This window comes from Gadus chalcogrammus, chromosome 1 (genome assembly GCF_026213295.1).
Source record: "Gadus chalcogrammus isolate NIFS_2021 chromosome 1, NIFS_Gcha_1.0, whole genome shotgun sequence".
Taxonomy (NCBI): Eukaryota; Metazoa; Chordata; class Actinopteri; order Gadiformes; family Gadidae; genus Gadus; species Gadus chalcogrammus.
Genome location: NC_079412.1, coordinates 15,518,090 through 15,655,513, shown reverse-complemented (window position 1 = coordinate 15,655,513; position 137,424 = coordinate 15,518,090). Strand labels below are relative to the sequence as shown.

Genomic DNA, 137,424 nt, shown 5'->3' with positions numbered 1-137,424 from the left:
GTTTGTATGTATATATATATAATATATGTATATATATATATGTAAAATATATACATACATTATATATATGAATCTTTCCAAAAAACTAAATGCAAAAGGGATGAGCTAATATAAACAACCTTTTTTTATAGATCACATCAGTATATGTAAGCAAAGAACACAATACAATTGGATTTATAGAATGTATGGATAAAGGATTATTGTAAGAATTAGTATGTTGACAAAATATGGAATGAATTAATAGGATGTAATGTGGCTGGAAAATAAAATAAAATGATGCATACAATTTGTATATATTTATGATATGACATAGTGCAGTAACTCCTGTTTGGGTGTACATTACACTACTTAAATTTGCAACAGATATTTTATTGTGAAGCTCATGGAGCCGCTGGGTCTGCCCCTTCATGTCCATGTTAAAGATATAGATTCAGAACGAAACACTCAAGTGTTTAATTAGAGGTAAGGGGAAATGGCATTCTGGTCTTAGAGGTTCTGTTAAAAATGTGTTCCTTTCGACGGGCCGTGGGTTGAATGAGCTGCACCCCCCCCCCCCCTCTGCCCCCCACCCCCTCCCCCTCCCCCAGCCAGCCCTCCCTGTCGGATTCCTGCTGAAAGGTAATTGGATGGGGAGGAGAGGTCTGAGGAAGGCTGCGCGAGACCCATTAGTGATTCCCCTGTCGAATGCAGAGGCATGAGGATCACAGACTCACAAATAGACGGATTAAAATAATCAATAGACATGACTTCCACCATCGCAAACACACAAACGCACGCACACGCATACACACGAGCGCACACGCACACGGAGTAATTAGCAGGCAACCTATTCATGGCTGGACTATGATCACCCTCCTGAAGCTCGCCTCACATACATACAGGATTCACACTCCACCAGCGCCACTGCCTAATGAGGGGAAATAGTTGTGTCTGCTTGAGGAGAATGAAGAAAAGGTCAGGGAGCCACCAAATAGCATTCTGCTGCCCACATCCCCGGCTCTCTCCCACCAACTCACCTCAACCCAAAATGGACCAGTCAGCTGGAAATAATTATGACCGACAATGTCCATTCTTGCAAGGTTATCTTCACCTGGATTTGTGTAAATTTGAATTTTGAATTTATTATTCTATTAAAACAGAGATTGTTTAAATAGAAAACTAAACAAAGAGTTGCACTGCTTATTGTTTACTATTGCCAAACAGGCATTGATTTGACTACTTCTGACTTATAACTTAATTTACTACAACTAACTATGGAACCACCACAGACATTGATATAAGTATATGCATACTTTTTGTAGTGAAAGAAGCTCCGTTTAAAAAAACGGTCAATTAAAATTAATCATATTTTGGCATAAAGTCTCAGATGAAGCACCATGGAAACTAGCATCAGGCAAGCCTTGACCAGTCAACTTTATAAGCAAGGGAGCCCTCTACTGTCATTGTTAAGGTACTAAATCGATTCAACAAACGCATTGTCCCCAGGCTGATTCTAGGCCCTTCTAGCACTTTAAAAATAAAGTTATTGATTGACAATTTATATTTAAAACAAGAAAAAAAAGATTCCTGGATAAATCAATGTGCGATAGAATAAGTATATTTGGTTAGCTGCATGCAGCATGCATTTCTACTAGGTTTTGTTTGTGTAGAAGTCATACTATTAGGTCTAATTAACGATCAAAAGCTCTAAAGTCAATTCCTTTTACCTCATGTGATATAAAAGATGAGAAAAAAAGAAGAAAATAAGCAAATGTTTGAGATTTGTTTTTTTTAATTCAATGCAGCAATGGAATAAAGGGAACTAGGACATGTACAACTGTGGAGTTGTCATATTTCCCCAAGTGATTGTATGGCTTTTCAACTTTAAACTACTGCATAGCTCTGACATGAAAATGGATGAAATACCTTTCACCACAGTAAGTCTAGTCCGATAATAGGAGTAATTGCTAACAAGCGTTATCCTTATGTAAAATCTGAACCAACACAGACACGCCATCGATAATCAAATTCAAATGTTTGTCCAAAGACAGGTAGTCTGCGCGCTGCCTTTAGGAATGTCAATATATATATATTATCTTCCAATACATGCATGTTGGTCACATATAGGAATGGGCGAGGCAGCAATAGATAAAAGGGTAATCTGGGGTCTTAACAAGGGGAATGTAAGGCACTTCTTAAAAAAGAATAGTGAGCATTAAATGGAAGGCAACTGCAACAAAATATATATATGATGGTAGAAAACGTGAGGGTGACAAACAGGAATTCTCTTCAGCCGTTCATGACCGTGTTGACCAGTTCACCCGTTCATCACCATCCTGACCAGTTCTGCAGAGGGAGAGGGAGAGAGAAGTTAAAATCACATCTCCTCACACACAGGTGAGGTCAAATACAGCATCTGGAGGGAGCTCGGTCCAACCCCCCCCCCCACACACACTTCTGGTTATCAGGGAGGAGGTGCTGCATATAGGAAGCGAGAGATGCATAGGAGAGAGACAGAAACAGAAGGCGTGTTTCCATTCACATTTTCAAATTGAACTTTAAAAAAACATTCACAGTGACTAAAGAAGCAGGAAAGCCTGGAGGGTGCTCTGAGTGAAAACAGACGCAGTAGCGTGCCTCAGGTGAGGCCCCTCTGTAGGAAAAACTATTACACAGTATGGTCAGCGTCACTTGTATACGAACATTAAGGTCAGCCACTCATTGATGAGGAGGGATTACATTAGCTATATTTGCTGCAAACAGTGATTGTAAGGAAAGCCGAATTGGGGGCGGTGGGGGGTAATGACTTTCAAGAGGATGTATTTAAATATATAAATGGACACCAACTAGTATCCATACACGTTTATGGACTGCACAAAGGAGTGGCAGGACGGAGCACCTCTTAATGTGGTCGGACAAAGAGCCGAGGCTTCCCGGTGTAGAATGACAGCCGTCTGTCAGCGTAATGGCATCATCATGTCAGGTTGTTTTGCTCCTCACCTTCATAATTGATGCAGCCGTTTGCGTCCTCATGGCCGGCCAGCAGTGTCTCCACCTCGTCCTCCGTCATCTTCTCTCCTGAAGGGAGGAGACCGGTTCATGTCAGAGCGAGTGGACACGATCTCTGCCTTGATCCCCCTCAACGGGACCACGTGGAAACCTGATCTGTATTCTGTTCCCCCGCAGTCAGGGCCTCAATGAACTGTCTTTTAACCATGCCCGGAGTGGAATAGTCTAGCGGCCAAGCTAATGTTTTGATACGTCACCCTGGTAACTGTGGACCCTACCACCCGACTACATCAATACACCAGGAGCACAACACAATGCTGAGGGAATACAGATGGTCGGTACGTGTTTTGGAGGTTAAATATAATAAGAATTATGAAATGCAATTGGGAGTCAATATTCGATAAATAAATAAATAAAAATGGCTGAACATAAAGTGGGACAAGCAACATGATCAACATACATCATGAGCCGATATTATTATGCCCCTAATCCTTTTTAGAGGTACTCGGGTTGACTATGTGCTCTTCAAGATATTGACATGGATGAAGAGGTCCTTGTGTGGAAGAGGACCTAGAAGTTAACGTCACTTCAGGCACATACCTTTAGTCGATCAACCCGAGAAATCGCAACTGCTTTGGTCCGGAAATGTGTCATTGTTAAATAAATTAGCAATATGAAATAAATGTAGCATAATATCAACAAAAACGTTGCAGAATGAAAGGGGAGAGGGCTCTAAAGGTCTCTAGAGGTAAAACAAAAGGTGAACAGCAGTGGCCTCTGCTGGTCTGCCGTGTCCTAGTAGGTTGCCAGGTTTGGAAGCATTGCACTACAAATTGAGCCTGGGAACCTGACAACCTGACAGCTTGAAAGCTCACGTTTAATTTCCGCACACAGAACCTGTCTGAACGTAGCTCACCGCCTCCAGCCTATAATTTCAGCGTTCACTGAACAATGACAATGAGAAGACACGTCTACAAAGTTCCCCATTCACCGATTTAACTGGGTTTGTTGCTTCCCGAGGAGTGCAAAGTTAAACCGATTTTTGCGAAGATATTCAATATTACAATTCAGATGAAAAAATAAAATAAAATAAAAGTATAGATATAATATATATACATACATATATATAAATTCTCTTTGCTTTTGGTGTAATCACAGATTCAGGGGTTAGTTGAAAGGAATAGACGCAATCTTATCAAGAGTTTGAGTTAATTGAAAGTGCTGGACAGCTCTCTTAACAATAGTTTGATGAATGAAACGTAGAGCGTACCTAGCGTTGTGAGGACGTGACGGAGCTCAGCTCCCATTACGGTGCCGTTGCCCTCCTTATCGAACACACGCAGGCCCTCCACAAAGTCCTCGAAGGAGCCCTGGTCCTTATTCTTAGCTATGGCCTGGAGCATGGGGAGGAACTGCTCAAAGTCCAGCATCTTGAGGCTCATCTCTGTAGGGCCAAAATGGGAGTCAGCCAGGAATTCCTTAATCATACATCATTACTTGAATAACCCAACAAGAGGGTAGTAAAATGACTTGAATACTGTCCAGAATAAAAATGAATACGACTTGAAAGTAATTGCAGTAATTCCATATATATATATATATATATATAATAAAAACTAGCTAATAACTTGTAAGCTTTTAACACAGAAACCATTGAAGGTCCCAAAAGAGATTTAATCCAAGACAAGATGGTAGTCTATTAATGTGGGTCCAACTCACCGTCTGACTTGGGGTTCCCCAGGACTTTGAGGACCTCTGCGTTGACGGGGTTCTGCCCCAGCGCCCGCATGACATCCCCACACTGGCAGTAGCTGATCTTCCCATCGCCCGTCCGGTCAAACAGCAGGAAGGCCTCCTTGAACTCTGCACATGGATCATACACAGACGACGCAAAAGTAGAGCATAGACACTTCTCAATAGGAAATGAGAGACATCTGTGCATAGGGTTTATAGGAGTTAAAAGGCTAAGACACAGGATGGGTTAAAAAGCACAACAAACAATTATCCACAAAAAGGTTGTTAATCAATTGACTAATTTGGACGGGCTTAATATTAAGGATGACTCCAGAGTTGCAGATATCAGTTGACTCCAATTATGGTAGCCTGCATTGTAGCCTGCACCACAGCACCCATAGGTCAGGCCAGCAGGACCGACCGTTGTAGCCTGCACTAGAGCTCCAATAGGTAAGCTAACATGACCTCTCGTTGTAGCCTGCACTGGAGCTCCAATAGGAAAGTTAACTTGATCTCTTATTGCATCCTAGGCTAATGCTCCCATAGGTCAGGCAAACATGATCTCCCAGGTTCCATGGTCTATTATATTCTAGGTTAAACGACCTGTCAAGGAGAAAGAACACCCAGACAGAATACATTGTACACCTGATCCCCTCTGTGTACAAGAGGCATTCATGACCATAGATGGCCTTTTAGTTATTCAGATTAAAACACTTTCTAACTAACTATGATGGCAGTTTAAATACAACTTAAATTACAGCCATCCTTGCCTTGGTGCTTGCTTACAAACAAATAATAGTGTTACTCTTTATTTTGGGCTAAAAAGGGTATCTCAAACTAATTATTCAATCGATTATCCATTTAGGTGTGTAGGTCAACAGACGGCATTAAAATAGAAACTCAACATAAGTCAGTAGGATATATCAGCTGCAGAAACATATTTTAAATAATAAAAAATGAACGAAAACAAAATGTGCAAATTATAGTATATAACTAAAGCATAACTTTTTTAAATAACTTGCTGGGCAAGAATTTAAGGATTTCCCATTTAAGTTAAAGCCCTAAGTTGAAGAGTCGAAGGCTATTCCTAACCCTGTTTGTGGAATTGTTCCGATTCTCAGGAATGTCCCTCTTCCCCTCTAGCCAGCTACTACCTTATTTGGTATTGTAGGAGTGGAGGAAAGTAGGAGGAGAGTGGCTGGATGCAGCCTAGTATGTCAATAGTGATTAAACAAACCAGAGAAGCAATATCATTCCACTACTGTACTCAACACCAAAAAAGGAAAAGCCCAGGGATGATCATCTAGGCAGATAACAAGCAAACTTTATGTTAAACTTCAGTACACATAATTAAGAATGCATGCATTATAATACTAGAAAAGGTTAGGTTTACACTAGAGCTGGTTATATCTAAGCTTTTGTACTCTGCTCTTTTTTTCTCACGAAGGCTTGTACATATAAGTGAACACAATTTAATGCAATTCATATTACAACATGATCTACACACACACACACACGCACAATGCCAACTAGACGGACAAAATGCCTAGAGTCGTGTTTATACAGATGCAAACATGCAGACACACCCCTGATAAGGAAAACCATTATGCCCGTACCACGAACTTACCGTGGATCTGATCCAGGTTAAACTCAATCTGAAAAGAAGAAGTAATGTGAAGTGGAAAGGGTTGAGCAGCAGGAAAAGAAAAGAACAGAACCTCAGCTGTTCCTACAGGAGCGAAGAGCAGACCAGGACCAGTGTACGGAGATGAAGGATGGGACATGCAAGGAAAGCTTAGAGACAGGGTTAGGGTTACAGAGCCACAACTTAAGACTCACCAATGATTTGATCTTCCGAGAAGTCCGACTGTTCAAAAAGAAATGAAGCTCAGTGAAAATGAGCCTTTTGCCACACAACTCAAAAGTAATCCCAGTGATGGAAACAATCATTACTTACTACATTACTTGTTTGGTTTAGGCTATGTGTATTTGGCCTGATCACTACTTTAGCCACGTTGACGAAAGTAAACACAACTTGATAGTTTTCTTTAAAGAAGTACTCGCTAACACAGCTAACCAGGCTAACTTCATTATACTTCCGCTAGCAGTCAGCCTGCAACGCCAACAAACCACATCTTAACATTCATCATCTCAGATGTTGCAAAGATTATTAGTTGCTTTGAGGTCTGATCTTCAGTAGCATTATCAGGTGACGCATCTGCAAACAGTAGAGCACAAGAGAAACCCACCATGGCTGAGTCTGAGCTGTGTCCGGGATGTCGGCAAAGCGAAGAATGTGTGACAGCAGGAAAACATGCAGTGTAGTTCAGCCTGGTGACGCGTCATACTCTCGTCACTACGCAGCACGCAGCACGCAGCGCGCACCCCCCGCACACCTGAACACGCCTAGCTCGTCTCAGAGTAGTCCAGCCCCAGCAGCAGCATAGCTGGCACGCTATATGTGTGAACTGTATGGTAGACTAGTTGTTCTCAACTACTCTAGCCTCAGCACCCACATGTGCCATAAGTCTTTAAGTCACGACCCAAAAATAAAAACAATATTCATTTACCAATATTGAGGATTTTAGAATAAGGTTTGGCAAATGCTCTGCGACCCACTTAAAATGACCTCGCAATCCACTTATGGGTGAGTCGCGATGAACCAGTTGGGAATCACTGTTATAGACCGGTCTTGCTATAGGCTACATTCTTTAGGGAGAGTTTTAGTTCAATCATTGCCAACCTTGTTGTAATTGGCGGTACTTCACCAATACTTTCAACATGTAGCCTACTTATTTGATCATTAGACCAAACAATTAGTATTTATGTATTTAATTTTAGTCTCAGAAGTGGTCAATTGTGGCATATAGCTCAACACAATTCTAAATTATTTAGGTAAGCAATTTTACCAGACCCATTTGCCGGAAAAACCTGCACAGGGTCAGACCATGCACCTTCATTGTGTTTGCAGCAGCATCGGCCTACATGAAAAAAAGGTAATGATTACAGAAAAGCTAAAGCAAGTGTGCCGAGCCTAATGTGGGTCAAGAATACAGGCAGTTATGCTGCAATTTAAAACACATTGATGATAAGACAGAGAACCGAAGAAGAGAAGCATCTCCCTAAGGAGGCCACCTAATAACGAAGACACTTTTTATCATTGCTGCCCCACATTGGGATCTCTAGCTTTAGGGGCTAAACAATAATAGCTTATTTGAGTTCACCAGCAGAAATAAATGAACGGTCAAACTGCATGAGCTTGCTCCCACATAAAGTTCAATCAAAACCCTTCTCTCTCGATGTGGTCGGAACCAATCTCTATTTTTGTTGATACAAATGTATTCTTAGCAGCAGCATAACTGAGGTACAGACTACCGATTGCAGTGAGCATTTACAGTGGGGAAACATAGCGTCACAAATAGTATCCCGTAGGCCTGATTAAAGAGAATCGACCCACACCCAAGTTGGTCCCAGACACCCACCTCCAAGGTGCTGGGGTCGAACGGGGAGTCGGACGGGCGCAGCATCCTAGGCCTCTGCTCCGGAGCGGCTCTGGGATGCTCGGGACTCACGGGGAGGCAGGGGAACGGGGGGCCGAGCCGCGGCGGGGTCCCAGGGGAAGGGCTCTTCTTTAGGGAGGGTTCTCTCTTCGGGGCCATGCTCTCTTCTGTCCCGGAACCCGTCTGCTGTGGTGGGTGTCCCTGCTTGGACCAGATGCTGACTGGCTGGCTGCCTGGTGGTCGGGCTGGACGGCTGGCGGTGGTGGTGGTGGTGGGCTGGATGGCTGGTGGTATAGGAGTGTGCTGGCTGGCTGGTGGCGGTAGTTTGCTGGTTGAGGAGGGAGAGCAGCAGATCTGCCGAGGTTATGAGAAAAGTGTGTCAGATGTTCATATCATGTGGTGGGGAGGGAGGGGTGGGCCCAGAGAGAGTGTGAGAAGGGTGGGAGGTAGGAGAGAGAGAGAGAGAGAGAGAGAGAAAGAGAGAGGGAGAAAGAGAGAGAGAGAGAGAGAGAGAGAGAGAGAGAGAGAGAGAGAGAGAGAGAGAGAGAGAGAGAGAGAGAGAGAGAGAGAGAGAGAGAGAGAAAGAGAGAAAGAGAGAGAGAGAGAGAGAGAGAGAGAGAGAGAGAGAGAGAGCAAAAAAGCGAGGTGTGCATGGATTTGTGTCTTTTGATTGTGTGTGTGTGTGTGTGTGTGTGTGTGTGTGTGTATTTTTGCGTGTGATGCCCTAGGGTGGTCGAAAATGCTTGGAGGCCAAATGCATAGATAGAAAATACAGAAGAGCATCGACTTGAAATAAGGAGTGGGCAGAGAGTGCATGTAAGCAGCGTTATATATAGGCTCCAGTGAGAATCATGAATTATTTTATTTTAGGTCATGGAGGCGTATGTGGGCGAGAAAGAGAAGTGTGTGAATGTGTATGTGCTACTCAGCTCCTTGAATCAGCCCCAGCTGACATGTCATGTTACCCTCTTGGCCATTACACTACCAACACATACAGCCTGTCTCATCCCCTGCTGGCCATTGATCTAATAATGGACGGTTCTGTTTTGGTGAGTCTCTGTGTTTTCCTGCCCTGTGGGCTTATTTATACTCTCCACGTAGAGCCAGTAGAAAGACAATGGTTAATTTGGGTTACAGCTTGTTGTTTTCCTTTTGAATTATTCCTGAAAAAATAAGGTGGGGGTGCATAATTGTCTAGCAGGGGAGGAGACAAGCTGTATGTGTTGGTAGTATAACTTTTGAGACAGTATTGTCAGCTGGGGCTGGTACACGGATAGACAAGCCAAAGCTTAAATGATCTGCATATCGATTCTGTAATAAGAGGAAGTGTGCATTCAGATTTCACTTTAAATCAAAGAATCCACAAGCAATAATAAACTGAGATAAATGTAGTTTCAATTCAAATTGACCAGACATAGGCCTACATTATGAGTAACAAAGTAAAACCTTTAATTTATTTTTTTACAAATTAATAAATAAATAAGTAATTAAAAAATAATGAATTGATAATTAAATAAATTAAGAATATAAGAGTTTTAAAGCCCCTGAATTATTTACATTTAATAATGTATGATGTTTAATAGTGTTGGGACATTCTAGGTGGGGAGAATAATTCTAACAATCACCACAAGGGGGCAATGTTATACAATCTGAAAAAACACAATTTATGGGCAGCGACCACGTATAGACTATTGGCCAACTTGTGGTTGATTGTTTCTATTTGAGTGTTTTTTTTCTTCGTCTGATGATCTATTTAAATAGCCGTTAACCGTTCAAACAATGTGTAGGCCTAACCCGGTAAATCCTAAAAATATATGAATACACCATATAATATGTTTAGCTGTTACAAATTATTCAGCTAAACTGCAGCTACAGGTAAAGCTATTCGGAAATGGATACGTATATGCATATTAATTATAACGTATTCCAACTTTTACATTTTAAGTTTCAGGAGCTTTGACAAAGTCCTACACGTGACTTGGTATTCAATCGTTTGACATCATTAAAAAACTTAAAATAGGCCTAATTCATTTGGAAAGATCAAAATGCCCATATTTGGTTCACGTTAGGAGGATTTATCCTATCTAAACTATTAAGCTCAGTTTAATCACGATTTTTTTAGGCTATAGATTTACTGGTTACTTTGACTACTAATCGATGCTCTATCTTCCCCTCAATGGATTTCAGGCACAATCCATCGCGCGCTCAATGGGCCTTGAAATCACCGTTTATGTGTCGCGAGCGTAAGAACAATAGCAACACGAGACCCTCGCTGCGAGACCAACGGCACTTCTGGCGCTTTGACAGCAGATCGGAGATATCGAACAGAAGACAGAGATTTCTGTCTCTAAAGATGTGTTAGGAGATTTATCAATCGTTTTTTTGGAATGTCTTCATGGTTCATATTCTGATTAATTGTTCCCCCCTCCTCCCCCACCTCCAGCGAGGTCAGCTGATCAGCCTGCCGCCCTGACGGCATAACTTAATCAATAACTTAAGAACTGAATAGGCCTACCTTATAGGGTTCCAGACAAGTTTAGATGATTCGGATGCGTTTCCTGCGCTTCTCCAATGAACATCATCGGCTTATGTTTTGCAAAAAAAATTTTTTTTGAGAATATATATTTTTTTTTATCTGTATTATTTCCATTGGCCGCTGTTGATTCTTGATCTTTCTAAAATCAAATTAAAAAAAATGTGGTGTCTTAATTTGACAATTTATTATCATAATTTCTTACATTTTAGATTTAGCAGGGACTGTTGTGAGAACAAATTCAATTACTACACGTTAAAGGAAACGTTTCAACAGATCCTGTACGGGGCCCCAACTCACTAATGAAATTATGGCACTTCTCCAAACTAATACCATTGAAAACCCCCCGCCACGGCAAATCTCCAAACCACCTGATTTATTTTTAATGATATTACACCCCTCGGTTGGCTGTGTCATGGTAATAATCGAGACCGCTCCAGCTGCCTCCAGATCACATTAGCTGGGCTTAATACTGACAGTGCTGGGCTCACCAAACAATAAGACAGGGATAGAGAGCTTAGGGGGCTGCCTGGCCAATAGGCATTCTGCAGGGGGCAGAGCACGCAGGCCAGGATGCTCCAGTTCTCTCTGGCACCATCACCTGGTGACTACTTCTTCTTCTTCTTCTTCTTCTTCTTCTTCTTCTTCTTCTTCTTCTTCTTCTTCTTCTTCTTCTTCTTTTTCTTTTTCTTCTTCTTCTTCTTCTTCTTCTTCTTCTTCTGTCCTGCGGTGACCTGGTTCATTCTCTATCAGTACCAGAACTATTTCAGCGTGGGATAAGAAATAAATAACAATCAGACCTCGGATCACATCCATAAAGCCTTTCATCTCTCTTAAAGAATACATTTTGTCAAAAATACTCATAATTGGTATAACATTGTTTCAAATCACATAGGCCTACAAATTTAAACAGTTAAATAAATAAAATGTACAGCAGTTGAATTCGATATATTAAAAAAAAAGTGTTTTTGTCGGTTGGAGTAATTTGGGCTGTGGGCTTGTTTAGTTGCTGTATTTGCATAATGGTCACAGTGGGAATCAGACAAGGCCACTTGTGGGACACTGCACCTGATCACATAGGCACCATGGCTCTCTGCCAGTCACACCTACTGCCTTTATTCCCCCAATTAAAACGCAGAAACATAACACCTGGATTGATCCTTGTGTTTGTCAGGTTTCAAGGCAACAAAAACAGCTTTTGATATCTGCTGCATACTGAACATTTAAGCATATATACACAAATGTAGAAAGAAAATGGGAGCTGAGAGAGGGATTTTGTACAGGGGGGCCCTTACAGATTACCGCTAGTGATTAGTGCTTGGGTGTAATCCCTTCAGCCTGTCTGTCTCTCCCGCTCTCTCCAGAACACCCCTGGGATACGCCCGTCTCCCAGAGGACCGCCAGCGTGGCAGATGGATCCACCTCCCCCCTCTACTCCCCCTTCTAACTGCAGCCCCCCCCACACCCATCTACCCCAAAATATAGAACATTGTAGATGCCCTGGGATGGAGCTCGTAAAGTATCCTGAATACGAAACCGCAGGCCCCATTGTTGGATGGCTCAAACCCCACTTAGAGAGTAACACCCCGAGGCACGAGACAGTATGAGCCCCGGAGAAAGGGTTAGGGTTAGGGTTAGGGTTAGGGTGAGGGTAAGGGTAAGGATTTACACTGTATATGGGTGGGTGTTGATTAGACATAATGGGAAGCCAAGCTGCAAGATGTGATCAAAACTTTGTTTGTGGAAAAGTTGTAAACAGGATTCATTGTAAACTCCTGATAGATTAGGATATTGGGCAACCAAGCATTTGCCAGACCCGTTATTCAAGTGATGTACACTAAGCTTAACCCTTAACCTTTATGTTAAAATGCTCTGCATTAGTGATACCCACAAATCAGTATTTAGTAAAGCTGTTATGTTTATAGGGAACATTGCATTTAAAACATGCACGTATCTTTGAATGTACAGCCGTCTTGTCATGCTTGTTAGGGTAATTGTTGAGTATGTGCTGCAGGCGGCCGGGTGTTGAATCCTTATAATTATGCACTTGGCTCCATGTATAATATGGCTTTGATTTACACATCTAGACAGACTCTCAATTTCTAAATCCTCAGCTTTAAACTCTGAACTCTTAAATGTATCTAATATTATCAGTAGTCCATTATTATTACACAATACACAATTACAATTACAAGTGATTTATCCTAAATTGATTGATTTAAGATTTAAGTTGAGGTAAAGGTGTGCCTTGTTTATTTGTGAGTGTTTGTTTTGGTTTATGGTATATCTCTGAGTACATCTGGCTGTGGCAGTTGTGTGTGTGTGTGTGTGTGTGTGTGTGTGTGTGTGTGTGTGTGTGTGTGTGTGTGTGTGTGTGTGTGTGTGTGTGTGTGTGTGTGTGTGTGTGTGTGTGTGTGTGTGTGTTTGTGCGTGCATGCGTGAGAGAGACAGCATGTGTGCTTGTGTAGCTTTGTATATGTGCTAATCTATGTGTTTGGCTGTGAATATGTATGTGTGTGTGTGTGTGTGTGTGTGTGTGTGTGTGTGTGTGTGTGTGTGTGTGTGTGTGTGTGTGTGTGTGTGTGTGTGTGTGTGTGTGTGTGTGGTTGTGTATGTGTGAGTGTGTGAGTGAGGGAAAGTCAGACCACTAATGTTCCCACGTGATCTGCCGAATCAGAGGGGCCATTGGTCCCTCAGGAAGGACTGTTAAGTTACCATATTCAGCCTCATAGTCAGCCTCATAGTCAGCCTCATATTCAGCCTCATATTTAGCCTCATATTCAGCCTCATATTCAGCCTCATATTCAGCCTCATATTCAGCCTCATAGTCAGCCTCATATTCAGCCTCATAGTCAGCCTCATAGTCAGCCTCATAGTCAGCCTCATAGACACGTCACATACACACGTCACATACACATACATACACACACACACACACACACACACACACACACACACACACACACACACACACACACACACACACACACACACACACACACACACACACACACACACACACACACACACACACACACAAGTTCCCAAAGTGTATGAATACAGAAGGCCACAGATCTTCTGTCACACACAGCTCCATCTTTGCTGCGATCCGCTCAGCTTTCAGAAGCGGTCCAGGGGAGCATGTGTGTGGAGCTTTAATGCCCATTGTGTTTGTGAGTCTCGGTGCGCGAGTGTGTCTGCTGCGTCTGTGTTTTAGCGGGCGAGGGAAAATCTGCAGAAAGAGACAGAAACAAGGACCCATCTGTCAGCACTGCTCACCATCTCCCCCAAGTCTTTTCTCCCTCCCGTCCCCAGGGACCTGCAACCAAAGACAACTCACTTGTGGCAGTGTGATTCCTTTTTTTTGGGGGGTAAAAAAGACATTTGGAGGGACGGGGGCTGTGGGGGGGAGGGAAGAGTTTAAGGGAGAGGCAGGGGCTAGTGGGGGAAAGGGGAGAGTTTGGGGGAGAGGGAGGAGGTTGGGGGGGGGGGGGGATTTGGGTGGCGATAACAACAGCTCTTAAAAAGATAACAAGAGAGATACGACTGATTCTCATTGTACTGGTACTCGTTGTACTGGTACTTATTGTACTGGTAGACATTGCACTGGTATTGCACTGGTACTAATTGTACTGGGAGTCATTGAACTGGTTCTCGAGGTAGAGTTCTTGTTGTAGCAGAACTCAATGTATTGTTTCTCATTGTACTGGGAGTCATTGAACTGGTTCTCGAGGTAGAGTTCTTGTTGTAGCAGAACTCAATGTATTGTTTCTCATTGTACTGGTAGTGATTGAACTGGTTCTCGTTGTACTGTTACTAATTTTGGAGAACATTTTGTGTCATGCATTTACCATGACAATGTTGTACAGAACTGGCGTATAGTTTAAAATATCATACAAAAAATCCTTTCTAACTATAAGAAATATACATAAAACCCATTGATTCTAACGCTCATCTCATCGTCATCCGCTTATCCGGGGTCGGGTCGCGGGGGGAGCAGCTCAAGCAGGGGGCCCCAGGTTTCTAACACTATGAAATGGAATCAAATGTATTGAGTGTTTGTAAAGACAGATAAAACGTGTAACGGTACACAATCTAGAGCAAACCACGCACACGTCTTCACTCGGACCGCAGGTGGAGCTTCATGTTATTGTTGACAACATTAATTCTCGGTTACTGGAGTATTGGGTTACTGGGTTACTGGGTTACTGGTGTACTGGGTGACTGGGATACTGAGTTACTGAGTTCATAGTAACATACAGGGTTACTGAGATACTGAGTTCATGGTAACATACAGGGTTACTGAGATACTGAGTTCATAACATACAGGGTGACTGAGATACTGAGTTCATGGTAACATACAGGGTTACTGAGATACTGAGTTCATAACATACAGGGTGACTGAGTTACTGAGTTGCATAGTAACATACAGGGTTACTCCGTTACATAGTAACATACAGGTTTACTGAGATACTGAGTTCATAACATACAGGATGACTGAGTTACTGAGTTGCATAGTAACATACAGGGTTACTCCGTTACATAGTAACATACAGGGTTACTGAGTTACTGAGTTGTATAGTAACATACAGGGTTACTCCGTTACATAGTAACATACAGGGTTACTGAGGTACTGAGTTGCATAGTAACATAAAGGGTTACTTAGTTACTGAGTTACTGAGTTACATAGTAACATACAGGGTTACTGAGTTACTGAGTTACATAGTAACATACAGGGTTACTGAGTTACTGAGTTCATGATAACATACAGGGTTACTGAGTTACATAGTAATATACAGGGTTACTTAGTTACAGAGTTACAGAGTTTATGGGTTACATACTAGGTTACTTAGTTACTGAGTCACAGAGTTAATAAGTTCCAGGGTTACTGAGTTGGGGCAGTACGGAATTAATGGGTTATTGAGTTACAGAGTTATTGAATTATTGAGTTCCTCTTTTGGTGTGTGTGTATGGAGCTTTAGGGACACAGACACATTATGGTTGTTGCACTCAGACACACATAAACGCGCACAAACACGTGCGCACACACACACACACACACACACACACACACACACACACACACACACACACACACACACACACACACACACACACACACACACACACACACACACACACACACACACACACACACTTATAGACACGAGACTCCAGTGTGTTGATGGTAAGCAGCGATAGTAGCAAACGGGCCGTTAGTAATCCGGATAATGCGCTGTTTCAGCACGAGACATGATCTTGTTCAGGCTATTGACGCGCGTGAGCATCGAAGCAACAGATGCCCCCCCCCCCCCCCCCCCCCCCCCACCCCCACCCCCACCCACACACACACACACACACACACACACACACACACTGCCACCCCCAGTTTTTTCTGCTTCCTATACGAAGCCATCTGTTTAGGATCGTTAAATAATTCGTTGACGCATTGGCGCTGATTGGAGATGTGAGCATTTCCTAAATCCAAGACATGGTAATTCAGAGAGAGAGAGAGAGAGAGAGAGAGAGAGAGAGAGAGAGAGAGAGAGAGAGAGCGAAGAGGAGCGTTGCGCGTACAATGGGATCATTGCAAGGACACGCGCGACTCGCAAGACCCGCCTTACGATGAGGAATCATTACAATAGACCCCCACTGTGAGGCGGCTCGCCTCGCATGAGGGTCTTGTGCGGGGACCGTGGAATTTGTAGTTTTTCTTTGTTTTCACTTGGCTCAGACAGAGAACAGAGATGGTTAATGGCCCCGACAGATAAACCAACACTCGTGTTTATATTTGTTATTTCATCCGTTCATTCATCCATCTGTCCGTCTTCATGTCTGTATGTCTATCTATTTATTAAGTTAGAAACGCTATGGTTTCGCGTTTTGGGCCCTTCTCCATGAGTAAAGCGGTTACGAATATGATGCATAGACCGAGGATACCCTAAATGGCCAGTAGAACAATGCACCCAGCAAGCTGTCACCATCACTTACAGATAGGCCTACACGACGCGTCCCTTCACCAGGCAAGGCTCTACTGCCTAATTAAGCAGAATTCATCGATTCCAACTGACTGAACATATTGGGGACAATCAATTGCCACAATAACAACGCGCAATAAAGTGCATTCCGGGATATATTTCTTGTTGCATAATTTTTTTGTCATAGTGATTATACTTGGAAAACCAAAGTTTGTGGCAAATCCGCTGATGAGCGCATCAGGTCAGGTCTCTGTCGGTCACATTAGCGCACAGTCGTAAGAACACGCGCGCAATCACACTTGGAAGGTCGCTTGGAAGGTGTGTGTATGGGGGGGGGGGGTGCGTGCGTGCGTGCGCGCGCGCGCGCGCGTGTGTGTGTGTGTGTGTGTGTGTGTGTGTGTGTGTGTGTGTGTGTGTGTGTGTGTGTGTGTGTGTGTGTGTGTGTGCCCGAGCGCGCAAACAGAGTTGCGAATCAGAACATGTTTTGTTTGGTCCAACTTTTAGCCACGAGCCGTCCACGCGTTCTGGGCCTATGGGCGGGGCGCCAGCAGGAGGAGCCTGTCCACGCGCCCTAAAGCCAACAAACATACGCAGTCCTGTCAGTGTGACATGACAAGCCCACGCGATCTGATTAAAGAGCGCAGGACAGACAGGTGTTGTGAGGATTGACTCAAACTGCGTACAACGTTCTGAGCAGAGTGACGACGAGCAAGCAGAGGAAAATAACAGACCTGTGAGTTTTCACTACATTGCCTACATTGCTTTAGCCACAGATAACATAATGGTTATGAGACATATAGGCCTATGTGTGCAAATGTGTACGTACCCTCTGATCCGTTGTCAGCGAGTGAGAGCAAACTGCACTCCAGGGTTGATGCATGTTTTGATACTTCTGATATTTTGATATTTGCAGAAAACTATGATATAACAATGGTAAATATATATTACCTATTTATTCGAATTGTAAGGTAATCATTTGATATAGCATTATTTGAATGTTTCTCATTCTGGACGTTTACTAAATGCGATAAGATGTATCGTGAAATTAATTATGGCTAGAATAAACTGTGCCACCTTAAAGAAAGTCAGTTAAAAACATTTCAATCAGATTGAGGCAATCATGCCTATAAACATTGTTGAGTTTTAGTTATCAATCAAGTAAGGATATTTTAAACTTAATTTCATTTCCAACGAAAACGAGAATGCCAAACAAATTTAATCAAATGGGAGATGGACAATTTAAATCTTTGAATGTTATTTGGAGACTTGTTCCCACGATTTGCCCAAATTTAATCTTCTGGTTTTTTGTGCGGGTAAATCCCATCATGTCCCAGATTGACCGCGTCTCTTTACAATAGGCATATGATATAACAGCAGGGAACAAACGAAAAGCTTATTTCTTTCCATTGATGAATAAAATAGGCTACATTATTAATAGTCATATCGCTTCTCCAGTCTGCCTCTTCGTTCATGGTCGTCGAAAAATAACTGTCCACAGACAAATAAAAAAAAGTCGTCCTTTTTGTTTTACGAGACGCAGAATTTAAAATAAAACAACAGACAGTGACACCCTTTTCCTTTTATTAAATTTCCTTTTAATAACTTATGAACGAATGTCCATGAAAGCACTTTAATTAACAAGGGAATCTTCTCCGGCCCTCCAGATCACAATGATGACCAAACCTTTCGGGAAGGCTGGCGACGTGTCTGAGCTGGTGAGCTCCCTTGGCTGGCTGGACGACGACGTTAGCTCCGTGGACGGAGAGGACAGCTCGGACATGAGGGGGCGCTGTGGGCTGACGACAGACGGCCTGGAGGGCTCCACGGAGCTCTGCAGCGACGACATGGAGGAAGACGAAGAAGACGACCAGGAGATAATCGGGCCCAACGGGGAGGAGCTTCCCAAACGACGCGGCCCCAAGAGGAAGAAGGTGCCCAAAGTGAGGCAGGAGCGGGTTCGCGTCCGGCGGGTCAAGGCCAACGCTCGCGAGCGCTCTCGCATGCACGGACTCAACGACGCCCTCGACAACCTGCGGCGCGTCATGCCCTGCTACTCCAAGACCCAGAAGCTGTCCAAGATCGAGACCCTGCGGCTGGCTCGCAACTACATCTGGGCCCTGTCGGAGGTGCTGGACAGCGGGCGCTCCCCGGAGAGCCTGGGCTTCATGGAGATGCTGTGCAAGGGCCTGTCTCAGCCCACCAGCAACCTGGTGGCCGGCTGCCTGCAGCTGGGGGCCACTCCCATGATGCTCAACCAGATGGAGGACAAGTGTGGGGGCGTCCCGGGGGCCGGCGTCGGAGGGCCCCAGGCCGGGCATCACCTCAGCTTCCCCTCCCCGGGTCTCCCCAGCCCTCCCTACGGCTCCCTGGAGGCCTCCCATCTCCTCCACGTCAAGGGCTTCAAGGGCCCATCCTACGACCACCCCTCCTCGGGCGAGTGCAGCGGTGGCAGCCCCCCGTACGACGGGCCCCTCACCCCCCCGCTCAGCATCAGCGGCCAGTTCTCCCTGAAGCAAGAGCCCTCTCCCATCGAGGGGGAGAGGACCTACACCGCCCCCCACGCCGGCCACTACCTCTCGTCCCACCACTACCCCTCCTCGGCCATGGGGGGGCTGCCGGGGGGCCAAGCGGGCCACGTGCTCTTCCGGCCGTCCCGCTACGAGCTCCCACTGGAAATGGCCTTTGACTCCTTCGCTCCGTCACATATGGTCCCCTCGCAGATGGGAGCCATTTACAGTGAATGAGCTCCTGGATGAACTGCTACAGTCCGGTCCCGGGGGCCGCGAACACACCATGAAAAGACAGAGTCCACAAGGAGACACAGAGAGAGAGACCTCATCCCAGTCTACCTGAAGTAGAAATGCGTCCATCTTTATTTTGGAATGATTATATAAGTTATTTTGATATGATGTTTTGTTTTGTAAACTTTTTGTGGTTGTTATTTTGGATAATCTGGCCCAAATCAGCTGTAATACCCCAGCTGCACAGATGTGGGTGTTGTACAAGACAACAGAAAGGCCTGAGATCTGCATACCTTCAGATTGTGAAAGCTGATCAAAAAAAGTAATTTGAAGCAAAGATTAATTGTGCACTAATTGTGTACCAAGACCTAAAGCCAATGTCTTCCTGCCATATGAAGAATACACATCTATTTATATCTGTATTTAATATTTATTTTGATAACTATTTTCCTCTCTTTATTTTCTTCTCTTCACCATTTGTTTAGCTGTCCTTTTGATACCAGTCTTTAGCCTCTGGTATCAATATGGATGATGATGTATTTAACTTATTTATTTGGGTGATTCAGGTATATTTCTTTTGTTTTGGTATTTGTTTTTTTATAACAATATTTGTCATGATTGTACTGTTGTAAATATGTTGCTGTTTCGCACTTAATTGAATAGATATTCTTATATTAAATACTATTTCTTTGTAAAGAAGCTCACCCTTCATTGTTCCATTAATTATCGGTACGATGTTCTTAACATCAACTCAACATGCTCAACTGCTATGCTTTTCACAAAATATGAATCAGTTAAAAGTGGATCTAATAGTTGCATCAGTTTATGTAACAGTTTGTCATAACAACGATCCATAAATAATTTACATCAAACTAACAAAATACATTTAGTGTATGGTGATTTGTCATTTCCATTGGGAAAGCTTTACCATCTTATCAATGATATGAGATACAAATCCAGCAATAATTGCAGCACCAAGCAGTTGATAATGGTTTACTCCTAGGGTTTACTTTTTTTTACTGGATCTGTCTCTGAAAATCTGCTTTAATAATAATAATAGTAGGAATACTAATAAAAAGAATAATAGTAGTAATAATAATAACATTTATAATAATAATGCTAATAATAATAATGTAATAATAATAACACTAATGGTATAAGTTATAAGAATAATTGTGATTATAGTTATATTAATAATAATATTAGTAATAAGAGAAATAACCGTAATCTAAATTCTGAACAATCAGTTGAAAAATGTAATACAAAACAGTTTGAGAGAGAGGAGAGCAAAAGTGTATGTGTGTGTGTGTGTGTGTGTGTGTGTGTGTGTGTGTGTGTGTGTGTGTGTGTGTGTGTGTGTGTGTGTGTGTGTGTGTGTGCGTGTTTGTAAGAGCGGTAGAGAAAGAGAGAAATGCAATTGAGTGTTTGTGTGTTTGAGAGAGAGAAAGAGAGAGAGAGAGAGAGAGAGAGAGAGAGAGAGAGAGAGAGAGAGAGAGAGAGAGTGCGTGTGTGTGTGTCTGCGTGAGGGAGCGAATGAGCTAAAGAGAAATGTGTGTGTGTGAGCGAGAGAGAGAGAGAGAGAGAGAGAGAGAGAGAGAGAGAGAGAGAGAGAGAGAGAGAGAGAGAGAGAGAGAGAGAGAGAGAGAGAAAGGGAGTGTGTGTGTGTGTGTGTGTGTGTGCTGTTATTTGGAGGCATGCTGCAGGGTCTCTCACTACCAGGTCAGGCGGTAGGCTGCTGTGGGCATGGGAACACTGCTCAGAGAAACAGGTGTAATCCTCACCCTGGCTCTCCGCTCCACACATGCTCTGTTTTCCCATGCGACACATGCCAAAACACTCTAGGGCAAGAACTGATTTAAATGCAATCCATCACAATACAATGGGGTACCATCTAGTCTTTATCCAAATCTTCCCATGGATATTTCTTTATAAAGCAATGTGTATGTGGTACACAAACCTCATACAATAAACATCACAGGCTGCTTCAATTATATTTAACATCTGCTCATATCAAATATAATATCTGCTTATGTTAAATCTCATATCTGCTCATATTAAATATCATATCTGCTCATATTGAATATAATATCTGCTTTTGTTAAATATCATATCTGCTCATATTGGCTGGAAGGGAATGTAGGTTTTGTATCTGTATTGGTCTGCTACCAAGCGCAAAAGTCTCAATTATGACTTAATTGACTGTAGGAGAACATGATGGCTCTTGAGGATGACAATGGCCTGGGTGGCAGGGTGCAGCGATGGAGTGGCGGGTGCCAGTGAGGACGCGCGCTACTGGGTTTACTGCAGTGGCCCCCCACTGCCCCCCTCCCCCCCCCCCCCCCACACACACACACACACACACTTGACGCCACCTGAGAGGAGAGGAAGGCGCCTGGGAGCCGCAACCTAACGCTGACCTCCTTCAGCCATCTCTTTGTAAGGACAGTCTTTTCCAGCTCCAGGAGAGTGCAGACCTCGCCCTCTGCAGCCACCTCTCTTAAGGCCTGTCTTTATGTGCCAGGGAGGAAAAGGGGAGCAGTGTTTTAGCGTGCGCCACTGGTTCATTGTGAACGCAGCCTGTTCCTTCTCTTGACCTTTGGCCTCTATTGTTGCACAGCTTCTCGTTCCAGGGAGTGTGGGAGGGAGGGGGGGAGGCAGACAGCTGGGGGAACTACGGGGGGCTGACAGACAACTGGGCCATATTTGGGAGCAAGGGAGGGATGGAGAGAGAGAGAGAGAGAGAGAGAGAGAGAGAGAGAGAGAGAGAGAGAGAGAGAGAGAGAGAGAGACATTGAGGTAAAGCCAGTGAGAGTAAATGGAGAGATGGAGAGAAAAAATGGGATAGGAAAGAGAAGGGCAAGAGAGGTGAACAGGGGTCCTGGCTTCTTATTCATATCCTCTCCTCCTTTCCTCATCCTCTCCTCCACTGGCCATAGGAATGACACATATTTCTACTCACTGCCACACCATTGCCTCAGTGTGAGGTAGCTGCAGCCTGAGCGGGCGTACCAACTTCTCTGTGCCACGTGTTTATATTATTTGGTTTGTGTGAACAGAGGGCTGGCGGTCGGTTGTAGTTGGATTATCATTTGGGACACAGAACGTTAACATGTACAAATAACCCTTTAACATTACTGTGGTTGTAATCTGGGATCAAGCAGTCCTAGTATGTTGCAGCAGAACCTCTTGGGGAAGACAGCCCTGAGCCTGGGTCGGAAATCATGGCCCTCTTTTCCAGTTTACTCCTGCTGGCAGAGCTTTGGTATGCCAATCAAGCGCTCAGAGTTACCCTCCTCCAGCAACATGATTGGTTTAAATAAATATGAAGGGAAAGAAAGTCAAACACCCCTTTCACCCATCGTCTGCCATCAGACTTAAGATATTGATTTAAAATTGATTTGTGAGATGTGATACTATGGGAAAAAGAGGGTAAGGGGGTAAGGGGTAAAAGGGATTCGGTGACAGTCTTGTTAGAGAACCTGGCAGGCGCAGTAAGTTAAGAACCTGAGCTGCCGAGAGTAAACGACTGGTGGTGCCGTTGCACAAATTGACATCCGATGCCAACAGAATGTGACTCAATCTGCTGAAACAGATGCAGGATGGGCACTTTTTGTTAGATACTGTCGCCGGCGCGATAGAACTGTGTGTGTGTGAGCCTGAAGGCTTTAGGCTTCACATGGATAGAGGCGTGTTGGATACCTTCTTAAGGATACCGGAGATAAACTGTAAAAGACTACCCAGAGCTGGCCGAGAGGGCCACTGACCAGTGGTTTTGCTGACTCGTTTCGGCCGACAAGGAATAGTGAAAGTGATATCATATTGGTTACCAAGAGTATCGTAACTCTGACATAAGGAGTTGTCTTCAAAGATAAGTTGCAATTACAAGGACCACTTTGTTTTGTCTTTACAATTGCTGCTAATGTTACATTATATGATCAGTAAGCTTAAACTCTTAGACCTTGGGACTCTGACTCCCCTTCCCCGTCGGGAAAAAAGAAAACTACCAGCTTAGCGTACTCTTTAGTCCTCTTACCTAGAAAACGGTAAAGTTAACAAAATGTCCTCCTCACTAGCAGCCATCGTGAAGTCAACAAAGTCACGCCCATAAGCTTATGTCCAGTTATTCGATACGTGTCCCTCACATTGGGCGGAACTTGTCATGAAGTTAGTGCTAACAAGGGAAGATATGCTTGGTCAGTTTTACTGTCATTTTGAAATGAGTCTCATTGAATTACTATTACTTCATTCACAGAGCTCGGCCCACCAATCACAGACCTGCATAGCATTTTCCTTGAGCATCATTCTGATTTGGCTGACAAAGGAGCTTCTTTCATATAAGCCTTCATGTTGCAAGAAAAATTGGATAGGCTGTTTATAAGGGTTTATTTCCCCAGAAACATTTTGTTTAGACGTTTATGGATAATAATGAATTAATAAAATAAAATTTGAATATCCAGAATACCCTAGGCCCTCAGGGTCTTGGGGCCCTGGGGGTTCCCCTCTGCTTGCTCGCAGTGCATCCTGGTAGGTACATGTAGTAGCAGGGCCGGCACTGCTTCTCTAGCAAATCGTTTTATCTGGCAATTTACCATGCCTTGAGGAATTTATTGCTTCAATTGACTATATTTACCATCATTGATTGGAAATCCACAAGAAATGTGGGAAAATTGTGAGTAATAATAATAATTTCATATAATTCCTTAAGGAAGGAGGTATTAGAAAATTGTCTTGGGCTGTAAAGTGCATTCGCTGAGAACATCAATCACATACAAGTAGGACAACAATCACACATAAATACAGGACAACAAACAAATAGGCCTACATGTAGGACGTGGTATGATGTCAACAGGTATGATGATAACAGCTTGGTCATTAATGTAAAAAGAAAAGAAAAGGGGGAGTGAAGCTGCGAGGGCCAGTCAGCTCTCAATGCATATTGGAGTGGGTTGGTGCTAGGGTTGCAGGGACATCAGCACACTCGATACCCTGGGACCGAGCTAGGGTTATAGGGCTTATCAGCACATTTAATACCTATGGGAGTGGGTTAGGGTTATAGGGCTTATCAGCACATTTAATACCTATGGGAGTGGGTTTGGGCTAGAGGGCAAAACAGCACCCTCAATACCTAGGGGAGTGGGTTAGGGCTAGAGGGCAAAACAGCACCCTCAATACCTAGGGGAGTGGGTTAGGGCTAGAGGGCAAAACAGCACCCTCAATACCTAGTGGGTTAGGGCTAGAGGGCAAAACAGCACCCTCAATACCTAGGGGAGTGGGTTAGGGTTAGAGGGCTGATCAGCACATTTAATAGCGATGGGAGTGGGTTAGGGCTAGAGGGTCAAACAGCACACTCAATACCTAGGGGAGTGCGTGTGAAAGATGACATTGTGTGCAGGGGGTAGAGGGCTGGGCCTTCTCCACCCATAGCTCTGAAAGTACTCGGGAGTTGGGCATTAAAGAGCTTCTAATGGGATCGGGATGCTGCCGTGTTTACCCGGGCCCCCCCTCTGCACGCCCACTGCATTGTGGAAGTTGCCCAGGCTTTGAGACACTACAATGGGCCGCGCGAGGGAACAGATGGAGGTCCCTTTGGAAGAGGGCACACATAAAGAAACCAGACAAGGTGGGAGGGCCAGAGGGACACCGCCAGCACCACTGCTCTCAGAGACACATATATATAAAAGAGAGAGAGAGAGAGAGAGAGAGAGAGAGAGAGAGAGAGAGAGAGAGAGAGAGAGAGAGAGAGAGAGAGAGAGAGAGACAGAGAGAGAGAGAGAGACAGACAGACAGACAGACAGACAGACAGACAGACAGACAGACAGACAGACAGACAGACAGACAGACAGACAGACAGAGTGAGAGTGTGGGAGAGAGAGAGAAAAGATGGAGGAATTATACAGGGAAAACAGAAGGGTACTCTTTTTTGGGGGGGGGTATTATTACGGGTTTTAGGTTAGATTTAGTCGCATCACTGTGGTGAAGACATTGTTAAGATAGCATTACTGAGGTAAAGACATTCTTAACAAATTGAACATTAACAACGGGTGAAGACTGTGTTTATATAGCAGCCGCAATGTGGTGCAGACCGTATTAATCTAGCAACACTTTGGTGAAGACAGTGTGCTCCTTAAGTTATTAACATGTCACTACAGCTCAACATCATCCTATGCTGTTGAATAAAAACATTAATAACAAATAATTAGTTATTTAAAGGGTTGCATTTTTCAATGCCTTTTAAAGAAATGAAACAAGAGTTGATAAGAGGAATGGTTCAAACGGGTCAGGCTAGATGCAACATGCTGCTTCAGAAAGATAGATGCTGATGAGAGGATGAAGGCCAGCCATTGGAGGATGGATAGGGGGGCGGGACAAACACAAGGAGCAACAGATGGGTCTAATGATAGTTTCAGGTTGTAAACTTTCTGTTGGTAACATCTGTCCATTTGTCCATCTGCTCTGTCGCTATTTACATACCGAATATAGAGGAAACATTATCAATTAGGAGATCGAAGGAGAAGGCCACTAGGTTGACTTATAGGGTAGCCTATAGCTGGGAATAAAGGGTAAACACAACAGATTTCAATTGGTTAATATCATAAAAGGGATCTAATTTGAGGAATTAGGCTAAATCTATTAAATAGGATTGTGGAATCTGGTCGACCCCCACTACCTTCCAATCAAATCAAAGCTTTGATACAATTCCCACACTGTGTCCATCTGGAAAACAATAATTTCAAGGCAACCTCTGCTTATTTTTCAAATGAAAGGGGACTTCACACGGTATACAATCAAATTGAGGCTGCATTAGCAATTTCGGTAATTACGTGTCTTAATACAGTTTATGGGTTAAACAGATTAAATAATTCACAGCGGCCTCATTTTGAGGCTTAATGTGAAACTAATCACACATGTTGTGGGTCCTATTCACAATGGTTGCTAATTATTTTGCAAACCAAGAACAGGTTACCTTTATTTTTGCCAACAGTCTCCCTCCAATTAGCTGTGGCGATGACATTACAAGCAGAGGCTATAAATCAGCCATTAATCCACTAGTTTCTAAACCAATCCATCCTCAACAATTGGGAGTTTAAGGTGTACGTTACATATTTAGCTAGAGGCAATAAATGAAACCAGAACCTGCTGGAATCAGAAAATGTGCAGTATCGTTTTCTATAAAGATTTATGAATGTTTTGAATGCTCAAATAAAATATATAAATAAGCCAACTATTCCCTCATTACAACTCCGGTCATCTTTCTAATTGCATCATTGGCTTTGGTTCCTGAAGGTCGGTGGTCCAGGACTGCTATTTCTACTGCAGTCGTGAGTGGTCGTAGTGAGGGAACCGTTCCACTATGTAACAGATGTGATGGGGCAACAGTTGGTGTGGAGGGGGAGGGGCTTCAGGCCATCTGTCTAGGGTCAAGGTTTGAAAGGAGGTGGTCGAGATGGTGGCATGTTGAGAAAAAGTGTTTTATTGAGGAAAAGGCAAAAAAGGCAGTAACATTACCCAGATTGAAATTCTGCTCAGTATACAATTTCATTCATGAGTGCTTATGGTTTGAATCTTAAAAGGACAACTTCAGTTCACTTTGCTCCTGCGACTAGGCAAGAAAGACAGGTCATGGAGAAAGCGCCATCTTGTGGTCAAGTGAATTAAAAGCGCCAGAGAGTTTATTTTGGACGGTGGTAATTCATAGATTTGAGGTTGTCAAGCGTCTTGTCAATTTCCTCACGCAAATAGGCCAGCTTCATATGGCAAACCTTTTTCTAAAAGAAAATAATTGAATGACAAAAATGTAAAAAGCATTAATGGTTAAAGAAAAACTTCCGAAAAAAGAATTACGATAGTCTAGTTTTAAACATAAAAAAAACATTTTTTTCCTTTTAAATAAGTCCAGTATTTAGGGAGAATGCTGCAGCAGTTATCCGCAAAAGAGGGCTGCAACATATTTCTTTGGGTTTATTACACCAGTTAATGTACGCCCTTTAAAAGTGCTTGTTTTTGCCACAGACATGCCGAGATTATTTTTGGAAGGATCGAGAAACCGAGAAATAAAACTTGATCCTTTACATTTGTTTGATCTGGTCTGTTTTTTTTAAAGTGGCCAACCCAGTCCCGCTCAAGGAGAAGCTTTGTTCTGAAAACGTGTAGCAGGATATTTCCATATTGTCCTTACAATCCCAGCTTTCCTTTAATCTTTTACATAGCATTAACATATGCTTTTTGTGGTCCAACACAAGAAACTCTCCTCTCTCACTGATGTTTCCAACAGTCTCTTCCTGCAACCACTCAACTCTTGCTGAACAATCTTAATTTCTCCATAGGGATCCTTACATAATGCAAGAATATAATTGGAGCCAGTCAGTGGTAAAAAAAAAGCAATTTTAGAGGACCTACATTGCCGGGGGAGTAATTGCCCAGAAGGATTACATTGCAGCGAGTTTTCACGGATTACGGCTGCAGTGTTCTCTCTTAGTACTGGACCAATCAGCCGTTATTGGCATTACACCTTTAGACCCAAAATTATCCGAAAGTAGGGTCCAGTTGAGACATCCCTAAGGCTTCCTTTAACTGGTCAAATATTACCACCACTGATCATAATTTACATACACCTAAAAAGGAGAGCAGACATACAAGGTAGATCTTCAGCCTGTCCTGCTCCATATGATGGAACTCAGCCACGGTTAACTCAGAGAAGTCCTTCCCTGTGGTGAGGAATCTACAGTTGGGAGACCGGTTGATGTGCTCTATGCTGGAGTAGAGACAGGAGAGGGAACATCATGAAATTCTTCATGCACAGGAATTTGAATTAAATATATATTAAATATATTAAAGATTCAATATATTTGATTCTTGTCACCGGGGGTTGTCATCTGGTTCCCAGCCTTCCAATTCTAGGAGACAGTAGAAGCAACAGGCAATATCTGGCTCATTGTCACTGGGACAGTGCACCAACCCCGCCATGGCCATCTGCATGGGGAACGTGTAAACATGAGCGACGATTATACAAACATTGCCTTTCCTGCATAGTGCTGAACTATGAAAGAAAGACTTCTTGGCAAATGTTTTGGCTCATTTGCCAAGCAGCGTCTTAGCCTTAATTCACATTTTGTCTTTTTTTTTTACGAACAAGAAAAGGTCAGAGCGGCCTGAAGCGTAGATTCAAGAAGATTTGACCCTTAACCCTCATAGCTAACTAGCTGTATACTAAAGCTCACAATAGCCTAACGAAAAATAATTGCCCAGTCTTCAAGTGCCATTAAGTCAAACTATACAGGCCTATTACTTCTTATGGACAACACAGTTAAGACGCATTTTTAAAGCATTTCGTAGACTCACTATAACAACTTGTATCCTACCTTCTCCGGCGTGCACATGCATTCCTCTCGAAAAGGCCAATCCACAAAGCTTTGAATTCGTGATTCGTGGCTGTACATTTGATGAAATGAGTCAAATCTTTCCTTGAGTACTTCTATGTTCGCCATTAGACTATGTTTTATAAATTTCCCTCCAACAGGTTGCTAAACTCTGGACACATTTGCGTTTAATATCCTCTGCAGTGCAGCGTTTTTGACGTGATCTTTTCCGCAGGTGCCGTTTATTAAATCGTGTGACGTCACGCGAAGTACATCCCTACGATGTGACACTTTTAGGTATAGGAGCAGTGGCGGCGCCAGAGATTTTTTTCTGGTGGTGCTATGGGGGTGCTCGGCGTTTTACTGAGGGTGCTATGAAATTAGGGTGATAGCATATGAGTCGCATTTTTCTCTACTACAACACCTCCCCACCATATCGTCACATATGTTTACACGTTTGCTCTCTAACGGGTCTTTGGGGTAGCCTTCATAAAAAGCGCCATTCAAATCGGTCGTATTATTATTGTCATTAGGCTACTTCTGACGGACGCGCACAAAGCCGCGTTCATCTCCGACGGTCAAAATGGATGCAGCATGTTATAGATAACGTAATCCCAAATACTTCACTTACTTCAGTGTGTGGATTAAAGTTTGCGCCAGATGACTACCAGGTCACCACTACCATGAGCGACAAATTAAACTAAACATACCAAGTTCAATACACTTCTAACTAAAGACGGCAGATTAGAATGTCAGATAGAATTAACTTAAACAGGCAAAGAGTCAGAAATGCTTTCAAAAAGAGCCGATCCATTTTCGTGATTTTGTGAACGCTTGACTTAAAATAGACCGATCGCCAGGATTACTGTTACTAGCCTACTAGCCTACTCATTGAACAATCATGTTCACGCACGCAACGTGTCTGTGTCGTGCTACGTGAACAATCTGTTTATTTCAATCTGTTATTTTCTTTTGTGATTAAAATATTATTATCACACAATACATTTTATTAAGAACTCAGAATGATTTTTTTTTTTTTTTCTTATTTTACCGTTATTTTCTTGGGGGTGCTATGGGGGTGCTATGGCCAATCTAGGGGGTGCTCTAGCACCCCCTAGCCCCCCCCTGGCGCCGCCACTGTATAGGAGGCCCGTACTCAGTGGAGACTGTCTTCGTATCCTTTCTAGTACACGCAAGGCGTGGAAATTGCATTTGGGCACACTGATTAAAGAGCCTGCTATGTATCGTAAAATCAAACACAAACAGCCCATACCTTTTCATAAGGAGAGTAATGTCTCCCTGCTGGTGAGCTAGACTACTGCTATAATAGACTGGAGGACGCTGGTCGTCTTCCCATTTCACAGCTTCTCGGTTCTTCACCAACAGCCAAAGTAGACAAAATACCTAACTGCAACATTGATAATTTGATTTAGTTAATAATAGTAGGGGTTTGGGTATCGTATCCCAATAATATACAACAGTAATAGGCTACAAACTTTATTTGGCTGCAAAAAATCAATTAATTCAGACACAGTCAACATAGATTTGTTTTCTTAACAATAAATACAATTGAAAAAAAATAATATATTGTGCAGATGTCATGTGGGGGAGGGATCATGTGGGGGAGTTGTGTTACATTTACAGCACACTTTACTGACCCTTTATTACTGACAGACGCAGACAGACATGAAATAATTTCGGCAGAAGTTGCTGAAATGTGCTAACCTGTTGTGAACCCTCTCAGAAGACAGGCAGACAGACAGACAGACAGACAGACAGACAGACAGACAGACAGACAGACAGACAGACAGACAGACAGACATGTAATGCGTATCATGCTGGGTTGACTGTCCATCGGATGGTTTCATGTAGTCCCAGGTCTACACTGGGACGCTCTACTGTGTGTAGACTAACATCTGTGTGTGTGTGTGTGTGTGTGTGTGTGTGTGTGTGTGTGTGTGTGTGTGTGTGTGTGTGTGTGTGTGTGTGTGTGTGTGTGTGTGTGTGTGTGTGTGTGTGTGTGTTTAGTGTACGGGAATTGGGAACACACGTTCAGTGAGCAGCTGTCCAACACATCGTATGATAACTGATTCCCTTTTTCAAATATAGCTAGTTTTGATTAGTTAATCGAATGTGCAGGAGCCACGGCAGCAAACGGATAATATATCATTCATCGACAGGGCCTCAATAATTAACGAGGTGCAGCTAATCTCTGCCCCAACCAAAATGACTGGCATGGTATTCACGCCAGGCGCCCTACCATGGGCGGGCGCCCCCTTGTGGTAAGATGTGTCAACAACATGACGATGCTCAGTGTTGTGCAATAGTAGCGTGTATCGACTATCGGTAGGATAACAGTAGTAAAGTATAGTTTGGATCATGTCGTGTTCATTTTCTCTATCGGATTGTTCAGACTGACATGAACAGCGAGATTTAGGCAGACAGACACTACCTCCCCTTCCTGCTCACCGTGTTCTTTTCCTTGGCAACGGTCAGCTGACCTAAATAGAGTTTAGGGAAGCCCATTCAGCAACACCAGCCAGCGATGCGCACAGGCAGTACACAGACCGGGTGTCGGTCTCATTCACACTCGCTCTGATGCACACATGGAGCCCGCCGGCGGCTCCGACCACGGCCTCATGACTCTCGACATTAACTCTTCCCCACAGCAGAAAGAACTCACACAGACGCCGCTTCTAAAGATCTGGGTACCGTGGATGGGCAGCAACTTGAATCGAAGGAGAGGATGTGAGTGAAACGGCACGAGCAAACTTCTTACCAAAAAGTTTGTCCGAGTAGCAATATTCTCTTATCGGTTTTAGCTTCGTGCTTCTGTTTCTAGTCCAACATCTGTATCGATCAGCAGAATTGTTGAGAACGCTATCGTATTCCCTCAATGTGATGTAAAGGATAGGCCGAATTGCCTGTATTCAGGCCATAAACACTAATTGGTTGTTAAGCAGAGGGATTGACGCAGGTAGGGCAGGGGATTAGGGTTCTGATTTGTGACAAATAGAAAAAGAGTCAAGGGTCCCAAGCCCTTGGAAGGTGAGAAGGTCGTTGTATTCACCATCGAGAATACTGAGCAATTAGCCTGAACAGTATCTGCTAAAAAGATAAAATATGCTTGTCTCTATCTTTCTATGTTTATGTACTTTATTTACAGATACATGAGATAGACCACCAACCACAGACACAGACAAAGTCATCACATGATGCATTGTACCCTAATTTAGAGACACTGGAACCGGCTCTTATCTTAATGAAGATTACACACACACACACACACACACACACACACACACACACACACACACACACACACACACACACACACACACACACACACACACACACACACACCTGCCTTCCAAACCTCACCATTTGGTTGATTCCAAGATATCAAGTTCCTTTATTTATTTACTTCTTTATTTAGCAAGAGTGCAAGAAAAAAACGTTGGATTTTCTCTGTATCCAATGTCGTTAGTATGGTGACCTGAGCTAACCCAAACCCTGTGTGGTTTTATAAAATAAAATCAATATTGTGATTGCAGCGTCCGTGCCGCAGTTCACCAACGCTCCCACCATGATAGTGATGGTGGGCTTACCAGCCAGGGGAAAGACCTACATCTCAAAGAAGCTTGCGAGATACCTCAACTGGATCGGAGTTCCCACCAAGGGTCGGTTTTCTAAACCAATCCCTGCCATCTATACGCACGTAGAGAAACCCAAAACTTTGGGTTTTAACATAAGCATAACATAAGCACTCATCGTCTAACACAGTATTGTAGCAGTGTGTCTCTCTTGTTCCCACTCTCCACTGTTAAACTGGATCGTATGTTTTTTTTTTTTGTGTATTATTCCACAGTGTTTAACGTGGGCCAGTACCGCAGAGAGGCTGTTCAGACCTACAAGAACTTTGAATTCTTCAGAGTGGACAACGAGGAAGGAATGGCAATCCGCAAGTAAGACCAACACACATAATAGCTTTTTGAAACATCATAAAACAAACATTGAGTTAATGTTATCGTGGGTATACTGGCCATCATCGGGCATATCGGGACAAACCCTGGTGGGCCAACGCATTATAGGGCTTGTGGACAATCAATAAATCCATAACGTTTTTACCGGCCCTGTCTATCTCTTTACCGGCTTTGTCTATCTCTTTACCGGCTTTGTCTATCTCTTAACCGGCTCTGTCTATCTCTTAACCGGCTCTGTCTATCTCTTAACCGGCTCTGTCTATCTCTTAACCGGCCCTGTCTATCTCTTAACCGGCTCTGTCTATCTCTTAACCGGCTCTGTCTATCTCTTTACCGGCTCTGTCTCTCTCTTTACCGGCTCTGTCTATCTCTTTACCGGCTCTGTCCATCTCATTACCGGCTCTGTCTATCTCATTACCGGCTCTGTCTATCTCTTAACTGGCTCTGTCTATCTCTTAACCGGCTCTGTCTCTCTCTTTACCGGCTCTGTCTATCTCTTTACCGGCTCTGTCTATCTCATTACCGGCTCTGTCTATCTCATTACCGGCCCTGTCTGTGCTTTTTTTTGGGCTTGGTCATTCGGAGAGCGACAGAGCGTGCTGCGTGCGTTTTCCGGGACTGGGCTCATTGGCCAATCACTACGTTAACATTATAGACCAGTGCAATAAGCAGCATGCAGTCATGAGAGGCCAAACAAATGACATGGACAGCAAAATGTCAAAAGTAAAGGAGTGCTTTAAAGATTTGACAAGAAAATAAGTTGGCGTTCGAGGGCATAGGCTCCCAACCGTAACCGCAACCGTAATATAAATGAGAAAGTAATTTATATTTCAATCCTGAAAAACATTTACAAATCCTTCGGTGTGCGTCTATTGGTATTGAGACTGACCTTGACTCCATTTTTGTCTGTCTATCTGTCTGTCAGGGCATGTGCGGCAGCTGCCCTGAAGGACCTGGCTGCGTACTTCACTCAGGAACAGGGACAAGTGGCCGTGAGTAGGAGGACAAACAGGGCTGTCCAGCTGATGCAGATCAAATGATTAGCTACCAAAGACCAGCATCAGCCCTCTGACTTGTCCGTACTTGTCTTGATGTGTTCAATCAAGAGGAAAACTACGCTCATACTGATCCCCACGATGGTGTATGAAGATGTCATGCTAACGTGAGTGTGTTTCTAGGTGTTTGATGCCACTAATACGACCGAAGAGAGGAGAGCGCTTATATTGTGCTTTGCAAAGGAGAGGGGCTACAAGGCAAGCAAATTAAACAGATTGTTAGCTTTTAGATGGCTATAAAACAGGTGGCGTCAATTATGTAACGCCGACAAAGTATGCCAGTGTGCTGTTCAAACCAATGTAACTGTCACGTCTCCTTCCCCAAAAGGTATTCTTTGTGGAATCGATGTGCAATGACCCTGACATCATTGCAGAGAATATACAGGTGATGATGATAAATGATAAAGGGGCATGATGTTTTATACCTTGTATGACACAAATTAACACGCAATATTGCGATTGCATGCACAATTATTTGATAATTGATCTCCTGCCCTCTTGTTGTCGTCAATCCCATGGGTGTGCGGTTGACTTCTGTTCACAGCAAGTGAAGTTGGGAAGTCCGGATTACGCCGATCGAGACACAGAGGAGGCGATGCAAGACTTCATTCAGCGTATTGGATGTTATGAAGCAACCTATGTCCCCATAGATGATAAGACAGACAGGTACTGCCATGTAACAATTAGGACAAAATGAAGCATTTGATAGGAAAAGGGGAAGTTTGGCAGTTTTACTAAAATGATGCCATGTTCTAATGTTTACCATGCAATATACCGTTACACCATTGTATTCCTTGGATAGTTGCAATAATGTAGCTGTACACTTGTGTTAATCAAGTAATGTAGGGTGTATGATCTATATCTATCTCTTTTTATCTTTTGTTTATGATGTTTTATAATATTTTTTTATTTTAGTTTGCATTGCTTCTAGTTATTTTCGGTATACATTATTGTAGATTTTCTCATTTTACATTTCTTCTGAAGAACTAAGTTCTTCAGTTTCCTGTCCGGGATTAATACATTATCTTATCATGTATTATTTGGTTGCACTATTGATTTAAATGATGAGAATAACACTGAGGTTGGTACTCATTTGTAATGTGCGCTAGGAGGCTGTCCTACATCAAGATCTTCAACGTGGGCAGCAGGTACCTGGTGAACCGGGTCCAGGGTCACATCCAGAGCCGGATCGTCTACTACCTCATGAACATCCACGTCACGCCGCGCTCCATCTACCTGACCCGCCACGGGGAGAGTGAACTCAACCTGCTGGGACGTATCGGGGGGGACTCAGGGCTGTCACCGCGGGGCCAGAGGGTCAGTAACACGGTTAGCATCAGGCCAGTCCTAACCCAAAGTGGAACCATCAAAGCTAATGTTACCTAACTTAAGAGAGTTAATTAACATTAGCTTAGGTTAGCTAACTTTAGGTTTGGTTACTTTAGGTTAGGTTACTCTAAGTGAGTTAACTTTAGGTGGGTTCATTTTAAGTAAGGGAAATTAAGGTTAGTAAAAGGTAGGTTAGGTAACTTTAAGTTAGTTTAGGGTAGTTCACTTTAGGTGTATAAACTTTAGGTTAGGTAACTCTTTGTTAGTTAACATTTGGTATTTAAGCGGAGGGAGATTAAGCAGGGTGTTGATTCAGTCCCTTTTATGACTAATGAATAAATAATGATCTATTTAATTATTATTCATATTTTATCATTATATTTCTCAACCAATCATTGTGTTGAACAACCTTCAGTATGCACAGGCTTTGGCCGGCTTCATCGAGGGCCAGAACATCAGTGACCTGAAGGTGTGGACCAGTCACATGAAGCGGACCATTCAGACGGCAGAGGCTCTGGGCGCCCAGTATGAACAGTGGAAGGCCCTCAATGAAATTGATGCTGTGAGTCTGAACGTATATCACCATTTAACATCCTTTACGATGTTAGGATACATATTTTCTATTGCGTATAAAGTTCATTCAATATTAGTAAAGCAGTTACAGTTCATTAAAAAATCCATCTTGTGTAATAAATCTGATAGTCGTTTGGTCGTTACAAGTATACGATTCTCCTCTCCACCTGCAAGGCTCTTGCATGGCTCTGCTCCACCATCTCACTGAGCTCCTCCATCCCTACACCACGGTCATGCATGGGGTACAGATCCTTCTGTACTGGGCCGTTGCCCCTGGGCTCCGGAGCTATCTTCTCAGACATATGAGGGAGGCCGACTGCATTTAAATCAGCTCTTCAAACCCACTTCTTCACCACAGCCTCTAAATAACCCTCTCCTCTTTATCACTAACCCCTCCACCACCCAATCCACTCTGTTTTATGTTTTACTCACCTTGTTTCACCTGTTCTGACCTGTTCAGGTCTGCACTTCTTTTCTTTTTCTTTATTTTCTCTTGCTTGTTACTTTACCCTGAGACGCAGGTTCACTTGTTCTTTCACTTTATGTTACTGGTTTAACTACAGGGGGAGTTTGCAAAACTCTGCTAATACTACTTTAATTACAACAAAAGTAAAAAGACACCAACCATCATATCTCCAGAATCATTCTGTGTGAGGTGAAATAAAATACGTCCCTCTGTCTCTCCCAGGGCGTGTGTGAGGAGCTGACCTATGAGGAGATACAGGAGAAATTCCCAGAAGAGTTTGCGCTGAGGGACCAGGACAAGTTTCGCTATCGTTACCCCAAGGGGGAAGTAGGTGCTACTCCTCCTTACGTCGTATAGAAGTACCATCTTTCCCCCTTGGGAAGTATGTCCTACTCCTACTAATGTTTTGTAGATATACCACCTTTCCCCCTTGGGAAGTATGTGCTGCTACTCCTAACGTTTGTTAGACGTTCCACCTTCTTCCCATTTAGGATGTAGCCTAATCCTCCTTATCCCTTTCAAATTGATAAATTGTAAGAGAATAGAGAGCATTATCATGGGGAAGTAGGTGGTTACTTCTATTGAACATAATTATCATGCTCTCTGTTCCATTTCAAATGATGAATGCCTGCAGAAGATGTAGATGAATGTCACACAGTAATGAGATCTGTCCCTCTGGCGTGCGCTAGTCATACGAGGACATGGTTCACCGTCTGGAGCCAGTCATCATGGAGCTGGAGAGGCAAGAGAATGTGCTGGTCGTGTGCCACCAGGCCGTCATGCGCTGCCTGCTGGCCTACTTCCTGGATAAATCCTCAGGTACTAGGGCCAAAAAGCCAACCCCCAGGGTCGGTTCCTCCTCCTGCTGTTCGATTTCACCTCCGTGTGTAGGATGCCAGACGCCTCATTAATCCTGGATTGTTAACTTAATTTGACTTTGCCTCTCACTCACCTGTTTAAAATAGGGGACTTGCCTTATCTGAGATGTCCTCTGCACACGGTGCTCAAGCTCACCCCACAAGCCTACGGTAAGCGGCCAATGATCTGCCCCGTCAGTGTGTAGGAGTTATGAACAACAACCAGGTTCTCTTATTGAAGCTCTTCATGTGTGCTCTTTTACAGGGTGTAAAGTCGAGCCCTTTTTTCTGAACATTGAAGCAGTGAACACACACCGAGATCGACCCGCGGTACGGATGTTATATTTATATAATACTATACCACTATTCTGTACATAAGTCAGGTCTGAATTCATACTGCAGGACTTGATAACACCTTGCCGACAGGTAAACTATGTAAAAAGTTATGTCTTGTATGTCTTTTTTTTCTTGTTTTTCTAGAACGTCGACGTCAGTAGAGAACCAGCGGATGCCCTGCAGACCGTCCCTGATCACATATGATGACGACTGGGAAATATTGACTAAAATGACTTACCCAATACCTATTAGCTGCAATGTTATTCTCAACATTGTTTCACAATGGGAGTCCAGGTCTTGCCTTAATGTTAGAAAATAGCAGTTCCCAAACAAACAACAAATATATGGTAGGCCTTCGATACAATATTTATAATCTAAAGACAAATCACCACTTAGCCTTCGCCATGTTAATAATGAATTTTGGATGTTTGTTGTTTTGGCATATTGATACATTTGTAATCATTGAAATAAGAAAAAATACTCTAGCATTGTTTGTCACCAAGCCTTTCTTTAGGGAAAAAAAGCTTACATAGATTTTAATGTGTAGTTGAACTCTATTCTAAAACCATTTTGCCATCATATAACAGTCATTCTCCAAAGCATGAAATTATACGATGAAAAAGGGGAAAGCCATCTCTAAATAGTTTACATGCATGTTATTTTTACATCAATGTCACATTTTTGTGGTCCCCCATTTAAAGTCAACCATGGCAGCAGTGTGTGAAACGCTCAGAATGGACCCACGTACTAAAGCGTGGCTGCTGTTTTCAACCAAAGCAGGACTAACAATATTCTGACTAAACTTCTGGAAAACACTTTGTTTTGCTTGCGTTTAAAACCTCATTAGCTGGCTGTGGTAGGCTACAGCTAATCACCCATCGGAGCAAGTTATCCAACAGTTGAAACGGAGCGGCTCTGGGGCGAGAGCCTGCCCCTCGCTGCTAAAACAACTCGGGTTTAAATGTGGGGTTTGTTTCCCCAGTCTCGCCACGCTGCTTCACATTCCCGCCGACTTCGTAGTGGCATCGAGACTTGGATATATTCGTCTGCAGCATATGATATGTTAATACGGACATGATGTCTTTTCATATCAAATGCGTTTTGTTCATTTTTACGTGTTGTGTACAAGAGGGATTATCAGGGGGATACAAGGTAGGCCCACATCTTGGACCGGAGGAGCCTCTACAGGTGAGGCCATGTGGAGCTTTAAGATTGGACTTTATCACGCTAACTATAAGTCTTCGTAGATAAAGCCATCCTTACAACATAGAATGTCGAATGATGTGATTTAACGCGTGACTTACCGAATCCCTCATAAGTATATGCATGGCGAAATATGTCAATAAAAATCATGATTTAAAAAATGTAGTAGGCCTACTTTTTGTGCATTGTAAATCATTCTAATCGTGAGTCTACGGTGAACACCAAACTGATGGTTGTTCTAGGCTATATAAAGGTTAGTTAGCCTGCAAACTGTAGGCTGCTTTATTACTGCTTAACATGAGGCAAAATCCAAATACCATTTTCGTTATTATTCAGGTCTAGGCCACTTTGAAAACCTGAGCAATACACCGACAAAGGCATGGATTGTATGCAAGATTAAGATATGAACCCAGACCATGAAACCCAGCTACCCTTCTGTACACTACCGTATATACATATACTTTAATAACCAACCATCAGGGCTTCACACAGGCCTCTGAGATTGCAATGACTGGTTTTGCTAAAAAGTGAACTGCAAATGCAGTGTCATAAGTAATTTACTTTTCTGTCAAATTCCCATTTTCAACATCGGTAGAAAATTAATATAATGCTAAACAATAAGTCTTAAATGGCTATATTACTACAAGCACAATATTCATGAAATAACAGTAAACGGACTGACTCCAAGCTCATTTCTGTTTCAGAGAGCAAAGCGTCAAAACAAACCGGCAAAGTCCATGGTAAGTATTGCTGGGGTTTCCTCAGGAATATCATACACTCGTATTACACGTTATGGTGTTTCAATAAGATATGAGGGATATGGAACAGCCGGTGATGAGAAGCAAAATTAGGATTGTTATCATTGCCATTGTAGTTATCGTTTCATATCATTAAATGATCATCAGATGCTGGTTAGTCAAGAGAACGAACAACATTAAATTGCTTGGTGTTTTGGCCCTACTCAAAGTAAAGAAAAGCCTTCCTTTAGATAAGGACGTAACTTCTACCCATCAAACATGGAAGAACTGTAAATCTCAGCTATTTCAGGACAATTCCAGTATATTCCTTGCACATTAGTTCTAGAGATGTGAATGTGAACCCAGTAGCCATTGTTATGGTGGAAACAGCAGCAGAGCAGCTTCTGTAAGGGCCCATTAGAGGCAGGGTGCTCTGACAGCTGCTGACCTGACCCGCGGCCCCGCCAAGCTGTGGGCAGCGTTGACCAGAGGGGTTTCGGCAGGCGCCATGCGGTACCCGGGTAAACACAGGGGGGAGGGGGGGGGGGGGAAACCCTGCAGAGACGTTCTCTGTGATGTCGTCTTAACTTATCATGGCAAAGCTATGAGCTTAGCTAGTGTACCCATTATGGCGGGGAACTGAATACACTAGGTACAGTAAGAAGATGGCAGGGGGTGTGTGAATGGTTTATGCACCAATAAGACATGTATCACAATTAAAAAAAGACTTAACTTACGTTGACTCTATGCCAGGTAAGAGATGGACTTTGTTGCCAGTCAGTGCAGAACTCAAAACGTATTCTAGTTTGGACCGAAACGACATCTAATACAGATGCAGTTGGTCTATGACCAACAGAAAGTATTTCAAACATTTGTCCTCTATATTGCCCAGCCGTCTCTGAGCTTGAGTGCCTGACGATGTGGGGCTCTCAGTTGAAGGTGACGGACTACCACGTCCGCTGTGCGCTGGTCTCCCGCTACGCCCTGACCACGGTGCGCAGCTCCGTGTGGAACCCGCTGCCCGTCACTAAGGAGGCGGCCTTTGAGGTGGACCTGCCGGCCTCCGCCTTCATCTCCAACTTCACCATGTGAGTCGCCGCCTGCACGTCGGACCCCCACCGCCCATCCCCCCCCCGTCCCCGTCGCGTCCAATGACAGTTCGGGCGGGGTAAACGCTGGTGTGATGTTCAATGGGAGCTTCTCAGGTGGCCCCGTTCAGCACGGCATTGTTGTTTTGTATTGGGATGTTTTTCATTGGGTCAAAGACACCCTGAGTCACCCTATCCATGTGCAGCACATAAAACGGTCGTCGACATGACACTGAAGGCGAAGTGCACCGCGGCTGTAAACCTCTGATCCGTCTGTTAGATGTCCTGGTCGGTGGAAGATTTTCAGGCCCGGGCCAGGGTTTCTGTCCCAAGCGGTGACTCCTAAATAAACATTCAATAAGTGTTGAATGTCTAGCAAATATATCTTTTTGTTGTTTTGCTTAGAGGAGGCTTACCTGCGGACAGCTCTGGGACATATTTTCATGTTGATTTCTATAATATATATATATATATATATATACAAATATGCAACATGTTCATTATGGTTAGGGTAAGCTTAACCCTAGCCCTAACCAGAACCCATCTGAGCCGAAGGTAGAAGAAAACAATATTTTAATCATGACTCAAAACAAACAACGTCCCCTTACGAAATAACCATTTAGGTAAGCGCCCTGTGGCAATGGAGAGAGTCTAGAAATGATGTCAGCAACTTAAACAGGAGCTAATATTCCAGTCAATGCTTAGAGGGCTCGAAACCACTATGCTTTTTCTTCAACGCTAAATATAAACCAAACAAACAAGTCAACACGGCCGGCCGTACCACGGCCTGGAGCCGGGCTGGGAGCGGAAGCTGGCCACAAGATGAATGGCAGGCTTTGTAAACAGAAGCCAGAAATGTAATTGAGAAAATGACGGGAGTTTACCAAGCTTCCTCTGACTTTCTCCTCTGTACAGTTTACCAAGGCTCCCGGCCAGTGCCGACGTACAGTACACACACACACACACACACACACACACACACACACACACACACACACACACACACACATACACACATAGCACTCACACACAACCTTTCACACACATTTCTCTTTTTTGACTTATTTTTCTCACTAGCCTATCAGTTGTATGGGCCTCCATCTCACACACTTGCAGCACATACATGCACACTCATGTCTAAACACACACACACCACACGTGTTGCCATGTATAGTCAGTGCTAACAGCCCGAGGCCAGCGGCCCCCGAGGGGGGAGAGCTGGCTGTGGGAGAGTGTGTTGCGTGGAGCTCCTGTGCGTTGGACTGAGAGCCCTGTGTTCAGTCTGGAGGTCAGCCTGTTCCCCCGCCTGCCACACATGCAAACATAAGCCCCTCCGTTTTCCAGCCCTGCCCTGCCTCATGGCGCTGTGTCGCCAACAAGACCTGCTTCAAGACCGCCAGCTTCATTTTTGATGGGCCCTGCATGGTTTGCTTCTCCTGGGGTATATTTGTTCAAAAGAAACAGCGTGACCTTCATTTAGCACCCTGTCACATGATATATTCACCTTGGTGACGAGGGGGAAAAAATTAAAATCGACCAACTGGATGTGTATAGTGGGTGCTTGTTTCTGGTAGTGCTGGGTTCGTGTGTGTGTTTGAGTGTGTGTGTGCTTGTGTGTGTTTGGGAGGGGAGGGTATCCCCTGGAACTGCGCTGCTAGATCCCTACTCACAGACTTTGTTTTCCGAGGGAAATGACCCATGAGCTCTCTTCCGATTCCCTCTTCCTCAGCCGCCTGGTGACCTCACCTTTTTCCAAGCCACACCTTTTCGAATTTGAGAAAAAATAAATCCCCGTACAAACGGCACTCACGGCACGCACACCGCATGCCTGTGTGTTGGCTAAGTCCTCCAACCAGCGGCAGCTCGCTGCGTTCTGAGGATTTGCCGCGGTGTAAAAACACAAACTGTGCAAACTGTGGCCGATTCAAGCGATCACCCCTTCACGGCGGGTCTCTGGTGGCAGCCCCCCGGGCAGGGCTTGTTGTTAAACCCCACATATTATTATGACGCCTGGGGCTCAGACAAAGAACCGATTCCTATTCCAAATGTCCTGTTTCCCATCAGCACCTCCGATGGCAAGGTGCACGTGGCCCAGGTACAGGAACGCACGGCGGCCAGGAAGATGTACGACGCCGCCAAGAAACAAGGGAAGACCGCCGGCCTGGTGGCTACAAAGTCAGTAAGAGATAGAAATGGATGAGTGATTAATCTCCCATTTCAACAAATGTCCAACGTATGTTTGTTTTTCATTTATATAATAGTAATAGCGCCACATACTGTCAGAGGAGTCATCCAGCGTGATTGTTCTGTTGTTTTGTGCGCGATCATCAAAGGGAACGGGAGATAGAGAAGTTCCGCGTTGCAGTGAGCGTGCCACCAGGGGCAGAGATGTCCTTCTCCCTGTCCTATGAGGAGCTCCTCCCGCGGCGACTGGGGCACTACGAGCTCAGCCTGGGGCTCAGACCCGGGCAGCCGGTCCAGAACCTCACACTGGACGTCAGCATCGAGGAGAGAACGGGCATCAGCTTCCTCAGGGTCCTACCGCTGAAGACCAGCCGGCTGATGTCCAACACCGTCAAAGGTTAAACAAGTCAAACAATCATATCGTTGTAATTCTAGTCATTATATGTGTTATACTAGCATTTCAAAAATAGGTGTGGCGCGCACATCCAAAAGTAATCCACAGGTGCTAGACAATAGTATTGAATGTAAGAAAAAAGGGAGGGTCTGCACACTGTTTAGATGCTCCAGAATTGGATTTATTAACAGGCAACTAGTCAATATACTAGCATTTTGCCATTCCACAGAGTCCCTCCACTGTAATAAGATCACTTGACCTTCTCTGTTGGCCTAACAGCATAACTGCTCATGATGTGGCTCAAACATTCGCAACGCCTAGTCTGTTGGACCTAATGGTGATGTCATTCCTGTGCTGACTTGAAGCAGAGGCTGGCGTCCCTCCATCCACTCACGTGGAACACAACGCGGGCTACGCGCGGGTTCGCTACAGCCCCACCCTCCAGCAGCAGAACGCCGTCTCCTCCCGGGGCCTCAACGTGGACTTTATCATCCAGTACGATGTGGAGCTCAGAGACCTCATCGGGGATATCCAGGTCCGCACCTTTATTTAGTTTGCCTTTCTGTTTACATTGTATTATAATGACCTCGCCGCTGACTTAGGAAGGTCCAGTCATTAGTACTGTACGAGTATTTATTAGTACCAACCTGGTTACTGTAAGGCCGTAACCAACGCCAAACGGCACACACACACACACGCACTTTACACACACGTATATTTGTCTAATATACCGTATATATATATATATATACGAGTTGGCTTTACCAATGATGTAAGTAGTATTGAGAATAGATTGTCTTCATAAAAAAATAAATAAAATTAAACTAACGTTTAGGAACTTTTCCTTTTAATACCCCAGGGGAATGCATGAACGCCTCGACATGTTTCGATTGGTAGTGATTTTCACCTCTTCTAATTGATTTATTTTCATTTTGAAAGCAACAACATATGGAAGCAATGGTAAACGCTATCTCTCGTTCGGTTGTTTAGAACTGAAAATCCGTCTGCCAGGACAACGTGACGTTTTCCCTTTAGTACTCTATTTGACTGGAACTATTTAGCAGGTGTCCATATATCAGGGGTTAGCCTAATTTAATTATTTTTTACTGTTGACTAAAATGTAAGGACTTTTGGTAGACTAAAACTACGGAGGAAAACAATGACTAAAATGCGACCAAAAACGAATAAGCATTTTCGTCTAAAGACTAAGACTAAATCTAAAATAGCTGACAAAATGAACACTGTCACGGAAACACTCACTCCGCAGATCTCTGACACCTTCAACGCGCATCTCCTCATATTTCTGTTCTAACCAAGGCCCTCCCCCAGCTGACCTGCTGATTAGCCAGCCACACTGATTGACAGCTAGAACATTCCAATACATGCACATGGAACAACTTATATAACGGACAACGATATACATTAGCAAACACATAAAACACAAACTCTTAAAGAGTCCCAAGGTCGCTACAGTATTTTTTGAGATGAGTGAAAGTCTGCATGAAGTGCCAACTATTAATTTGCCAGTTTGTCTCCTTGGCTCTCTCCAGGTATACGACGGCTACTTTGTGCATTATTTTGCACCCCGGGGCCTTCCTGTGGTTCCCAAGGACGTCATATTTGTCATAGACGTCAGCGGCTCCATGATTGGCACGAAGATAAAACAGGTCAAATAAATAAATGTATTGTCGAAATATCTGTTCGATTTGATCGTATTGAGTCGCTTTATTGCTTGCGATGATAATAAAACTGTTCGATAACATTCCTGTGCTTCTGTGGGTAACCAGACAAAGCAGGCCATGCACACCATCCTGGGAGACCTGAGAGAGGCCGACCACTTTAACATCATCACCTTCTCAGACAAGGTTCACACATGGAGGAAGGGCCGGACGGTGCGTGCCACTCGCCACAACGTTCGGGACGCCAAAGATTTTGTGAGGAGGATCATTGCAGAGGGATGTGAGTTGGTATGCTGGGTCAAATTTAAGGGACCCTTACCTTCTAATGTTTTGTTGATTATTAAAGTGTAATTTCAGTATTCTAGTCTAATTAAAGGTGACATATTATACTACCAGGTGTGATTCTGATTAACCATTACAAGCCTTTTTAGGTGGACACACCCACGTGTGAAGTCAGAAGAAGCATATTTTCAAAACGGCTTGTAACGGCTAATCCCACTCACACCTGGTGGTATAATGCGTCACCTTTAACGATCATAATCCGTTTGACAAACTTTATTTATTTTTAACTTTATTTATTTATTTTGCTTTTCTTTCTTTATTAAACCTCTTTCTTTAATTTCCCTCCTTGTCCTCCCCTGGCCCCAGGGACCAATATCAACGCAGCGCTGCTTTCAGCCGCCCAGCTCGTCAACCCCCGTCCGTCCGGCCCCCCCGATCCGGCGTCCTCCAGCGACCGCCGCGTCCCGCTGGTCATCTTCCTGACCGACGGCGAGGCGACCGTCGGCGTGACAACCGGCGACGTCATCCTCGGCAACGCCCACACGGCCCTGGGCTCGGCCTCGCTGTTCGGCCTGGCCTTCGGGGACGACGCCGACCTCCCCCTGCTGAGGCGGCTGGCCCTGGAGAACCGCGGCGTGGCCCGCATGGTGTACGAGGACGCCGACGCCGCCCTGCAGCTCAAGGGCTTCTACGACGAGGTGGCCAGCCCCCTGCTGTCGGACGTGCAGCTGTCCTACCTGGACGACCGGGCGTTTGACGTCAGCCGCTCGCTCTTCCCCCACTACTTCCAGGGCTCGGAGCTGGTGGTCGCCGGGAGGCTGCGGCCGGGCCCCGGGAGCTTGAAGGTGTCCCTGAGCGCGGTGGGCGCCGAGCGGGCGGTGAAGGTGGAGCGCGCCGCCCACGGAGCCGAGGGGAACGATGTGGCGGGGAGTGTGGGGGGACGGGCGGGGATCTCCAGCTTTGTGCGTCGGCTGTGGGCGTACCTCACCATCAAAGAGCTGCTGCAGGCCAAGCTCAACGCCACCGACCAGGCCACCCAGAGGCTTCTCACGGACAAGGCCACGAAGCTCTCCCTCAAGTACAACTTTGTCACGCCCGTCACCTCCCTCGTGGTCGTGAAGCCCGACGAGGACCAGGCAGCGCGCAGGCCAGCCACGACCACGGCGACCACGACGACCTCGAAGCCCGTCCCCTCAACCACTACTGTTACTACTACTACCAGCAAAGCGCCGGCTCATGCTAATGCTAAGAAGCCCAACCCACCATCGAATCCACGGACTAACAAATCGAAACCAGACGTCTCAAGGGCTAAGACGCCTCTTCCTCAACCCCCTCCTCCGGGCATCGGCCACATGCTGCAGCCCAGGAGATCCCCCTCACTGCCTACGGCGACGAAAACCACGACTCCCTCGTCCAGCAAGAAACACACGACAACTGCGAGTCCCAGTTCAGTAAGAACCCCCCCAGCACCACTATCAGGTAAAATACCAGCCCCTGCTGCCCCGGACTCCCGTAGAGCACCAAAGGCCTCCAATCCTCTGCATCACTTCTATAAAACAGCACATCCACCCGCTCCGGGGAAAACCTCCACCCCCCCATATCCCACCGCAGCAAAAACAGCAACCGCTCCGTTGACGACGGACAAAACCCCCAAACAAACCTCCACCACGCCAACCACGTCCACCGTCGCACCCGTGCTGAGCTTGGTCAATGCCGTGGCTTTAGCCCCGCCCCCAGCGCTCACAGCCCAGCCCCCGCCGCCCAGCAGCACAGCCCCGCCTCCTGCCCGACTCCCCCGGCCGACCTCTGAGGCGGAGAACGGCACCGTGATGGAGGCCCGCCCCTTGGAGGTCCCCACTGTGATGAACGGCCTGGGGTCCGCCTTGGACGCCCGCCCAACTCCGGCGCCGGAGCCCGGTTTCCAAGACGACAACGACACCACAGACACAGAGGAAGACGTTGAGGACGACATGGAGGTCAGGGTAGCGACCCTTCTGTCCGGCACCTTTGCCCCTATGCCGGGAGTCACCGATGGGCCTAAGCCCTGGGAGGCCGCGGGACTCCTGGGTAGGTACACTCCATGGCAGGGGACGAATGTCAAATGTATTATTCATGGTATTTATATGGTAGGAGGTTTGTTTTTGTGCCCCAAGAAGTCACCGGCAGCAATGGGTCGTATATAAAGAAAGACACATTTGAGGCAGCATGAAAATGAACGATGCCTCATCCGTTTTCACCATTTGTGTTTTTCCTCATCTGTCCACTAGATGTCTCTACCTCCATTCAGATTCAGAGAAAAGGTGAGGAAATGGCCTACAGCTATATATCTTACATTGAGAGTGTTGCATAATATTGTAACGTCTGAACCGTTTTTTGTTGCAAGTAATCTTTATTTTGCTCCAATCGTTTTTGTACAGATATGGACCTGGTGAAAGGTGAGTGTTTCTCATCATGATACAAGAGTTTGCCTCTGAGATTTAGAATTTATAAAAGTTAATTAATGTTTGAATGCATTTGACCAGATTACGATGCCATCTATGACTACGACTATGATATCAACTATGATTCCTGTAAGTACACGTCAATTACTTAAACTAATTTTCTCTCTAAAACCAGATAAAAAAATAAATAAAATAACATACATGATGTTGTCTTTTAGGGGAGGACACAGCCAACACCGAATCATTTGGTACGTGTTTTCTTATTATTAATTTTATTCATTCGATATATATCAAATGCTGTGTTTATATATTTCATGGTACGGCAGCTAGTGTATTACAACTAGTAGTGATCATGAAGCTGCTGTGTTCAATGCCTGTTGAGCGTTGGGTCCAGTGCTTGGGGCTGGGGAGGGAATTCTGCCCTTAGGTTAAATGTACTTTTCTTTAAGGGTCTCCGTCGACACTGAGCTCCGTCAGGGTGTTTTCCTCGTCAGGTTAGTAGCTTTCATTACATTTCATATTTTATACACAAAAAAAAGAAGGCACAGAATCAAATTATTGTTCACTTTAACATTTCTTGATTGGCCACACTTTGACTATTGTAGTGGATGGAGATCCTCATTTTGTGGTCCAGCTGCCTAAGTTGCACCAGAACCTTTGTTTCACTGTGGATGGACGGCCCAAGGATGTTCTGAGACTTCTAGAGGACCCAGAAAGAGGTAAAGTCAATATTACTGCTGGGCATGTTGGTAAATTATTAATTTGAGATAAAGTGGATTGATAAGACCAGTAATCTACGATGGCCATTGGCCATTAATTCTGTATAAGATGCTAAAGATAGTTGACTAAGCAATAGTCAACAATCATTGGAAAAATGCAGACATAGCAGTATGCTCTAATGCTGCTGGCTTATAGATGTTTTTCTGTTTATTGACATTAATTAAATCAATGAATCATTAACCTATTTAAAGTGTTTTGTCTCTGTTACCCTAACAGGGATCATTGTTGACGGACACTTAATCGGAGCTCCGTTCAAACTTGGCGCAGAGGACCGCCCCCGCACCTACTTCCACCAATTGGTGATCTCCTCTTCCAAGGGCGGGTCTTCTGGCGTCACGATCACCCTCACACTGGATGCTGTGGTGGTGGAAGGGGAGGGGCGAGACATCTTGTCTGTCAATCAGCCGGGGTTCGTGACCAGACAGGGTGTCAGTGTTGCTGTGGACAAACAGCGGAACTGTTGGATTGAGATGGCCAAGGATGTTCGTTTTCTGGTTCTGTTTCACCACTACAAACACCCCAGCTATCTGCAGGTGTCCCACCTCGGCTTCTACATCGCAAACGGGCGCGGCCTCTCCTCTACCACGGAAGGCCTACTCGGTAGACCTCATTCACATGATGTTTAACATTTCCCTTTCCCTTTCTCCTATCCTATAATAAACCTGCTCACCATCTCTCCCCCCCGTCCCTACCCGGATTTTTTTTTCAGGTCAGTTTCAGCACATCGATATGAGCGTTACCACGGTGACGGATCGGGCTGACTCAGGACTTCCCCACCCCCACCACAGCCACAACCAACACCCCGCCAAGGAGGGAGTGCTGGCCAGGGGCGAGCTCCGGCTGGGCTCCACGCGCATGCAGGTCACCTTGCAGGACAAGAGCCTGAAAGACACGGCGCGGAAACGCCACGGCGCCAAGTGTTGGGTGGTGCCCAAGGCGGAGGTGGAGCGGCTCCTGGGACGCCCGTACCACAGCTACGTGGTGGAGCGCCTGTGAGCCACCGGGGGGGGGGTCAGCAGAGGGGGTAAAGGACAGAACACTAGGGACGGCAGGCTGCCAGCGTGACAGACAGGTCTGCAGCCCTGCCTTGGTGAGTCATGCGTTGCCTCCCTGAGGGCTGGGCGATGCTGGTGGTTGGAGCGGAGGCTGATGCAGCAGAGGACGGAGATGAGACGGGCGTTTATAAGGCTGAACCAACGATGTCTCAGACACGTGAGGGATGAGCTAACACAATCCAGCCCTAGATACCAAAGGTAGATATAAGAGTACGTTTGCTGAAGCAAACTCCAAAGATATATTGCACACAGAATGCATTTATATATGAATAATTATTATTTAGAGAAGTTATTATTCTTACATGGTATATTTGTGTTCTTTGTTAAAAAAAAAGCAATTCTATTTTCATGCTTGGAAATGTATGTAACAGATTACTGCATGCATGTACAGTAGGCTATGTATGTATGTACTGTATATATGTATAAATAACTATAAAGTTGATAAGGAAATTATACACTGGTGTAAAGGACTTGTGTTCACTCAATCCAATGTAAGGAAAGAAAACCAACAGGAATTGATGGGTGTTTCCAGGTTTGCCATGTGCTTTTTTTATTTTTGTATCACTTCATTCATAGTTTAATTCATTTTAATTGTTACACAAGACATTAGGCGTTGTTCACAAACTAGTGGTCAAACAAGGACTGTAAGTTGTCTACTACTCAGCCTGAACTATTTCTTTTGCCAATCTTGAAGGATATTGTCAAAAGTAATTTCCAAAGGCCAAACTGGATGGAAATTGAAACAGTATAACCACACATTAGGCATTGTTTTTTTTGATAAATAAAAATAAAAAGTTGAAAGTGAGGAAGTGGTGGGTTCCAAACATAAATACACTCAAAGAATATTGTAGTTTTTATATATGCAATATGATTCCAGATGAAGACCACACACAATGTTGAACGGAGCATAATGTGAAACTGCTGTGAATAAAGTTGTATAGGTCGCTAAGAATTCGGCCAACCACTGTCATCAAAACCTGTTTGTTAACAGAATGTCCCATAATGCAACACCGGAATGATTAATTAAGAGAAGGTAAACATAAACACATGACACAGCAAAAAGTACAAACAAAGAAATTATATATAATAAGTGCATCACATTGAAAACGTGGTTTTCTCAGTTATAACATATACTAATAGCATAGCATATTCAGCATTTGACATTGACTTTCCACCAGCGCATCGTTAGAATTCAAATAAATAGATAAAAATAAGACACAAAAAATAAAAACATGTATTAAACGTTGTTTAGTGTTAAGGGGAATTGGTAAGCCACAGCCTCAGCCTTGCCTAGTGTGTGAGAGAAACTCTTCAATATTATTTGACGAGCGAAAGCCACAACTAGACACAACTCTCAATGACATGTACGGACTCAAATAATTATTCCTGGTTTCTTCATTGAGATGTGCAATGAAAACCTCATTCGGTTTTCTTTTTCAACGTACGCAACAACGCAGCAGAATGGACCTCTGAGAGACTGAAGACCATGCTGTGGTTATTGTCTAACATCAGCAGGTAGTTGCCTTTTGAACAAGGGGCAGATTTTCAGCTAATGACTTCTAAAAAAACAAAACAGAATCAATTTGTTAGCCTAAATGTATTGACCCCCAAATTAAGGCTAAAACCAAATCAACTACATTGGTTCAGTGGTGTGGGGCGGTATGTCTCACTGTGGCCCTACCAGCCCCCTGCTTGGCTACAGGCTTGTTTAAGGTTATTGAAGTGTACGTCCAGTTCTTTGCAGCAATATTAAGATCTTTACAGGAATGGCAATCTGGGTCAGAAAACACAAGGGTTGGAACAACCAAGACACAATGTGGTGCTTTCACTGTGAGCTGAAATTTCAGTCATCGCCCTCTTCACTCAAAAGTGAAACTTTGCTAGTAGGTCAAATATCCAAGACTCTCCTGACATACATTCCGTGATCCCTGGCACATTCCCTTCCGTTACAAGAGGCCTCCTTCTGTGATAACTTTACATATGTATGTTTATCACGTTACAAATCCTCCTCGAGACCACCTCACTAAGAACTAGCAGGTCCTCTGTACGCTCTCTCATCTCTCTCACTCTCTCATGCCTTCTTCAGGTTACGCCACCGGTGTTTCACCCTCAGCTCTGTAAACTTCATAACTTCAGCAAGTGAAATGTGCACCAATATAGAATAGCAATAAAACTCTTAATTTGAATAATTTTAAGTGTTAAAAAGGAATCTATTCTCGATTTCGAAAAATCAACAATCACACGTAACACGTAAACAACGGAAAATGTTTTGAGAGGATGGGGGGCGGGTAGGACAGTTATTAGCAACCAGTTTTAGCTTGCTTGCTAGCACAGGGAACACGACAGCAGTTGATGGAAAGCCCGTTTATAAAGAGCTGCTCACCACGTTTTTTTGCCTGACCAAAGTATTTTGCCAAAACAAGCAGAAGGAGTCTACCGGTAAAAGAGCGAGTAAGATAAAAAGAGAGAGTGAGACAGAGAGAGAGAAAGAGAGACAGAGAGAGAAAGCAGGGTTGGCATTGAAAATGCGTGGAATGGTCCAGCCTTCACATCCCAGTGATATAATGCTATGTACAACACTACCATGTGTAAAAGATGCATGCATGTGAAGTGGAAGCCACCCGGCAATAAGGTGACCGCCAAGCCATTTTCATTTACCCAAATCAATCCTCTGCAATTTAGACTTTTCCATCAACTAACGTCCGTATCAAGAATGATATTCTGGAGAGAACATGAACAGCTCATTAGTGTCCCAGTATTAGTGGAGAACTGAGGGGAAATGACAGATTTGACGATGGAATAATAATGAGCTCATCAACCCTGCTTTTCAGTGACAGATAAGATGTGAACATGAACAACGTGTTTGTGTGTGTGTGTGAGTATGTGTTTCAACACCTATAAGAGAGAGAGGGACATGGGGGGAGGTGCAGAGCCAACAAAACCAGACCAAAGCCTGGACCGCCCAATCAATTAAAACCCCAAGCAGCTCCACATCAACGCGTTACCTCAGGCTCTGCCTCTTTTGCCAAACCCTTTTCCCTCCTCTCTGGCCCCCCCGCTCTCCCGGGAGAGGCCCCCCCGGCCGCTCACTGCTCATCCTCCCCGAACACGTCGTTCTGTTTGCGCTTCATGTTCTCAAAGTCAAACTCGCTCCCCGTCATACGCTTGTAGATGTCCTTGATGTCGTTGCAGGTGGTCTCGAAGTGGGTGGTGGCGTCGTAGGACCGCGAGGCGAACACCTGGCGACAACACTTGAGTTATTACACCTATACTACCTGGATACCTAGCATCGATTTATATTGATATATTTATAGATATATGTAATATGTTTATATCATTATATCATTATTGAGTTCACATTCTGTTTCTCTCTGCAGGTCATTGTGAAACACAAATGTGTATATCTGAATAGTCTCACGAGGCTTCATCAACATCAATGACTAAAGTGTAATATATATATATAAATACAGCATGTCAATTTCATGTGCATACAGGTGAAACCGTGTTCCCACTCACCTGGCTTTCAGTGCCATCATCTGTGGGCTCGTAAAGGTCACTTATAGCCACAAACCTGGAAAACAACGAGTACCATAATCAAACTACGACTGACAATAACATGAATGAAGTGTATTCTGAGACATGACTGACAATAGCCCAGATATGACTACGTTTCCCATAATGCAGTGTGTTACTTCTGGTCAATGGGCTCCAGGAGCTCCAGGGCTGGCTCTATCTCCGCCTCTGGCTCGCTGGTCTCCACCGTGGTGCTGATGATGGCGATGTATTTCCCCTGCGCCGCCACGTTGTGGGCGTAGGAGATCATGCACACGTAGATGTCTGGAGGGAGGAGAGGGGGGAGCAAAGGTCAAAGTGGACTCGGGGAGACAAAAGGGCAGAGGAAAAAAAGGCTGAAAACCATAATTGGGGGCGAGCATTACCAAGTATGGACAATGACAGAGCAAAAATAGTCATAACAAAAAAATATGAAAATGTAACTAGGCGGAAATCTCAAAATTACTGCATTAGAAATGCTTCTTCATTTCTCTTTTTATCCTTTAGAAGACAAAATGCTGCGTTGCTGTGTTTGTCACTAAATGGCTCATCTGGTCAGCATAAGCCGGGAATAGGTGTCTGCTCTGACCTGACTTGCGGTTGACCTGATTCTGAGGGATGATGATCTGGCAGGAGTTGGCGTCGTTGGTGTTTTTGATTGGGTGGCTGAGGACGCATATCACACGGATCACCTGGCCCGCCTTGCGCACGCGGTCCTGGATGTAGCTGGGGTCACAGATGAGCTGCTTACAACGAGCCACCTGCATCCATGGGGGGAGACAAACCAAAGCAGAGATGGATCTGGGTCACCCGCAGCCAAAACCCCACCATGTTGTGGTCATTCTGACAATCACACACGCCCACCCACGTTCAGGGAATGGGTGTGACTTATTGAAAGACATTTCTAGGATCTCAAACAACAAAAAAACATTACAAAGTAACTTTAAGCATTACATTAGACTCAGGAGATATAACATGGCACTTGCTGATCCAGAATACAAAGGAATAGACAAATCAGTTTACCTCTCCCTCAGACTTCACGCCGACCACATGACCGTCTTCCATCACGATGTCGTCCACTGGCTTGTTCAGCATGTATGTGCCGCCATAGATTGCGCTCAACCTGTGGCCACAAATAATAATTAAATCAAAAATCAAAAACACAGATACTACATATGCGATAATGAGCATTCTAAGTACAGATGAACAATAGCTGTACGTAAGATGGGGGTGACATACCTGGCGAATCCCTGTGGCAGCTCCCCCAGGCCGTACAGGGGGTACAGGTATGGGCTCTTCCCGTAGCGAGCCAGCGACTCACTGTACAGTTTGATGCGGTTCACGGTCTCCAGACAGGGGACATCCAGGTAACTGGCGGAGCGAGGAGAGGTGCAGGGGATGGTAAGTACGTAAACATGATAAAAGTAACCCAGAGCTGAGCATATTCCTATTCAGTGATTCTGATGTGTCTTAAGCCTGAAGCAAATGGAGCGCTAGACTCCTCAAATAATCATTTAGATCCTTAAAGATTATTTTGCCTATTTCCAGACACGGCTGAATGCTATGATGTTATTCCCTTTAAATATTAAGCCTCCGGTTAAACCGTGACCGAGAAAATCTGGCATTGTTGAATGTGAGTATATCATCGTTATCTAACAAGGCTTTAAAAACATGGCAAAACAAAATGTTCCTCAAATTAATACCTCTGATTAGACCAAACACACTGAAATAAGCACCTAAAGAATAAACCTAAAAAACTGTGAACTGTGAGTGAAATAACCACAGCTATCGGTCTCTAAACTCTGAAATTATTCCATCGCCGATAGCATGCGAGTGCTGCCCTTACTCGTCCGTCCTGTAGAGGGCCAGGGCGTGGCCGGTGAAGTCAATGACATCTTGGCCCAGGTCAAACTTCTTGTACACGTCCCTCATGGTTGTGGCCTTTGGGTCCACCCCCTCAAAGGTCTTGGGGTCGTTCTCGTCAAAGTTGGCCACAAACACCAAGAACTTGCGGAACCGTCTCTTCTCAAACATTCCCATGAGATCTGGTGAACCAAACAGAGAAAGACAGCTGTTGCAAGAGGTATCACGTTTTCCTTTGATTTGCATCTGTGGTCCTAAACTGTACCGGAGAGAGTGTCAGGGGAACCTACTCGAAGCGAGCGCCTCGGTCTCAGTGGACGGCACCTTGTAGATCTTTCCTCCCTTGTACACGAAGCTTCCCTCCACCACCTTGAAGTCCAGATAGCGGGTGACCTCGGTGTACAGCAGCATCTTCACAAGCTGACCTGAACTCATCCAGTTAGACGTCCACACAGTTAGGCCACGTTCAGTTAATAGCCGCTTTATAATCATATAGTAGTCAGTAATAAGATAGCACTTCTTCATCACCTTATTAGCTACCATGTCAATCAAGATGTGCAACCAATAATTCAAATTGTATTAGATGTTGGAGGATGGAGCTACGTGAACATATAGGCTATGTAAATTATTTTTCTTCTTTGGTTTTTAATCAATGCAGACAGTGTTATGCAAACATAATGCAATACTGACCGTTGGCCATGAGGAACTTTGGGATCAGGTCAACATTCCAGTCTCTTCCTCTGCCCATTGACTCTGGAGGGCTATCTGGGAGGCCAAAGCGCTTGTAAACCTGAAAGACAAACATCATCATCAGCCTAAATAGCTAGCAATTGTAATACTGCTGCATCAGGAAGGCAAGGGCATTATTCAATCAAAATGGCAACCCCTGACACACAATAGCGAGCAACAGCCTACAGGACTTAATATGATGTAACAGGGATCATAAAATGTATTGATTATTTTTATTACTCCTAAAGAATATCACAGCGAGGACCGCAGCTTTTACCTCCTCTAGGGGGGTGATGGATGAGCTCTCTCCACCATAGTAGGGGTTTCTGTCCATGTGAAGCACCTTCTTCCCATTCACAGACATAATCCCAGACAGAATGCATTCCTGGTGAGAAAAATGTCACTTACAATTAAAAAATCGAAATATATATATATGCAAAAAATATCTTTGCAAAAACATAAAGCCCTATTTGAATATCAATTGTAGCAATGTATAGGTTAAGAAAGGTGGATTAGTCAAATATAATGCAGAAGGATGCAGAAAGGTGAATGAAGGTTGTGCGCATGCGCCAAATGACCGCATCCGTGTCTACCATGTATCAGCTGTTATAATAATAATAATAACAAAATAATAAAGCTAATAACAATAATGATTCTATTTATTATAGAAGGCTAATGTATCATTTGTGCAAACGCTACCGCCTACCGCATAGGTCTATATATCGACTATAAAAAAAAGGGTTGAAAGCAGGCTATAGAAATAAGAATCCCATTATTAAGAAAGCAAATACTAACAAACAATCCAAACTATTCAGTGTATCAAGTTAAATGTTACATTCATATTAATCTGATCAAACCCTACCCGAGCTTTGGCACATCCTAGACTAGAGAGAGGCCTCAGTGATCGGTACCGTGATATAGGGTTACGCCTAGGATGCTCTTTTAAACGGTGTCAAAGAACGGCGCATTGGCTGCCGTCAAGAATTGCCAGACGCGTTCCATTGTGGCATACAGACTTCATTGATTGATATGTTGATGTTAACATGTTTCATAACAATATTTCATCATGTTTCGCCCATCCACAGGGATGCAGGAACTATTGCCTCATTGGGTGGTAACCCGTTAGCGGGGCCGAAGTAAACCAATAGTCCAGATAGGTCATCTAAGCATATATGATTTCAATAGAGCCTCAAAGGCTTCGTCACTTACTGTGAGTCCGGTGCCCAGAACGATCACATCATATTCCTCATCCATGTTGTATCACTGCCACTCCTGTCTCGCCCTCTTCAGACCAGTGAAATTGAAGGGAGTTGATGAAAAAAAGCTGCCAATGAGTCAAGCAATGAGCGCAGTTCGCTTTCTTTGCCCAAGTGTGTTCAATGACTTCACTTTAAGTTGAATAGTATTTATTTATCATTAGACAAAAATGCGAGCGGAATATATTCCACACTGTCACCGGCGAGGACGACCAAAGATGGCCCTAAACGTGGAACACTCTGGAATGGTATTCTGCCGCGGCTGCAAATAGTGCCCATCCTCCGACACTTCCCATTCACACCACATTATAGAAAGTGATGATTTCGATTGCTGTAATCCCCTTTCAGAAATTGTTTTCAAGAGTTATTTGGTAGGTTATAATGTTGGTATAATAATTTTTCTTATAATTTGACATTGTCTCTTAAATAGGCTCTTTGTCTAAATCTCCATATATTCCTTCTGTTCTTTTCAATTGAGATAGATGCTGTAGCAATTCATGGATGCAAGTATATCCCTCCGCCACCACGGCACTGGCGGAAGGGAGTTGTTTTCAATGACCAGAAAATAACCTTTTCAACCAAATTACCGTAACTAAAGTAACCATCCGAGCTATGTCGGATAGTTTTACTCCATGGTTCATATGTTTCCTTTGCAGTATGTGGTATATTAAAATGGCAATAGGAACATGTACGTATCTGTTAGGGCCATTATTAATCGATCAGCCACGATCATAAACTAAGCAATGATCGCAGAACAGGGCGAAGGCGTGGACCTCCGTGGTCCAAATATCAGCACCATGGACAGCTGCCAGGTACCCCAGACCCCCGACCAGGACACGACAAAGGAAACACGTAGAGCACATAGTGACAACACACGTTATGACGCACCTGCTTGATACATTTATTTATTTAAATGTTAGGGCAATAATACATAATTTTCTTTATTTAGATCCCACATGTGTTTAAATACTACAACATATCTTATGCTTAATAACATATCGTAAGGCAGCGTCAATAATTATAGTTGGATGTAGCCTATGCCATATTCCGCTGTGAGTTTGTGACTACTGTCGTCGACCGGAACATTTTCACGATAGTTACGAATTACGATACGATGTTGGAAAGAGTAAGCAGCTGCTGCCGTAGTCTCCGAAACAAGTAGTTATTGGCTTCTGTACAGGGTGAGCTGGCCGAAAGGGGCCGGAAGTGGAGCTTTCGGCAGGGCGAGCTGAACGGTATCAGCCGGAAGCAGAGTCGCCCAGCAGCACATGACAGTCAGCTGGTGCGTGTCATGTGACCATCAGTTGCGGAAAACGAAAATGGCGAGATCACAGCGATTTACCCTAGTTCGGTTCTTGGCTTTTATTGCCTATTTATGTTCATATTTCGCACTAGGGAGATCGACTGTACAAGTGCCATTTTTACTGTGGTCGACTGAAAGGTAACTGTTTATTCAGAGGCTCGACTTTATAAGGCTTTAAAAGTATTTGGCATCGTCGACAGCATATGCCAACGCAGTCAAGTTGGTTCTGTTTAAGCTACTTTTAACATTGTATTATCTTGGCATTAAAACTTCTTGTCTCCGTCTTATGTGTAGCCTACCATCCCTGGCCTCTCCGGCGGCGGGTCATGTTGTGTCCAGCAGCCAGCTGACCACGGACCTGTCCTCTGTGTTCAACTCTGGACCTCACACTGTGCTGCTGTTCTTGCAGGACAAGGTTTGATATCATAACATATGATTGCATCGTCGATGCTGTTGCTACTAAGGAACGATAGCATATCATTTGATTCTTGGTGCCTAGAATTTGGTTTACGAAGACAGGGGGAGCTGAACTCTCTTCAGCCTTTCTGAAGCGGAACCGTGTACTCTGTGAAGTGGCTCCATTGCTTCCCTTTTTAGTTAGTTCCCCGTTTCATTATAAGTTCTTTACTGCGTTTAGGAATGTGTAGATATGATAGATTTACCTTTTACTTCAGCTAGCAATGCAATTGTGTTTTATACTTGTGCAGTATAGTTTGAAGATCATTTATTGTAATTCCTATTTCTGTATACATTGTGAAACAATGGATGACCCCCATTTTTACTTTTATTTTCTTTATATCCAGTTAAGCAAAGATGATTTCACAATATATGGAGGAGTGTTTGGCAACAAGGATGATGGAGCGTTCCTCAACCTTGAGGTACAGTAGTTACAGTAGTCCCCTGGTTTGGGTTGTTTCTTAATGACAAGGTTCTTGTCATTGAGATACTGCTTGCCCTTCAGCAGTATCCATTCTTCTAAACGTCTCTCGCTGTTACTTCCCCAGGCTGCAATGCATTCTTCTCCTTCTTCCTTGGTTCTTCCTGCTGTGGAGTGGTCCGCTGTCCGCGATGCACCAGCTCTGCTACAAGAGGCACTCGGTGTCTCACCGGTGCTGGTCGACCCAGATACCCTTTCAGACCTTCAGCTCGACCCAGCTGTCAGCAATTTAATGTACTTCACCCTGCCATATTGTACTGGGTGAGTCTGGTATTTCTAGAGCAAACGCAATTAAATCGGCTTAAATCCTTTTGATCTCAACTGAACTAGAGTTTCTGCTTTAATTTCTCAGGTTGCACGAGTCTTGTGATCAAGTGTTCCGCAGTAATGGTGAGTCATATACACAATGCATTTGTTAGGAATTTAAGTAACAACAATGATGCCATGTACTGAAGATCAACAATTATTTTAATTTGAATTGTAATTAATAACAATATTACTCACAGATCAAATTATTGGGAAAGTTTTGAGTATCATGAAAGCCAAAAACCTCCTCTACACTGCTATCTACACAGGACTCCAGCCATCTCGGGTAGGAGCTTTTTTTAGATATTGCACAGATTATTTAGGCATGTCTTAAGTGTTCCAAACCAATTGAAAGATTGCTTCCTTTAAAGAGAAGAGCATGGACTATATGGCTGTAAAGTAGCAGGAATAATGGTACAAACCAATGAGAACAAAACACAAATGTCACAGGGTAAGACATTTCTTTGTTTTTGTCTACAGATAATTCCAGAGACCTTGATGTCTGAGCAGCCACAGGGTCGCTCGCTGCTTCAATCCCCACCAGAAACAAATGTCCCAGCTCCTATTATGTTCAACGTTTCAAACAACCCTTGCATTATGCTATGGGCTCAGAACCTCTCTGTGAGCTTTACCCCCAGCCCTCAGTGGATTGACCTCGCCAAGGAGACCCCTACATTTGACGGATCCCTTTGCAATGGGACGAACTCAGTGTGAGTGTCTCCATTTGATTATACAGATCTAATTATTAAACAATAACCTTAAATACTACCCAGCCTAGGTTAAGACAATGTATCTGCAAGGGGGGATCTAATGAAGTTGGAATTGTTTGTGTTTTAGGCTTGTCCTTAACTACCCATCTGGAATCGTTCTAAGGTGAGTAGATGTGTACATAGTTGTATGTATCTATGTCAAATAATAAACAAAACCTGAATCCTTGTCTTAGGATCAATCACATTTTCATTCATCAAAGAATATCTACTGTGGTTGGACACGCCGCAGGCACTCAAACGCCATTGGTTTTTATCCCCAGTTTCACCATGAGTCAGAAGTTATACCCCGTATCGGCACGGCACTGGTTCACCCTGGATTCTGTGCTTCTGAAGTCCCCCAATGGGTCCGTGTCCTTCAATGGCAGCCGGGGGATCTATGCCCCCGCGGAGTACTCCTTCCACTGCATGTCCGTCAACAGCTTCCGTGATCCCCTGCTGATACGGGGGGAATCCGACCCCAACACTTCTAACTGGATGGTCAACTTCGTAGACTTCCAGGTACTTATGACATTTTCATGCACTTATTTCACAAAAGCACTATCACCACTGTTGTCTCGAACGGATACGATTTTGGATTCCCAAGGTTTCGATTCGGTTTTCAATTAAATAGATGTAGGCAGCACGCCTTGCAGCGACCGAGTTCGATACTCCCAGTTCCTATGCTGCATGTCGTTCCCTCTCTTCTACAACCTGCCGTCCGGTCTCTCTTCACTGTCCTGTCCATAAAAACACAATAAATGACTAAATATATAAAAACGGCACAACATTTTATAAAAGGATCCCAGGGTTTTATGAATTGATGTATTCCTTCAAAAACCCTACATTCAAATGAAGATGGATTTGAACCGGAAAATCTAATCGTTTTTTTTAAATCTCGCCCTATTGATTTATTCTTTGGTGGTCAAGCATGACTTCTTCCTTCATTGATGTTGTTTTGTCTAAAACAGATCCAGGGCTTTGGTTTGGCCAATGGAACAGATTTCTCCTATGCCAGCGATTGTGCCGGATTCTTCAGTGCAGGCATCTGGATGGGGCTCCTGACCACTCTGCTCATGCTCTGGATCCTCACCTACGGCCTGAGCATGATTCTCCAGGTGAACACCGTGGACCGATTTGACGATCCCAAAGGCCCCTCCATCTCCGTGCCCCTGACAGATTAATGCAGCCGTACTCCCAAAGCCTCTTCAAAGTATATTTATGATCGGTGGGGTGCTACTCTATGAGAGAATGCATTCCAACTCAGGGCCTCACTCTTTGAAACTGTTTAGAATTAGTTTTGAATTTGCCAACAATTGCCTAACTTGTGGAATGAAGTTGCCATCCACTCCTCAGCAGTCCTTTTAATGTAGTGGTACAACACATTACACACATTGCATGTTACAGTTGTAACTGTACTGTGTGCTCCATTTGATTTTTGCCAAGGAAAATTCCACTGTGCCCTACTCCTTCACAAGTGCCAAGATGCCACGTGGTGATTAGCGTTGATGTATTATTTGTCTAATCGCTTGTGGTTGTATGTAGTTTTGTCAATGAACGCTATTTGGGTAAAAAAATTGAATGTTGCTATCGTTGTGGGTTGTCATTTTATTATTTTAGAACCTGATGCCAAGCTAAATTTAAAGTCTGCTGATGGAGGAATTATCTTTATATAAGAATGTGCTCACTGATTGCCTTAAGACATAGTTGCCTTGTGGAAATGCCATGTTAAATGCCTCACGTGAGCCATTACAGAAACGTGCCTGAAACAGTTTCTTTCAATGTATTTTTTCATTCACTTTTACACCCTTTGATTTGTGTTTGAGAATTATCCACTGCAATTGCCATTCATAAACTAGATCTTTAAACCAAAGAACACCCATGTGAACTTCAAGTTAATGCCAGACTATTAAGCATATGGCAACTCAAAATATATAAAGATATGACCTGTAAGACTACAAACATCCATGACTTCTGAATCTTGGACCTCTCCCCAAGACTAGTGAAGTTGCATACGTATTTGCATGAATTGCTAACCATGTATCTTTCTATTGGAAAGGTTACACGTTCAACTGTCTTATTCACATTGAATTACAATCGATTCTTTATTGAAATATAAACTTGCCCCAAGCTATCTAGAAACCACACTTTAATTATGCGATCTCCTGTTCAGCCATCCATTGACAAATACGGAGAATACACTTAAGTATTTTCATTGAGTTAAGAGATCCAATTTCCTGGACACCTTCCGGATTCACGCACCAGGCAGGCACTGCTTTGCATAAACCAGGAAGTTTGCATAACCTGGTTGCTATAGTTACTGGTATTCTAAACAACGGGAGGTAACATTGTGGCAGTTCGCGATGCAAGTACAATTCTAACTAATTTCTCAGAACATTTTTAAGTAAACCTGAATGGCGATATGGGAACAATTTCTAAACTTGATGAACCGGGTCGCCGCCGGGGCGTTGGGTTCGGCACAACCCAGGATAGGAAACTCTTTCCTACCAACTTTGCACCAAACCGTCTAGGAAACCAAATGTTCCGCAAGGAAGAGCCGCACCGCGGCCCGGGCTGCTATGAGAACCATGAGGTTGGTAGGTTTGTGTCTGCACGCATAATGAATGAACCGGGGGTTACTAAAATACAACCTGTTGATTGTGCACAATGTTGACATTACACTAACTTAAGCTCTCTGATCAGTTTCGCAGCATGATGTACGACATCCAGAAGAGGCCGATGTGCAAGAAAGGATACGTCCTCTCTGCGAGGACCGCCGTGCGGTTTTTAGAGGCCAACAGGGTATACTATACTTATTAACGGTCACAAGCCGATTCAATGTTTAATTGAGTGTGATAATTTATAATTTATGTTCACATATATCACAGACAGTGACCCCCTCACCTCAAAAGTACCAGCAGGATCAATCCCGGTCCAGAATCCTGCCGCCTGGCAAAACGCCTTTTAATTCCTCGGCAGTGAGGGTTACGACCAAGCCGGATGCAAGCCTCAGCATGCCAGGGTGTGTGACAAAGGAATATGATAACAGCATGGCATTTGGTGATTGATAGGCGTTAATATTGATAGGTGTTTTGTGTTAACAATGCAGCCCTGGGACATATTCTCATGAAGTAGCAATCGGCCGGAAGGTTGTCTGGCCGATGAGCTTTGGGTCTCCAGATTGGGTAAAATTCCCTCAGCTTAAGAAGAAAACGCTGAGAGCAGAGGTGAGTTAAAAAACTAACCAACGCTGACAAATCAAACATGCCGTTTGATTGTTAGGGTTAGATAAATAAATAACCCCAACAACTGTCAAACATTGATGTGTAGGGTTATTGCACTTCGTTCCGGAAGTTTGAAATTTGCACTTAAAAAAATAATAATTTAATGTCTTCCAACCTATAAGATATCAAATGTATTTTTTTTTCTACCTTCGTTTTCACAAAAGAACAGATAACAAAATGGTTCCAGCTTCCTCTATATTGAACTAACAATAGTTGAAAAATTCATCGAAGGCTAAATGAATTAATCTTTAATGGTGCTTGCTTTAAGCCTACCTTTAGAAAAAGTGGAATTAATTGCTATATTTGGTTGAAAGTCACCTCATCTTTTTATTGATATTAAATGTTTAATACCTTTTGTCTCCTCAGCTCCAGTGTGACAAGGACTTCAAGAAGCAAAGGGCCAGAGTAGCCTACTTGAGAATGTACTTCTGAACGTCCTTCAGCGGTGTCCCCTGCGTCAGGAAATCACTTCCTTTAGAGATCACTGGGTTAGGGTTAGTGTAGTAATAACCCTAACCCTCATCCATGAGCCACAGAAAAAACTGATCTTAACTGTTTATTTCAAAATGTTTTGTTGTTTTTTACCAAAGCCAACCTGACAAATATCTAAAACAAAATAAAGAAATGAAACCATATGCATGGCAGCCATGAGGTCAGTTAATATAAGGGAATGGGAGAATAATCCCCAAAAAATATACAAAAGCAAATTTTCTGCAGACAACAACGCTAGATGCCATCAAATTGAATTGCCACTGTATCCTTTTAGGAGCCAAGCGAGCCGTCAGAGTTGTGGTTAAATCTCATCCTCTGCTTCCAGGTGGAGTTGATTTAGGGAGGAACGGGGGCAAAAAGTCTTATTGGTCGCAGTTGTGTTGGGCCTTGGCTCACTTCTTCCTCCTGACTTTGGGCTTCTTCACGGGCCTCAGGTAGGGGTTATCGATCGTGTTGTCCTCGCTGGCCTTGACGGACGGCACTATGCTGCTCGGCGGCAGCATGGAATTCTCCTTGTCGGCCCTCGGGTCGTCCTGAGTTGGCATGGAGAGAAAGAAAGAAAGCAATTTCACATCAGTCATCACTTCTTTACTACATTGGAACAGAACTGGTACAATGTACTTAAATAGCTTTTACTGTTATTCAGGGCTGAAAAGTGCATTGACATTTTAAAATGAAAGGCAACTACTATTGGTTAGTTGAAAATAATAATCATCATTGAGAGTAAACATCCCTTCCAGTGTCCTAGCCAGGACAGGCAGCAGTAGCCTACAATCACACATAGCATACACACAAAACGTAGGAAAAATAAAACAAACAGTCCGCAGGGGGGAAGGGGGATGTCAATATCGCAAGACATTTCGGGCGGCTCAAGGAGGTGAGTGATATTACATTTGAGCAACAAAGTGTAGTCTTGTGTTGGACTCTATAGACATATTTCACCTTACTTTGTTATTGATGTTTTCGTTGTGTTATAGGGACAATGTCTCTTTAAGATCACATCGCGTGTGTTGAAACGCCGGTCGGCACGATGTTTGAATTGAATGAAAGACCTGCCGTTGCTTGTCAAGGTGAGGAATTGTCTCTTCCCTTCTTTTATCGAATTTTCTACAGTCTATAGACAGAACGTCTTACCTGGGAGAGTGTCGCTGCGGAGTGTGCGTGTGTGTTCTGGTCATTTAGTCAAGGTTAGCAGTGGTGGCTAGACTAACGTAGGGCTGTACGATTAATCAAATGTTGAACGCGATTACGATTTTTGTGTCAAACAATCAAAAAACGTTTATGATCGAGTTTAACTTTTTTCTATTAAATGTATCATATAAATTGGAGCTGGATACCAATTTGTTTTGCATTATTTTCGATCAGAACATTTTCTATTTGAACCTATTGTGTAATTTTATAAGGGGAATTCTCAGATACAATGTGTTTTTTGGGCAAGGAATGCTGAAAAAAATTTATCATGTTTTCAAACTCAATAATAATCGTTTGAATAATCGTTATCAAAATATTGACCCAAAAAATCGTGATCATGATCTTTCCATAATCGAGCAGCCCTAGACTCACGTTGAGGCCGTTCCCGGCCGTGTTGTCGCTGTCTGTCTGGTCGTCCTGCTCCGACGAGTCCGTCTCCTCCAGCGTCTGCAGCTCCAGCTCCGACGGCAGCAGGGCGCTCAGGTAGGGGATGGCGGTCGGCCTCGCCGCAATCACTGAGCACACGAGGGAGATAACAGGAGGGTTAGACTGACCCACCTCCACACAAAACATAATCACAACACAATGCACATAAGCTGTTCAAACATGTAATCCTTGGAACGAGCTCTTCCCTTCGGAGCAGTGTGATAAGCGTAGGTCACATGTTCTCGTTGCCCCAGGGAAACATCATTATGTACATATAGAAATCTCACACACACACACACACACACACACACACACACACACACACACACACACACACACACACACACACACACACACACACACACACACACACACACACACACACACACACACACACACACACACACACACACACGACGGTCGGGGAGTGAGGGGGAGAGGGTAATTGGGGCTGAAGCGTGTCTCACGTGGGAATGCGGTAATGTCATCCTTGAAGAGGCTCTGAGTCTCTCCGGTCTTGGCCATGAAGCGTGTGAGGGCCCGCTCCACATCCCTCCGCTGGGATGCGGCCTTCTCCCGAACCACTTGGTAGTCAGACACCGGCTCCCTGAAAGTCTACAGCGGGTTAAAAAAAATACAAATTTAAACCAGAATTCTGCATGGATGAACCCATCTGTTTTTTTTTTTACAGGTGATTCCAACTAGCGGATTTTTTACAAGCAAACAGGTCGATTCCAGTACCTTATTTTCTATACATTTCTCTAAAACTTTTGCAGCCAGGTTTATAAACAGCATTGCCGACCAGACCCTATATAAAACCTTACTATATTATGGAATATAATCAGTATAATTTTATAACAATATAATCCATAAGGAAAAAAACTTTACATTAATAGAACAAATAATGTATTAACTGTTTGAACAAACTGGATCGGGCATTGCCATGTTGTACTTAACTTTTTGCAACTTGTTATATGGCTTAGAGCTAAGAACATGTGGCCCATGGGCTATCACTTTAAAGGCTGCAGGTATTATGTTAGGGTTTTAAGTAGTCAAACAGCTTTTGATGACATCTTGGAGGGAAATGCAACGTATTAAAACAACGATCAGAAAGACGTTAAAAGCTGCTACGACAAACAATATACTTCCTGCATCCTTCTTTCTCTATTCCCAACAAAGCTCACAAATGCGATTCAGTTTAACAACTCCAGCCTATGCAACTGTTAATCAACAGTAGATCATACTTTTCTCTCATTATTGACAGGGATTTATTGAAGGAGTTTTGAATTGGGATCAAGGTGATGAATGTAACATTAGTACAAATTTGTGTACCAGTATACCAAAGGGAGTGTTTACAGTTTCCTTTAGATTAATATAGGCTGCCAATACCATAGCTTTAAATTAGAAGGAAACTGTATTGGTGCAACACTCCCGACTCTTTGTGAGATCCGAGCCCATGAAAGGAGCACTGTCAACGGCTTTCCTCACGAGCTCAGCCGGGGGCTCCAGCTACAGCAGAAGGCTCTGTTGTAAAGGCTACGTCTCAAGGAAGACTTGTTCTGCTTCACATTGTAGGAACTACGCTGACATGTTAATGCTGTCTTACCAAGTAACGCTTCAGTTATTTAAAAAATATTTTAGAAATCGCAAAAAGAATATGACAGAAGCTCTTTCCACCAAAAGTTTCCTCTCAAATAGATTTTGGAGGAGAGATTATTATAATTGATTCGGGGGCAGCTGAAATCCTGTCTCTTGCTTACGTGAGCTCATAATTGTCAATGTCAATAATGTCAGGTGTCCATAATCGACCACTGCATGACTTTGCCTGGGGCGAGTAATGAATTGCCCTAAGCCTAAGGCATCGGATTCAAGGACACAGGTAGCAAAATTGATGTTGCAATGTGTACATCTCGTGTCAGTACTTGGCTGAGCTGCTGCACTGACAATGCCCTGGGCTATGTTTCCATCGCCCAAGAAGAGATATTGAGAGGAAAGGGGTGAAGGGGATCTTTCATTTAGCCCAAAACATAATTATTTATATTCTGTATATTAAACATTATTGTGCATTGACACATACAAACTAAGTCATTTTAAAAAGACCTTTCCACCAGGGAGGGCGGTGCTCTAACATAATAGCCAGCCACCACTGCCAGCATTCATTTATATTGACACAGCTCCCCTGTTGATTGTAGCCTAGGGTCTTAATAATATAGATTGTTGCATATTTATTTTATTTTTGGAGAATAAAAAGGTGCTTTCACTCAATTGGCTACCAAGAGACGGGTCATTTTAATAAAAAAAAAGGCTTCAATGGCAGTCTGGGGGCCCCCTGGTGGCTTTGGCGGCCCTGTGCAACCGCATCATCAGCATGTTATAAGAAACACCCCTGCCTATGATATACTTGAATACTTCTCTAACTTGATGTGTAAATAATGACAAAAATATGACTTCTCTTTTTAAATCTCAAAGCAGGCTGTAGTGTAAAAGAACAACAACCATCGCACATTGGGGGAAGAAAATATATTTTGCATGCAGTGATGCATTTTATGTTCACATGCCGCAAAGATAAACCAAGTTTTCTACCCTAGTTAGAAGTATTAGTATGAAGACATTGGTTGACTCACGGGGGTTTTGATGTAGGTGTGGGGGTCAGGGAACTCTGGGAAGTGGCTGGGAATATATGCGGGGTGCAGGCGCTTCTGTCCTGCCGTCAGCGCTTTAGGAGTCATGGGAGGGTTGGTCACCGGAGCTGAGAATCACAAAACAAAACCCAGTGGTGACCCCAGTAGTTTGGGACCAAGTCCAATCCTATGGTAGTCATTGGTGTAGACTTGAATCTCTATAACCAATAGTTAGAGATAATGGATACTTACGGGCTGTTATAACCATCCGTTGGGACCTTTTTGCATAGACAGGAAGAGTGTCAACATTGAACCCTGCAGGGACGAATATCGAGTTTCCTCAGATTGATACATTGATGGAGATGGCTGAAACCGTTGATTACTCAGTCAATAGAAAATACATTTGTTACCACGTGAATTGAAAATGTTACGAAATACACAAACAATATTGTTAGTTGTAGCCCCATTTATGTTACGATTATGATTGTAATGCATTTTCTCGTACCCATCTCAATGAGTGTGACCACTGCATCGGGGAGTGTGGGAATGCTCCTGGCAGTATGCTCGCAGTAAGATTTGGCACAGCGTCCTATTTCTGTTATATCTGGAGAACAAAAGACAGTGCATAGCATTATTGACATCCCAGCACCATGTTGACCTACACATGGTCATCAAAGCTTCGCCCTCAATCTACAAAGGAACGACACATACAACTTTGCATCATCTCAGTTAGAGACTCAACAGCCGCCTTCTCTGCGCTCTCGAATCCGCACTCCGTCAGGAGGGCGCTGACGGCCACCTGCAGGGTGCGACGCCTCGCCATGTGATAGTTGTCCGCTGGGCTGGAGTTTGTTTTACTACTCGACCGCTGAGAACCGAGAACACAACGCCAGTCATCAGAAAAACAAAACCCCCTCATCAATGCGTGTCTGTATGATAGAATAGTAAAAAGGCTTGGAGATCATGGCGAATCTTTTGTTTCAGAAAGCTATACAGTATGGTCTGGATAGTCAAACAGCAGAGTACATCTTGGGAGAGCGGTGTCATGTCGTGAGTTGTCGTTCATACGGGTAGACCATATCAACTATAAACTATAGATGTTCCAAGTTTTGGGCAGCCTTCTCACCCCTCCTGCATTGTAACCTCCCGGTGCCACCGCCGGATCCGCCATTGGAAATAAATGAAGTCGGTATGTTTTAAGTGTCTAGCTGTCTTAGTGCAATTTATGCGTTGTGCATTCAATGCAGATTAATGTGACACTAGTAAACATGGAAAACATAACATATACATAGACTTCGTTTCCGCTATTCAGACGGAAGTTGAGGTCTTGACTTGCTGATATATTTTATCACCGCCATCTAGTGGTTTAGAATAGTTACACTTTTGTTGTTTGAAGCCTTTGGAAACAACAACAAATAGTACAAACCATACTTCTTCTTCTTAGCTTTATGGTAAGGTGTATTGGAGTTGAATTTCCAATTTTTATCTTTTATAAAGTGACACATTTTCATAGTTGAGATATGTAGATGTTTGCTGTAATACAGAATCTTAATTTGACCGATATATTTATTTAGTTTTCCAAGATTTACCTTTATTCTTTATCCAATCGATTTCTTATTTGTTTGAAAAGGGGTTGTTGCGTTTTTATATAACCACTGGCAAACAATGTTTTTCTCTATGTAAAGTTCACATTCTTAAAGAAAATATAAAGAGTTTTATTATTTTTTATGACAAAATCTTTTGAACATTTGCTGCCCAGCAGCAAATCATCAATGCTATATATAGACACCACTCGCTCTCTACTCACAGTAGATTCAGACTCATAAAACACGACAGACATTTAGGTTCTTGTCAACAGAGCGATAGAGTTGACGAGGGGGCATGCAGATGTTAGGCTGTGGTCTCCTATAGGCTGACTTCATGCAGATGGCGGGCTGTGGTCTCCTATAGGCTGACTTCATGCAGATGGCGGGCTGTGGTCTCCTATAGGCTGACTTCATGCAGATGGCGGGCTGTGGTCTCCTATAGGCTGACTTCATGCAGATGGCGGGCTGTGGTCTCCTATAGGCTGACTTCATGCAGATGGCGGGCTGTGGTCTCCGAGGCTGACTCCACCAGCTGCTGCTGCTTTTGTCTGAAAGTCGCCATGAGGAGAAAGTCTGTCTCACTGTCCTCCTTCTGCGGCCTCCTCTCTAGAAACGGCAGTAGGAAGGTTTCCACAAGCCCCCCCGCTGCCCCCAGTAGGACCAGCATGGAGCCCATCAGATAGACCTTCAGCATCCCCCGGCATGGCCTGTGGCTCAGGATCTCTTTAGCGAACGGGATGAGATCGGAAACAAGTCCCATGATTGATTATCAAGGAAGTCTGCTGGGGAAAGACCAAACAATACATTACAGAAGCATTTCAAGAACGCTTGCAGAGAAGGCTAGTTTAGTATCTTACTTAAGGGACGAAATTGCAAGAATATATTTTAAAAGAATACACACACACACACACACACACACACACACGCACACGCACACGCACACGCACACACACACAATTATGCATTATATAATTATACTTTAATTAAAAATATATATATAGGTCAAATCCTTTACCCGATGCAATGCTTAATTTAACGTTATATAAGTAAAGTAGTAAGGTCATACTAGTACTTACAGTGTAAGGGTCCTGCAGATGTTTAATGCTGGAGGTTGGTGTGTAGGCTTTGACTTATCAAACCTCAGCAGTCTGCAGGAGAAGCAAAGGATCCAGAATATAAACACACAGTGTGACCCCGGGTATACACCCACTGACAAGCCAGCTCATGAATATTCACAAGTCTGCGTTTGAACAGGTGAGCGAGGTCAAAGGCAGAGGAAATTTTCCTATGCATGTCTAGGAATGAAATCAAATTCTAAAGCGCTTGATAAGTGACGCAAACGTAAATCCTAAAACAACAAGGATTATGCAACACACATTTTACAGCAAATTTGCCAAAAAGCAAAACCTAAAGGAAACGTGCATTCTGAATGATATCATGGCTTTCTTTATTTTTTCTGGCTTATTTCCATGTTATTTTTTATATATGTGTGTTTAAATCATTGCTGTCTTTCTATTTCCTGGCTTATTTCCATGTTTTTTATATATGTGTGATTAAATCATTGCTTTTTTTTTTCTTGCTTATTTCCATACGTCATGAGCATGTCTTATTTCCATATCTATCCATGCAGCAAAAGGTTAAACCTGAGATGTTTCCCAAAAGGAATTCCCCCCACATGGAGCCCGGCCTAAATAAGTGACATCAGCTCAAAGTGTAGAGGAAAGAAAAACAAGGAACCCTCTACACACGCTGCATGCACATGCACGGCCTGTCGGCAAACCCAGTGATCCCACAGAGAGAAGAGGGCGCTTTAAACCATTTAAATTACTGCTTTCTGGGGTTTGAGAAGATGTCCTCTCATTATTGATGGGCCATTTCACTATAGACCAGTTAGTGATCAGTTGAATATCTCTGCAGATAAGTGCTAAGCCATGCGTGTGCGATGATGTCTGGTTATGGAGTTTACCAGATTTTAATCCATGCGTTGCTAGGGGAGACATTTTGACATGCTTTGCCCTTCGCCCTGGTTCCCCACTAGGGAAAGCATGAGGAGTCAGAGCAAGAGTGTTGTGAAATGATGACTGATCTTTGTTACAGACAGCCATGTGTCATCGATCAATGTTTGGTGCAGACATGGAATATTACCCATGTCTCTTGTGATATTACGATAGTATATCAATTACATTTACATTTTTGGCATTTAGACGCCTTTGTCAAAAGAGACTTGACTTGTCAGAAAAAAAGAGAAACAATATACTTATCCTACAAGTAAGGATAAGGATGTTCATAGAACCAAGTGCCAATACGGCATTCATTCGTATGTTATGATGTTTCATGTTGACATTTCAACTGGTGTCAGGTTTTTTGTCAGTGCATGATGAAAGTCAACCTTTTACCTACTTTTGGAGCGTGTAGTCCGTGGAGGACGTGTTCTCCCAAATAAAACGTCATTTATTTATTTTACCTGCAACCTGTGGCCTGAATAAGAGATCTGTCTCAGGGGCTGGCTTTCAGAAATCAAACAGGAAATTAGGAAGTTTGTGAGGAACAGAAATGAATGTCACTTTGCAGGCCGTTTCATCAGCCTAACAAGAGTAGGAACAAAATAATTTTGAGCCCCTTTTTCCCATTGGGGGAATATATTGAACTTTAATTATGCTAATAGTTTGAGTGTTTTTGTAAATGTAATATCGCCACAATGTTTAGTTAATTTGTCAGTGAACAGCAATTACCACAACGTGCTTATAACTTGTAAGTATGGTTTGTATTATATAAGTTTGATCAATTATGTTAATCATGTACCCCTTCCCCCCTAGCCTATTGGAAAATCAATAATCAGATATTTTTTGGAAGAAAATGTGAAAGAAATGCTTGATAAAACGTGTATTGTCTTTATTCGACGAGCATTGTGCATCTCTCATTAATAAAATTAATCAGTTTGAACAATATAAAGCCACACACATCTCATGACACACAAAAAAACACAGAACCAAAGAGTACCACCTTGTTAGAATGGCCTCAGTGATACCTATATGTTTACAAATATATATTCCCAAATTGGTGAGAGATTGAATTGTCAAAATTGCAATATTATTTGATGCAGTGCAATAATTAAATGCTAAATTCATAGATATGAGGGTTAGCTGTTGTCTGTATCGTGTCTTTTTCTATATTTATTTGAAATAGTAGCACACGTTCACATAAATTAAACAAAACAGTACCATCATCATCAGTATAACTAAAAACTATAAAGGGTCAGATCCCACACAGCCATAGATATTTCAAAAGGTTCAGTTCAAGGGGTTACAAACATGCACACAAAGGATAAACATTCAATTGGATTATAAAGTAACGGCAAAAAAAATTCAAGACATTTATCATATTTAATGGTCATAGTCTTAAATAATCTGGAATCTAGAAGATTAATCTTTTGTACCCTATGGCGACACCTTTGGCGATAAGTGGTAGCGTTGCCCAGAGTAACAGTCACTACCGACACCCAGCTCGTAAAATAATACTGCAAACGGAAGGGCTTTCATCAGGGGTTACAGAGTAGACTCAACATTGTGTTATCTCATTCGGCGATAATTGGTGACTTAACAAACATATCAAATATTTACATGAAAATATTTGAGATTGCCACTTAAACGTTCAAACATTCAAAACATTTCAAACAAGGAAATTGCTCAAGGTATCCATCTCTATGGGCAAGGTTTTTTTACAACATTTAAATAAGATCACACTTTACATTACAAATGTCCGGGATTGTGTTTGCAACGTCTAGAGAAATCTGTAGAACTGTAGCCCTGCAACAAGTGGGAGCACAGATGGAAACTGAGCATTACACTGTCTAACAGTGGGGCATCATAATTTGTTAAGCTTATACTGTGAGTGTGTGTGTGTGTGTGTGTGTGTGTGTGTGTGTGTGTGTGTGTGTGTGTATGTGTGTATGAGGTTGTGATACGTATGTGCTTTGGGAGAGGCTTCACAGATCTCTGGTCTGAGGGCTTCTTCACTCTTAATGAGCCCAACTCTTTACTCTGTAAAATGCTGGTCTGAGGGCCCAAGTGTCATTCTCAATACCGCTGGTCTGAGGGTCAAACTCTTCCCCCCAAAAGTCACTGGTCTGAGGGGCCCTCTCTTCACTCTCAACACTGCTGGATTGAGGGGCCAACTCTTCCCTCTGAACACCGTTGGTCTGAGGGCCCAGTGTTCACTCTGAATACCGTTGGTCTGAGGGCCCAGTGTTCACTCTGAATACCGGTGGTGTGAGGGCCCCGCTCTACTCGCAGTAGAGTAGACAAATAAACATCCAGGTTAACCCTCCCGCCCGGCCATTAAACAAGACAAGGGCCCCACACCTCGAGGTGGTCCCCGGGGGCCGCCCTGGGAGGCAGGCCCCCACTGCGCCTAGCTCTGGGCATAGGTTGGGTCAAATGCAGAGAATGAAGTTCCCCATGGGGATAAATAAAAAGTATATTCAAAATATATATATAATACCCATGGAGGCAACCAACCCAGCCTCACGAGCAGCTGCCACCACCCAGCTTCACGCTGTGCCACCTCAGGGTGAATGACCTGAAAGAAAGTGTACAAACACACAAGGTTGAGACCCCTGGGCGGGGATGACTCACTGACTAAGGGGCTTAGGGGAAAGATAAGGGTTGGGGTTAGCTGACTGTTTCCCTTTGATGTCATAAATCCTTTAGTCCGGTTTACCTAATAAAGTGTTCATCATTCCATGTTGGGTCTGGACTTTCACATGACCGCACACACTCCAGTCTGCATCACCTTGCCACTGTTGTTTTTACCATACCTGAGGAGAAAGAGAACGAGAGAGAGAGAGAGAGAGAGAGAGAGAGAGAGAGAGAGAGAGAGAGAGAGAGAGAGAGAGAGAGAGATCAATGATACGATTCCTAAATTGTGCAGTATTGAGCCAAGCTGGGGTCTGCAGATACACGCACACACACACACACACACACACACACACACACACACACACACACACACACACACACACACACACACACACACACACACACACACACACACCCGTTGAGGTTGGCCGGTTCCGAGTGGTAGGCGTGCTTGCCCTGCGTGGCTATGCTGGGCGTGTGGTGTGGCTCGATGTGGCTCTGGGAGGTCTTCAGGGGGAAGGTGCTCCTGAGCTCGTTGGGGCTGGGCGGCAGGGCCATGTGGTCTGTGCCGGGGACGTTGCCGTTGACCTGCCGCACCGTGGGGCCCGCACATGGCGGGTCTGGGCTCTTGCGTAGCCCGCAGGGCGAGGAGACGTCGACGACTATGTCAGGCACGTCGGCCTTCTTGGCGACGGTGTCCGAGTTGGCCGCCTGGAGCTTCTTCATGTGGTTGATGACCATGGTGGCGTTGAACGCTTGCTGGAGGAACACACAGAGGGGAGACGCAGGTGTCAGCGGGGGACACGAGTTTTGTTTATGTGAATACTCAATACTGTCTATGCTTTGAATTGGATATAGTATGAAATACCAAGAAGAAGCTTTTTAAGGTTGGTCGTTTTACATATTGGGAGCAGTGTACATGTTCTTGAGTCATTTCTGACACTAGGGTTCTCTTAAACAAAACAATAACAATAGATGTAGTTTCATGACATCGTGAAGTAGCGTGGGATCATGGGAGTTGTTGTCCTCACCACTATTGCGGGTAAAAAGCGATCTGACGTGACCCAACAAAATCATGTTCACGGATGACTTCATGTGTTCAAGTCTTACTCGATTTGCATTTTTTCAAGTTTATTCACGTCAGGTCTATTCTCGTCTAATGAAATGGTCGCAAGTAAAATAACGTTAACTTGCCAAATTACAATTAGACAAATCGTCTACTAGTTTAGCTTCAATAAAGAACTCTGAATAGAACAGAATCTATGGAGAACACAGCTTCATAAGGGAGAAGTCATCACATGGCTTTAAAGGCACTCAGGCGCCCGGCCCTTGGTGAGCTTGTTAAGAACTTACCTTCCACTTGGACTTTGCAAAGTTCTTCTGGATTTGAACACTGACCGACTGGTAGATGTCCTGGCTCCGCGCTGTCTCTCCAATGATCCTTGATGGACAGAGATGCTTAGGTTTAGATTAGATAAAGCCAAATATAATCAATGCTGAACAAATGCATTCACTGGTTTTTGTAAAGATATACAGTTCAAATTAAAAGAGTTGATATCTATCTGATATCTTTAAAAAGTTTTTAGCAATGGATTACACAATCATTGTTGCGATAAACATTGCATTCATAGTCAGCCGACTTTCTAATTCCTAGGGGTTAGACTATTGATCATGATGAACACTCACCAGGGGTGGCGGAGAGCCAGTTCTGTAGAGAAGCGCATGCTGGGATTCTTTTGCATCATGTGGCTTATGAAATCTTTAGCTGAAAAAAATACACATTCATCAATTAATAAACAGATGGAAAAATATGTTTTATATTTCTACAAATTGTAAACTGTAAGAGATCTAGTTACCAGAGTCAGAGATGTCATCCCAGAAGGGGGAATCAAACTCGTACTGTGCCTTCATGATCTTGGAGAAAAGCCGTGTCTCGGTTTCTTCATAAAAAGGGGGATATCCACAGAGCCTAGGAGGAAAAAACACAAGGTCATCACAACATAAGTAGCCTCAATAATGTGGCTAAGAAAATAAGAAGTGTTGATGCTTGTAAAATATGCAGTGCCACAAGATGGTGCTAGAATTCAATAAGGGCCTTTCCGTACAGAGATATAAATACACACTAGATGGCGCTCTAATTCCACTACCGGTGTACTGCCCTTGCTTAGGAGGGGCTATGGTCTACTCCATATCCAGGAGAAGTGACACTTACAGAATATAAGTGATGACACCGATGGACCAGCAGTCCACTGCCTTGCTGTACGGTTTCTGGGCCAACACTTCTGGAGCTGATGCGTAGGAAACCATAGCGTAAGCAAGAAGCACATGAAGCAATAACAATAATAATCCTAATAATATTCAGAAAAAATGTAATAAAAACATAATAAAATGTAATTCATTGTAAAATACAAAGCAAGGCTGTTTTTTTTTCTCTTACCCACATATCCCGGAGTCCCACAGGCTGTTGACATGATGCCGTTGTCCACCATCTTGGAAAGGCCAAAGTCACTGATCATGATCTTGGAGTTCTCATCCTGGCTGTAGTACAGGAGGTTCTCCGGCTACATGGGGAGAGGTGAGAGTAGGAAGCCTCACTCTACGGCCCTCTTACTTCCCAGGTCACCCTGGATTAGCCTTCATAATGATGATTCTATCTAAGGAGACGCTGGGCTCTGGGGCGGGGCCCTACCTTGAGGTCACGGTGAACCACCCCACTCTGATGCAGGAAGCCGACCGCCTGCAGCACCTGCTGGATCACGCTGCTGGCGTCCTTCTCCGAGTAGACGCCTCGGTCCAGGATGCGGTCGAAGAGCTCACCGCCGGAAACACTGTCATAGAGGAGACGCCATCTTTAATTACTGGTTCTGTCTGTGTTTCCGAGCAGGGTACTGCTTAGTATGGGTGGGAATCTCTTGACTCTTCAAGATTTGATTCTGATTCAGAGGTCAACGATTCGATTGTAAAACGATTATCGATGCATCTCGATGCACACATTTTTTTATGTACAATTCCATGCAGGATTTTCAAAAGAATATTCATACATCTGAATTTGCTACTCAGAGTTTGCTATTCACTTCCTACTTTTGTGATGATCATTAAAGACATCAACAGATGAATTACATTATCTAATATTTTATGAGAGAAAAAGCTTTTGTCACAAATATGACTTTCTATGAACAATGCAATAATCAATGCAGCTTGTATTACAACACACTATGGAAGTATGTAAAAACGAAACAGATTTAGTTTTATTTTCTTTCTAATCTTTCTTTTCTATGTCATTAAAGAAAAAGCTCTTAGTAAATTATAAGAATAAGAAATTGTTCGTCGTTCTTGTGTCTGGCTGTGAGTTTGCGTGCATGCTATGCGTAGGCTGAATCGCAATCGTATCAAGACAAATCAGATTGGCCAATACACATTGAAGATAAAGGAAATAATTTTATAATTACTCAAATTACTCTACTTACTCTAATTACTACTTTTTTTAATTAAAATTTAGATTATTTATTTATCTGAATCGATACGGAATCGTTCAAGAGAGAATTGCGATGCATCAAAGAATCAATTATTTTCCCACCCCTACTGCTTAGTTCTGAGTAATACGGGAACAACAAGGACACTCACAGCTGCATGATGAGGTAGTAGTGGGATCGGCTCTCATAGAAGTCCTCCAGTCCCACAACATTTTCATGTTTGATCCTGGAGAGAGAGACACAAGAGACGAAGAGAGAGAGAGAGCGACACGCAGAGTCACACAGACAGACAGACAGAGACAGAGAGAGAGACAGAGACAGAGACAGAGACAGAGAGACAGAGACAGAGAGAGAGAGACAGACAGAAAGAGAAAGACCCGTCCACACGAAGCCGATTTCATGGCGAAACCGCAAAGGTCTTGTACGGTTCGGCCTTCCGTCCACACGAAGCCGGCGAATCCGCTGACCGAAACCGCAAACTTCTGAAACCACCCTCGGAGGTGGTTTCAAATCTACCCGGTTTCGTTTTGGATTCATGTGGACGCCTGAAACCGACTGAAACCGTAAACCATGACGTCATCGCCCCATCCCTCGACCCTCTAGCCAATGACTGCTAAGCCCGCGGAGTCTCAGAACTCACAACAACAAGGATTTCTGTAGCAGAAGCAGCGCCCCTTATGGGCCAGGCATGTGTACTACAGCGTTTCTACAGATCTACCCGGTTTCGCTTGGCTTCGTCTTTACGGAGATACTGCGAAACCGGATAGATCGAAACCGTAACGGTTTCGCCTGTTTCGGCTTCGTGTGGACGGGGCCTTTGTTTAATCACCCCCTGCACACAGTGGATAAAATATCCAGCCATGAGGATATTACAGATATATAGATCAGAGCAATGAAACGTGTGTACTGGGAGAATGTGGAAGTGGAAGTGAACAAGGCTGCTCCGTACTTCCTCAACACAGCGATCTCGTTCTCCAGGTTGAGGTCCCTCTTCTGCTTCTTCTTCACACACTTCATGGCAAACAGCTTGCCGGTCTTCCTCTCCCTCACCATGTACACCTCGGAGAAGGCCCCCCTGTAAGAAAGCACACGCACAAACACATTGTCAACAGACCTACTTTCAACACAGCAGCCAGCAGCGTCCCGACTCTTTGGTGACGCTCTGCCTTCTCGTTAGAGAAGGGTCTCCTGGTGACTGATTAGTTGGCTAGTAATTGTGTCAGGCCAGACGTGTACCTGCCTGCATGGCGTGGGGATTAGCCCAATCTCCCTGAACAGTAAAAGTCCAGGTCCATCATCCAACCCATCCATCCAATACCTGTCCCGACCAAATTGAGAGCTCTAAAAGCATTTTACTAACAGTACTAGCAGTGAGATTTCAGTGTTTTTACAAAGCTCTTACAGAGAGATTAAAAAATACAAACCCTTCCTTAAAAGTGAATTAGTCTCATGTTTTATTTTTTTTAATGTTCATATGTGTGGAGGACAAGCCTGATATAGCCTTAACCAGGGGCATTTTTTTTTAATCTATTTACAATGTGTGTTTATCACTGAATAATTACATAAAAATGTTGAAAATATTGAAAAAAATGGCCTTTCAGGCTGGCCAATGAAGGGAGACAAAGTGTGCCAAAACTCACTTTTGCCGCCTTTGAGAATAGTCAACCATAACATGTTAAACATAGGAAGGGCGGTCATCCGCATCTTCTCATTGCAACCAATCACAAATCAGCTATTTTTTGTATTAACGTTCTAAGCAAATGAGCCTTCAGTTGCCGCCTGCGCGCCGACAGACCAGAAGGCTCATCTGCATTACATTCAAGCAGCACGCACCATGAATGAACTTTACCTTGCGAAGTTGAACTTTGTCTGCACATTTGATTAAAAGTTTAGAAGCATTGCACTCTGCAGACACACTGTTAAGTGCCTAGTTTGTTTTAGTTATTATCCTCTCTAATGCGCCTCCACACGACGCGTCACGCGATTATGTTTTTTCGAAAGTTGTGTAGGCCTACGCTTTAGAAAAGACATGCATGTGTGGGTGCACTGCACTCGTTCATGAATGCACTTCCATGTTTGCCTCCCTGGTGAGCTCCGCCAGGAACCGCTACTGGCTTTAATGTTACCATATCATGTTCTACATTATATTTCCTTAGACAGCTATTAAATACTCATACCTTTACTTATAGCTACAAATACATATTGCGTTGTGTATCTAACTCAAAATCCCTCTTCTAAGAAAACACATGACCCGAAGTATGCTAAACAAGACCTTCACAGCGGGGCTCCAATGCCTCTGCCTGGCAGATGACCCCCACTCCCTGCCTCTACACAATAAGTCTCTTTTTCTTCTCATGATTAGTAAATAACATGTTATCGTCCCACTGTGACCTCCCTGATCATTCTGTTTTTCTAACGTAGATTTTCTCCTCTCTGATTTCCTCAGAGAAGCACAGAATGTTTCTCCTATCCATTAACCAATATACATAATAGTTCCTGATCCTTAAATCCTTTAATATTCCTTGACAATATGCTTTAATGCCTTCTGAAAGATTGAATGGTGCGACAATCAAAACTTCCCACGGTTCCAATTGAGAATCCATTAGTTGAGGGGGTCAGGGTTGAGGCCCTCCCATTAGTTGAGGGGGTCAGGGTTGAGGCCCTCCCATTAGTTGAGGGGGTCAGGGTTGAGGCCCTTCCATTAGTTGAGGGGGTCAGGGTTGAGGCCCTCCCATTAGTTGAGGGGGTCAGGGTTGAGGCCCTCCCATTAGTTGAGGGGGTCAGGGTTGAGGCCCTCCCATTAGTTGAGGGGGTCAGGGTTGAGGCCCTCCCATTAGTTGAGGGGTCAGGGTTGAGGCCCTCCCATTAGTTGAGGGGGTCAGGGTTGAGGCCCTCCCATTAGTTGAGGGGGTCAGGGTTGAGGCCCTCCCATTAGTTGAGGGGGTCAGGGTTGAGGCCCTCCCATTAGTTGAGGGGGTCAGGGTTGAGGCCCTCCCATGGCTGTTGTGATTACAGGGCCCTGTTCTGTTCCATCATGTTCCGTCCCCATGCTATCTTCAGCCTTGTCTGGAAATAGTTGCTCCATTAAGGTGGATTAGGCCCTTTATCCCTTACGCAATGGAAACTATGTGGCCCTGACGGTTAGTGTCCCAGGTAGATGGATTAGGCACTGAGCATGTGCAGTAGGGGCTGTGGCTTTGAGCGACCTTTCAAAGACAAGAGGCAGGGAGGGCTTAACCGGGGCACTGGAGCGTAAGTAGGGGACAAGGGGGAGCGTCCCCATGATTGAAGTACCCTAATGGCATTACGTGATACTATAATGGTTACATGATGATGGATTCCATTATTATAAAACATACTCCATTTAGAGCACCGGAATCAGGTTTAATGTTTTAGAAAATAATAATATGAAGTGAAGCAAAAGTTTTCATTTGATTTGCAAATATTTGCACAGAGAGAAAAAGAAAGAAATAGAAACGCATAAAATCTTTAGTCACGTCTAATTAAAGTCTATGTAAAGTTGACAAATGATAGGATATGCATAATATACATTAGAATAAACCCTTTTCACAGAGGAGTTGTGATAGGGCAAAGATAGCTGGCGCTCATAACACTAATTATGGGTCTGCTCTTCTTATGTACAAAGGCACGGCAAGAAGACTTAAATTGAACCCTCCACAAGGGTTTCGGCCTGTTGAGGGAGAGAGCAGCATAATCACAAAAACAAATAAATAATTAAATCTGAAGATAAGCAGCCGGAAACAATTTGGTGAAGGAATATATTGTGGTTTGATGAGGCCTATAGAGACAGGCCTCCTTTGGTGTGTTACTCAGGCACTGGGGGATAGTACACACGTCAGCAGTACACCGGAGAGCGTAGTCGCTTCCTTTAACTCATAACGTCACAAAAGATAGAAATATCACCGAAAGCAATGTTTGTGACTATAGGTTACCTACATTAAGGTAAATTAATACATTTTTTAGATTTGGTAGTTGCATATCTTTTTGTGGAGGAACATATCAACTCTATACTGCATTGCTTCTTATCACCTTGAGATGTTGTAATTGTTATGTTAGCTAAGTTGATATGTAAACGAAGATCCCCCCAGCCTTAGGAACAGCATGAATTCTCTGATTCAAACATCTTAAAAATGGTAAATTTTAAAATAATTATTGTATATTATAGAAGCTATAATAGAACCATAGTTATAACTTATCAAATAACATAAATTTACGTACTTCAAATGAGAACATAAACATCACTCTCAGCATCTTTCCTGACATTGAATATTACATAATATAAATACAATAAAAATATATGGTTCAAATTCATAATAAACTAAGTACTGACTTCAAATGTTGAAATATTCTGTTTTATCACAACCAAATATGAAATATTATGTACTGTTACTTTGTACACTTCAATTACAGCAGTTATTGGGTCACTACTGACAGGTTGCATACACCATCAGCATAGCAGTTTACATTGACCTATTGCCGTCCTCCCATCTTTGCCACTTATCTAAACAATACCTTATAATTCTCACTCAAAACCTGCTTTTGCTTATTTTTCGCTTTGAAAACTTACTCATAAAAAACAAAAAAAACAGTTTTGTACTTTTTACTGAATTAGCTTTAACACTATTACAGATGAGCTCATTTATGAACGAGCTTCTTAGGCTAAGTGAAACCTGAGGGATGAGACTGGCCCCAGCAGACCTAAGTGTCTCGTAGCTAAAACTCGGCTTAAAGGTAAGGGTTATGTCTCTTGTGTAAATCCATTCACGTCCATGTAATACATTCATAATAGGGGGACATCAGTAAAGTTGTGAAGAGTCCAGTACGTCTGGGGCTAGGTCTTTGTAAATGCAATGCTAAAAATTATATTTTAGAGCGAACTTTAAACGTAAATTGGATTCTCAAAGTTTTAGTCTACTTCAATACACATCATTACAAATGCAACAAACAATCCTTATCTCCATCATCCTCAGTCTTTCCAATACATACAGTCCAGATTTATGTCAGTATGCACTTAGATATTATGCCTAGCATTATGTTAGTGTTCATACAGTACCCCAACAACAGATACAGCCTAGCATTATGTTAGTGTTCATACAGTACCCCAACAATAGATACAGCCTAGCATTATATTAGTGTTCATACAGTACCCCAACAATAGGTACAGCCTAGCATTATGTTAGTGTTCATACAGTACCCCAACAATAGGTACAGCCTAGCATTATGTTAGTGTTCATACAGTACCCCAACAATAGATACAGCCTAGCATTATGTTAGTGTTCATACAGTACCCCAACAATAGATACAGCCTAGCTTTATGTTAGTGTTCATACAGTACCCCAACAACAGATACAGCCTAGCTTTATGTTAGTGTTCATACAGTACCCCAACAATAGATACAGCCTAGCATTATGTTAGTGTTCATACAGTACCCCAACAATAGATACAGCCTAGCTTTATGTCAGTATGCTCACAGTACACCACAACAACAACTATGTCTTTGATAAAGTCAGGAGCGTTACTTACGATCCCAACACCTCCATGAGCTCAAAGACATTCTGGATGTTATCAGTGTCCTTCTTCCACACATAGTCGTCTTCCTTGCGGCCCATCTCTGCATGTGCTTCAACAGGGATATCTGACACAACAAAAGGGACCGGGGAAAGAAAAAAACTGTCACCACTGATAGTCTGGACAGTATCCAAAGACAAGACCAAACTCACTAGCTGGAATTTAACAAAAAGAAAAGCCGTAGAAAAAGACAAAATCTAAAAACACAAGTTAGGCTATCCTTTATTGTCCCTTTTTGTGGGAAATTCTTTCTCTGCTTTTGACCCATTCGGGAGGCGGTGAACACATGAACACCGTCATACACGGAGCAGTGGGTAGCCGCAGTGCAGGTGGGGGTTTCAGGTACCTTGAGGGCACCTCATCCGTAGATGAGGACGAAGGAGAGTGCTGCACTAATACTCCGCCCGTCCACATTTTTCGTGTCCGGGTTGGGTTTCGAATCCTACAGTTACTTGTCCAACTCCTTAACCAATAGGCCACGGATGCCCACCCAAGTCCAGCAATCATCCTCCCTGAGCTACAACTGCACGCCTCTCAACCTCAGCCTGAAGATCATGAGACCATCTTGGGTTCTACAATTCCTCATTCAAGTGGGAAAGTGAATGGATGGATGGATGCGTGCTGTGCTTCTGTGTTGCTACAAAACGGCACACAGCTGACTTAGCAGGAGAGCATGGATGAGTTCAGATCAGACTCTCAAAATGTGTCTGGCAGACCAAAGGGTTGCAGTGTTAAGAGCCTATTTTCTAATTGGAACACAGGAAGCTGGATCTGGCCAACTACAACTTTAAGAACAGGCGATCAGTCCGTTATGCTGCAAGCTGAACAGCTTGAACAGCTCGGGGACAAGTACTGGAAATACAACACTTTTGTTCTCTTCCTTAGACAATTAATACATACAATTGGAATCATACAGTTCTTGCCATGGCTAATATATAGTTCGAGTCAAAAGCAAACTTACAAAGAGCTGCTCGCAAACTTCAGAATAATATGCAACACAACAAATATAGCCATGAAAAAATAACATGGACGTTACTTGACCAATATTGAGGTGTTTAATCAGGATAAATGAGTGAAGTTCGATTGAGAGTCAACTTGCCCTCAATCGAACGGTGGCCTATTTTCTCTTATATAAGGTTGATCTGAATACGGGCCCTTCCACCATCTGGATAATTTAAGACGCCTTCACGAGCCCACTTTAAAAAACTTAAATTACAGCTTATACAATTTCTGTTTTTCATGGTCAAGAACGAGATGTTGATGGAAGAATGACGTCGCAACAATAAAGGACTGTCAAGATTCGTCCAACTTTGAGGGCATATTAACTTCGAGTGTTCTCTCCGTTTTTTTAATCAAATCCCTCCTTAAAATCAATTGTAAATGTAAACTCGAAGGATAAACCGACGTCCATCCTCGTAAAAAACATGAATTATGCATTAGTAATAATTTAGTTGGCTAATTAATTAGTAAGTCATCTAGCAATATCGCCATAAGCCCTCTGAATAATGGAGACCCTACCAGTCAAAGGAACAAGAAGGTCGGCTCTGCTGCTGCTGATCTCCAGTTTCCCCTCCGCGGCTCACGCGGACTAAATAAGCGCGCGCGTCTTTTCTTCTCTTTCACCAGCGCTGATGGTGGAGCTCGCGGAAGCCTGCTGCAGTAAAACCCCTTCCCGCCACAACACAACGTGCTGCACAAGCGTCGACAGCAGAGGATCTCAGGAGCGCAAACTGTATCATATACACACACGCGTGACGATCGATTTAAACGATTGCATTTGGTTCTGCGTACTTTTAAAAACACATTTTTATTTGGTCTTGACTACATACAACAACAGAAGCCTTACCATCCCTCTGGCTGCCTTACCTGTAGGTTTATAACAACTCAAGCCCCACGCCTTTGCACTACCGGCACAAGAACTTCCGCCGATGCATGACGGCCAACATTGATACACCGCGTGTAAGGATGAAAAGCGCCTCGGGGGTTGTATCGTCGTGGCGAGAGACATGGGGTGCGGACGTGGTCCTCCGACGGGTTTTAAGACCTAGCCCCCCACAGGACGGCGTTGGCTGCAGCATCCGCGGAAAAGCACTCTGCAGCAGCAAGACTGCGAATGATCAGATCACTATTACCAAGCTGCGTGGATACTGTGACGATGACAACATGCAACAAGTCGAATTGCCTTTATTTTAAACATATTTGAGTTTCGAAATAAATGCCCTCTTTAGGATGCTATAGCCAACGCGCGCGCGCCTTCACAAATTCCCCGTGTCCGCCTAATATGCAGTTTTGTGGGGAAGCCAAGCAGCACTCGTATATTTTTAACTCCATCATTTTAGTATCAAAACATAACAAACCCAATAATTATACAGAATTACCGTTTTCGATGTCCCGTCTATTCGCATTCATTGACTTAATGGATGGGATGGAATGAAGAAGGCATCGAACATTGAACGTATAGCTCCATTAAAACTCACCTCGAGGCTGTGCGCTGGAAGAGCTGAGGTACGACTCTCCTGTCAAAAGCTTGTTAAAGTCGACCCGGATTAGGCCTACTTCGTCGGGGGCTGAGGAAGGAGGCCTAATTGTGGTCAAGTCAGAGATTACATGCATTGGAGAACGCGGAGAGGAGGTGCTGAGAAGAATGCCACAAGTGCTGACAGGGATTCGCTTCTGTTTCTGTTGCCCCTGCATCACGTTCAGGTTTTCTTTCCTACAAGTGCAGTTTTATAAAGGATTGTGTGATGTGCACTAGCTGCCTCCCCCCTCTCTCTCTTTCTATTTTTTTTTATAGAGACAGAACAGTAGAGAATAAACATCCAAGCAATTCACAGAAGTTTCACAATGATAGGTTATTGATCATAGTTATTATTTATCATAATTGTTATCGATCATGATTGTTATTTATCATAATGTTTGGTTATTGATTACAATGATTGGTTATTGATCATAATGATTGTTTTTCATCATTCTTAATGTTTAGTGATCATAATGATTGTTAATGATCATAATGAATGATTATTGATCCTGATTGTTATTGATCATACTTATTGGTTATTGATTCTGATTGTTATTGATCATTATGATTGGTTAGTGATCATGATTGGTTATTGATCATAATGATTGGTTATTGATCATGATTGGTTATTGATCATAATGATTGGTTATTGATCATGATTGGTTATTGAACATAATGAATATTGATCATAATTATTGGTTATTGATCATAATGATTGTTATTGATGATCATAATGATTGATCATAAGGATCGTTATTGGTCATAATGATTGGTTATTGATCATAATGATTTGTTATTGATCATAAAGATTTGTTATTGATCATAATGATTGTTATTGATCAAAATGATGGGCTATTGATCACAATGTTGACCACCCACTCCCACAGCATGATCATAGCCTGTGCAGGCAGCCTACCTGTGTCAGCTCTACCGTGGACGCAGAATAAGATCGAGTGAAACAGTGGCTGATGTTGTCATGGATACTGCTTTGTGAGGTCATTTCAATTGGGACATTAGACACAGAAAAAGCATGAAACAAGTATCTGTCTGTTCTGTTCTCTGACACACACACACACACACACACACGCGAACACACACACACACACAAACACACACACACACACACACACACACACACACACACACACACACACACACACACACACACACACACACACACACACACACACACACACACACACACACACACACACACACACACACACACACACTACTCAAAGTGCTTTGAGTGCCCCGAAAAAGCACATTACTAATGCTATTGTAATACATTTTGATTAAGATAAGCACAAACAAAACAGGCCAAAAGACAAACCAAATGCGGCAATAACATGTGTAGGGAGTGGTGGCCACACAGACCTCATGGGGGGTCTGTGATGCAGTATGCTGGACTGCATCAGGAGGAAACAAACGGGCGCTCTACAGTGAGTGCGGTATTGCTCAGCAGATATGAAGGATGTTGTGCAGCCATGATGTAACAGATGTAGGACTTCTATGTGTGCTGAAGTGTTTGATTAGACGTAAAACCTCTACAAGGCCAGCGTTTTTTGTGTAAGAATGAAAATGAGGAAAATGCAATCATCCTATCCAGCCAAGGTATTGGGGGAGTGGTATTCTAATCACGTCTCACTTCTCATCTTACACTGCTTGCACTATTAATGACTTCCATTCAAGAGATTTCATCTAACAGTTTGCATGATGGTTGGTTTTCTCAACCTTAGAATCTCGTATATTTAACTCAATAAATGATCCTTTCCTCTAAAACCTCATTAAACTTAAAGTCACATTGTGACCAGTTTATATTGATGATGCTTCTTAATGCCATGCCATTTGTCTCCCGTGTTTGTTTTGTTTCTACCTTATAGCATGTGTATACCCCACACAATGACTGTCACCAACACGCAACAGCTCCCTCTCTCTACCTAAAGAAAGAGTTATCCAAGAGGGCTAAGGGCAGTGGAAACCGTTTCTCAGCCTATACACCCTATAGGATCACTTGGTTGATCCCAAACCAGTAGCATAAATATCTGCATCGCTGAGTTCTAGAATAATCTAAGAAGAAATCTAAGAAAATAAATGCCTATACTCAGATTTGTTTGTGTATGGTTTTTGTGTATTATTATGACTTTTTTGATCAGAATCTATTCCCAAGTGTATTTTGTCGTATGATTAATAATAGATGGACTGATATGAATCATAAAAATGTATTTACTATAAAAACATTCTGGGCCAATTCAATCGATCCAATATTTGTTTAAATGACTCTGATAAAAGTGCCCAATGCAGTGAATAATCATCTTATCCTCGAACAAAACAAGAGACGAAAAACATACAAAGATGCTTTTCGTATTATGCAACCAAAGTCTCTGTTGTGGGATTAACCCGTGGCCCTGGTAGTGCTCACAAAGGTCACACCTTATGTAACCTAATGGGTGGACGGGATCACATGGGCAGCAGCTCAGTCTGCAGACACGTCAGTAGGTCTGTGTAGAATAACAGACCCTGCTGAGGCCCTACCGAACAATCCCATCAGTTATTCATACCCAGCGTTGTTTGTTGCTATGCAGGATAAGCACCCCCACCCCCACCATGTATGAAGCTGAATATTATTGTACGTTGTAAATATTTGACCAAAAGTGTGGTTAGTATTTGCATTGGTTTGGGGTGTTTTGGTACCATGGAAGCTATTGAGAAAAAAGCCATTTTCCGCAGGAAATGAATGGGATTCTTTAGAAGATCAAATAAAATTGTAGGTGCAATAAATGATATTATCCTGTGTGTCTAATTAGTAGCACGAAGTATAACAGTTCTGCATTGGTTTGGGGTGTTTTGGTGCCATACCATGGAAGCTATTGAGCAAAAAGCATTTTCCATAAGAAATTAATGGAGTGATTTATTGACGGCCCCTTTTTGAAAGGCAAGCAGTCAGGAGCAAGTGTGTGTCCCTTGGTTGTCCCCCAAAACTGACTGACAGCACTGCAGGAACCGCTAATGGTTGTCTGCCAAAACTGACTGAAACCTCGGCAGGAACCGCTGATGAACCTGAAATTAATATGCAAATATCTGTCGAATATTCAACAACAAACTAACTTCCCAAAAGTTAAATTAACTAAGAGCTATTGTCGTGTAATCAACCCCTGATTACCATCTGGTGGGCAGTGCTAACATAACTCATTAAATGCAATAACCTTTCGTTCCATTTATGGACACTGAAAAACAAACTCCAGCCTCCACAAGCTTCCTCCATAAGGTCAAAAGGTATTTTGCATATTCTGTTCCAAAATATGCAGAATTTTCTCAAAATGAGGCAGTTTCTGTAAGTGGTTCGGCTTTTACGCTGGCATGTGTTAATGGCTAATGTCCCGCATACACTGGCTCTCTGCAACACACAACATCCGACATCCCAAACATTCATCAAGTGGACCGGGTCATCAAGAACATTTACGTAAACATGTTTTCCATATTGATGCATTTATAAAAGTAATGACTATTCCAAGTTTAAAAAGGCTGAATATTTCATGAAAGCAGTGGCGTTGACAGAAATATTCAAATGGGTGAGGCACAGAGAAAAACGGGTGGGCAAAGCCCATTTGATTAAACATAAGATAGACCTAGATTAGACCATACAAAATGTAATCAAAGGCATGTTATATTTATGACATAAAAGTGGAATTTATTAAAGATTGCATTGTACAACATACACTACACTACAATAACACAATGCATTTTTGAGAGTGAGAAAAAAAAAAGGATTTGAGCTCTCAGTGGATTAATGACTTGCGCGCCTTTTTTGATGGTGAATGTAAACGAAGGAAAGCCCTCTGATTGGACGGGCAAGACTGACAATGAAACCCTATTTCACGTGTCTCTCTCCCCACTTAAAGGTGCATCAGAAAATAATGGTAATGGTAATGAAATCAGTCGAACACCTACAGTTCTCTCAACATACTGGCAGTCATTCAGTCAGTCATTCATTGTGGGTTTTTTCATGACGACCAAAGAAAAACAACAGTGTTACCCCCTATGTTTCATTTGATAAATATCGACAGTGTTACCCCTCATGTTTATTTCATGATGGTCGATAAAAAACGACAGTGTTACCCCTCATGTTTTTTCCATGTTGACCAATCAATAACAATAGTGGCACCCCTGTCAACGTTTTTGCGGAGATCCGAACATGAACTGTTTTGAGTGTTAACCTCCGAACTTAACAATGCACCATCAAGACACCGGAAAACACCTACACAAAGGTTATGCTTGACTTTATAATTCACATGAAATAGAGATAAGAATCTTCCAACAGAAGACATCAACCGGACATGAACCCCGGTCTCCAGGGGGTTAGACAGATTGCACTCCACTGCACCACTAAGGCAAAGACTATACACAACAATCAATCATAAATAAAGAGGATATACATGACATTAAAATGTATGTGTGTATTTCTATTATTTCCCTTATGTTTTTTTTAATGACGACCAATAAATGCGCCCACATCATGTAAACAAACCGGGCACTCACGAGGAAAGCTGGAGGTTGTATTGATGTTGAATGTTACATTTCCTTGATCAAGTTTTTCCCAGAACGAATTCGAACACAGCTCAAGTATGCAGAGTAGTCTCTCCCACCCGGACTGGTCTTTAGAAGTTGAAGGGAGGGGACGGTGTGAGCCTGCCCCCTAGTGGTAAATAATTAGAACAGCAGGGGTAACTGATCCGATTGAATAACATATCAAAGGATAGCTCTCAAGTGACAGTTAGTTAGCTTGCATAAACACTGAAAAAAAACAATCAGATCCCAAAGGCCGTAAATAGACAATGCAGCTTAATATATATATATATATATATATATATATATATATATATATATATATATATATATATATATATATATATATATATATATATATATATATATAATTATATATATATATATATATATATATATATATATATATATATATATATATATATATATATATATATATATATATACACCACAAAGTGCATGATCTTTATTTTTGGACATGGTCTTTCTCCTTAGCTTGAAAAAATAAATAAAATGTATATACATAATTAAATATATATAAATCTATATAATAAATATAACAAGGTTCTGGTCTGCAAATGCAGCTGAAATAGTCAATGGCTGAAATAAAATGGCTTCCTTTTCTCCTGTGTAAACCTCTGTGTTTCCTAGGGTTAGCTCAGCCTTAAGAGCCGCCTAACAGTTAAAGGCCATCAGTGAAAGAAACCTAAGACTAGATCAGGAGAACTGAAGCCCTGAGAGCAGCTAGAAACATGCATCCGAAAAAGCAAAGAAAGTGGAACCGCTACATCAATGACGATGAAGATATAAAATAGTATCTGTGAATTAAACACATCTTTGTCGCATCATCTGTTATAACATAATATAGACCAGGTCACTGCAGGGAACTCTTTCCATCTAACTGCATCCACTCTCTCCTCCCCCCCTGTGAGGACCATCTCTGGCTTTTTGTAGAAGCTTGTCATCATGTCACTGGCAAGAGGACCCCTTCCTTTCCCAAACGTTTCTGTGTGTGTGTTTCTGTGTGTGTGTGTGTGTGTGTGTGTGTGTGTGTGTGTGTGTGTGTGTGTGTGTGTGTGTGTGTGTGTCTATTTTGGTGCATCCCCCCCCCCCCAACCCCTTAACTTCCAGCAGTGGCGGCTTCGCCAGTGAGGAGAGGGAGGAAGATCCTCCTTAACATTGTTGAGAATAAAAAATGCAGATCGTCCAGCCTACTTTAATGAATTAATGCCCTTAAATAGGATTACTTTAATGCCTTTGTATATGCTATGTTCGTTTCCCTGGGTAAAGGGACATTAGCCCCCCCTATCGCCTATCGACAATTACTTTAGGGAGGACGTTCCTCCCTCAGCCTCCGTTGACTCCCATTCATTTCCCCGAAAGTGTTGGCGGCCGGTGAATAACATGGGGTTCAATGGTGGAGGGGAGGAAAGTCCTCCTCTGAGTGGGTGTGACTAGCTAAGGGATCAGAATCCCGCCTACGTCTATTCACGAATAGGCTGGAGCCCTGGTTGCGCTATGAACCAATAAGCAGGAGCCCTGGCTGTGGAGCAGCCCGGAGGGAGGGGTTATCCCCTCAAGTAGTGAAATAATGATCTTGTTGTTCTTTTAATTGTTTGTTACTCTGACCGTTCTGTTTGATATTGGGGAAAGGATGTGATCGAATGATTCAGAGCACGATGCATTTTAAATGGCATCACTTTTGGTATTGTGTCTTTATTTTTCTTGAAACAATTGTAGCTGACAATGAACATAGCCGAATTACAACCAATAGCTTCAGTCATTGAGGGCAAAAATAGGCCCAATGATAGGCCCAGATTTTTTTATTTAGTTTTACAAATCAAGAGTAGGCCCTTTCCTTCTGCCGTTGTAGTCCAAGACATGCTGCCCACCAGCTTTCAAAGTACAATGCTGCCACTGGTGGATTTGTATCAATTCACATAATTATCCCATCCTGCCATCTTGTAGTTCACCAAAACACCCTGAAACAACTTGACGCTTCTCGTCCAGGAAGGCCACCACGGAGTCCCTCATGTCCACCACCTCCATCCTCTGCTGCAGGATGCGCTCCTCCTCCGCCTGCTGCTCCGCCGTCTTCTCAGAGTCTGAGACGCGCACGCCATGCGCACCGCACACACAGGCAGACACAAGAAGACCAATGCACACGCACAATCACACACGCACATGCACACACACAATCTCACACGCATACAAGCACATGCACACACACACGATTAAGAGAGGAAGATTAGTTATTATCAAGGTTTTTTGTTGAACCATTACATTGCATCAGAACATATTATTTTCTATTTTGTAAACAGCAGCAATCACAATAAATCTGACCAGTCTTATAAAGATTTTATATATATTGCATCTGTTTCATATGTCAGATCCAAGCAAGGGCATACAGGCCTGTATCCCAGCCTGCTCACAGCCGAAGCCCATAAACAATATAAATATGAATGACCTGTTTAGAACCAATCTACCCCAATTAAGCATGACATACCGCTCAGTTCCTTGTACTTCCTGAGCTCCAGTTCCAGCATGCCCTGCTGGTCTTCAAGCTCCAGCTGTCGAGACCTGCAAGAAAGCACAACAACAGAAGGGCTTATTTACAGCTAAAGGGTTAGGGGCTAGGGTTAGCCTAGCTCTTATCCTATTCAACCATCAGCCTTCATATTCACGCAAGAGAAACTAGCTGGATGATTATATTAGGAACCATATGCTTTTTATTTGAGATCTCCTTTAATGTGATAAGAAGTTTGATTACAATTGTGATTTTCCAGCCCTACAGAAATAATTATGTATTTTCAGGATACAAATGTGGCAGTGTTTACTGAAGTGTTTTGATTGTGGGCGGTGACCTTTAAATGGTGGCTCAATACTTGATTACCTTTGAAACATTTGTGCAGCAATCAACATTGACTCACAGGGTGCAATGTGTGTTTGTGCGTGTGTGCGTGTTATTCGTTCCCTCAAAGAGGAAACAGTGAACATGCCGTTGCCTATTTTCACCCTCAACACAGACAGTGTTGTGCTCACAGGGTGACAGCACAGTCACGCACTGTTGACTTGCTGCATGTGTGTCCAGAGGGGGAACAGTTATTCAACTGGATTTATGTTGTTCATGATTCTTAATAGTATCTTTCTTCTCATGCCTGGATTTAACGCTTTCACTTTTATTATTATTTTATCTTTCTGTCGTTCTTTCCACACCTCTTTTTTTTTGTGTTTTACCTTTTAATGTTTACTAACTAGTTTGACCTTTATTATTTTAGATATATTTCCATGTCATCTATCTATCGCAGGGATGGGCAACTGGCGGCCCGCGGGCCGCATACGGCCCGCATCCTCACTCAGTCAGGCCTGCACATTACTTTTATTTAATAAAAAAAAAAAGAAAAAAAAAAAAAGAAGAAACCAAGAAAACTTGGTTAAGAAAGAAGAAAAGCAGAGTATCTGTTAATAGAATTCAAAGGCAAACCCATGTGTCTAGTTTGCTTAGAAGCGATATCAAATAAATAATAAAGATTGCCACTTAAGTCGCCACTACAACTGCTACAACTGCCCTGAAGTGAATATCATGCTTGTTGGGTTTGAGTTCATTGAGTTGTTTCACTTAATGTTGGGCCACTGTTTTTCAGTTTTGTGACATCATTGAATGATGATGTATGTGAGCCCTTTGCAGTGATCAAAATACTAACCAATCATGTGGCTGTTTGAGCATGGAAAACATGAAATGAATGTATGTTGGTTCAATCAACATACCATACATAGGTTATGAATCTGGAAGATTTTGTAGGTAGTGACCTTCCCCAAAATGCACCAGAATACAGGAAATCATATCCAACAAATTGAAAAATGTGTAGCTTCTCTCAGTTTACGTCTAGTTGAACGCACAGTCACATGGCCCTCTGATGGTGATGATGAAGAATTGTGGCCCTCTTTATCATGAAAGTTGCCCATCCCTGATCTATCGTATTTGCCCTGTTTATTAGCCTTTTCATAACATCTGCTTAAAAAGATCATATGAATAAAGCTTACTATTATCATCGTCATCATTAACCTCATTATTATTATCATTAATATTATTATTATCATCATTGATATTCTACTTACGCCACTATGAGGTCGGACTCCTCAGAATCCACTGCGTTTTTCTCGTGGACCAGCTGTATCCACTGCTCGATCATCTCAGGAGAACCTCCACTTCCTGTGGAGAGGTTCAGAGGATGGTGTTAGCCATTAGCAAACATAGAGCCACGTGTGTGTAAGGGCATTAGTATGGTAGAGTACAGTATAAGATCAGGGTGTGCGTGGGTTAGATTGAGAAGAGCAACAGTCACACTATTGATACATAGATTGTTACACAACAACATCGATTTTGTTATGGGCATACAAAAAAAATAACCAAAAGAGTGGCTCACGTTTGGACCTCAAATTCATAAAAATGTTTAATTCGATATTAATCTCCATGAAATGTATCCAGGTAAAAAAATTCTAATCTAAAGTAGATATTGTTTTCAACAATAATTTGTTGAAAAATGTCATGGATACAACATTGTAAGGGAAGTCAACATTAGCTAAAAAAGAGAGAAAAGAGACAGTAAACCCATGACATTTTTTCCAGATGTGAGGTGGGTGTGACTTAGCCAGTCTATACATGAATTAACAGAAACCCTAAACCTCACAGGGACAATGTATTCCTCTCAGGGTTTGGGACAAAGTGAGAGGTTGTTGGTGTGACTAACAGCTGCCTCACAACAAGTAGGATGTCAGTGGTCCTCGTTCCCTGATCATGACTCCACACGCAGGACAACTCGGTGAGTTTGGTTGAGATGAGTAAGACGTGTGTGGCTGCTCTCTCACCTGGCTCCCCTCTCAGAGCTCTTTCCAGCACCACGCCTTTTTCCTCCAGCTCTTTGAAGGTCACCTCGATCTCCTCCAGCCTCCTCTGGATGGACTGCCCGGGGTCAAAAGTCAAACCGTTAAGGCAAGGCAAATTTATTTATGAAGCACTTTTCATACACACTTGTTACGTATTTTAAGCACATAAGCTGCCCCCACACATAGCCACTAGGAAGCAGGATCGAACACACAAGCTGCAATAACTATTCCAGCCACAGATGGCAGCACCTTTGGACAGGTGAGGAGGGCGGAGCCAATACGTCACACTGGCCACGCCTACGTCACACAGGCTACGCCTACTTGATACTAACCAGAGTGGGAGTCAGATTGAGGTCAGAGAGACATAGGCAGACCCGCAGAGAGCCTCGGGCCTAAGTCCTGGGGCTTGAAGTAGCTCTACGGTACTTCTCTCCACACGTGTTAGATACAATTCCCTCCCTTTTGCTTCATAGTTACCATTACAAAATACTTTAACAAAGTAAATGAGTTCAAAGCGACCCAGGTGGACTACTTTCTTCAAAAACGCGACACACAGCAGACTCAAAGTGCTTCAAATAGAAAAATGGTCATACAATATAAATAAATAAAGGGTTAGTAAACGAAAACAAAGGCATAGTAAAAAAATGCATTGTAGAGTAATAAAATAAAAGTAGTTACGTAAGAGAAAATAAAGGCAAAGTTAAAAAAAAATGTTTTTAAGCTTAAGTAACCATAAGAATAAGGAGTAAGGGGGTATTGCTAAAGTAGGTGAAGAGATATTTCACAAACTTTTGTAGAGTAAAACATTTTCTGCGGCATAATATTCATATATATTAAGAGACAATTGGAATATGGTTGTTTACAATCTTTAACTGTGTCAATGAATTATGTTATTGCATTATGTGATGGAAAATCTACATGTTGTTACGTTTTTCTTTATGAACTTAGGTTTTGTTTACTATTCCGTGTATGTTCTTGCCATCCTGCTCTCTTTCAGGGTCGTCTAAAATGTAAACCTTTGTGGTTGGTGATGTAATCTGTTCTCACTCTGTTCCTGTGTTATCTTCTGTTGGTTTGGGCATGTTCTTCAACCCCCTCGGGAGCGCCAGGAAACAAAGGGTTACATAGTACGGCCGCGGCCCTATTATTTATGACATCCTGAGGAACGTCAATCAATAGATTACCATCTGGTTAACAAAGGCTTTTGGTTTATTGGGGGACAGCTGCCCTCAAGAACCCAATCTAAATGTATAAGAACTCCTGACTTTAGCCACTCAGTGGACCTTTCCTTGCGAACCTTTAGAGAGTGAAGTAAGACGCAGGGCGAACTCCCATCTGAGGCCTCCGATTATTGTATTGCATGCCTGTTTTCTTGTTTGTCGATGCATGTTGTGACGAATCTTTGTTCGTACTTTTATTACAAATATATATGACCACCGATTGCCAACGAGTATTGTTTGCCTTTTGCATCTAAATATCTCATCTGTCTTCGACGCAAAATCTGATAAAGATTTGCAAAGACAACTATTCAATTACGTTATCAACCCCATAAGCTAACCCCATACACTGCCGCGATCCCTGTAGCCCTAGTGCTGCTGCTGCTAGCACCGCAAAACAACGACAAAGAGAGTAGAGCTCTTCACTCCCGCGGGACGCGACGCAAAATAGTGCAGCGCGGGACAAAAAATTAAAGCTCATTGCGGGGGCGGGCGGGATGATAGAGGTGCATTTGCGGGTGCGGGATGATACACTGCACTCCCGCAAATCAAATATGAGGGTAAAGTAAAATATACAAATTATCATGAAGCCCTCATCAATAAGCAAAACCTACTTTTCCAACAACTTTTCCTTCATGGTCAAAGCAGCAGCTGATTTTTTACCTTTAATTTTTCATTTAGACGTGCTGGTACTGACCTGCAGAGTTTTTATTTTTTTAATATGTGTTTCGTGTTTCAGTTACTGAGGCCTATTTAATGTTTTGTATGGTTGAAAACATGCAGGCTTACCAATAAATATGTTACCAATACTGGTAGCCTAATGAATTATGTGCGCGCTCGTTTTTTCCAAGCCAATGGACAGGCCTTTCCTGAGACAGAAAGTAAACATTCATCCTTGCGGGCATTTGCGGCATTGCGGCATATAATATCATAGATGCGGGCGGGAGCGGGACTAAAAATTACAGCTCTTTGCAGGAGCGGGTGGGAGCAGCAGCAGTGGGAGCAGTATGGCGACACATTAGTGCCATAATTCACTTATGTGATAAAAGATGCATTCGGGCGTATTATATTATTCCACACGCGTAGATATTAACTGCGAGCGCGCAAATTACCTCAGCGCGCGCAAAACAGCCTCTCGCACGCGCAAATTACCTCAGCGCGCGCAAAACCTCTCGCGAAAGATGTTTTACGCTCTCGCTCGAATTTAATTTTGGCACTATGGGGGAGGGAACCAAGGCAGGGTGGGCTTTCCTATGATTGGCCGTTTCTGAAGCGCGATATTTGATTGACAGCCCTCCTCAAATTCAATTCTGAATTGTACAGTAAATGGCTGAAACGATAGTTACGTATTGTAACTCCAGATTCTATGAGTATAGGCGCAGCCTTTTAAGTGTCGGCCTCATTGTCCTTTAAATAGCTGAAGAAAAGCTGTTTATTGGGAGCAGAACGTCCGCCGGCGCCCGACTATATCTGCGAAATGCGGACGTCGTTGAGGCACGCCGCACGCGGACGTAATTGAGGCCCACGCTGTTGGTGGTCGGGGATTGCACATTTTTCAGTGCTACGGCTCACGCCTAGGGATAACCCAATAGCGATAGCCTTTAAAGGCTGCGCCTATACTCATAGAATCTAGAGTTACAATAAGTAACTATCGTTTCAGCCATTTACTGTACAATTCAGAATTGAATGTGAGGAGGGCTGTCAATCAAATATCGCGCTTCAGAAACGGCCAATCATAGGAAAGCCCGCCCTGCCTTGGTTCCCTCCCCCATAGTGCCAAAATTAAATTCGAGCGAGAGCGTAAAAACATCTTTCGCGAGAGATTTTGCGCGCGCTGAGGTAATTTGCGCGCGCGAGAGGCTGTTTTGTGCGCGCTGAGGTAATCGGCGCGCGCGAGAGGCTGTTTTGCGCGCGCAGAGATCATTTGCGCGCTCGCAGTTAATATCTACGCGTGTGGAATTATATAATACGCCCGAATGCATCTTTTATCACATTAGTGAATTATGGCACTAATGTGTCGCCATAGAGCAGCACTGTAGGCCTACAAGGCGGGAGCGGGAGTGAATATTGTGTCCCCCGCAGACCTCTAATAGAGAGCTGCTCCCCCTTCGCACAAAGCCTCTGCTGGTGAATGCTCGAAGCTTTGTGTGATTTAATCGCTTTAATACCGTTCCATGTCACATTGACCGTTTTTTTGCACAACGAGCAAAAAGCTTCTCGGTCATTTCCCATCACAGGTTTCTGACAGTCTATAAATATCGGGTCGTCAACCCATGTTTGCGAAAACTTGCATTTACCCATTCTCTCATAGAGCTAGAAACTCAGCCGTACAGAACTCTGAGGGGAAAAGGCGGAAAATGTTACTGGTGTTACACCGAATTCTGTTACCCACCGACAAGTGTGGCCCCAGGGGGCGCAGTTGCACATTTTCTGCAACATGCACGTGTGCATTATAACAAAAAATATAAATAAAACATAAGATCTCCGGTGGGTCTTTCTTTTCTTGATACAAACATTAATTCTAAACAGCATTTTACACAGTAGCCTATAATAGGAAATGCTCAAAGGTAAATCTGCGGAATTTAACCATGACTGTAGCTTTTTATGGGTAAAGAAGCAACGGTGAAGGACCCTGTGAAGGCCCTATCCATTGTATGGGTCTGTAAAATGCTAATCAAATCAATCAAATGTATTTATTAAGCACCTTTAATAAAAAGGTAATTGGTTGGGGGGAGATCTTATGTTTTATACATGTTTTTGTCATGCCTGTCTACGCTTCAAACTCGTGCATATTGCAGTAAATATGCAACAGCGCCCCCTGGGGTCACACTTTTCGGTGGGTCGCAGAATTCGGTGTAACACCGGCGTCGCTATAGCAACCAGTGACGCCAACTCTAACGGTTAGGCCTACTCAGTTCAGGTCCTGTTAGCACCGTATACTGTATTTTTTAGGCTAGATGAAGTTAAAACATGCAAACAAAAAAATGGAAACTCATATTATATTGAGGTGGTGGTGAAAAATTTACTACCAAGTCAAATTGCGTTTGATACCTTTTACTACCTTTCAAGGGCCTTCATTTAAAATTGTATTTTTTACTACCTTTTACTACCGCGAGGACACCTCACGTATAGGTATTATTTGCAATAGTAGTAATTACAAAAGCAATAGTGCTGAATGTCCCTTATGAGCATTTAATAATGGCTGACCTGGGCATTACGGAAGCGCTGTAGTTCAGTCATCTTGGCTCTTCGCTCCAGGGTCCTCATCTTCCTCAGTTCCAACTTCTCTGCTTCGACGGGGTCAGAGGGCTGGGCCGGCAAATTGAAAGGCAGTGTATTTGTGCTTGGGTTTGTGCCGGTTTGAAATAATAGTTTAAGTAGCAACTGTTAGCGTCAAATTGAACACCTTTGCTCCGTTCCTAGCCTACCTTCTCGTCAGGGAATTCGATGTCGTAACTCCCAAACCTCATGCCTTCTTCATCGTCGTCATCACCGTCCTCCTCTTCATCATCCCCATCTTCTGAAGTGCTGTGGCCATGTCTGAAAGTTGTCTCTGTGGACAAGAACAGGAAAAGATGAGAAAACGATGACCTGATGTGTGTGTATAGTCCATTACTTTTGCTCTATACTGTAAATTCTAATCGCTTGAATTCCGTAGTCCGAAATAACATGTCACTCATATTCTACGAACTCTCTTGGTTTGAGCCAATCAGAAAGGCCCTAGTATAGTACACAGCTACTGACCTACAAGACGACTAGTACACAATGTAAAGCGACTGACCTATCAGGCGACTGAAACACCACGCAAAGCTGACCTATCAGGCGACTAGGACACAATGTAAATCTACTGACCTATCAGGCGACTAGGACACAATGTAAATCTACTGACCTATCAGGCGACTAGGACACAATGTAAATCTACTGAACTATCAGGCGACTAGGACACAATGTAAATCTACTGACCTATCAGGCGACTAGGACACAATGTAAATCTACTGACCTATCAGGCGACTAGGACACAATGTAAATCTACCGACGTATCAGGCGAATGGTATACAACATATCATATATCAAATCTAGTATCATTATTAGGGCTGGCCCGAATGCCATTTTTCAGGCTTTGAATACTCGTTGGTTTTTCCGAGCGAATATTCGAATACTCGTTCCAGAAAAAAACACCATCAAAAACCACATTAATAATCCCTATACTCCCTGGAACCGATTTTGACAGTATCTGCATATTTTGTTGAAGATTTAATAGCTTTTGAACGTTATTTTAGTAGGCTTAAGTAGGTTGAAGTTCCTTAGTTTTTCCCTGTGAAAGCGAACAGCTGTTGCTCCGTTCCAAATCAGCTGTTCTCTGCCATCTCAGCCCTTACGGGAGCGTTTCAATTCATCCTGGAACGTGCATCTTTTCAGGGAATTTGTACAATAAATCCATAACAAATACCGAACATTGATTGTCTCATGTGTCTATATTATATCCATTATATTGACCGGGTATTCCCAAGACGCTCACGCTCTGCAGCAAGCCAGTCACAGTTGATTGGCGCGGCACTGTACAGCGAACGTAAACAAACAACTAAGCTAAGGTTTTAAGTATTACTTTTCCTCCAGAGATCCCGCTAATGTCGTGTTATAAAGTGAAGGGAAACAAGATATCTATTCTTCCTCCACCTCTCTCGCTTCTCTGCTTGGTGTCGCTGACGCTTATAGTTTGCCTCCCTCGCACTGGTAACGTCACGTACGTGAAAAAAAACAACAACGAAGCTCCGAATACTGATTTAAGCTTTGAATACTAATTTTCCGAACGAGTATTCGAATATTCAAATAATTCGGGCCAGCCCTAATCATTATCTCATCAGTTTACCCTGTTGTGATAAACCTTAGATTGGGTTATTCTAGTAATAAATGACAATCATCATTCTACAGCACAACTATTTCAATTACATAATAGTGTTTTTGTGCCATTGACAAATGTTTTGGTGTGACTTTGACGGCAATCTTTTGTCAGGGTTTGTCAGCATCTCCTCCCAGTTTTCTCATCCATTCCCGTTCTTATAAGTGTGTGCATGTAAGCGCGAGGCAAGAGAGGCTTTGGCCGACTGACAGTTTGCTCTTGTTAACCGCTTATGCTAAGCCCCAAAAAACGTTGCCTACTCTAGCAGATAAAGGAGCTGGTTTAGAAGGGGGTTGGGGGGGGGGGGGGGATGGGCCGGCGTTACTCACCCACTCTGCCCGGGTGGGGGGTGAGGACGCTGAGCAGGGGGTCTCTGGGGGAGACCTTGGAGCGGACCCTGGTCTTGGCCTGGCCGCCCGGCTCCTCTTTCCTGCGGAAGCAGCGGCGGGATCTCTTCCCGCGCTGCAACGTGCTGCCACTCCAGTAGTCCTCCTCCTCCTCCTCCTGCCCCGGGTCCTGGCCCTGGCCCTGCCCCACCGGCTTGGGGGGGCTCGGCCCCCCCGCCGTGGCCGCGGACGAAGAGGAGCAGCTGGAAGACCCCCCGGGGGTCTCAGAGTCCGAGTCGGCGCTGAAGCTCTGGAGGTTCACCAGTTGACACACCTCTGACAGCTGCAGCTTCCGCAGAGACTGCTTGGGCCGGGAGTCCTTCTGGCAGGGGGACCCCCGGTCCTGGTGCTCAGGGGACCCCCCGGGGTCTTCGTCGTCGGCTAGGGGGGAGACCAGGTGGAGGGTTCGCGGCTTGGGGACCGGAGGCGAGGGCTGCGGGCTGGGATGGTTCTTCTTGGAGACGCGGGGCTTTGGGGTAGGAGGGGACGCGTTGGGCATGGTGGTCTTCTCCTTCTCCTCCTCTTCCTCTTCAATGGGCGCCACCATCCCGGTAGCATGAGGGGGCTTTGCAGGGGACTGGGGGTTCCCCATAGGTCCAGGGATGGTCTGGTGTTGATCTCCCTGGACTGGATGTGGCCGTGTGGGTCCAGAGTCTAGCGTGTGTTCTAGATCCTCGTCTGAGGGGGAGGGAACGTCTTCATCACTAGAAGTGCTGTTCTCTTCATCCGTTAGACTGTCTCCTCCTGCACACACCTGGACCAATCCAAAACGACAAAGAAAAAACAACAACAGAGGGTAATGAAGAAAATACAATAACTGTGCTGCGTTAGTTTCTCTTCCATGCGCCGTTAGGAAGGCATTTGAGCCCACAATTCCCACACTGGTACAAAATTGCTCTCTTTGAATTAATTGACTCCGCTCACTCGCTTTCCTCATATTTCTTTTAGCTTTCCAGCGCAGACTCCACAGAGCTGCAGCAGCTGATGAGCATCATCATATCCCGCGGCAGGGCGCGCTCGTACATATCGGCGCGTTTAATTCCGACTGTTGGCCGACGTTAAGTCACGTTAGTCTGGAGAGGCGACGGTAATTCTTTCCCCGGGGGGACCCACCTCATCGTAAGAGTCCTCGGATCCGTTCGCGGGGCCCAGGTGTTCGGAGTGCAGCTCGCAGTAGAAGGTCCCTGTTTGAACCAGACGGGAGAGGAGTGGAGAGAGGTGACACGAGGAACGCAGCCCTTTTCAACGGATATTACTCCAGTATTCATCCAAAAGATGAAGCCCTTCTTCATGTCCCAAATAATTCATGCGGATACATAAGTGACAAATGGGTGTGTAATTATACCAGGAATAGACTTCCACTGAGCACTTTAATACCACAGGTGCTGCAGCTGTTAATGTTCCTCTTTTTTGGGCTTATGCATGAGGAACAATTATGTGTTATTTTAGGTAAATGTAAAACTATTGAAAGACGAACATGACCAACGAATCCCAGAAGCAATCCCTCGAGTGGGCAGGCAATCCTTTTCATCCCTTACAATGAAATGCTTGAAATTCTCAACATCACAACACACCGTCCCAATCTGTGCGTGTCGAGCGTAAACCCACAAATACAAACACCCCGAAGCCCTCGATGTGTGAGGGATCAATGGTGGCCCACCCACCTGTGGTCTGGTGGAAGGTGTAGCCGCCCAGCCTCAGCGGGTGTCCACATTTGTGGCAGGTGAAGCAGTGGCGGTGGAAGAACTTCCCCATGGCGTTGACGCGGGCCAGGAGGTACAGCCGCTGGCCACAGCTGTAGCAGTCCTCGCTGCTGCTGCCCAGTGCCGGGGCCGAGTCCGTCTCGATGTCCCCCTTCACACCGGAGCCCTGGTTCCCCTCCGGGGCAACAGGGGGGGCTGCAGGCTGAGGGAAGCAAAGGAAGTTGGAAGTCAGAGAAAAATGCTTAATTTTCTTTTCCCAGTTCAGTCGTATGCGTTTTTTATCCATTTATTTTATTTATTTAAGGTTCACTGTGCAAAATTTGTGCAAACATTTACCCGTGATACGTTGACTAGTTTAGACTTCTGCTCTCGTTTTTTCGAACGCATCACTTGTATATTACTGTACAGCATAAACAAATTTGCTAATTACAGTAGCTCAGCATATCAAGTATTTCTACTCAACCTTTTCTCCCATGTTGAAATAAGTGTTTATCTTATACAGTAGGCCTACTCTAGTATATCAGCACTTGGGTTGGTAAACAAATCAGTACAACCAACATGAATTTGAAGTTTTATTCATGAAAAAATATGAACTATTTCCAAAAATAAAACGTGTCAAAATAGTCACAGCTCATCTTCTCCTACTGTCTCCTGGTAGCCACGGTACTGCCCATCTTGTGCTGGGTAATTAGCTCTGATGGCCTGGACCAGAGATGTGGACTCGAGTCTCGAGTCAAGATTTTGATGACTTAAAAGTCGACTTGACAAAATGACGCATGACTTGCGACTCGACTTACACTTGAATGCTATTGATTTGAGACTTGACTCGGACTTTGCCTCGTTGACTTGTAATGACTCGACATGTCTTGAGTCAAAAACATTTATTGTTTTAGATATCTAACCTATTTCCCGCCTAGAGGGCTAGACACACAAGACGCATTCACTTGCGGGAAGATGAAAAAAAAACAGCCAGCGTGGAAAAATCGACACTTCAATAATATCAAAACGAAATTTCGATATCGTTTATACTTTATTCAGAATAACAGTTTTAGTTTCATATCGGCTGCGTTTTGAGTTGGTCCCATTGAAGCCGTCTGGCCAGCCTCTCACACTTAAGAGATCGTAACTAAATCATTGTTCCACCCTTTACCTTCGTTCAAAAATTTAACAAATCTACACAGTTGGTCTCATTGATTTACGTTGAGCGCTGGAGGTGAGGACATTCAGCAGTGTTGCCAGATTGGGTGTTTTTTACCGCCCTATTGGGCTACATTCTGAGGACTTTCAGGCAGTGTTGCCAGATTGGGCGGTTTTCCCACTCTATTGGGATGCATACGATTTCGGCGCATGCGCATATCATGACACATTTGAAGACAGAAACAATGAACATATTAACTGTATTGATAAGAAATGACTGTACATTAGAGTGATATGTTGAAATTATGATCAATAGCCTAATAATGACATCAAGTAAAAATTAGTAGTTTGTAGTCCTTCGCCCTTCTAGCAGGCAAGCAAAGTTTTACTGAGATGACGTCAAACGCGCCATTTGACTTAATCTCAGGAGAACGTTAGATCAGGAAAGCTGGGCCAAGGAAAGACTGGGTTAGACTGAGGGGGAAAAAACTTTTTTTCATATTACAATAGCGATTTTATAATGATAGAACGCCGGTTCTGAATCTGTGAAGTATCCCTTTAATAAACATGAAAATTTCAATGTGACAGAATTAGTCAAAATTTCTATTAACAAAATTATCTAAAGATGATTCTCTGTCAATGCTGATGGATGATGATAACGTCTGAATCTGAGCATAATTATTATTTTTTTTGAATTGTTTAACTGTTTCAGAGTTTGGTAAGATCCAAATCTACATACAATTTGGGGGTGACCACACAGCTAATATTATAATGACTTAATATGTTTCCGCTAATATTATGTGTTTATAAGTTTCAGCTAGGGTTAGGGTGCATATGATTTAGCTCATATTTTGGATTCATATTATTCAGCAGAAATGATATTGTGTTCTATTATTTCAGCTTACATTATAAACAGTTCTTATGTTTCCGCCTCCTCTCTTACAAAGCCTGTGAGCAATTGGCGAGTACGTTGAGTCACTTTGTCCCACCGTAGAATCATACCCTGAATAAGATTCCTGCTACTTTATGTCACACTGTGAAAGTAAGATCATGGCCATTTCAGGTCTTTAAGACAGGAACAGAGAAGCACCGCTCTTGCTTGATACGTTCGCCATGCCAACCTTCTGCAGATATACACAAGTCTCATCGCCCATGTTGGCTTTCTCCTGTCTCTTCTACATAAGCCAACCTCACTACACACGAGGGTCTTGACGCAAACACCAGAAGCAAAACCTTAATCCTACCTCTGGTTGGCATATTGACAAGAACCCTTGATAGAGGGGTGATACCGTGTGCTGTGTAAACAGTGGGCTCACCTTTGGTCTCTGCAGCGAGTTGTGCTTCAGCTTGCTCAGGAAGTAAACGGCAGACAGCAATCGCGGCAGAGTCAGGGGCTTGGGCAGGTCCGGGACGTCTGCAGGCTCTGGTGGTCCACAAAAGGAGAGGGATTCACACACAACAACCAGTCTCCCTGCGGTGCTGCACACAAAATCAATCAGTGTACTATCGGCAAAATAAGCAGCAGAATCAATCATTATCAATAATATGGGGTATGCAAATGATCATTCAATATTGTTATAAAACATTTTTCTTAGAAAAAAATTTATATTATTTTATTGTTGTTTTAATTGTTATCGCGGCTGAGACCTTGTTAGGAGGGCCAGAGATCCATTTCTGAAGGCATACCTTTTTTGTTCTTTGTGAGGACGTCGTGGACCTGGGTGAGGTACAGCACCATGGACAGCTTGTCTATCAGGCCACTGCTGGCCATGGCACTGGCGGCCATCACCGGGGAGATGCTCAGCTCCCGCTCCAGAAGATCCATGGCCAGTTGGTGGTTGTGAACCGCATTGGACTCATTCAGAGACGACATGTCACTGAGACCAGACGAGGATCACAACGGAACAACCAAATGACAATTATTAATTACCATTTTAAAAATGATTAATTAATTCCTTATCTCCCCATTTATAACCAGGGTTCCATCTGTGGGTTATCTCAAAATTCACAAACTAATAAATTAGGAACCAGATAAACAGATTAATGCACAGGGTATCATCCCTTTAAAACAGTCCATGTAAAGGTTCTTACGGTAGCTGTGTTGTTTCTACAAGGAGATTATCCTACGAGCCACACGCTAACTGGACTCACATGAGCTGGGGTCTGAAGTGGTGGATCAGGGCGCACAGAGCTAGGCCCGAGGTCCACGACAGGGTGAAGTCCTTCACTTCTACTCCGGCGTAGCCCGCCGTGTTCTTCTGACACCACCTCAACAGATCCTCCACACCACCCGCCGATTCTGGGACCAGGACAGGGAAGACATTTACATGAGGTTGACGAATCTTAACGGTCCCATATTATACCAACAGTTGTGAGTGTGATTAGCCGTTACAAGCAGTTCTGAAACTCTACCTCTTCTGACATCACAAGTGGGCGTGTCCACCTAGATGTGTGCTGAATAGATCAGTCTACCAACCTACTCAGTGGACTGTAACAAACGTTGCTCATCTATCCAGCACACATCTAGATGGACACGCCCACTTTTGACAACAACAAGGGAAATAAATAAAACAAACAACCGAGCACTGACCTTGTCGTAGGTGAGCGCCTATGTTCTCCTTGCTCGGAGGGATGTCGTTGACGTGGTACAGGTGCTGTACCTAAAAAATGACAGACACGCATCGAAACGGTGGACGGGTGACCCTCCCCAGAAGTAAAGACGGAGCTTTGATCAATGCATTGTGACAAACCTTTGACACTACATTTGTAGTGGAATTGTAACCACGCAGCAATTTGTGTAACTCCAATAAACACAAATCTGTTCACACTCTGTTCAGGAGGGGGGGGGGCAGTCTGACCTGGTGAACCTGTATGGCGGACAGGTTGACATGCCGGTAACGCGTCGAGGGTCTGATGCTGTAGGACGTGTAGTTATTTTTGGTGTTCCCCGGGTCGGTCTGGGACAGGAGCTGGTAGATACTCTCTCTGTGTGGGACAAGGGGGAAGAGATACTGTATAAGATAGAGCTGGATAATCAAATTAAATGGTTTACGATACATAGACGTCGTTCAAATAAAGTCTGAAGTGACTACTCTTTTACACATTCTGAACATTCATGATAAAGGTCATTTCTTATTATGTAAACTACTAATCTTACATCTTCTACCTTTGATAATTTTAGAAATGTTAAGGATCCGAAATTGTTTACTTTTGGATTCCAGGTTCAAATGGATTGAATTGCTTTATTAATCCCAGATGGGAGGAGAGACAGAAGAGAGAGACAGAAGAGAGAGAGAGAGAGAGAGAGAGAGAGAGAGAGAGAGAGAGAGAGAGAGAGAGAGAGAGAGAGAGAGAGAGAGAGAGAGAAAGAGAGAGCGACAGAGGAGGAGGCTGAGACAGAGCGAGAGAGAGAGAGAGAGAGAGAGAGAGAGAGAGAGAGAGAGATAGAGAGAGAGAGAGAGAGAGAGAGAGAGAGAGAGAGTGTGTGTGTTTGTTATTGTTGTATGTATTTGATTGGTGTTGATGACTCAAGTGCTGTCTCCTACCGCTCAGCCAGCACTTTGAGGTAGGGGATTCCCAGGCCCCAGCTTCTCACCATCCACGCTGTGTCAAAGGCAGCAAAGAAACCCCGGGCAATACCCGTTCCCAGGGGCCAGAAGGGCTGCACAACCAAAACACAAAGAGAACATTAGAATGTATGCCAAACATTCTGCCTATAGTTCTTTGCTTTAGAACACATGTCTGGCAGAAGTAGCTGCGCGTGTGTGATGTGGCAGGTGAACGGACGGACCCACCTCCACCAGGCTGTCCCCGACCAGGCCCATGAGCAGCTTCTTGCCGTGGCGCTCCCGCACCAGCGAGGCGTGCTCGGCGCGGTGCATGCAGGTGAAGTCGAACATGGCCACGTCGCGCCGCCCCGCGGTGTTGGTGGCGAACTCCAGGTCGGGCAGCTGGCGGTTGGTGGAGAAGTTGGCCGCCTCATAGGCGTAGCGCCACAGGGCGTCATGGTCCACGTTCTCCCGGGCCAGCAGCTCCTCAGCGTCGCTGTAGTCCTGGGAGGAGGGCGATACGATACGATATGAAACGATACGATACGATACGATACGATACGATACGATACGATATGACACGATAGTACTACTGAAATTTGACCTGCATCCCAGCAGCACCATTTACAAACATCACAGACAAGACAGAATATCAAAAACAGGACATCAAGACAGGACCCAAAAATGAAATGTTATAAACATCTAAGGCCCATCAGCTTACATCTGATCTGGGATTATGTGCCTTGTTCAGGTCAAGGATTGACTGGTGAACAAAAGAGTGCGGGGATAGGGGGACGAGGGATGATGACTTGGTTGATTAGAACCTGTAAAACCCTTCTTTGGATAGGAGAACTGAGAGGGCCCAAAGAGGGCCCGAAGGGGGCCAGAAAGAGTCAAGGGGCCCCTGGCAGGATAGCGTTTAGAAAACTAGGGGCGAATAAAGTTTAAGGGTTTGCGTGTTTTACAACCAAAAGTTACTTTGTTCACTGCCTGTGGTCTGCAGCTTACGTGTATTGGGACCCCCCAATACTCATTGTAACATGCATCTATGTGTATATATTATATAAAAAAAGGGATTTTATCTAATGATATAAATTAAATATATCATTAAGACCATCAGTTAATCAGCTCCAAGCTGGAGGCTAGAGAGTAAGAGAGAGGCTTTGTACGTGTGTGTATTTGTGTGCGTGTTACCTGTTTAATGACCCCCTTCTTCAACAGACTCTTTTTCTTGGCAGTCATCACAAAATAGTGGGTGTCGTCCTTATAGTAAACAATGTTTTCTAAATCAATACCTTTGGAGAGAGGCAGGGGGAGAGGAGACAGGGAGGAGAGAAAATAAGACTCTCGCAGACAAAAGAAAAAACAGTTTAATCTGGATTGGAATTGAAAAGGGTGGGGAGCTAGCACATCCTACCTGACGAACCGCACCTATCAAGTGACATGGAATGGCTCCTTGTCCAAATCATGCACACTTGAAACTGGTGTCCCTCAAGGCTCTGTACTGGGGCCTCTTCTGTTCTCCCTCTATACCATATCTCTGGGCTTGGTAATTGCATCACACGGCTTTTCCTATCACTGCTATGCTGACGACACTCAGTTGTTTCTCTCTTTCCCCTCATCTGATAAAACCCTGATTGCAACACGCATATCGGAATGTCTGGTGGACGTCAGCACCCGGACAAATGCCCATCACCTGAGGCTTAACCTCCAAAAAACCGAGCTCCTCCTAATCCCAGGGAAAGATTGCCCACACATGGACTTACTGGTCACCGTCGAGAACATCACTGTATCTCCCTCTCCAACTGCCAGAAACCTCGGTGTGGTATTGGACAATCAGTTATCCTGCATTGCAAACATCACTGCGGTCGCCCGATCCTGCAGATTTGCACTTTACAACATCCGCAGAATCCGGCCCTTCCTCACAAAGGAAGCAGCTCAGCTTTTAGTCCAATCACTGGTCATCTCCAGCAAAATATTAACAAAAAAGATTCGGGGATACTCAAATTAGATCCGGGGCTTTAGCCCCGAATAAAACAGCCTAGTGACGCCACTGGTCCTATTCATCCCCAAATTGCAATGTGACATGCCTGCCGCCACCTAGTCTGACCTAGATGGAATTCATTTTTCCATAAGAAATCATGCTTTACAATCAATTGTCAGTCATAGCTGTGTTTTGGGCGTAACATGCATTCAACCAACTTCTCCCATCTCAACCTGACACAATGAACTTAAAGAGTTGGTATAGCCTATTTTAGGCTACGTTCTCCACGGAGCAGATAGGCTACATGGCGTAATGAATGAAGCACAGGACCCAGCCTCCCTCACTTGAGCTTTACCCGAATAATTTAACTTTTCGTAGCCTACAAAACGAAGGACATTTTCTTAGAAGGCTGGGCTATAGCCAGATGCTCATTTTTTGTTAATGCATGATGACAGCTCACCCACAGCAGCTCTTATCAGTTTGGAAAGTTCACCCTTTTCTACGTGTGATTTAACTAATGTTAAAATTTACTATAACATTTTTTAGTGCATCTTTTGTAGTCCTGAAGGTTTCTGCTAGTCTGTGGCCGAACTACTTTCTGATAAAACAACATTTGCCAGTCACAAACAGCCTTCCCGTCCGCGCGTCTTCCGATCCCTATAGTGCACTCGCTCTCAGATGAGTGTAATATTTAGCCATTCAATCATCCAGTCGGTCAGTTGTTTCACCACTACAACCCCCACTTTACCACCTCCAGCAGGCCAGTAGCAATATTGATTGTGTAAGTTCTGCTCAGATATTGTTGAGCAGAGTATATTGTTATACCATAGAATACTGGAAAGAAACGCACACACACACACACACACACACACACACACACACACACACACACACACACACACACACACACACACACACACACACACACACACACACACACACACACACACACACACACACACACACACACACACTGGGCCAGTCACCTGTTTGAGTGAGCAGATCATGGAAGAACTTCTGGTTGTAGATGCGGGCCACTCCGCTGATCTCAGCCACCCGGGCCTCGGCCGCAGTGTGTCTGTTGGTGAAGTTGGCCGTGATGCCGATCGCTAGAGTCGCCCTGAGCTCCTTTTGCTTGAAGCCTGCAAAGAGACCGTTATGGAAGTGATTTATGTTAATACACCATTGTATTTGATAAGTGGAATAAGTGATCAATTTTCCTTACTGTGTGTGTGTGTGTGTGTGTGTGTGTGTGTGTGTGTGTGTGTGTCTGTGTGTGTGTGTGTGTGTGTGTGTGTGTCACACACCATCAGGGAGAAAGCTCCCCCCTCCAGCAGAAATAAAGACATCAAATTCAAAGGCCAGCGTAGGATGGGGATTAGGATGCAGTTTTGCAGTCCAACCTGACATGACAAAGCGCCATTTAAATATAAGAAAAAACACAGTTACAATACAGATGGTATCATAATTTCTATAAAACAAACACTTTGTGCATTATGGTTTAAATGTAGCAGTCATTCATGTTTCTGAAACTTTTTTCAGGTAAAACCCTGAATTTGTCTAAAAGCAAGCCAGCGATCGCTCTATGTTTGTATGAGGGTCACCTGCTGGTTTCGAAGAGAGGAAGTATCATGAGTATCACCCGATAAGCGTATGTCATAAATTCTTAGCCTGTTAAGCCCTTTGAGACTGTAATGGTGATTAAGGGCCATACAAATACAATTTAATTGAATTGAATATTCTACATGGCGGCAGAATGACGTTACTGCTCAACGATCTCTCGATAGCAACAATAAGCCAGTCTCGTGTAAGGAGGCTAACAGGTCACATTGTGGCACCTTTGTTCCCGGAGGGCTCCTCCAAACCCTGGAACTCCACCGCAGTCAACACCTCCACCCCCAGGACCAAAGCCACCTTCAGCAGGATGAGCTGCAGCTGGCGAATACCTGCACAGAGACACGGGATGTTACAGCTAGTTATAAACAAATGATCATAAACATTACTATGATAAACATTCTAATTATTATAACCATAATATACATGTTCATATAGATTATTATGATGATTATTATTATAAATTAAATAACTTTTATCATATACATTATTATGATACATATTATCATAAGAATAATATAATGGTTATTATATTATTCTAAATGATGATATAATGGTTATTATATTATTCTAATCAATACGATTATAGTATTATCAACAATATTGATAATATATCACGACTGGTATTGTGTGTGAAAAATGTCCTAGCTCCTGGCTACAGTTTCAAAAGCCTCAGTAACTAAATATTTGACAACAGGTGCAACTATGCACACAAGTGACTCCCAGCTCACAGTGACGCGTAATCTAGTTTCTTCTTTGTGGTAGACCACATTTGAGTCCTCATCTACCGAATGATTGACGGTCACCTGGTAACGTGTCATGGTCACATGGTCCCATGTCGCCACACCATGTGACACGCACACACACACACACACACACACACACACACACACACACACACACACACACACACACACACACACACACACACACACACACACACACACACACACACACACACACACACACACACACACGCTCCCAGTTATTCCCAGTGTTTCCTCACTGATGTGGTCCAGGGTCCCGGTGCAGAATCGACCGTAGAGCTTCTTGGCTCCGAGCCCTCGGAGGTCGTAGATGGTGTAAGGCCACAGGTGCAGCACGTTGTTCCTGGAGAAGGACGCCCTCTTCTCCACCACCAGCACCTGGGCCCCTAGCAGGGCCAGCTCCACGGCGGCCCTCAGCCCACATGGTCCGGCCCCCAGCACCAGACACTGAGCAAGAAGAACGAGGACATAAATCCTAGCGGTAGAACTCATACTACTACTACTTGTAGCACTGTGTTCATAGTCACAGTGTGAACCTTTTAGTTTGGTTTTCACACTTCATAGAGTGTCAACGCACCTAGAGTGAGCGCCATGTGAAAGCACTTTAGAGACGACACCTCGCACTTCCCAAACACATGAACGCACTTTCAGATCATCTGCGATTTTACCTGCAACCCACCAGTTGCAAGTCAACCGGTTCTGGTAGATATGCAGACACTGGTGGCCAAACGTATACAAATCAATATAAAACAGAGTGAAAATGTCCATCGCTGCACTAAAGTCAAATTAAGTAAAGGCATTGCCAGCCATGGGTCTCTATAGGCTATAGAGAAATGAAATCCAAAGTGGTTGCTTAAGTCATAGGGGAACCCGTTACCTTGTTTTCGGCACAGGCCTTCCTCTGCTGGTAGTCCTTGTGTGACGCCCTCTTATCAATCTCCTTCCACAGGTCTTTGGCCTTCCAGTAGTTCAGCCTTTCCTTCAGCTTGGGGTAAAAGACCCTGAAGTCCTTGGGATCCACTTGTAGCTGCTGGCACAGCGCCGAAAAGTGTTGCTGTACATCCCTGCAGGATTCAGCCGTGACGAAGAGGTCGAACAGAGCATGTGAGGGGTCGCTGGGCTCCTGGTTCGCCATAGAGACCCCAAGGCGTCTTCCCTTGGTTTACTTTAGTCGCTTTGGTGGTCAGCTGTAGAAATGGAAAGAGGAAATCATAAAGGTTGGAATGATATCGGGCAGGTCATCGGTCCTACCCCCCTCCCCACGGTGGTTCCTCTGCAACTTTATGAGTTACTCAAACGCACACACACTCACAAACACACACACAATGACGTCTCATTCTCACACCAGGACTCAGCAGTCAGCAAGTCATTAGTTTGGCCAGGCGATAAACCTGGTCTGGGATGTGTTACAACATCAAAGATACACATGAAAACTAAACCCTTGTAAAAACACTCTCTCTGCTTATAATGGAAGCTTGCCTTGTGTGCATTTTTTTTTCTCATGCCTAAAACATATATTTTTTCTACAGTACCGAAAGAGAAAGAGTGTGGTTAGGCATCAAAACACTCCCAGAGACCGTGCTCGGGGAAAGAACTTAATGCTCGAACAAAAGATAACAAACTAGGTGAGGCCATCAACACAGTGGGGCTAATCAAAAAGCCTGTGTCTCCAGCCTGTGTCTTTCTGGCTGTGTCTCCAGCCAGAAAATGTTTTGGATACAAGCTGCCAAGAATTAATCGAGATTCAAGCAACTCACCATGGCTGAACTTTGGAACAATTTGACATAGACGAGTTAGAGCTAATCATCTAATGGTTGGTCCCAGTGGTCATGTGGCTGGATTGGTCAAAGATTAAATCATTTCAACTTGGAGGCGGGTCAGGAACACACCTTTACCCTTCCAATACAATATAATGTAATATAAATACTATAATAATATTGTAATTATCCCATGTAATGATCTAGTATTGTCTACTTGTACCCACCTGGTAACAGATGTATAAATATTCAGTCAGTTCCCCCCCGTAATTTCATATTTTCAAAAGTACATTCTGTGTGACAGACATATGTTATGGAGCAAATTTAAAAAAATCGTGGGATGCATCGATCCGTGGCTCAAAAATCGTGATACAAACCGAATCGTGAGTTGGTGTATTGTTACAGCCCTAGTCTTTTGATACAATACCAGAGAGGCACACTGCGGGAAATATGAATTTTCGTTTCCAAATATTTTTTAAAAACGAAAATATCTGTTTTAGTGTGTGTATGGTCAATTAAATGGTTTTATATCTTAAACAAATTCCGTTGCTAAGAGGAGGCGCGCAGGATCAATATCCTAATTAAATAGAGTTAGTCGGCCAAAAGATCGTCAACAGACCTCCGACACTTTCAAATGACGTCAAATCTTCATAAACAACATGAAATTCTTAGGATTTGTTCTGTAAATTAATTTATGCATAATATTATCTTATTTTTTATGATTGGTACCGAATCTGCCCAAATAAGTACTGGAACACAGGGAGGCCAAAATTAAGAGGTGCCGGATCTTCTTCCGGTAGGAAGAAGGAAAATCTTGGCAAGGACACTGGAAGAGATGTTTCTAAAAGATGCACACAGCACTGGCATAGCCAAGGGGGACCCCCCCCCTGAAATATAGAAATACAATAATATAAAATATTATAAAACGTCAAATTCTGTGCCGTTAGGTCAAATTAGGCCTTGAAAATTGACGTAACAGACCTTGATATAGAAAACGGTAATAACAGGATTATTTAGAAGAACTTATTCTAAATGCATACTTCCCTTTCATGTATATTTCTAATAATAAAATATTGACATAAGAGTGGCTTCCATGGCCTTTAAAAGTTGCAACTCTCGATTGTCACCTTTATGCAGCATATAACGCTAATACGAAGGCTGATAATCACGCAAAAGACACAGACTCCTTTCGTAATGCTCAGATGTAGTTTCCCTTTCCGTCGATTTTGGGATGGTAGTTGCTTTGCTGTATTTAGAAGTTAACTCACAGTGGAGACACGGAAAGAGGAGGAGATGAGGAGAGGAGAGTAAAGGAGGAGTAGAGAGAAGACATGCAAATAAGAGGAGGGGAGTAGAGAGGACAGGAGTGAGGGAGAACAGACCAGCAGAAGATTGATATGCCATGTCTAATTGGGTCATTAATAGCTCAATGGGAAATAAAATCAATAATTTCTAGATATAACTAGGTTACAATTTATGTTTCTGAAACGATATCATCTCCCACTGTAATTAATTCCTTGTTACGCCACTGGCAGACACAAACCATTATTACACAGAAACACAACAAGCGTGAACAAGACTCACATTTCTGAATAGCCCGGCCATGTTGAGACGGCTACACACAGGCAGCATTTAAAATGTAATCTGATACAGGAGACAAGTTGCAAATTAAGTGAATTTGCTTACCTTATACTATAGCACATCGTTCATGGTAATTTGGTCTCTATCAAGTCTTGGCTCCAAACTCCTCGGTGCTTCTACATTTGTCAGCTACTTTTATTAGGTGTCTTTTCTAAGTTACTTCCACTCTCTATGGACCTTGATATCATAGCTGGGTTCCATGTACTAATAAAAATTATCTGCCTTTCAGCTGTTTATTGTTCTACCCTTGCTCTAACCTTTGCTCGGTGTTGAGGTGGGGCATTTTTGGGCCATTCCCCCCCTAGCGGTCATTAATGCCCCTCCTACCACAGGTCATGGTATTGCCAAAAGAAAATCCCTATTAGTTAATTTTAATTTAATTAAAGTTTTAATATTAAATGTGCAAACTGTAACTTAAATGAAATAAAATATATGAATGGGGAAATCGCATAATTTTGGTTGTGCATGCATAGCAGGTTAGGCTATGCATGCAAAGTATATGAGCCTATACAGAGCATCTATGAGCAGGCAGTTAGGAAAAAGCAAAGAAAATAATTTCCAACTCCCAACACCACTCTTCCCTGAATATGAAACCCTGCCATCAGGGAGAAGACTCTGTGTGCCACTATGCAAATCTAACCGTCCTAAATTATCATTTGTCCCAGCCTCCATTAAGCTGACGAACAATGTGCAACAATAGGTTTGCACTTTAGCACATAGCACTTTATCACATAGCACTTTAGAATTAAGCAATTTAGCACATAGCACTCTATCCATAAGTTCTAGTGCAATAAACACTTGCACTTTATCACAATACTTTAGATTTCTATGTTATACAGCAAGGGGCAATTTAAGTCTATCAAGCTCCATGTTCTCAATGTTAAAATGCTGATTTGTCTGGTTGTGTTTGTGTCTGTGGTTGTGTTTTTTTGTTCTGTTGTACTCTGTGTATGTTAAGAAAGCAATGATGCACTGTGCCCAAGACAAATTTCCCCACGGGGACAATAAAGTTGAACCTTGACCTTGAAATCGTCGATTATCTGACAAGGAACAAACTCTTCAAACCTGTCCAGTCGGGGTTCAGGAATTTCCACTCAACTGAAACTGCTGTGACAAGATTTGTAAATGATATCCTTCTTGCTTTGGATACAAATACAAGCTCAATGCTTGTGCTGCTGACCTGAGTGCTGAGTTCGACACGATCGACCACAGCACTCTTCTTCACCGTCTTGAGCACTATGTTGGTTTCAGGGGTACAGCCCTTGGCTGGGTTGAATCGTACCTCACAGGTAGAACACAATTTGTGCTCCATGAGGGTTCGGAATCGAAGCACCGCAAACTACGCTTTGGCGTACCACAAGGGTCGGCCCTTGGTCCATTACTTTTTGCATGCTTCCCTTGGGCGAAGTGATCCGCAGCTTCTGAATTAGTTTCCATTGCTACGCTGATGACTTCCAGCTCTTCATTCCTGTAGATTCAGGGGACTCTGCCCAGATCCAGAAAGTTGAGTCCTGTCTGGCTGCGGTGAAGAGCTGGATGTCACAGAACTTCCTACAGCTTAACACTGGGAAGACAGAGCTGATAATTATCGGCTCAAAGCAGGACCAGAGAGAATTTGAGGATGTCTCACGGTGGTTGGATAGCTTCGCCATCCCAGAGTCCATCTGTCAAAAATCTTGGTGTCCTGTTCGACCCTCAACTGTGCTTTGACCAACATGTTAGAAGCACAACTAGAATTGCCTTTTTCCATTTGAGAAACATTACAAGAAACAGACCAATGTTATCTGCAGCGGATGCAAAGACACTGATTCATGCATTTGTTTGATCAAGACTGGATTATTGTAATGCACTGTTCTCGAGACTACCAAACTCTACCACAAAAAGTCTACAGCTTGAACAGAATGCTGCAGCTAGACTGCTGACCAGAACCAGAAGGTTTGATCACATCACACCTATTCTCGCCTCTATGCACTGGCTACCAATAACTTTCAAATGGGATTTTAAGGTGCTACTGCTAACCTATAAAGCCTTGCATGGATTATCTCCATCCTACCTAAAGGACCTGATCATTCCTTATAGTCCTTCTCGGTCCCTCCGGTCTTCGGGAGCTGGCCTTCTTTCACTGCTGAAGGTTAAAAAGAAATTGGCTGGACAGAGAGCGTTTGCCTATCGAGCCCCCTTCCTATGGAATAGGTTGCCACCAGTGATCAGTGAAGCTGACTCGATTCAAAGCAACGTTCAAACGAATCTATACAATCTTGCATTTGGAACATAGGAGTGTGAAAACGACACAGATGCGATGTGTAGACCACTCTGTGTTTGTTTGTGCTTTTGTTTGTTTGTACTTTTTGTTAATACAGTATACATCCTCACAATGTACTTTTCCGTTCTAATTCACTATTCAGTCTGTTCTAGCGTGTTGCGGTGACTGGACTGGATGCCTGGACTCTCCTCATGGTTAACCGGCCAGCAACACATCACCAATTTAATATGATGTGCATGTATTTACCTGTCTGTCAATTATGGCACCCATGCACTCCTGACCATCCCTGGAAGAAGGGATCCCCTACTATACGTTCCTTCTCAGGATTTCTTCCTTGCTAATTTCAAGGGAGTTTTTTCTTGCTCTTGTGGGGGCCTGGGTAAAGGGGGGTGCCATAGATATTTGGCCTGTTAAGCCCTTTGAGACTGTAATGGTGATTAAGAAATAATAAAATTGAATTTAATCGAATGGAAGGATACAGTACTTAGTCGTTTGAGCAGCAGAACCTGTCGCCTGCTGCAACTCTTCTGACGGTAAGCCGTTTGATCATTTCACTTCTTGAAGCCAGCCCTGGCTTTCTGTATATGGCCATGTGTCATTTCTGCCTGGTGCGTGGCTTCTCCAATAGGCTACTTGCTGCCCGAATGCGTGCCTAGTGTCAGTGGACCTGTTCTGTTACTTATGGCGCATTTCCACCGGAGGGTGCGGGTCGGTTCGGTGCGGCTTGGTGGAGTAGTGAAGGTGCGGTTCGGCGCGGCTCATCTACGGCTCGCGTTTCCACCGCCGACAGTTCCCTTATGGTAGTGGGGGGGTTCAATCCGGATGGCGAAAGCCCCGGCAGCTACGTTAGCATCGTGACCTCATAGCAGCCTGACAGCTACCTACTATTAAATCTAAGGAAAAAGAAGAAAGCGCACAATGAACAAAGATCAACAATGTAGGACGTCTAAGAGGGACGGCAAACTTTTGCGCAACATTTTCTTCAATAAACGAAGCTTTCGCCGTTGTCCAGAAATACCTTGCGGATAATCTGTTTGCTTGTTATTATCCCCCCCTTTCACGCCTTGCTGATATTGCATCTTCTTTTTACTTACATTTATTCATCGCATATTTTCAGAGTTTCTCAGCAGTTGATTTCCCAAAGTATTTTCTGGTGTTTTCATCAATTCAGTTGGCTTTTATGAGGGATAGAGTTGTTATTATAATGGATGTGCTTGATACTGAGTGGACCACTATTGCCGCTTTTCCACCGCACATGTAGCTCGACTCGACTCGACACGACTCGACTCTTTTTCCACCGCAAATAGTACCTCCTGGACGTGGGCGGGGTCGGCTGCGCGAAAGGGCCGTGACGTATTTTTGTACGCGACGCAAACAACACCTACGCAACCCACACGGAGAGAACCCACATAACAACAATGGAGGACATCGATAACATTACAATTATTAGCTGGCATGTTGAAGAAGTTGAAGAAGTGGAATATGTTGGCTGCGGCGCTGCTATGGCTGTTACCAGAGCCCGTCTACTCATATTAGACATTCTCTGGCGGTACTAGAAAAAGCAGCCACTTCAGGTACCAGATACCATGTTTTCGCGGTGGAAACGCCAAAAATGCACTGCGGTCAAGTGAGCCGCTATTCGTTCATCCGCGGTTAAGCCAGCCGTCACACAAAATCTTTGTGCGCCTTTACTCTAAACACTTTGGTTGGTATCTCGCAACGTTTTCAAAATAAAACCCTTCACCTACGTGCGTAGATATATAGAACACTAGCTGTCTTTACACTGCGGTCAAGCCAGCCGACTCATCAAGATCGGCGGTCAAGCCAGCCGACTCAGTTTTTTGCCGTACCTGTATATACTAGCCATTACGGTAATAGCGTCTCAGAACTAGTTTCAAATAAAAGCATTCGTCATACAAAAAGACATTCAATAAAAGCAAATACTATCAAAGGAAGTGTACGGCCGTTGTGGTATTTACTTTCAAAATAAAATCCCACCAAACATTCCAATATGAGACATATTACATATGATTTTGGATACGATTTAAAAGAAAATGCCCTGTTATTCCAGGCTCATTTCACTTCAGGGTTATAGTTCAAGATACCCCACAGGGTCACCCAAGAGGTTTCAGGACATTCTGATGCGTAGTTTCAAGTGAAATGAGCCTGAAATAACAGGGCATTTTCTTTTAAATTGAATCCAAAATCATATGTAATATGTCTCATATTGGAATGTTTGGTGGGCTTTTATTTTGAAACTCCACATCAGAATGTTCTGAAACTTCTTGCCTGACCCCATGGGGTCGTGAACTATAACCCTGAAGTGAAATGAGCCTGGAATAACAGGGCATGTTTGGTGGGCTTTTATTTTGAAAGTAAATACCACAACGGCCGTACACTTCCTTTGATAGTATTTGCTTTTATTAGTCTCGCAAAGCCAGACCAAACTACAGCAAGTAGCTTTTGACTGTCTTTTTGTATGTACCCGACGAATGCTTTTATTTGAAACTAGTTCTGAGACGCTATTACCGTAATGGCTAGTATATACAGGTACGGCAAAAAACTGAGTCGGCTGGCTTGACCGCCGATCTTGATGAGTCGGCTGGCTTGACCGCAGTGTAAGACAGCTAGTGTTCTATATATCTACGCACGTAGGTGAAGGGTTTTATTTTGAAAACGTTGCGAGATACCAACCAAAGGATGTTTAAAGGCGCACGAAGATTTTGTGTGACGGCTGGCTTAACCGCGGATGAACGAATAGCGGCTCACTTGACCGCAGTAAAAATGCGAGCTGAGTCGAGTCGAGTCGAGCTGGTACCATGCAGTGGAAAAGCGGCATATGTGTGAGCATACAATCTTATGATCTATTGTTTCAATGTTGAAACACTTATAACAAAAGTTATTAGTACACAAGTATGCAGAGTTATAGTATAGTCTCTCCCATCCGGACTGGAGTTTAGAAGTTGAAGTGATGCTGTGAGCCTGCCCCCTAGTGGTAAATAATTAGAAAAGCAGGGGTAACTGATCCGATTGAATAACATATCAAAAGGACAGCCCTCGAGTGACAGTTAGTTAGCTTGCATAAACACTGAAATAAAACAACCAGATCCCAAAGGCCGTAAATAGATGATGCAGCTCAAAAAAAAGAAAATCTAAACACCACAAAGTGCATGATCTTTATTTTTATATAGTTGTGAAGTGATCTTTGACAGAATGAATATTTAAGGCTTTTCAAGAACATGACATGGTCTTTCTCCTTAGCTTGAAAATATTTTTTGTGCACCAGAAACAACAACAAGGTTCTGGTCTGCAAATGAAGCCTCATAGTCAATCGCTGAAATAAAATGGCTTCCCCTTTCTCCTGTGTAAACCTCTGTGTTTCCTAGGGTTAGCTCAGCCTTAAGAGCCGCCTAACAGTTAAAGGCCATCAGTGAAAGAAACCTAAGACTAGATCAGGAGAACTGAAGCCCTGAGAGCAGCTAGAAACATGCATCTGAAAAAGCAAAGAAAGTGGAACCGCTACATCAATGACGATGAAGATATAAAAAAGTATCTGTGAATTAAACGCTTTGTCACATCATCTGTTATATATATTTAGAACATAATATATATTCTTTAAGACCAGGTCACCGCTAGAAGGACTTCTATGTAGTATAGAAAAAGAACAATAGTAGTTTTTGTGTATCACACGCCCCAGCGTTTAGAAGCACTGATTCTCGCAGTAATACATCAGATGCGATTATTTTTCATCGCATTCTTATCCAAAACCACACAGGCTCTGACACTTCCAACATGAGGATCTCTATGGCATTCATTTTATATACAAATATCCTGGCATCTTTTCATTTCATTATTTCTTTCAGTCCTACAGAACGTTGATGCTTCTCAAAGGGCCAAATCCTTGGGGATCTGGGTGTGCACACGCCACAACCTGGTTTGGGGGGGGGGGGGGGGGAATCTCTCCATCCACTCTCTCCCCTCCCCCCCTGTGAGGACCGTCTTTGGCATCTTTTTTTGTAGAAGCTTGTCATCACGTCACTGGCAAGAGGACCCCTCCCTTTCCCAAATATGTGTGTGTGTGTGTGTGTGTGTGTGTGTGTGTGTGTGTGTGTGTGTGTGTGTGTGTGTGTGTGTGTGTGTGTGTGTGTGTGTGTGTGTGTGTGTGTCTCTCTATTTTGGTGCTTCCCCCCCCCAGCCCCTTTACTCCCAGTGCACCTGAGCCCCCGCCTTGGAGTGTCTCTTGGCCTCCCTGAGGGTGAAGGCTTCCTGCTCCTCGCTCATCTCCTTCAGACGCTTCTCGTCCAGGAAGGCCACCAGGGAGTCCCTCATGTCCACCACCTCCATCCTCTGCTGCAGGATGCGCTCCTCCTCCGCCTGCTGCTCCGCCGTCTTCTCAGAGTCTGAGACGCGCACGCCATGCGCACCGCACACACAGGCAGACACAAGAAGACCAATGCACACGCATGATCACACACGCACATGCACACACACAATCACACACGCATAAAAGCACATGCACACACACACACGATTAAGACAGGAAGATTACAGTTATTATCAAGGTTTTTTGTTGTACCATTACATTGCATTAGAACATATTATGTTCTAATTAAAAAATAATGTTAACATTGCAGGCACAAGTGGTCTGAATCACGTGTTATTTTGTAAACAGCAGCAATCGCAATAAATCCGACCACTCTTATAAAGATTTTATCCATATTGCATCTGTTTCATACGTCAGATCCAAGCAAGGGCATAAAGGCCTGTATCCCAGCCTGCTCACAGCCGAAGCCCATAAACAATATAAATATGAATGACCTGTTTAGAACCAATCTACCCCGATTAAGCATGACATACCGCTCAGTTCCATGTACTTCCTGAGCTCCAGTTCCAGTATGCCCTGTTGGTCTTCAAGCTCCAGCTGTCGAGACCTGCAAGAAAGCACCACAACAGAAGGGCTTATTTACAGCTAAAGGGTTAGGGGCTAGGGTTAGCCTAGCTCTTATCCTATTCAACCTTCAGCCTTCATATTCACGCAAGTGAAACTCCTGGCTGGAGGACTATATTAGGAACCATAAGCTTTTTATATTTATATTATCTCCTTCAATGTGATAAGAAGTTTGATCACGGTTGTGATTTTCCAGCCCTACGGAAAAAAATCTGTATTTTCAGGATACAAATGTGGCAGTGTTTACTGAAGGTGTCTCAAAGTGGTGGGAAGGAGGTCTAACTTTGATTGTGGGCGGTGACCTTTAAATGGTGGCTCAATACTTGACTACCTTTGAAACATTTGTGCAGCAATCAACATTGACTCACAGGGTGCAATGTGTGTTTGTGCGTGTGTGCGTGTTATTCATTCCCTCCAAGAGGAAACAGTGACCATGCTGTTGCCTATTTTCACCCTCAACACAGACGGTGTTGTGCTCACAGGGTGACTGCACAGTCACGCACTGTTGACTTGCTGCATGTGTGTCCAGAGGGGGAACAGTTATTCATCTGGATTTATGTTTTTCATACTTCTTAATAGTATCTTTCTTCACATGCCTGGATTTAACGCTTTCACTTTATTATTATTCGTTCTTTTTACACCTCTTTTTTATTTTGTGTTTTACCTTTTAAATGTTTACTAACTAGTTTGTCCTTGACTATTTTATATATTTCCATGTCATTTTTTTATGTTATGTGCCCTGTTTATTAGCCTTTTCATAACATCTGCTTCAAATGATTATCATCGCCATCATTAACCTCATTATTATTATTATTATTCTTATCATTGATATTCTACTTACGCCACCATGAGGTCGGACTCCTCAGAAACCACTGCGTTTTTCTCGTGGACCAGCTGTATCCACTGCTCGATCATCTCAGGAGAACCTCCACTTCCTGTGGAGAGGTTCAGAGGACGGTGTTAGCCATTAGCATATAGAGCCACATGTGTGTAAGGGCATTAGTATGGTAGAGTACGGTATAAGATCAGGGTGAGCGTGGTTTGGATTGAGAAGATAAAAAGACACACTTTTGATACATTGACTGTTGTTATGGGCATACAAAAAAAAATAGCCAAAAGAGTGGCTCACGTTCGGATCTCAGAAACAGAAAAAGGTAACGCAGCTACATTTAAAAAAAGTGATGCATTTGATATGAATCTCCATGAAATGTCCGGAGGCAAAGTTTATCTAATATGAAGAAATGTGTAAGTGGATGAAAAAATGTCACAGGTACAAGGCCGGTCACCATTAGTTTTTGGTGACCAAATTAGATAACACTTGATGTGGAAAATGGAGCACAAACCTAGTTCCTCCACGATAATTTCATGGTGATTCAGATCAAAACCTTTTTAATTTCTCCCCCGTTTACTTCCCAAATCTTTTTTAGTTTTTGTCCAGATATGAGGTGGGTGTGACTTAGCCAGTCTATACATGAATTAACAGAAACCCTAAACCTCACAGGGACAATGTATTCCTGTCAGGGTTTGGGACAAAGTCAGAGGTTGTTGGTGTGACTAACAGCTGCCTCACAACAAGTAGGATGTCAGTGGTCCTCGTTCCCTGATCATGACTCCACACGCAGGACAACTCTGTGGGTTTGGTTGAGATGAGTAAGACGTGTGTGGCTGCTCTCTCACCTGGCTCCCCCCTCAGAGCTCTTTCCAGCACCACGCCTTTTTCCTCCAGCTCTTTGAAGGTCACCTCGATCTCCTCCAGCCTCCTCTGGATGGACTGCCCGGGGTCAAAAGTCAAACCGTTAAGGCAAGGCAAGGCAACTCTATTTATGAAGCACTTTTCATACACACGGCAGACTCAAGTAATTCACATAGAAAAATGGTCATACAATAAAATAAAATAAAAGATAAGTAAAAGAAAACAAAGGCAAGGTAAAAAATGCATTGTAGAGTAATAAAATAAAACTAGATACGCAAGAGAAAATAAAGGCAAAGTTAAAAAAACTGTTTTTAATCTTAAGTAACCATAGGAACGGGACTTTATTGGGGGATCGAGTCAGAGGGTAGTGTTATTGGGTTAGGGAAAGGGATATTGGATAAACTGTTGCAGAGCAAAACATTTTCTGGGGTAGAGTATTCATACATATTAAGAGTCAATTGGAATATGGTTGTTTAAATTCTTGCAATGTTTAACTGTAACAATGAATTATGTTATTGTGTTATTCAATTACGTTATCAACCCCATAAGCTATAGTACGAGCCTGCTAAGGTAAAGCCCATTATAGGAATGATATTCACGTATAGGTATTATTTGCAATAGTAGTAATTACAAAAGCAATAGTACTGAATGCCCCTTATGAGCATTTAATAATTGCTGACCTGGGCATTACGGAAGCGCTGTAGTTCAGTCATCTTGGCTCTTCGCTCCAGGGTCCTCATCTTCCTCAGTTCCAACTTCTCTGCTTCGACGGGGTCAGAGGGCTGGGCCGGCAAATGGAAAGGTAGTGTATTAGTGTTTGTCTTTGTGCCAGTTTGAAATGGCAGTTGAAGTAGCAACTGTTACTGTTTTTAAGCTTAAGTAACCATAGGAACCAGACTTTATTGGGGGATATATTTAGCGGGTAGTGTTATTGAGGTAGGGTAAGTGATATTGGACAAACTTTGGCAGAGAAAAACATTTTCTGCGGCATAGTATTCATATATATTAAGAGACAATTGTAATATGGTTGTTTAAATTCGTGCAATGTTTAACTGCAACTGTTGCTACTTCAACTTCAACTGCGCCAAATTGAACACCTTTGCTCCGGTCCTAGCCTACCTTCTCGTCAGGGAATTCGATGTCGTCTCTCCCAAACATCATATCTTCGTCATCGTCATCATCATCGTCCTCCTCTTCATCAGCCCCATCTTCTGAAGTGCTGTGGCCATGTCTGAAAGTTGTCTCTGTGGACAAGAACATGAAAAGATGAGAAAAGGATGACCTTTGTGTGTATACTGATGTGTGTGTATACTGTGTAGTCCATTATTTTTGCTCCATACTGTAAATTCTAATCGCTTGAATTCCGTAGTCCGAAATGACATGTCACTCATATTCTACGAACTCTATTGGTTTGAGCCAATCAGAAAGGCCCTAGTATAGTACACAGCTACTGACCTACAAGACGACTAGTACACAATGTAAATCTACTGACCTATCAGACGACTAGGACACAATGTAAATCTACTGACGAATCAGGCGACTATTTTCCAACGTAAAGCTACCGACCTATCAGGCGAGTAGTACACAACATATTATATATTATATGTATCAATTCTCATATCATTATCTCATCAGTTTACCCTGTTGTGATAAACCTTAGATTGGGTTAGTCTAGTAATACATGACAATCATCATTCTACAGCACAACTATTTAACTATTTACTATTTGTTTTGGTGTGACTTTGACGCCAATCTTTTGTGAAGGGTTTGTCAGCATCTCCTCCCAGTTTTCTCATCCATACTCGTTCATATAAGTGTGTGCATGTAAGCGCGAGGCAAGAGAGGCTTTGGCCGACTGACAGTTAGCTCTTGTTAACCGCTTATGCTAAGCCCCAAAAAACGTTGCCTACTTTAGCAGATAAAGGAGCTGGTTTAGAAGGGGGTTGGGGGAGGGGGGGATGGGCTGGCGTTACTCACCCACTCTGCCCGGGTGGGGGGTGAGGACGCTCAGCCGGGGGTCTCTGCTGAGCCGGGGCGATGAGAGGTTCCAGGGGGAGAACTTGGAGCGGACCCTGGTCTTGGCCTGGCCGCCCGGCTCCTCTTTCCTGCGGAAGCAGCGGCGGTTCCTCTTCTCGCGCTGCACCGTGCTGCCACTCCAGTAGCCCTCCTCCTCCTGCCCCGGGTCCTGGCCCTGGCCCTGCCCCGCCGGCTTGGGGGGGCTCGGCCCCCCCGCCGTGGCCGCGGACGAAGAGGAGCAGCTGGAAGACCCCCCGAGGGTCTCAGAGTCCGAGTCGGCGCTGAAGCTCTGGAGGTTCACCAGTTGGCACTTCTCCTCCTCCGACAGCTGCAGCTTCCGCAGAGACTGCTTGGGCCGGGAGTCCTTCTGGCAGGGGGACCCCCGGTCCTGGTGCTCAGGGGACCCTCCGGGGTCTTCCTCCACCTGGTCGGCTAGGAGGTCGACCAGGTGGAGGGTTCGCGGCTTGGGGACCGGAGGCGAGGGCTGCGGGCTGGGATGGTTCTGCTTGGAGACGCGGGGCTTTGGGGTAGGAGGGGACACGGTTGGCGTAGTGGTCTTCTCCTCCTCCTCTTCTTCCTCTTCCTCTTCAATGGGCGCCACCATCCCGGTAGCATGAGGGGGCTTTGCAGGGGACTGGGGGTTCCCTATAGGTCCAGGGATGGTCTGGTGTTGATCTCCCTGGACTGGATGTGGCCGTGTAGGTCCAGAGTCTAGCGTGTGTTCTAGATCTTCGTCTGAGGGGGAGGGAACGTCTTCATCACTAGAAGTGCTGTTCTCTTCATCCGTTGGACCGTCTCCTCCTGCACACACCTGGACCAATCCAAAACGACAAAGAAAAAACAACAACAGAGGGTAATGAGGAAAATACTAGAGCTGTCAGTTAAACGCGTTATTAACGGCGTTAACGCAAACCAATTTTAACGGCGTTAAAATTTTTATTGCGCGATCAACGTCATTATTTTATTAAAAAAAAAATAAAACATATATATATATATTTTTTTCTTTGGCTCAAAACAAAGAAGCAGTAGCCTGACTGCTATGTTCAAATGACATTTGTTCAAAGCAGTCGTTTAATTGCACTATAGGCTCTTTTTTTGTATCGTCCTGTTTTGATCAGTATATGCCAATGTTGTTATCAATAAAAAATCATTTGCACAAGGCAAGTCGATGCAATTCACCATGTTGATAAGAGAATTAAAATGAGAAGAATTATGGGACAAAAAAATCAAGGGATATTTAGCATAGAAAAATAATTTGCGATTAATCGCGATTAATCATGAGTTAACTATGACATTAATGCGATTAATCACGATTAAATATTTTAATCGCTTGACAGCTCTAGAAAATACAATAACTGTGCTGCGTTCGTTTCTCTTCCATGCGCCGTTAGGAAGGCATTTGAGCCCACAAGTCCCACACCGGTCCAAAATTGCTCTCTGTGAATTAATTGACTCCGCTCACTCGCTTTCCTCATATTTCTTTTAGCTTTCCAGCGCCGACTCCACAGAGCTGCAGCAGCTGATGAGCATCATCATATCCCGCGGCAGGGGGCACTCGTACTTATCGGCGCGTTTAATTCCGACTGTCGGCCGACGTTAAGTCACGTTAGTCTGGAGAGGCGGCGGTAATTCTTTCCCCAGGGGGACCCACCTCATCGGAGGAGTCCTCGGATCCGTTCGCGGGGCCCAGGTGTTCGGAGTGCAGCTCGCAGTAGAAGAACCCTGTGTGAACCAGACGGGAGAGGAGTGGAGAGAGGTGACACGAGGAACGCAGCCCTTTTCAACGGATATTACTCCATTATTCATCCAAACGATGAAGCCATTCTTCATGTCCCAAATAATTCATGCGGATACATAAATGACACGGTGGTGTGTAATTATACCAGGAATAGACTTCCACTGAGCACTTTAATACCACAGGTGCTGCAGCTGTTAATGTTCCTCTTTTTTGGGCTTATGCATGAGGAACAATTATGTGTTATCTTACGTAAACGTAAAACTATTGAAAGACGAACATGACCAACGAATCCCAGACAATTCTTTTCAACACACACAATGAAATGCTTGAAATCATCACAACACACCGTCCCAATCTGTGCGTGTCGAGCTTAAACCCACAAATACAAACACCCTGAAGCCCGCGATGTGTGAGGGATCAATGGTGGCCCACCCACCTGTGGTCTGGTGGAAGGTGTAGCCGCCCAGCCTCAGCGGGTGTCCACACTTGTGGCAGGTGAAGCAGTCGCGGTGGAAGAACTTCCCCATGGCGTTGACGCGGGCCAGGAGGTACAGCCGCTGGCCACAGCTGTAGCAGTCCTCGCTGCTGCTGCCCAGTGTCGGGGCCGCGTCTGGCTCGATGTCCCCCTTCACAACGGAGCCCTGGTTCCCCTCCGGGGCAACAGGGGGGGCTGCAGGCTGAGGGAAGCAAAGGAAGTTGGAAGTCAGAGAAGAAAGGTCAATTTTATTTTGTTTAAGTCGTCAACAAAATAAAACGTAAAAGATAATTCTGTCGATACAGATGGACGACGGTGACGTCTGAATCTGAGCATATTTGTTGAATTGTTGAGCTGTTTGAGAGTTTGGCAAGATCCAAATCTGAATACAATTTGGTGGTGACGCACAGCTAATATTATAATGACTTAAAATGTTTCAGCTAGGGTTAGGGTGTTCATATGATTGAGCTCATATTCTGGGTTCATATGATTCAGCAAAAATAATGTTGTGCTCTAATATTTCAGCTTGTATCATTAACGGTTCTTATCTTTCCGCCTCCTCTCTTACAAAGACTGTGAGCAATCGGCGAGTACGTTGAGTCACTTTGTCCCACCGTACAATCATACCCTGAATACGATTCCTGCTACTTTATGTCACACTGAAAGTAAGATGATGGTAATTTGAGGTCTTTAAGATAGACTTACGCAGGTCTCATCGCCCATGTTGGTCTTCTCCTGTCTCTGTGAGGCCAGCTTCTCCTGTTGAAACAACCAGAACTAAAACTCTGATGGCAGATATAACAGTGTGACCATGGCTAGATCAACCTTCTACATTAAGAGGATAAGCCATCCCCACCACACACGAGGGTCTTGATACAAACACCAGGAGCAACGGCGAGACCTTAATCCTACCTCTGGTTGGCATATTGACAAGAACCCTTGATAGAGGGGTGATACCGTGTGCTGTGTAAACAGTGGGCTCACCTTGCGTCTCTGCAGCGAGTTGTGCTTCAGCTTGCTCAGGAAGTAGACGGCAGACTGCGCTCGCGACAGAGTCAGGGGCTTGGGCAGGTCCAGGACGTCTGCAGGCTCTGGTGGTCCACAAAAGGAGAGGGATTCACACACACAAACACACACACACACACACACACACACACACACACACACACACACACACACACACACACACACACACACACACACACACACACACACACACACACACACACACACACACACACACACACACACACACACACACACGCGTATGCACAGACATGAGCCCTACTCACACATCGCACGCTGCTACGTCAGTCTCCCTGCGGTGCTGCACACAAAATCAATCCGTCTACTATCGGCAAAATAAACCTCCATTTGCATCTCTCCATCAAGCAAGAATTAGGAATCGTTGACACCACAGTCGCTGCCGATCTCGACCCATACTTACCTTTACTGTCATTACGGCAGCCTCATTCAGATGGACCACTCAGGACCAATATAGAGCCCTGCTCACACACACACACACCCCCCCCAACCTCCCTCACACAGAGCTGCTCCCCAGCCCTCTCCCCTCAGCTCAGGTTGCAGGAGACAGCTCCCTGCTGCACATCTGTGAGCGTGTGCGACTGCACAGCATCACTGACGAGAGCCGACATGTCCCACCCACTATAGCTTACACAGTGGGCTCGCAATGCTGGCCCCCCCACTATCGCTAGGACCCCTACACACCTTACTACACCAAGACATGTACACACACCCAAAGGGACTCATCAAAATACCTCCTGAATAAATCAACGCAGCGCCGGCAATAAGATGCTCCTTCAAAGGCAGGAATACTATTAGCTCCCGTTGAGAGAGGCGGTAGTCCCTCCCTGATCCCAGAGAAGCCGTGTCCTCGCCGCTGCAGTTTGTTGGTGCACGGGAGCAGCGCAACCCTTTAGAAGCTGGCTCTGAGCCAGAGACGGAGCCACTCAAAAACCCCAGTGGATTATGGGTAAATGCTCTTAAAGAGACGGTGCGAATTGAAATACTTCTCATCACCAAACGTGCGGAGTCGCAGGAGAACGGGGCCTGACCCTTTAAGAAATGTTTGCTAATGTTGTGCACTTGAGATTAATTACTAATGCAAGATTTAATAGGGTTTCATAAAGCACCCATCTATAAAGACAAACGAACAATTAAATAGAATTTAGACAGCAATATGGCAGTTTAACCTGAAAAGACCAGTACAAAATGTTGAAAATCATGACCAATGGTATGGGATATGCAAATTATCATTAAAAAAATATTGTTAAAAAACATTTTCTTAAAAAATGCAAAAGAAAATGCACAGATAAAAGAAGATAATTTTTTTAATTGTTATCGCCGCTGAGATCCTGTTTGGAGGGCAACAACAGCTCCATTTCTGAAGGCATACCTTTTTTGTTCTTGGTGAAGCCGTCGTGGACCTGGGTGAGGTACAGCACCATGGACAGCTTGTCTATCAGGGCACTGCTGGCCATGTCACTGGCGGCCATCACCGGGGAGATGCTCAGCTCCCGCTCCAGAAGATCCATGGCCAGTTGGTGGTTGTGAACCGCATTGGACTCATTCAGAGACGACATGTCACTGAGACCAGACGAGGATCACAACGGAACAACCAAATAACAATTATTAAATTTCCAATTCTTTATCCCCCCCATTTACATCCAGGGTTCCAGCTGTGTGTTGTATCAGATAAACAGATGAATACACAGGGTCTCATCCCTTTACAACAGTCCATCTAAAGGTTTTATCCTATGAGACTCACATGAGCTGGGGTCTGAAGTGGTGGATCAGGGTGCACAGAGCTAGGCCCGAGGTCCACGACAGGGTGAAGTCCTTCACTTCTACTCCGGCGTAGCCCGCCGTGTTCTTCTGACACCACCTCAACAGATCCTCCACACCACCCGCCGAATCTGGGACCAGGACAGGGAAGACATTTACATGAGGTAGACGGATCTTAAGAACAGCATCGTGAAGGCGGTGCATTAAAACAACGAGGGAAACACATTAAAACAAACCGGGGGCTAACCCTGTCGTAGGTGAGCGGCTTTGTTCTTCTTGCTCGTAGGAAGGGACTTGTCGTTGACGTCGTACAGCTGCTGCACCTAAAAAAGAACAGTCAGCGTCGAAACGCCAGGTGGGGGAACCTCCTCATAGATAAAAACGGTGCTTCGATCGATGCATTGTGACAAACATTTGTCAACAACTCAATTGGTAGTGGAAGTGCAGCCACGCAGCAATTGCGTCACTTCAATAAACACAATTTTGGCCCTTGGGACGTTTGCAATAATAATAATAATAATAATAATAATAGTAATAATAATAATAATGTCCAGACACCCGAAGTGCTTTCCAGCAGTCAAAGCACTTCACATGATATTACTTTCTCTAATATGCATTTTCAGTGAAAGACATTGATCGAATGTTAACCCCTGTCTGTTGGACTCTGTTCAGGAGGGGGGGGGCAGTCTGACCTGGTGCACCTGTATGGCGGACAGGTTGACGTGCCGGTACCGCGTGGTGGGGTCGATGCTGTAGGACGTGTAGTTCTTGTTGGTGTTCTCCGGGGTGGTCTGGGACAGGAGCTGGTAGACACTCTCTCTGTGTGGGTCATTGTGTGTGTGTGTGTGTGTGTGTGTGTGTGTGTGTGTGTGTGTGTGTGTGTGTGTGTGTGTGTGTGTGTGTGTGTGTGTGTGTGTGTGTGTGTGTGTGTGTGTGTGTGTGTGTGTGTGTGTGTAAATCATGAAAGGGGGAAGAGGTTTGATAAGAAAGAGCTGGATAATCAAATGAAATTGAACAGAAACAGGAAAGCTTTAGCGCACTAAGCACTATTTAAGTGGGAGAGGCTTAACAGCTGTTTACTTTGAAGTCTAACAGAAACTTCAGTTCAACATCAAACTTAATTTCTTATTTTCTCCTTTTCCAAGAGACGACTCCAGTGGTGGAAAGCAAGGGCGATGTTACCTCTCCTTTTACCTCTATTTCTATAATTTATCGTTATTTTCAATGATTGACAAGAGGCCAGAATAGGCCCTTGGGCAGCACCAATCTCCTCCTCTCATGTTGGACTGAGGGCAGACTGGACGCTTCATTGGAAGGGCCCTCTTGAGGTACAAAGTAGAAAGACAAGAATGTAATGCTAACTTCAGTAAATACCTCTGCAATACAATACGTAGACGTCTTTCAAATAACGTCTTAAGGCCAGACATGGCAGGTGAATAGGGTACAATTTTTAAATATAAGGGATCACCATGAAACTTTACCAATTGATTACATACATCATTATAAGAAAAAAATGTATTACAAGTTTTTGAATTTAGCATATCTAATTATGCTAATTAGGCTGAATCTTATTAAATATGCACGTTTTTGCATATATTTCCGGTGCATGAATCTTAAACTGTGATAAAGCCAGGACCAAAATTCTTTTTTTATTTTGTTTATATATCAAATGACAAAAAATCCTCACATGGATTTTAGGATACCTGCTTTTATGACCTGGGAAATCAAAATATACTATCCATGGCCTTAAAAACCCTATTTTCGCCATGATTTCCAGGTAAAATTACCCATAAATCTGGCCAGGAACAATTTATAAATAAATCCATGTGTAGATGTCTTCATAACAATGCTATGTGTGAAACTGGGAAGTGTGGTGTACCTAGGTTCTACATAGGCTGAGAAATGTGCACCTAAAAATGGAAAAACACTCATTTTGAGAAAACGGCCTTTAAAGATTCTTATGGCAAAAGCCAACCAAGCTTGAGAGCATACCACGTGATACATTCGAACCAATCGTCCGGTCGGAAATCGAGTCCAGCCAATCAGATATCAGTTTTATGTTGTGCAGCAGATCGAGTGCTTTCCAATGATACCACTGAACACATATGACAGAGACCGGCTGTAATTTGAAACGGTGCGTAATAAAGCAAACGTTTGGTGAATCTTCTGTAAAATTCAGAGGCGCAAGTTGACAAACTATAATAAAACAAACACCTAAATGTTTCGTTTAGACTTTTTTTTTTCTTTTGTGCGAAACATTACATGTTAATGGTGCAAAATAGCCCAAAATATCAAAATTGACCAGTGACTGAAAAATCGATGATTTTGCCTGCCGTGTCTCGCCTTAAGTGTCATATCTACACATTCTGAACATGCTTGATAAAGAAGTTACTTTTTTTATATTGTAAAACGACCTTTCATCGTTTAAGAAATGTTTGGGATCCGTTTGTTTGGGAAATTGTTTACTTTTGGATTCCAGACTCAAATGGATTGAATTGCTGAATGTGCTCAAGACCAATTACTTTATGAATTATTATTCCCAGAGAGAGAGAGAGAGAGAGAGAGAGAGAGAGAGAGAGAGAGAGAGAGAGAGAGAGAGAGAGAGAGAGAGAGAGAGAGAGAGAGAGAGAGAGAGAGAGAGAGAGAGAGAGAGAGAGAGAGAGAGAGAGAGAGAGAGAGAGAGAGAGAGAGAGAGAGAGAGAGAGAGAGAGAGAGAGAGAGAGAGAGAGAGAGAGAATTATGAATAAGCATGTGTTAATGTTGTCTGTAGTTGATGACTCGAGTATTGTCTCCTACCGCTCAGCCAGCACTCTGAGGTAGGGGATTCCCAGGCCCCAGCTTCTCACCATCCACGCTGTGTCAAAGGCAGCAAAGAAACCCCGGGCAATACCCGTTCCCAGGGGCCAGAAGGGCTGCACAACCAAAACACAAAGAGACCATTAGAATGTATGCCAAACCTTCTGGCTATAGTTCCCTCCACCATCAACAATAACCATTACAGTAAAGGTTAATGTTGAGGACAAGACCTGCCATTACCATTATAGTACTGGCTTATGATCTCAGGAGAAAACAACTGCAGAACATGTTATCAACAAGTCTTCCTAGATAATCAGACTCTAGATAATTAAAATAATAGACTATAATATGTACTATATTATTTCACATTTAATTTATTCATACAGCTTTATACAGCTATTATTGAAGCAGTTCTTTTGCATGTACAATATCAATAGAGGATGAAGTCAAATCCAGTAAATGTTATCAGTTTCGCCCTTAATCACAGTCACAGACTTCATAGGCAACTATCCCTAGGGTAAGGGACAACTCCCCTTATCATCAGGGGGAAACATTGAGAAGGATGGTACATGAAGGGCTCCGTCCTTCCACCAACGGTTAGCGGAGCAATAGGCGCCATCATGGGCTGACAGGAGGGTACCAAATGCTACCAAAAGGTGAACAATATGCAGGATTTTCTATTTTAGGCTCGCTCCATTGATAACAATTCCACCTTAAAAAAGTGTGGCACGCTGAAATAACCTAACCTGAGAGATCTCTCTACACTGTTACATTGCAATTAACCACCACCCCTGTAGCCTTAACGTCCACATGAGAGAGGATGTGCTTTAGAACAAATGTCTGGCAGAAGCAGCTGCACGCTGTACATTGAACCGGGGTGAGGCGTGTGTGATGTGGCAGGTGAACGGACGGACCCACCTCCACCAGGCTGTCCCCGACCAGGCCCATGAGCAGCTTCTTGCCGCGGCGCTCCCGCACCAGCGAGGCGTGCTCGGCGCGGTGCATGCAGGTGAAGTCGAACATGGCCACGTCGGGCCGCCCCGCGTGGTTGGTGGCGAACTCCAGGTCGGGCAGCTGGCGGTTGGTGGAGAAGTTGGCCGCCTCGTAGGCGTAGCGCCACAGGGCGTCATGGTCCACGTTCTCCCGGGCCAGCAGCTGCTCAGCGTCGCTGTAGTCCTGGGAGGAGGACGATACGATACGATATGATACGATATGATATTTAGTGTCAGAGCAAGTCTGAAATTTGTGTTGCGTCCCAGCAGCTCAATTTACAAACATCACAGACAAGACAAGACAATCAGGACAGGACATCAAGACAGGACGCAAAACTAAATAAAAAATACATCATCACACATTCATCATACCATTACAACACCAGACGACAACATCTAAGGCCCATCAGCGTACATCTGATCTGGGATTATGTGCCTTGTTCAAGTCGAGGATTGACTGGTGAACAAAAGAGTGCGGGGATAGGGGGACGAGGGATGATGACTTGGTTGACTAGAACCTGTAAAACCGTTCTTGGCTAGGGAAGAAGCCCACTGAGAGGGCCCGAAAGAGTCAACTTGGGGCCCCTGGCAGGATAGCGTTTAGAAAACTAGGGGCGAATAAAGTTTGCGTGTTTTACAACCATAAGTTACTTTGTTCACGGCCTGTGGTCTGTAGCATACGTGTAGGATGACCCCCCAATACTCATTGTAACATGCATGCATATATATACACAAACACACACACACACACACACACACACACACACACACACACACACACACACACATACATACATACATACATACATACATACATACATACATACATACATACATACATACATACATACATACATATATATCATTAAGAGCATCAGTTAATCAGCTCCAAGCTGGAGGCTAGAGAGTAAGAGAGAGGTGGTATAGGAGCCCAGAGTTAGTAGTAATGGCTCGGATCCCTCATCAATCAGGTTAATTTTAGTTTGTTCATTGTGTTTGTTTTATTGGCCTGGTGCATGTGTGTATTTGTGTGTGTGTTACCTGCTTAATGACGCCCTTCTTTAACAGACTCTTCTTCTTGGCAGTCATCACAAAATAGTGGGTGTCGTCCTTATAGTAAACAATGTTTTCTAAATCAATACCTTTGGAGAGGGGCAGGGGGAGAGGAGACGGAGACGGAGACGGAGGAGAGACAATAAGACTCTCGCAGGCAAAGGAAAAAACAGTTTCATCTGGATTAGCTTTAACATAAATTAAATGTACACAGAAACAGGCAAAAATACATTAAGAGGAAGCAGGAATCGGATTATAGGACAGGAACAGATTCACAAAGCCAGCAATAAATCCAAACAAATATTCTGGTAAAGTTTTAATAGGCTTTATTGGGTTTTAACTGCTTTATTAGGTTTTACAGGGAAACTGTAGAAGCTATTGCACTTCTAGGGATTCCGTAGTGTTATTGTTTTTCGTTGGTGACGCCTGCAGATCTGCTCCCGAATTCTCAGGAGTTTTCAAATTTGTCGACAATGTATATATTCCCGGTAAGCAGGTCTCGTACCTACTACCACTTCGGCCATAAAGTGAGAAGTTAACTGTGCCCCTCCGCCTGATGGCAAACAGTCCTCAAACTGGTATAGATGACTTATTAGACATGCAGAACTGTTTGCCTCTTTGGGAAAACATCCAACATTGTCTAGAAAACCAACGGTCCAAATGACACCAAATTTGGTAAACATGCTCTAAGGATGTGTCTGATTAGGACTTATTCATGGATAAAAACAAATTATAATTGACTAAACTATGCAATATT

The 137,424-nt window shown here is 43.7% G+C and overlaps 12 protein-coding genes across 16 annotated transcripts in view; 5 read left to right on the top strand and 7 right to left on the bottom strand.

Annotated features, from left to right (window-relative positions):
* Nucleotides 1-2,055: 2,055 nt before the first annotated feature.
* On the bottom strand, nt 2,056-8,381 carry LOC130383810 (myosin light polypeptide 6). Of its 3 annotated transcripts, none has more exons than XM_056591624.1 (6): nt 8,205-8,381; nt 6,562-6,589; nt 4,708-4,851; nt 4,259-4,432; nt 2,980-3,057; nt 2,056-2,325 (listed from the first exon to the last, which is right to left on the bottom strand). In XM_056591624.1, exons 1-6 carry the CDS (start codon nt 8,379-8,381, stop codon nt 2,297-2,299), a joined length of 630 nt encoding a protein of 209 aa, XP_056447599.1. In that variant the 3' UTR covers nt 2,056-2,296. The 3 variants fall into 3 exon arrangements, with proteins under 3 accessions (XP_056447599.1, XP_056447609.1, XP_056447617.1); XM_056591634.1 differs by lacking the exon at nt 6,562-6,589 and adding an exon at nt 6,350-6,377; XM_056591642.1 differs by lacking the exon at nt 8,205-8,381 and adding an exon at nt 6,972-7,049.
* A 9,008-nt stretch (nt 8,382-17,389) lies between these two features.
* On the top strand, nt 17,390-19,477 carry neurod4 (neuronal differentiation 4). Its single transcript, XM_056602304.1, has 2 exons — nt 17,390-17,466; nt 18,398-19,477. Exon 2 carries the CDS (start codon nt 18,404-18,406, stop codon nt 19,475-19,477), a length of 1,074 nt encoding a protein of 357 aa, XP_056458279.1. The 5' UTR covers nt 17,390-17,466; nt 18,398-18,403.
* Nucleotides 19,478-26,929: 7,452 nt separating this feature from the next.
* On the bottom strand, nt 26,930-29,140 carry birc5b (baculoviral IAP repeat containing 5b). The gene is made up of 4 exons (XM_056601354.1): nt 28,834-29,140; nt 28,335-28,444; nt 28,109-28,226; nt 26,930-27,240 (listed from the first exon to the last, which is right to left on the bottom strand). Exons 1-4 carry the CDS (start codon nt 28,957-28,959, stop codon nt 27,145-27,147), a joined length of 450 nt encoding a protein of 149 aa, XP_056457329.1. The 5' UTR covers nt 28,960-29,140; the 3' UTR covers nt 26,930-27,144.
* Nucleotides 29,141-31,138: 1,998 nt separating this feature from the next.
* Nucleotides 31,139-38,787, top strand: LOC130383799 (6-phosphofructo-2-kinase/fructose-2,6-bisphosphatase 1-like). Of its 2 annotated transcripts, XM_056591602.1 has the most exons (14): nt 31,139-31,578; nt 32,385-32,510; nt 32,699-32,795; nt 33,739-33,805; nt 33,992-34,066; nt 34,197-34,253; nt 34,413-34,534; nt 34,978-35,185; nt 35,613-35,759; nt 36,459-36,563; nt 36,926-37,055; nt 37,202-37,264; nt 37,359-37,423; nt 37,574-38,787. In XM_056591602.1, the coding sequence occupies exons 1-14, from the start codon at nt 31,437-31,439 to the stop codon at nt 37,631-37,633; spliced, it is 1,464 nt and encodes a 487-aa protein (XP_056447577.1). In that variant the 5' UTR covers nt 31,139-31,436; the 3' UTR covers nt 37,634-38,787. The 2 variants fall into 2 exon arrangements, with proteins under 2 accessions (XP_056447577.1, XP_056447587.1); XM_056591612.1 differs by lacking the exons at nt 31,139-31,578; nt 32,385-32,510; nt 32,699-32,795; nt 33,739-33,805; nt 33,992-34,066 and adding an exon at nt 33,839-33,975 and having other exon boundaries at nt 37,574-38,774.
* Nucleotides 38,788-39,048: 261 nt separating this feature from the next.
* On the top strand, nt 39,049-49,213 carry itih6 (inter-alpha-trypsin inhibitor heavy chain family member 6). The gene is made up of 17 exons (XM_056585936.1): nt 39,049-39,069; nt 39,337-39,372; nt 40,303-40,457; nt 42,522-42,632; nt 42,791-43,038; nt 43,401-43,570; nt 44,586-44,702; nt 44,823-44,994; nt 45,363-47,063; nt 47,264-47,296; nt 47,414-47,431; nt 47,519-47,566; nt 47,656-47,685; nt 47,887-47,931; nt 48,043-48,156; nt 48,434-48,817; nt 48,927-49,213. The coding sequence occupies exons 1-17, from the start codon at nt 39,049-39,051 to the stop codon at nt 49,211-49,213; spliced, it is 3,690 nt and encodes a 1,229-aa protein (XP_056441911.1).
* A 508-nt stretch (nt 49,214-49,721) lies between these two features.
* Nucleotides 49,722-56,936, bottom strand: gdi1 (GDP dissociation inhibitor 1). The gene is made up of 11 exons (XM_056591569.1): nt 56,626-56,936; nt 55,694-55,801; nt 55,378-55,477; nt 54,978-55,112; nt 54,671-54,869; nt 54,064-54,195; nt 53,848-53,947; nt 53,414-53,585; nt 52,965-53,109; nt 52,789-52,843; nt 49,722-52,511 (listed from the first exon to the last, which is right to left on the bottom strand). The coding sequence occupies exons 1-11, from the start codon at nt 56,668-56,670 to the stop codon at nt 52,359-52,361; spliced, it is 1,344 nt and encodes a 447-aa protein (XP_056447544.1). The 5' UTR covers nt 56,671-56,936; the 3' UTR covers nt 49,722-52,358.
* Nucleotides 56,937-57,943: 1,007 nt separating this feature from the next.
* Nucleotides 57,944-61,833, top strand: LOC130383768 (V-type proton ATPase subunit S1-like). The gene is made up of 10 exons (XM_056591556.1): nt 57,944-58,113; nt 58,270-58,390; nt 58,779-58,853; nt 58,980-59,173; nt 59,265-59,302; nt 59,419-59,504; nt 59,699-59,928; nt 60,056-60,091; nt 60,249-60,486; nt 60,936-61,833. The coding sequence occupies exons 1-10, from the start codon at nt 57,992-57,994 to the stop codon at nt 61,146-61,148; spliced, it is 1,353 nt and encodes a 450-aa protein (XP_056447531.1). The 5' UTR covers nt 57,944-57,991; the 3' UTR covers nt 61,149-61,833.
* Nucleotides 61,834-61,978: 145 nt separating this feature from the next.
* LOC130383790 (protein pitchfork-like) lies at nt 61,979-63,972 on the top strand. The gene is made up of 5 exons (XM_056591591.1): nt 61,979-62,557; nt 62,668-62,766; nt 62,853-62,986; nt 63,074-63,191; nt 63,615-63,972. The coding sequence occupies exons 1-5, from the start codon at nt 62,387-62,389 to the stop codon at nt 63,678-63,680; spliced, it is 588 nt and encodes a 195-aa protein (XP_056447566.1). The 5' UTR covers nt 61,979-62,386; the 3' UTR covers nt 63,681-63,972.
* Nucleotides 63,272-70,707, bottom strand: taf8 (TAF8 RNA polymerase II, TATA box binding protein (TBP)-associated factor). Its single transcript, XM_056591579.1, has 9 exons — nt 70,641-70,707; nt 69,105-70,343; nt 68,690-68,846; nt 68,484-68,582; nt 68,231-68,293; nt 67,982-68,106; nt 65,825-65,972; nt 65,304-65,446; nt 63,272-64,273 (listed from the first exon to the last, which is right to left on the bottom strand). The coding sequence occupies exons 2-9, from the start codon at nt 69,147-69,149 to the stop codon at nt 64,133-64,135; spliced, it is 921 nt and encodes a 306-aa protein (XP_056447554.1). The 5' UTR covers nt 69,150-70,343; nt 70,641-70,707; the 3' UTR covers nt 63,272-64,132.
* Nucleotides 70,708-72,439: 1,732 nt separating this feature from the next.
* Nucleotides 72,440-85,789, bottom strand: camk1gb (calcium/calmodulin-dependent protein kinase IGb). Of its 2 annotated transcripts, XM_056591543.1 has the most exons (13): nt 85,741-85,789; nt 83,219-83,330; nt 78,624-78,749; nt 77,826-77,900; nt 76,891-77,029; nt 76,639-76,762; nt 76,414-76,489; nt 76,058-76,170; nt 75,888-75,966; nt 75,555-75,642; nt 74,617-74,960; nt 74,284-74,380; nt 72,440-74,142 (listed from the first exon to the last, which is right to left on the bottom strand). In XM_056591543.1, the coding sequence occupies exons 2-12, from the start codon at nt 83,302-83,304 to the stop codon at nt 74,323-74,325; spliced, it is 1,308 nt and encodes a 435-aa protein (XP_056447518.1). In that variant the 5' UTR covers nt 83,305-83,330; nt 85,741-85,789; the 3' UTR covers nt 72,440-74,142; nt 74,284-74,322. The 2 variants fall into 2 exon arrangements, with proteins under 2 accessions (XP_056447518.1, XP_056447510.1); XM_056591535.1 differs by lacking the exons at nt 78,624-78,749; nt 83,219-83,330; nt 85,741-85,789 and having other exon boundaries at nt 77,826-78,481.
* Nucleotides 85,790-92,026: 6,237 nt separating this feature from the next.
* On the bottom strand, nt 92,027-116,177 carry LOC130383747 (F-actin-monooxygenase mical1-like). Its single transcript, XM_056591522.1, has 23 exons — nt 115,934-116,177; nt 113,368-113,677; nt 112,730-112,937; nt 111,948-112,055; nt 111,417-111,512; nt 111,096-111,251; nt 109,320-109,420; nt 108,372-108,629; nt 108,123-108,238; nt 107,436-107,562; nt 107,168-107,237; nt 106,729-106,876; nt 106,264-106,454; nt 105,894-106,000; nt 103,402-103,642; nt 102,851-102,921; nt 101,681-102,491; nt 99,880-100,004; nt 99,659-99,760; nt 95,217-95,310; nt 94,467-94,560; nt 92,854-92,927; nt 92,027-92,452 (listed from the first exon to the last, which is right to left on the bottom strand). The coding sequence occupies exons 2-23, from the start codon at nt 113,623-113,625 to the stop codon at nt 92,292-92,294; spliced, it is 3,717 nt and encodes a 1,238-aa protein (XP_056447497.1). The 5' UTR covers nt 113,626-113,677; nt 115,934-116,177; the 3' UTR covers nt 92,027-92,291.
* A 4,178-nt stretch (nt 116,178-120,355) lies between these two features.
* LOC130383718 (F-actin-monooxygenase mical1-like) overlaps nt 120,356-137,424 on the bottom strand; it is a 21,907-nt gene continuing 4,838 nt past the window's right edge. The window contains exons 6-23 of the mRNA XM_056591469.1: nt 136,656-136,756; nt 135,541-135,798; nt 134,623-134,738; nt 132,519-132,645; nt 132,074-132,149; nt 131,810-131,957; nt 131,438-131,628; nt 130,006-130,112; nt 129,727-129,780; nt 128,983-129,223; nt 128,460-128,530; nt 126,770-127,619; nt 125,912-126,036; nt 125,473-125,574; nt 124,777-124,870; nt 123,941-124,034; nt 123,009-123,082; nt 120,356-122,551 (exon numbers count right to left, since the gene is read on the bottom strand). Of these exons, the coding sequence (XP_056447444.1) occupies nt 122,352-122,551; nt 123,009-123,082; nt 123,941-124,034; nt 124,777-124,870; nt 125,473-125,574; nt 125,912-126,036; nt 126,770-127,619; nt 128,460-128,530; nt 128,983-129,223; nt 129,727-129,780; nt 130,006-130,112; nt 131,438-131,628; nt 131,810-131,957; nt 132,074-132,149; nt 132,519-132,645; nt 134,623-134,738; nt 135,541-135,798; nt 136,656-136,756 (3,029 nt within the window). The 3' untranslated portion in view covers nt 120,356-122,351. The remainder of the gene's footprint in view (nt 122,552-123,008; nt 123,083-123,940; nt 124,035-124,776; nt 124,871-125,472; nt 125,575-125,911; nt 126,037-126,769; nt 127,620-128,459; nt 128,531-128,982; nt 129,224-129,726; nt 129,781-130,005; nt 130,113-131,437; nt 131,629-131,809; nt 131,958-132,073; nt 132,150-132,518; nt 132,646-134,622; nt 134,739-135,540; nt 135,799-136,655; nt 136,757-137,424) is intronic.

Coding starts and splice junctions, on each gene's coding strand:
- LOC130383810 (XM_056591624.1), bottom strand. CDS start 8,381: ATGGCCCCGAAGAGAGAACCCTCCCTAAAGAAGAGCCCTTCCCCTGGG. Junction 4,852..6,561: donor CTCGGAAGATCAAATCATTG/GTGAGTCTTAAG, acceptor ATCCATGTGCAG/AGTTCAAGGAGGCCTTCCTG. Junction 3,058..4,258: donor TCACGTCCTCACAACGCTAG/GTACGCTCTACG, acceptor TCCTCCCTTCAG/GAGAGAAGATGACGGAGGAC.
- neurod4 (XM_056602304.1), top strand. CDS start 18,404: ATGATGACCAAACCTTTCGGGAAGGCTGGCGACGTGTCTGAGCTGGTG.
- birc5b (XM_056601354.1), bottom strand. CDS start 28,959: ATGGCGAACATAGAAGTACTCAAGGAAAGATTTGACTCATTTCATCAA. Junction 28,227..28,334: donor GAACCAGATGACAACCCCCG/GTGACAAGAATC, acceptor TCTCTACTCCAG/CATAGAGCACATCAACCGGT. Junction 27,241..28,108: donor ACAGGCTGAAGATCTACCTT/GTATGTCTGCTC, acceptor ATTTTCTTTTAG/AAAAAGGTTTGCCATATGAA.
- LOC130383799 (XM_056591602.1), top strand. CDS start 31,437: ATGGAGCCCGCCGGCGGCTCCGACCACGGCCTCATGACTCTCGACATT. Junction 37,056..37,201: donor CTTCCTGGATAAATCCTCAG/GTACTAGGGCCA, acceptor TGTTTAAAATAG/GGGACTTGCCTTATCTGAGA. Junction 37,424..37,573: donor CACACCGAGATCGACCCGCG/GTACGGATGTTA, acceptor TTGTTTTTCTAG/AACGTCGACGTCAGTAGAGA.
- itih6 (XM_056585936.1), top strand. CDS start 39,049: ATGAAACCCAGCTACCCTTCT. Junction 44,995..45,362: donor GAGGATCATTGCAGAGGGAT/GTGAGTTGGTAT, acceptor CCCTGGCCCCAG/GGACCAATATCAACGCAGCG. Junction 47,932..48,042: donor CAGGGTGTTTTCCTCGTCAG/GTTAGTAGCTTT, acceptor TGACTATTGTAG/TGGATGGAGATCCTCATTTT.
- gdi1 (XM_056591569.1), bottom strand. CDS start 56,670: ATGGATGAGGAATATGATGTGATCGTTCTGGGCACCGGACTCACA. Junction 55,478..55,693: donor CCATCACCCCCCTAGAGGAG/GTAAAAGCTGCG, acceptor TTTGTCTTTCAG/GTTTACAAGCGCTTTGGCCT. Junction 54,870..54,977: donor GACCGAGGCGCTCGCTTCGA/GTAGGTTCCCCT, acceptor TTGGTTCACCAG/ATCTCATGGGAATGTTTGAG.
- LOC130383768 (XM_056591556.1), top strand. CDS start 57,992: ATGGCGAGATCACAGCGATTTACCCTAGTTCGGTTCTTGGCTTTTATT. Junction 58,114..58,269: donor TTACTGTGGTCGACTGAAAG/GTAACTGTTTAT, acceptor TCTTATGTGTAG/CCTACCATCCCTGGCCTCTC. Junction 60,092..60,248: donor CCATCTGGAATCGTTCTAAG/GTGAGTAGATGT, acceptor TTTTATCCCCAG/TTTCACCATGAGTCAGAAGT.
- LOC130383790 (XM_056591591.1), top strand. CDS start 62,387: ATGGGAACAATTTCTAAACTTGATGAACCGGGTCGCCGCCGGGGCGTT. Junction 62,558..62,667: donor GCTGCTATGAGAACCATGAG/GTTGGTAGGTTT, acceptor CTCTCTGATCAG/TTTCGCAGCATGATGTACGA. Junction 63,192..63,614: donor AGAAAACGCTGAGAGCAGAG/GTGAGTTAAAAA, acceptor TTGTCTCCTCAG/CTCCAGTGTGACAAGGACTT.
- taf8 (XM_056591579.1), bottom strand. CDS start 69,149: ATGGCGGATCCGGCGGTGGCACCGGGAGGTTACAATGCAGGAGGG. Junction 68,583..68,689: donor AACTGAGATGATGCAAAGTT/GTATGTGTCGTT, acceptor TTTGTTCTCCAG/ATATAACAGAAATAGGACGC. Junction 68,294..68,483: donor GGTCACACTCATTGAGATGG/GTACGAGAAAAT, acceptor TCGTCCCTGCAG/GGTTCAATGTTGACACTCTT.
- camk1gb (XM_056591535.1), bottom strand. CDS start 78,211: ATGAATCCAAAACGAAACCGGGTAGATTTGAAACCACCTCCGAGGGTG. Junction 76,763..76,890: donor TGGTTCACCGTGACCTCAAG/GTAGGGCCCCGC, acceptor CTCCCCATGTAG/CCGGAGAACCTCCTGTACTA. Junction 74,961..75,554: donor TTGCAAAGTCCAAGTGGAAG/GTAAGTTCTTAA, acceptor GTGTTCCTCCAG/CAAGCGTTCAACGCCACCAT.
- LOC130383747 (XM_056591522.1), bottom strand. CDS start 113,625: ATGGCGAACCAGGAGCCCAGCGACCCCTCACATGCTCTGTTCGACCTC. Junction 102,922..103,401: donor CACCTTCCACCAGACCACAG/GTGGGTGGGCCA, acceptor TGGTTCAAACAG/GGACCTTCTACTGCGAGCTG. Junction 92,453..92,853: donor GAAGTACAAGGAACTGAGCG/GTATGTCATGCT, acceptor TGCGCGTCTCAG/ACTCTGAGAAGACGGCGGAG.